Source organism: Sarcophilus harrisii, chromosome 5, assembly GCF_902635505.1.
Source record: "Sarcophilus harrisii chromosome 5, mSarHar1.11, whole genome shotgun sequence".
Lineage (NCBI taxonomy): Eukaryota > Metazoa > Chordata > Mammalia > Dasyuromorphia > Dasyuridae > Sarcophilus > Sarcophilus harrisii.
The window spans coordinates 102,084,862-102,229,040 of NC_045430.1; the positions used below are offsets into that span (position 1 = coordinate 102,084,862).

The 144,179-nt window shown below is 36.2% G+C and overlaps 3 protein-coding genes across 3 annotated transcripts; 2 read left to right on the forward strand and 1 right to left on the reverse strand.

Moving 5' to 3' along the window:
• Positions 1 to 19,008: 19,008 nt before the first annotated feature.
• LOC100932715 (C-type lectin domain family 1 member A) lies at positions 19,009 to 46,688 on the reverse strand. Its single transcript, XM_003771288.3, has 6 exons — positions 46,289 to 46,688; positions 33,128 to 33,226; positions 31,857 to 32,033; positions 29,402 to 29,553; positions 22,113 to 22,231; positions 19,009 to 20,030 (listed from the first exon to the last, which is right to left on the reverse strand). Exons 1-6 carry the CDS (start codon positions 46,401 to 46,403, stop codon positions 19,880 to 19,882), a joined length of 813 nt encoding a protein of 270 aa, XP_003771336.1. The 5' UTR covers positions 46,404 to 46,688; the 3' UTR covers positions 19,009 to 19,879.
• Positions 46,689 to 71,150: 24,462 nt separating this feature from the next.
• Positions 71,151 to 87,174, forward strand: TMEM52B (transmembrane protein 52B). Its single transcript, XM_031938189.1, has 6 exons — positions 71,151 to 71,241; positions 71,653 to 71,799; positions 74,085 to 74,128; positions 78,704 to 78,742; positions 83,988 to 84,154; positions 86,213 to 87,174. Exons 2-6 carry the CDS (start codon positions 71,746 to 71,748, stop codon positions 86,467 to 86,469), a joined length of 561 nt encoding a protein of 186 aa, XP_031794049.1. The 5' UTR covers positions 71,151 to 71,241; positions 71,653 to 71,745; the 3' UTR covers positions 86,470 to 87,174.
• Positions 87,175 to 114,373: 27,199 nt separating this feature from the next.
• GABARAPL1 (GABA type A receptor associated protein like 1) lies at positions 114,374 to 124,347 on the forward strand. The gene is made up of 5 exons (XM_003771283.4): positions 114,374 to 115,019; positions 119,441 to 119,519; positions 120,274 to 120,392; positions 122,803 to 122,864; positions 123,080 to 124,347. The coding sequence occupies exons 1-5, from the start codon at positions 114,930 to 114,932 to the stop codon at positions 123,138 to 123,140; spliced, it is 411 nt and encodes a 136-aa protein (XP_003771331.1). The 5' UTR covers positions 114,374 to 114,929; the 3' UTR covers positions 123,141 to 124,347.
• The last annotated feature ends 19,832 nt before the right edge of the window (positions 124,348 to 144,179 follow it).

Genomic DNA, 144,179 nt, shown 5'->3' on the forward strand with positions numbered 1-144,179 from the left:
TCTTTTCCAAAAATTGTTTTTTGAAATATAACTTTCAGCTTCCTAGAGCAATCTTCCTTATGAGGATCTTGTCTACAGTCTTTGCTTGGCACCCCACTTCTAATCAATATCCCAGCCTTAAATGGGTCTTTGTTCTTGAGTAGGCTTTTGCTAAAGGGACACTTAATAAAGGTCTCTGGAAATTGAAACCTCCAGAGAAGTCCACCCTCCCCCCCCCGCCCGCTCCTTTTAATTGCTATTTCTAGGTTTTCTTTATCAGCTGATTGCAGATTCTGTTGTCTGTACTAAAAGATATCATGAGCTATCCAACTCCTTATAGAGGGAATAACCTTCACATCACAAATAATCCAAACTGTGGCAAAGGAACTTAAAATGAATTATTATCTCCACTCTGTCAGACATCCTCAGTCTTCAGGAAAGGTAGAGAAAATTGATCATACTTTTTCCAGATGAATCATTTTGCCCATACTTCTTGGTATTTTTTTTTTGCTCCTTTAACTATATAAACATATAGAACAAAGCCTGATTTCAAGCACCATCCATGCCTCTAAAGTATATCCTCTCTAACCAATGCCTAAATACTTTTGAACATTCTGGCACATATAGCTTTGGCTACCCAAGCAATCTCTCTACTGTTTGCAATTATACTGTCCTTAATCTCTGTTTGTTAGATTTTTTTTCTTCTAGGCTTGGTCACCTTCAAATGACTAGCTTTAGACAGCTGTATTGACCATCTTCAAGGATCTGACTCAGAATTTACTAGATAATTCACTTCAATCACTTTCTGGCTCACCCCTCCAAATCTACATCCATTACCATTTCAAAAAATGAAATTAAAGGACTTTGGGCCCCATTTGGTTGGAAAAGAACTGATTATTGGGGTGAATGGATCCCAGCAAAATATTATTCAGTGTTTAATGGGCCCACAGTAAGATGCAAACTGACTTTGTGCCAATTTCTGCTATTGTGCCCTGGTTACCCAACTATATACCCTCGTGATATCATCAAAGTTTGGTTTCAGTTCATCTCTGTATCACTTCAGCCCCACAGACCACAAAATTTTACTCCTAGTTTCTGGACATTACTTAGCAAGTGTCCTAGAATTTAGCCTCTAAAAATTTCCAGCATCAATCTGAAAGACCCCCTTCTGTTTAGAGACCCCCCAACCCATTTTTTAAAAGATTTCTTTGAAAAATTAAAAGAGTGGGAAAAGGATGAGATCCTGAATAGTGGGTGTGTTGGGCAGAGAGAAACTTAAAAACTGATTTCCTGGAGCAGGCAGGAAGAAAGTTCTGATAATTGAGATCAGTTTAGTTCCATAGTACCACCCTCTGGAGGTAATTCAGTAAGTAATCCAAGTTATGTCAAGTCCCTGTGGCTAAGTTTTCTGTATAAAACAACTTATGGCCCACTGCCATGTTCACTACTGCTCTCCTTTGGGTCAATATATCATGGCTTGTGGTATCTTTCCTCCTTACCTACCCTTCCACCATGCCATGTAGTATCTCTTCTAATCCCAATTCTCTTCCTATAGCTCCCTAACTCTTTTGGGATGCTAAGTCCCTTTTAGGATTTAGCCTACCAGCTAAGGGCATTCCCCAACCTCATACTGTGTTTCCTTTCTCCTGGTAAATGGTAAGTTCCACTAGGGAACTTAATCTTTCCATTATTAATAATTCAAACCCCTTTCTATGTTCTCCCAACACTATTTCATATTTACCATTCCTGGTGCCTATTGTATTCCATTATTTTGCCTATAACTGCTTCCACTAAATAAATCATTTTTTCCCCACCAAAACAAACAAGAACAAAAAAACCAAACATCAGCAAAATGAAAAAAATACACAGACAAAATCAAAACAAAAAGTTCAGAAAGGGAAATATGACAATTTTGTAACTACCTGATTAAATATAATATATACATAGCTATGTATCATACATAGCTATATAATGGTAATACACATAGCTGGTGAGATGGCAGCCAAGTGATGCAGTGGACAGTGCAATGGGCCTGAAGTAAAAAAGATTCATTTTTTGTGAGTTCAAATCTGACCTCAGACACTTACTAGCTATGTGACTCTGGGCAAGTCACCTAACACTATTTGCCTCAGTTCCCCATCTATTAAAAAATGAGAAGGGCAAAATCATTTCAGTATCTTTGCCAAGAAAACCCCAAATGTAGTCACAAAGAGTGAGCTATGACTGAACAACACCATTTTTTTTTAAAAGAACAATCTATATGTAATAGAAGTTCATAAGATTCACATACGATCTTCTTTATTGTTCTTCTTGTATAATGGAATATTTCTGTTTATTGTTGATTTTTAAGTGCTTAATAAATAGATGCTGTTTCTGTGAAGTACCACCTTTTCTGGAAAAATTTTTAAAGTCTTTGACAATACCATCTAGCACTTAAATGGTTTTTAAGCCTTTGCTGAAAAACACTATCCCTGAAGATGTGAGAAGTCTGAAAGGATGATGGGAAAAACAAAAATAGAAATAAAAGCATATAGCACCACTCTGAAGGAGTGAAAAAATATGGAAGTGAATAGCTAATAGAAATCCCAGGCTTTGCCTTTTTCCTTTTAAAAAGATCAAGACTCATATCTTAACAATTTGGTCTATAGGAAGATCATGTCAAGTGTTTGTCCTTCATGTTAGCTCTCCCAATGTATAACAGTAAACATGAAAAGAAGGAGCATGAGGAAAAAAAAGTATAACCACCCTGATAATGACATTTCAGACAGAGTTACTGATCCTTACCATAGATCTGACACATAGCAAGGTAGTTGAGAGGTCACTACATTCTTGCATTCACTTTATCTTAGTGCCAAGGTCTATCAATACTGAAACTTTCCCTGTATGATGTTCTCAGTGTTCCTGAGACTGTGAGCCAACATCTTGCTTCCCCATAAGCCCATCAAACTAAATGTCAAATCTTTGCCTCCTTAGAAGCCCCTGCTGAGGAATTATTCCTTTTTTCTGAGGAGGCTAAGCAGAGAGCTTCCTTTCCACCTTTTCATTAGAAAACAGAGCACTGTAATTCAGTGCTTTTAAGCACATCTTAGTCTTTTCAGCCCTTCCTGGGAAGGAATTATCCATTGGCAACTAAGTTCTCTAGCAGTAATTATATAGAAAAGCCTTATCAATTTCAGATTATAATGAGCAAAAGGCAGTGTTGGACTTGCTTGTGTGTGTTCCCATGACAATGCCCCTGTAGACTCCATGTTGCTTCACAGTATTGAAGTTTATGCTTCTGTTCACTTTGCCAGTGACCACAGGTACTTCTTCTCTATATGGGGGTGAACACTGGTCCACTCTTCCAGGGTCTAACAATGACCCTCCTCCAGCTAAAGCCTGAGCACTCATCCTCTGTGCTAGTCCCTGGATGCTGCCAGACAACTTTCCTGCCATGCTGAGGCAAACCACAGGAATGTATGTCAGAATTGTTCTTATTCACTAGGGATCAGAAGATATACAAAACAGACTCATAGCTATCATGTACAAATAGGCACCGGAGTAGCAAAAGATCATCAAGGATCCCTACCAAGACCCATCCTATAGGAATGTCTTCTCTGGTTCTTAAGATGCCATTGAGAAAAAGAATTATTATAGTTCACTGTTCTGGAGAGAAGGTGAAAGCCGTAATTGTCTCTCTTTTCAAAATGTCCTCAGCAAATAAACTGGGAAGGCATTTGGCACATTTATCCAAGTCTTCAATTTTCAAAATATCTTTAGGGTTTGGTGTCTTTTTAAGTGTCTGTCTAGTGTCTGGAGTCAAAGAGCATTCATGATCTCCTAAACACTAAATATAGTGTCCCTAGCAATTCACTTAGACAATTCTTATATTTAAAGTCTATATCCGGACGGCACAGTGGTAGGAGTCAGGAAGATTTGAGTTCAAAATGCTTGCCTCCCATCCCCCCAAAAAAAGTCTTTAGGGAATGTCAGGCCTCCCATAGCTGGTGGGCCTGGAGGTCACTATCCCACAACAAATACAAAAATTTTGAACATTCAAAAACCAAAAGTTTACATGCATCCTTTTAGGCACAGAACTCATTCATATCTGTCTTTAGTTGTTGCGTACATGGTTTACATTTGAATCTCCCCAAATCATTGAAGACTGACTGGTTATATACAATCAAACATTATCAGGACCTTGGTGGTCAAAGGAGGCAAGATTCTCATATTATATCAGCTGATCACTTGGGGCTAGTCTTCTTCTGCATAGTCTTTCCCCTTTAATCATTCTGATCTAATTCTGGTAACTAATTTAAGCTTGTTCTGACTCAATCTACTTTAGTAATTCAGGTTTAGAATTGAAATAAAACAATCATGTCCAAACCATTTATCAGCTTATAAAAAGAGAATTACTAACCATAACATGAAAAGGATCTTCAACAAGAATACAGGTACCAAGGCAGACTTTAGTCCTTGGGGTACCAGGAAAATACATTAGCAGTATAAGCTATCGGTGTTTTTGTCTGAATGGGATAGATTAGTGCTTACAAAACACCAGTGCTTAGCACAGTGTCTGGTACATGGTAAGCAGATAATAAATGTTAGCTGATTGATTGATTTTTTACTGTAATATTTATTAGTACATGTAGTTTATAATTTTGGGGGGAAAGAAGCTAAAGTTATATTGTGAAAGACTTTAAATGATAAGTAGAAGAGATCATATAATTGATCCTAAAGACAATGAGGAAGTTTATTGAGGAGAGAAAGTACATGGTCAAATGTGTGCTTTGAAAAAATTGATAACCATGTGTATATGCAAATAGAAAACCAGAGCTAGCCTTTGACCTCAAGAAACTCAAATTCTAAAGGGCAATAGAGATAAGTTATTTCAGCTATAAATCAGGTGGAAAAATTCCATGATACTTATGAAGAGGTAAAATAGGCACCAAGTAATATAAAATAGATTAAAGAGAATGATAGATTATAAGAGGATATTATATAAAAATAACATAATGGAGACTCAGTTTATAACATAAAGAAATTATGTCATAGGCATCCATCACAAGCTACAAAGTTTTACTATTTATAATGTAAATAGCACACAGGAGTTAGCAAGGAAAGAAGTTTTTTTTTAACAATTAACAAGGAGAAAGACAAGTTCCCTAGTGGAACTCACAATTAACCAGGAGGAAAAAGCCATTTAAAGGGAAGAATACTTCCTAGCTAACTTAGTCCTGAAAAGGAATTAGCAAAGATCTTCATCATGAGCACATCTTTTATAGAAGAAACATAACCTCAAGGGTTTGACATCATAATTTGGAAAGTCTTAGGAAAGAGGAGGAAATAAAAACAGGAACAAGGATGTATATTGAGATGTTGAGGCTGCCTTAGAAAAAATAGTTTTAGGAAACTTTAATCCCCATCATGGTTATTTTAAAGATGCTAATAAGGCAGTCTGGCACATTATGGCTGCCTTAACTATGATAATAAGAGAGTCTGGAAAACTAAATTCCTTTAAGGTTATACTAACTAGACAATCCTTGTGAAACTGACCTAATCAGAGTTGACAAAGGAAAAAGATGAGGTTCACATGATATGTCCACAAAGATATCTCCAGATGATACATTACTACTTGTTTTACTGAGTCACTCAGTTGGATTTAAGACAGGACTGAACTTTGTGCTTCTGTTTCTTTACATTGAAAAAAGGAATGGTCAAAGGGACCAAAGGTGAAAAGAAAAAAGGTTCAGTTTGTTTTGCATGTTTTTACATATTTGAAATAGTTTTGTTTATCTTGCCTTCTCTATGAGTGGAGAGAGGAGAGAAAGAGAATTTAAAACAGAAGACAAGAAAATTTAATTTAGAACAGGAAAGATATGAAAAGAAAAGAAAAGTCAGGTTCCCAATATTCTTGAATATAGTCATTATCATCTTGTACTCATTATACTAGGTGATAAATATCATTAATTTTGTTTACTGTCAGTATTAGAAGTAATCTTCAGTCAGGAAGATTCATCTTTCTGGATTTAAATCCAGCCGCAGACACTTAATAACTGTATGATCCTGGGCAAAGAACTTAGCTCTGTTTGCCACAGTTCCTCTTCTACAAAATGTGCTGATATTTTTGCTAAGAAAATCCCAAATTAGGTCAGAAAAAAATCAGACATGACTGAAATGACTGAATAACAAAAGTAAGACACTCAATATACTTGATGCTGTTCCAAATACTTTATGAAATCTATTGAAGAGATAAAATTCTTATTCTCTAGAAGCTTACAATTTAAAATACACAACACTGAAATGCATCTATGACCTCATCAAACTGTCTGTACCTGTTTATTTATGGACTCTTGTCTAGTTCTTCCCATTACTGAGGATCCACCCATGTTGGAGGTCTTCCTCATTTCCTCACATTACACAAGTACCAGTGGCATAATCTGGAGATCCAACTGTCATTTTTGATTCTTACTACATGATCAACTTTTCTTCATAGCAAAAACATCTTGGTGATGCTAATTGTGGTTGACTCACAAGACTCTATCCTGGACCTTCTTCTCTTCTTCCTCTATTCTATTTCATTGGCAATCTCATCATCTCTGTTGGATTCAATTGTCAGTTCCATACAGATGATTCTCAATTCTGTTTACGTAGAATCTCTTCTCATATATCCAATCGCCTTTTTGACACTTCAAACTAAATGTCCTACAGACATCTTAAACTGCACATCTCCCAAACTGATCTCAATCAACCAACTCAATTACACTCCTTCTAAACTTCCCAATAGTCTAGGTTCCCAATTTAGGTGAAATTCTTGACTCCTTATTCTTTCCCTCTCAGCACCCCATGTCTAATGTTACTAAGTTCCATAAATTCTACTTTAGAACATCTCTGATATATACTCTTTTCTCTACTTTTTTTCTCCTGACCTTGAGTACTTTTTACCAGGTAAACTTCAACTAGACATTACAGTGACTAGTCTCCCACTTCCTTAAGACCAGCTATGATACATTTCACCCCATTCCCAGAGTTCTCTACTATTTGGGGATGGAGTTTTCTAGTTTCTCTGCCAAACCTTCATCAATTGTGTTCCCTTCCAATTTTAGCAGTCCCCTGAACTCTAGTTCCATATAACCATTAAACAATAGGATTAGTTTCTACTAAAGATAATTTACCTCAAAGATTTAGCTACAACAACTTTGCAAACACTTTCCCCAGCACATGGGGACATAATCCATACTCTCCCCATCCCACCCCAGCCTCTGAGGAGGGGAGAGGGATTAAGTTCACAGCCTGACTCTGTTCTTACAGAGATGGCTCCACCAACTCTCAAGTCCCAAATTCTCCCTGCCCTGAACTTTTGTTCTGGCCCCCAATATTGTCAGAGATTACCCAGTGGTTTAGCAGTAATATCCAGCTTGGAATCTTGTCTCCAAGGTCACCATGACTCAAGGTGTCCTGAGTCCAGGAATTCCTTCACATGCACCTGAAAAAAGCACAAATTAAACAAGAAAACCCTAAGCCTGGATGCTAAAAGCCACCTAGTCTAAAAAGGACAGGGCAATGATAGCTTTTCCCCCACATCCAGGTCAATGCATGACACTTGTATTTTCTTCCTCCACAACCCTCTGGACATCACCAAGAAGAGAATAAGGCAGTCTCAGTCCGGTAGTTTTAAAAATACAGTCTGATACAGCTATGTAGTCAATAGAAAGAGGTGTTCCCTATTCATGTGGTAGGGAAACTCAGAATATCTTCTCCCAAAAACAGATCCCAAGGAATCTTCCATGAGGGTGTCTCCATTTGGGATTATATCCATTTCTGATTATATGTTAAAATCCCATTACATAGGAACAGGAGTTTCTGCTGGTCAGTAGGGGAAAATAGATGCCACTAGAAAAGGAAGGAAAGAAGTTCATTAAAATGGATTCACATGAATTAACTAAGGCATAGTTGTGAATCCATTCTTTTTTTTACTAGATAAAATAAATCCTATTTTGTATTTAACATATTATTATTCCTAAGGGCTTTCATAGGAACTCAAAAGTTCTTTTATTCTGAGGTTCCCAGGAAAAGCCTTGGATGGGAAACAAATCAAAGAGAGTGATTTCAATGAGATCAGACTCAATTTATGTAAACCCAAAGTCCTAAAATTTAATCTTTTTTGTTCTTTGGGACATCTGACTTGTTAATGCTGTTGGGAGTTGGGAGAATCACTCCTCAAGACTATGAATTTTAAAAGCTTAAATTTTAATTTTAAAATTTTAAAAGCTTTGTAGAGTTACTAGATATCTAGGGATCAGGGTTTATATCAGATTATGCTGTCAGTATTCTCCTAAGGAGGAATAACTTATGGGACTGAGCTCAGCAGTGAACCAAAACCAGCATCTGAGATACTACTTTCTGTAATATTTTCATTGGTCATCAATGTCTTGAACTTGATGGGATGAATATTTTGTATTAAACATTTTAAATTTGAACTCACCCTCCCCAGGATTAAGCTGGCTTATTGGAGAAGGTTTGCTTGTAGTTCATTTATGTTAGAAAAAATAAAAAAAATGTCCCTTTGTGAAAGATAATTAATGTTAATTGGTTAAATGATAGTGAGTGATAATCTTTGAAGAAAGGAGCAAGATGAGATTCACGTCACTTAGGGTGACTCAATAAGACAAGTAGTAATGTATCATGTGGGGATATGCCATTGGATTTAAGACAGGACTGAACTTTGTGCTTCTGTTTCTTTACATTGAAAAAGGAGATGGTCAAAGGGACTAAAGGTGAATTTTATATTGATAATATAAAGGAGATAATAATTAATGAAGATAGTATACCAGAATGGAGACTTGAGCTAATAACATTTTTAAAAATACCTTCAATGTCTTAGGGTATCCCTAGACCCTAAAAAGGAGACTATAGTTAGACTTCTGTTGACCCATTGTGAATGAATATTTATAGTTCACCCAGAGTTTTTTTTTCAATATTTAAAATGTATTTTATTTTTAATTTATGAAATAAAACAAGCATTTCTACAACATAATAATAAAAAGATGATTGTATAGGAAACTGCAAATCTATTATGTTTAATATGTTTTGAATTCTAAATTCTCTCCTGTCCTCTTTCTCCTCTTCTCTTCCTGAGTTGGTAAGCAATTTGAGATGGTATACACGTGCAATCATGTAAAACATTTCCATATTAGTAACATTGTGAAAGAAAACAAAGACCAAAATAATAAAAAACCACACACATACACACTAAAGAAAATGAAAAATATTATGTTTCAATCTGTATTCTGACTCCATCAGTTCTTCCTCTAGGGATGGAAACCAATTTTTCATCTTGTGTCCCTTGGAATTGTCTTGCATTATTGTTTTTCTGAGAATAACTAAGTCATTCATAGTTGATCATTGTACACTATTGCTGCTACTGTGTACAGTGTTCTTCTGATGTTCTTCTGGTTCTTCTTATTTCACTTTGCATCACTTAATCTAAGTCTTTTCAGATTTTTATGAAATCATCCTTCTTTTCATTTCTTATACCACAATAGATTATAATCATATACCACAGCTTGTTTAGTCATTCCCCAGTTGAGGACATTCCCCCCAATTTCCAAATCTCTGCCATCATAAAAAGAGCTACTATAAAAAATTCTTTTGCAAATAGGTCCTTACTCCACTCCACTTTTTTAGTCTCTTTGGAATGTAGACCTAGTAACTGTATTAGTGGATCAAAGGCACATTTTTATATCCCTTTGGAAATAGTTTCAAATTTCTCTTCAAGATGAATGGATCAATTCACAACTAAATCAACAATATATTAGTGTCCCAATTTTCCCACATCCCTCTAACATTTATCAGTTTCCTTTTCTGTACACAAGTCAATCTGATAGGTATGAAATAGTTAATTCAAAGTTGTTTTAATTTGCATTTCTCTAATCAATAATGACAGAACATTTTTTCATGTAAATAGTTTTGATTTCTTTATCTGAAAAATTGTCCATTCATATTCTTTGACCATTCATCAACTGGAGAATGATTTGTATTTATGTAAATTTGACTCAGTTCTCTACATACTTGAGAAATGAGACCTTTATTGGAGACTTACAGTTAAAAAATAAAAGTTCCCTTCAACTTTCTGCTTTCTTTCTAATCTTAGTTGCATTGGCTTTATTTGTACGTCTTTTTAATTTAATACAATCAAAATTTTCTCTACGTATGAGCCTAATAATAGGTTATTTTACCACTCTGTTCCTTTCTACACATACTTTTCATATACCCCCACAAATGATTTTAGCTGTGATTTCCTGGAAGCCAAATCAGATGGCTCATCCTGTGACTACATCAAAGTAGAAGGAAGGAAAGAAAACAGAGAACAAGGGAGGGAAGGAAGGAAGGAAGGAAGGAAGGAAGGAAGGAAGGAAGGAAGGAAAGAAGGAAGGAAGGAAGGAAGGAAGGAAGGAAGGAAGGAAGGAAGGAAGAAAGGAAATAGAAATTCAATGAAATTATATGATTTCCCTACTATTTTACAACTAGCATATGTCTACCTTTAAACTTAGAGGTATAATCCATTTTTCAAATGAAACTCATAGACCAAGTTTAAACCCAAGGAATTCTTTCTAATGATAATCTGTATGGTCTAGGCTTGTTCCCATGCAGTTACATTTAGTCCCTAGGAATGTCCAATTTAACTCATTTTTAGTCCTCCCCCTTTCTTATTCTATTTCTCAGGAACTCAACAAGCCTCAGATAAGCATTTGAACAGAAAGAAACATTTTTACAAAGCGTGTAAAGAACAGAAAGAAAATTTGTCCTTGCTCCCTCCCCCAAGGGGTTGGACTCCTTACCTAGGGAAACAGCATTGTCAGTGGCATAGGAGACCTCATTTGAAGTCAATGCCCATCTTTTGATGTTCAGCTACTTCCTCTGGAGCTCACTTCTTAAATTGTGGGTTGTAACTCCATAAAGGGTCTCATCACTGAATGTGGGGGTTGTAAAATGTTTGGCTTATATATCTATTTTATATATCTATATACTTGAGATCATATAAAAATTTCTCAAGTAAAAAGGGGCCATGAGTGGAAAAAGCTTAAGAATCCTAAAGAACCATTGTTCTTTAAAAAGGGGATGTGGCCTCTTGGGAGAAACTCATGGGATAACTCCAAGTCAGTCATAGAATGATCCAAGGAATGTGGATCTTGGATAGAAAGATAGGTTCTATCCCACAAGAACAAGTGGAACATATCTCCAAGTACATCCCAATCCCTTAACATTTCCTCAACACACTCCTACTCTTCCCTCTAAGCATCCAACTTCTTCACTTTCCAGTCAAATGTTCACCCCTCATGACACTTAACTTACAGCTTAACTTCCACCAAGGCTCCCATAGCAACAACTGTGTGAATGCCTTTGAGTGAATTCTACCTGCCCAGAGAATGCTTCCTTCAACAAGCTAACTCTGTAGTACAAGGCAGTGATAGGTGAGTAAGAGCCTCACCTCCCACCTTTCTATTTTAACTTAGACTGAATGAACTACTCAGTATGAGTAAGAATGGATGGATTGGGATCTGTATTACAGACTTAATTACATTCCTTCCTCCACACCAAACCCCTTCCCCCTCCTAAACTTCCCTATTACTCTTGAGGACATCACCATTCTTATAATTACTCAGGTTCAAAATCTTGGTATTATCTCCAAATCCTCACTCACTCTAACCCCCAACATCCAATCAATTGCCAAATCTTGTCATTTCTTCTACTATATCTCTTGTATGTTTTCTCTTTTCTTCGCTTAGTCTCACCCTCATCTAGGACTGAACTATTGAAAAAACTTTTTATTTATACAGTCTTTTTACCTTCCTTTCCCATACAACTGTCAAAGTTTAGGGAAGAACTTATATCACATAAGGGGGAACAAAAATTGAAATCTATATAAATGAGGAAATATAGTTCTAATGGGAACTTCTTGAATGTCACTCTGAACTGATATAGAATACTGTTAGTGGAATCAGAATATTTTATATTATAAAGACTTTCACACTAAAGCTCTCTGCTCTTTTTCTCATATTATATGACACAGAGCATCATGAGAAGGAATCTGCCAAATTACAGAACCACAAAATTACAGAATTAATCTCATGATTAAAAAGGATTTGAGTCCTTCTAGTTCAACACTTATCTGAATAATAATTTACAATATTTTAAACAAGTGCTCATCAATCCATGGCACCCTGGAAACAGTCCATTTCATTTTCAGATATTGTTAGGAAATCTTCATTTTATGTAAGCCTAAATTTGGTTCTTTAAAATTCCCACCTATTTTTCCTAGTTCTACACTTTAAAATCAAGCAGAACAATGCAATCCCTCTTTCAATAATAATTCTTCAAAAAACTGAAAACTATCATATTCCTCTCATTCTCTTTAGAAAACTGACCCCCTTCTCTCCTCCTCAGAACTGTTTCACCTTGTCTTTTCTGAGAGCTCCCTCTCCTTCCTAACCTGACTGCCCTAGAGTACATCCATATATAGACCATGGACTATGAATGATGACTCTAATACAGGAACAATCAATTCAAGAGGTGAAAAAAGAATCAAGAAGATAGTGGTGTCATGAAAATTCAGAAAGGAGAAGATATTCCAAAGATTAAGATAGTCAACTGCATCAAATAGTGTAGAGAAGTAAACAATGACATGGATTGAAAAAAGGCCACTGAATTCAACAACCAAGATCATCAATGACTTTAAATAGTGGAATTTCAGTTACATAGTGGGATCTAAAGACAAACTGCAAAGCATTAAGAAGTGAAAAGGAGATTTTTTTTTCCCCTGCACTTTTGAAATCTGTTCTCAATTCTAGGGCACATGTCTGACTATGCTGGTTTTTTCTTTCTTCCATATCAAATTCTAAGTTGAATTAATCCCTCTTTACAAAGGTTCCTATCATTTCTGACCCAGATACCAGCTCTTTCTACCATGCTGATATGAACAAGATCTAGGAAAAAAGTTTCATTTGTTCAATTCATTTTGCATCAGCTGTTCTGCCTAGTTTCAACTCCGTGGAACAAAATGTTCCTCCCAAGATAAGCTCATCATGTCTAAAGTCAACACTATGTGACTGACTCAAACTTTGATTAATTCCACTTCCCTAAGTTTCCTCTCACCTTTGACTAAAGGGCTGGAGAGCAAAGTACCAGACTCCTCCAAATGCCTTCCTTTATAGAGATCAGAAATTGGATTCAGCTCATTCTACTTTGCATTTGCTGCCTTACCTGGATTTCACCTCCATGGAACAATATGTTCCTGTGCTGCTCATCCCTTGGTGTCCCATCTCTTCCCTTCAGTTAGCTTTTCTGAGCAGAGTACCCCAATATCTCATTTTATGTGTTCTCTCCCCTGTTTTAGGGGTTTAGCTTTTTTAGGTTAAAAGCTCTTTGAGGTCAGGACTTGTCTTTCTTTTATTACTTATATCCCCAGTGCTTAGCACAATGCCTGTCGCTTAGTAGATGCTTAATAAATGTTTATTGGAATTTGGAACTTGTTAATTCAACCACCATTTCAAGAATGAAATTACCATTAAATCAAGTCCAAAAATGATTAGCTCTGCTTGGGCCAACCTGGTGCTGCCTCTCATCACCTCAATCCTGATGATTATAATCTCCTTGTCTGCTCTATCTGCCTTAAGACTCTATCTACTTCAGTCCATCTTCTGTTCAAAAGTCAAAAGGAACTTCCTTGACTACATATCTGACCATGTCATTCCCCTTTTCAATAAACTCTTATTCTTCCTAATTATCTCTAGATTCAAATACAAAATCATTTTCTGGCTTTCAAAGTCCTCATAACCCAGGTTCTTCCTACCTTTTCAGTCTTCTTATATATTAGTCACCTCCAGGTCCTCTCCAATCCAGTAACACTGACCTTCTTACTGTTCTTCACACATGACATCCCATTTCCCAACTCTGTACCTTTTCTCCAGCTATTCCCCATGAGTGGACTGTTCTACCTTCTCATCTCTACCTCCTGGCTTGGATGACTTCGTTCAAGATTCATCTCAATCCCCCTTTTGTAAGAGATCTTTCCCATTCTCTTCTAATGCTAGTGCCTTCCCTCAGAGTTTACCCATAATTTATCTCACATAGATCTTGTAATGACATAATTGTTTGCATGTTGTCTTCCCTATTAGAATGTGAATACCTTGAGGTCAGGTGACTATTTTTGCTTTTCTTTGTCTTCACAAGTAGCTAGAGATACCTAATCAAGGCTTATTGACTAAGGAAGAGCTCTTGTAATTCAAAGGATCCCAGAAGTCCCCTATCAATAAATTATTATGCCTCTTTCCTTCCCTTGAAAAATGCTTTTGAACGTTTCATCTAGTTCCTCTTTCTGATTACATGATCTATGGTGAATTCCTGTGACAATGTCATTTCAACTTGTGCCTCTATGGAGTCTTCTCTGATACCTTTTTGTTCACTCTCTCTCCTCCTAATTACCTTATATTTACTTATCCATAGAAATGTTGCATTCTCTTATTAGAAAGTAAATCCCTTGAAGATAAGGACTGTCTTACTTTTGCCTTTTTGTCCTTAGCACCTCAAACAGTGTTTGGTGTATAAATAATAACACTGATAGTTGATAGTATAAAGCACTTAAATGAATCTACAAGTCTATTGCTGAAAAATACAGTCTGAGAGCAAGCTGTTTTTTTTTTTTTAATTTTTAAAAACAGTCTTTGATCTTGAGTGAGACGGAGAGGAGTTATTTTCAAAGGTTACCTCTTTTCTTAATGCTAGGGTGTGGGAAGGGGTAATACTGAATGTTATAAAGAAGGGGCTTTTTTGATGGTTCCCCTGAGCTCCATTGTCCTAGATAGAGTAGGGATAATAGCCACGCTTGGCAGGTAGTAATAGAAAGAAGAATCCAGAGGTCTTCAAAGGCTTTCACAAACTGAGGCTAAGTATAGTTCCAAAACAGGAAACTCTCATAACTCTTCTTAGCCACAGTACAATGAGCAAGGGATAATAATATCCTCTTGCAGATGTCTTCTTCCCTTCTGGTTGATACAGTGCTGGAAGAATGAGAAGCTTGTTTTCTGGTCCAGATGAACTTATCTCCTGGGAGTTTCATTATTATCAATTACTTACTGTGCCGGTGCACTCTTCCTTGAAGTTACATCTGGGTCAAGATTCCTGGGCCTTATGATAAGTGATTAAGAAATGAGAAAGAACTTTGGAAGTCACGTCATTCAATCCTCTTCTTTACTCCCCTTCCCCCTCCCACTTTACAAAAGAAGAAATGAATTCTCAAGAAGGAAAGGTGGTTTGCCCACAGAGGTAGTAAATGGCACAGCCAAGGTTCCAAACTAGTTGCTCTTACTTAAAATTCAGGACTCTTTCCACTACAACATGCTATCTCCTTTGTGAGGTTTTAGAAACCAAACTTTGTCATTTGCATTTGGAAAATAGTGTTCAGAAGTTCCTTCACTAACATTTAGAAAAATCTTTGGTGATTTGTTTCTTTGTTTGTTTTTGCCTCTTTACTAGCTTGATGTCCATGAAATATAAAAAATATATAACCTGGGGCAGTTAGATGGTGCATCGGATAGAGCACCAGCCCTGAAGTCAGGAGGACTTGAGTTTAAATTTGACCTCAGACACTTAACACTTCCTGGCTATGGGACTCTAAGGCAAGTCACTTAACCCTAACTGCCTCAGAGGAAAAAAATATATACATATATATCTTATTCTCTTTCAAAACTATATCTTACTCTCTTTCAAAACTATAAGAAGATCTTATTTGCTGACACAATTAAAGTATTCTCAGCTCATTTAAGATAAATGTGGAGTGTTCTTCTATGTCCTCTCTTCTAACGAGGAACTCACATTTGAAGTTTAAGATCATAGAAGAGTAGCTAGCTTTTATTTCCAAGGTTCTAGGGGTATGACTTGGTTTCTAGAAATCTTATTCAAAAATTTCCAATCCCATGTTTTTGGGGCAATATAGGACAGAATAAATAGCATAAATTCCCCCTAATCTATAAAATTAGGAAGCTGGATTTAATGGCACCTAAGGTCCCTTCCAATCCTAAATCTATATTCTTATGAACAGTCAGTTGACTCCATTAACTTTTAGAAAATAGATTCCCTTGATTTCATAGCCAGCATTCTTTTCTGATATTGGGGTCACACCTCCAAAATTACCTCTCTCTTTTAATGATTGTCTTTCCCTGGCTAGATGTCTGTTACTGGTTCTCTGATGATATGGTTAATGTTGCTGTTCAGTATTTCAATTGCATCATCCTCTTAGTGATCCCATTTGGGGTTTTCTTGACAAATATACTGGAATAGTTTGCCCATTTCCTTCTCCAGTTTATTTTACAGATGAAGAAACTGAAGCAAATAGGGTTAATGACTTGCTTAGGCTCACGTGGCTAAGTGTCTGAGGCCAGATTTAATTCAGATCTTCCTACTCCAGGCTACGTGCTCTGTCCACTGTGCTATGGTTAACATTGGGGGTGAGGTAAAGGTAGAGAGAGAGGAGAGAGAGAGAAAGGAGAGAAGAGGGGAGAGGAAGAAAAATATTCTCTTTCCTCGAAGATTGACCCCTTCCCAAGGATTCTCCTCTCCTGAACTTGGAATCTTCTGCCATTTGATTGGGGTCACCATTTCAGTGTCTCACTGCTGAAATTCCTCCAGCTACTTAAATTCCCCTAGATGCTGGTTGGCTTCTTTCCTGAGCCAACAACCCTTTCCTTTCTTAATCTAATTAAAAAGCTGACAGTTTACAGAGATCACAGGTCACTGGTCATCTTAGTTATACATTTAAAGCTTCTCACAGTTATGCTACATGTAGGTAAGAGATAGGGAACTCACTTAAAGTAATCAACATAACTGTATAAAGTTTTAAATATAAAACATGTGTCTATATATATGTATATACCCACACTCACACAGTCATGTCAGTAGTCATAATATGTGTAAAAAGTGACTCTTAGCAATTTCTCTCAATAGGTCTTTCTCTGAGGAATCACAGTATACTGAATATTGGAAATACTATTTTATTTCTATGTACATTAAACACTTGAGTGTATGAGGTTTATGGGAGGACTAGTACCTCTGGCGTAAGAGCTTGCACTACTCATCTACCTTTGGTGTCCACTTGCTACCCAACTCTCATCTTTGGCTCCAAGAAGCTGTAGCATGTGTAGGTATTATCTCAGTAGACAGTCTAAAACAGGTTGAGAGTAACTAACAGGCCTTAAACTTGTTGGTGAATTAGGAGAATGTTTATCCCAGAAATATGAAGACTTTCCCTGGGAGAAAAGGATGAGAACAATTCTTCCCAACAGCATTAAGGCAGCTGAAACAGGCATTATGGAGCATTTGGACCTATATAAGACATTGAAGACACTTCATCCCGGGTCACAGCCCATCATCTTGACATTTGTCTTGCCACTGGACTTTGATGATTCTGGAAGAAAGAATGAGACTGACAACTTTGTGCAACTCTCATTTAAATCCAATTCATGAACAATTCAAGATATCACCCTGTGATGTCATTGGTCCTCCTCAAAAACAAAGGACAAACAGCAATATGAAACACTAATGTTAAGAATATAAAAATTCTTCATGAGTGCTTTTGGCCAATCTTCTTAGATGACGCTAAAATCTCCTTGGCCAATTCCTCTTTTGGCTAGACAGCTGCCTAAATGCCCACTCATTTTTTTCTGAATTAATTTGTATCTGAGGTCAACACCCCAGAGCACATTTCCTGCTATTGCCATGTTTACCTCCTGTATCCTGCTGATAAAACCTAACTACTGGTTCTGTGTTCTGAAAAAAAAAGGGGGGGCTAATTACATCACTCGATCTATCAGAAGAAAGCCTGCTCCTGCAGTTCCTTCAGTTACTTTTTCAGATGATGACAAGAAGATCTCAGAGAGGCAGAGTTTTTAAGAGTTCTTAAAACTAATTTCAGTAAGTTGTTTCTTATTTGTTATTTCTACGGAGGATTATTCTTGCTCACCCTTTATAACCAGAGCCATCTTTCCCCTAGTCTGATCAGAATTTCTTATTTTAAAAAATTATTTGATTCTCTTCTTCCTCACCTATCCTCGGGATATAGACTAATAATATTGTGAGTTCTCTTATGAAGTATCCAAGGTCACAGAAAATGACAGGAAGAAATCTCATATCTCTGTTCTGTAATTCATTATATGAACTCTCCTGGTTTTCTTAAATTAACTCTTCATGTTTTCTTCAGGTAGGTTTAAGTTTATTTTTTTTCACAGTTACATTTCTCTTTGGATAATCACATCTAATTCACATTTGCAGAATGCTAATATTTGCATGTATCAAACCTTTCAACACATATAGTGAGAACTTTCATTGATCTTTATGTAAAAAATCTAGGTACTTCATAAATTGTCCATGCGTCTACAGATCTCTGGGGAAGGACTGTGGGGAACCACACATCCATAGTTCCCTACTTCTATTAATGTCCCAGGAGATCCTATGGGGACTAAAAGATATGTTATTACATTTCCCTTAGAATTTTAATTTGTTGCTCCAATATAGGCCTGAATATTTAGTAAAATAGTACTGACAATAGAAATTATTCTGTGTTTTTCATCCTAGATTCATTCCCCACCAATTCCATAATCAGCAATCACCAGGTCAGCTGGCAGACAACTTTTAGGAAACCTTTCAACACAAAGAAGTTGTTGATTGAGTTCTAAGTAATCTATGGAAGTTTTACCACCATCCAATATCTTCACTGAAAATTGACTTGAAATATAAATGGCTTTATTGGAACCAGGCAGAGGTTCCTTTGGCTGGATGCATGTAACTTTCTGTGCTGAATGGCAGTTTCTTCATGTAAGAGCTTGGTCTTCCATCTCAAGGGTTCTTTCCTGTTAGCTTGGCAAAAAGTTATTTACTCTCTTTAGGATTGAATTAATTCATTTATAACCTGTCCTTGATACTCTGTCTTGAGACCCCTTCCTTCACAATAGAGGTCATCACATCAAGTACTGAAAGCAACTGGGAATCCAACTCATAGTTAGTCTATACACACATATTTATTCTTGTACAAGTACCTGAAAAGACTGATGGTAATTATCTTGTGGGAAAATGAGCTTAAAAGTCACCAATCCTCTGTAAGGAGAGCCATCTGGAGTTTTACTTTTCTCTGGCCTCCCAAATTCACTAAAGGAGGAAATGAGTCTTATTCCTTCCCATAATGATCTAAAATAGATATCCTTGGTTGCTGTGGGTCTCAGATAAACTTTCTTCCCTGGAGATTGCTGGGGCGAAGGAAAAATTCTTGAAATTCATTAGGGGTTTTGAGTATTTCAGGGGTTAAATGATTCTCAAAGGAGGAAAATCATTCAAATATGATAAATTGCAGGAGGTATGCCATAACCAAAACCAAAACCAAGCAAACCAAAAAAGAATCTGGAGGGACCCAGAAGTCTTTGGGGCCCAGAGACTTCTGTTATTTGTATAACTTTTGTCCAAGAATTTCTCATTTTCCTTTCAAAAGTAGTAGGAATGGTAGTAGAGGGATATGAACAATGGGGAAAATTAGGGTTTTGAGAATAATAAACAAGTCCAAGTTATAGAGGATGTGAGTCTAGAGCAGGGTGAAGTATGAAAATTGGATTTTTCTGTGACTGAAAAGTTTGTATTTAAACCCAGGGGGTTTGGGGCTGATACTAGCCCCAGATGGGGCTGATTTTCCTTGGTAGAATCCTTGAAAAAAAACAACCCCTCCTTTTTTTTTTACTGGCCAGAGAGACCTGCTCTTCTATTCCAAATGAACCCCAGTGATTCAAAGAGCTCTTGTCACTTCTCCTGCTTGGCTTGCATCATTTCTGGTTTGCAGAAATGGTCAGGAGGTCCATTTATCTCCATCCATTCTTTCAGAAGACTATTCCAGCAATTCTGGCATCACCATTGCTGCTGTTCTCTGACATGCACAGCGCCTTAGCTCTTTACAGTCCTTTGCAAAAGCTCTTCCATTCAATATTGTCACACAGTCCCAGCTCTTTAAACTGCTGAAGTCAATGACAATATCAAACCTGAAAAAAAGAATAAATCTTGGATCACTCCCCATCATCAAAAAGTAGTTTAGATCATAAAGAAGAAACAGTCTCTGTACCAAACAATCTTACTCCCATGATGGGGTCAGTTTACTTACCCAAATCTCTCTTTACATCTTGGCAAAAGAGAATAGAATTAACTATTGTACTCAAGAGACAAAAGGTATTAGCCAACAGTCGCTTATATGTTGACCTATAATATTCAACTAATTCTCTGTGGTTCAATTTTCCCATCTATAAAATGGGAATAATTGAACTTTCACCCCTCTTACCTCCTGGAAGCATATGAATGTCATATATAACTTTCTCTGGGCTTCTTTAAAGAGAAGTATGATATCAAGATGAGACATTGCTTAAAATGGTAAGAATTTAATAGATAGAGATGACATCTGAGCATATAAAACCTCTACTCACTTGAGTTAGGTGGTTATTGATGCATGCTACAGAGGGAGTTATAACTTCTGGTTGGCTGAGAAAACGCTGAACCACAATGGGTGAATAAAAAATGGAGATTTAAAATGATTACTAGAGATGCAAACTTGGTTGTTTGAAAGACAGATAGATCCCCTGAAGCCTCAGATATGTATGAAGATAGGACCCAACATGTCCCCTGGCTTCTGACTTTTGCAGCTCTGGAGATTGCTAAGAGCAGATTCCACTTAGTTGAGATCATTTTTTCTCTTTGCTGTTATTCAGTTGTTTCAATCATATCTGACTCTTCATCATGTCATTTGGGGTTTTCTTAGTACAGTTCTGAAATGGTTTGCCATTTCTTTCTTCAACTCATTTGACAGATTTTCTCAGTCACACAGCTAGCAAGACCAGATTTGAATTCAGGTTTTCCTGATTCCAGGCCCAGTACTCTATCCCCTGAGCCACCTAGCTTCTCTTTGGCAAGTTGAGTTCTTATCTTTCTCACAGCTGCAAAAATTCCTTACTTTTATATGTTTTTAGTAAATTAACTCTCCCCAATTTCAATTTACTACTTACTGTGATAAAGAGTTTTACTAGTTATTTATGATGGTCGTTTGTGTAACTAGTCTTTGGTGGGAGGGAACTAAGTTCCACTTGAGAGCTGTCAGAGAAAGAGACATTGACCATCTCTTTAGAAGCACTAAACTTTAGAGAAGACAACCCAAACTCAGGATCATCATGAAAATAATTCCACTTTTTTCATGAAAAGGAAAAGAAAATTTCTTGTGAAAGAAATCACCAGACTCAACCATGTAGGAAATATATGATTGGCTAATAACAAAAAGATGACTAGACTTCTGGATGGCATGGATAGCTATTAGAACTGAGATCTGACCCACACATCTCTTAGGAAGATTGTCATTTCTGCTTTTGTGAAAAGCATGAGGAGTGCTGTGGCTGAGCTTTTTGTCCTTCTTTCACTTGTTTTCCAGAAAGAAATAGGGCTAGAATTATAGTTATCGTTCCTTAAATAGTGGTATTCAAAAGGTGCAATACTTTGAGTAGCCCAAGATCATTTTTCTTGATTGCACAAATGAACATTTCAAATCAATCCTACACTTTTTTATCAAAGTAAATAGAAAACAGGAAAGTTATATAGATTAGAATAGATTAAATAATACTCAAGAATATAAGAGCTCTTCAGCTGGAAGTAAGTTAAGATGTTGGCATGCAAAAGAAATAGATCATCACCAAAGACAATTTACTTTTAACAATATCTAAAATGTAAGCCCTAGAAATCAAGGGATATATTGGATCTTACTTCCCTCACTGAATTGAAGCTCCAGAGGAATCTCTTTTTGCTATTCAAAAATTTGAATTTCCCTCTTATGATCACTTCACAAAATCTTCAGATTCTCAGTCTCCAACCCATCATTACCCAACAATCTGTCAACCGACAAGGAGTTATGTCTGTCTTTATTATACTCAGGAAAAATTACCCATCCAAAGTGTGCAAAGATATTATAAAAGGATTTCAAAACTTCACCTTCTTTGTTTTATAATCATCTTCTCTAAAATGAGATTTCCATTCCATGATGAATACTCCCTTGTCCCTTCCCCTTTCCCCATGTTTCTGAGGAGTCTTACAAGTCAGAGGAATGAAGAGATCCATCCAACCACAGCCATGGATTGCCACTGCCATTGCGGGTCAGTCCTGTCCAATAGGAGTAGAAAAACTGAGAGTAGCTCTGAGGCATCACAAATTCCTAAAAGGGAGACAAAGAAAGTGTGAATTGTTTTGTTTTTGTTTTTTTTAATCTTTTCCTTCTGCTCTTAGGGCAGACCAATCAAGCAAGGAAGAGAGCATATTAATGAAAAAATTCTCTAGTAAAGTCACTTGAGCTACTGAATTGGACTAAAAGTAATCAAAAAGCACTTTTAAAGCATGTACTATATGTCAAACACTGTGCCAGGCAATTAGGACACAAGTACAAAAAATGGGGAAAAATCCCAACTTTCAAGGAGATCACATACTAATGTGAGTGGAGGAACACATGCAACATAAATATAAAGCTGATAGACACAGATATATATTAAGTGACTAAATACAAGGTAGTTTTTTTTTTGGGGGGGGGGATTACTAGTTAAGGAACCAGAGAAGACTTCATGTGGAAAATGATGCTTTAGCAGCATCTTTAAGGAAGAATATGACTATGAAAAGGAGGCAAGAAGGACATGTATTCCAGCCTAGTGGGGTGACAATGCAAAAGCAAAGAGTTGTCATAGTCCCCAATTTTCTATGTGAGAAATACTCACTGTTATGTTTTGAAATGTAGAAATGGAATGAAAGAAAGCAAAGACAGGAAGAACAACTGTATTAAATCAAGTATATGTGTGTGTATTTTTTAAATATAAATAGATAGATAGACATCTATCTATCTATCTATACCATGTTATCACCAACACTATTTTGAGACCTTTGTGAAAATTATTCTCACATTTTTCTGAGAGGATATCAACTTATTTGGAGAAGAGGGAAGCAAAATATTATTTTTAATAAACTTTTATTAATAATTCACATTTCTTAAATCACCATAATTATTTCAAATGTCCTTCCCTCTCCCCTTCCTACTTCTCATATGACAAGTGTTAATATTTAGAAAGGAAAAAAATCAGCAAAACAGATCAATACATGGGAAAAATCAAAAAATATGTACAATGTGTAATACCTGTGGGCCCTCAATTTCCTCTTTGGTATCTTCAGCAAGATAATCCCAAATGGAGTTATAAAGAGTTGAGCACAATTTTATTTTTTTAAGTTTTAAATTGATTTTTTAATTGAAGCTTTTTATTTTTAAAACATATGCATGCATAATTTTTCAACATTAACCCTTGCAAAACCTTGTGTTCCAATTTTCCCTTTCCCCCCACTCCCTCCTCTAGATGACAAGTAATCCAATATATGTTAAAAATGGTAAAAATATATATTAAATCCAATATATGCATACATATTTATACAATTATCTTGCTGCACAAGAAAAATCAAATCAAAAAGGGGGAAAATGCGAAAGAAAATAAAATGTAAGCAAACAGTAATAAAAAGAGTGAAAATGCTATGTTGTGATCCACACTCAATTCCCACAGTCCTCTCTCTGGTATAGATGGCTCTCTTCATCAGAAGATCATTTGAACTGGCCTGAATCATCTCATTGTTGAAGAGAGCCTCTTCCATCAGAATTGATCATCATATAATCTTATTGTTGCCATATATAATGAATTTCTGGTTCTGCTCATTTCACTTAGCATTAGTTGAATACAACTTTAATGACTAAACAGCAACATTTAGAAAATGATAATAGTTATTTAGTGTGAAATAAATAAACCCAAAGATAAAAGCTTTGTAGGTAAAAATTCATTGTTTGACAAAAATTGTTGGGAAAACTGGAACATCTCCTAACATGTAACAAAATCAGGTCAAAATGAGAAAGGAATGTAAACGTAAAGAGTAAAATCATGATCAAATTAAGGGAACCCAGAAAAATTTATTGGTCATAACTATAGAAGGGAAGAGTTTATGACCAAATAAAAGATATAAAGCATTATAAGATATAAAATGGCTAATTTTTATTACATGAAATTAAAAAGGCTTTTCAGAAATAATATCCATACAGCCAAAATTAGAAGGAAAATGAAAGTGGGGGAGAATTTATAAGTTTTTTCTGATAAAGACTTCATTTCTCAAATATATAAGGAACTGAGCCAGATTTATAAAAATAAAAGCCATTCCCCAGTTGATAAATAGTCAAAGGATAGGAACCAGCAGTTTTCAAAAAAAGAAATCAAAGCTATCAATAGTTACATGAAAAATAGGTACACTAATGATTAGAGAAATGAAAACTAAAGTTGGCCAACATGGCAGAAAACGAAAAAAAAAATACTGGATGGGATGTGGAAAATAAGAACATTAATGCATTAACATTAAAACAATGCTTACTGATGGATTTATGAACTGGTCCAATCATTCTGGAAAACAATTCCAAAGGGCTATAAAAATGTGCATACTCAGCAATATTACTATTAGGTCTGTGTCCTAAAAAGACCAAAGAAAAGGAAAAAGGACCTATTTCTACAAAAATACTTATAGCATTTCTTTTTATGCTGGCGAAGAATTAGAAAATGAGGGGATGTCCCATGAATAGGAGAATGATTGAACAAGTTTTATATGATTGTGATAGAATTCTATTGTGCTATAAGATATTATGAATAGAATCATTTCAGAAAAAAACTGGGAAGGCATAAAAATAAGAAAAAAGAAATAAAGGTTTTTGTTGTTGTTGTTGTTGTTGTTGTTGTTGTTGTTGTTTGCAACCAGGAAATTTATGTTTTCCACACTGGGATACTGAGTTCAACTTTTTTCTGATTCTTCTGATTCTGATTCTTGTCATGTCTAGTCTACTGATTTATCTCTCAATTCTTTAACCAATACCAGGTGATTTTCATGATTACTGCTTTATAATATGGTTTGAGATCTGCATCCTTTTTCCCAACTTCTTTCCTTTTCATCCCAACTTCTTTACATTATTTTCCTTGATATTGTAGATAGTTTGTTTTTCCAAATGAATTTTTAATTTTCTTTTTAAGTTCTATAAGATATCTTCTTGTTAATCTTATTGGTACAATATTAAAAGTGCTATTTTGGGGAGTAATATTATAATTTATTTACATTGACACAAGATTCATCATGGAGTATTTTATAATTTAATCTACATAAATCCCAGATTTTTTTATATTTTATAATTATTAGAAATGGAATATCTCTATTAGTGCTTCTTGCATTTTTATTACTATTGTATAAAAAGACAATTTTTTATGGTATATTTTGTAACTTGCAACTTTGCTGAAGCTATTAATTGTCTTTATTAGTATCTTTATTGATTCCCTATGACATTCCAAGTAAATCATCCTATTAACAGCAAATAGGGAAAATAATATTTTAATTCAATTCAACAATCATTGATTAGATGCTAAAATAGTGTGCTTGACATAAAACATAGCAAGCATCTGAAGGAAATATTCTCTGCTATCAAGAAGCTTATATGATACAAGTTGAAAAAATGTAAATATATAAATATAAAATTATGCAAAATAAACATAAAGTAATCTGAAGTGGAAACACTAACAACCAGAATCAGAAAAGCTCTTTTACCAAAGGTGACATTTGAGCTAAGACTTGGCATTCCAAGATTAGAGATGCTAATAGGTGAAAAAGGAAGAGTATATTAAACATGGGGGAATGGGAGGGAAACTGTGCAAGGGCAAAGAGATGGGGGGAGAAATGTTATGCATGTGTGATATCAAGTAAAAAAGTTTGACTGGAATTTAGAATATATGTAGGAAGATTAATAGCATGAGTCTTCAAATATGGGCTGAAGTAATACTGAGAAAGGCTTTTGTATTTTATTCTAAAAGCTATGGAGAATTAACAAAGCTTCTTGATTTTGGAAGCATTATGGTGATACCAATCTTATTAATTTAGCAGTTTCATGGAGAATGCATGGAAGAGAGAAGAGGCCAATTGTAGAGTGATGAATTAGTAGTAGAGTACTTCAATAATTCAGTTGAATGATGAGAAAGGCCTGAAGTAGGGTGATGGCTGCTTGAATAAGAGAAGAGGATGAAGATGTGGAACTAGAATGGGCAAGTCTTGCAAGTAATTACATAAGCTGTAGGAGAGTATGGAGTTGGAAATGACTCAGGCTATGAAGCTGGGTGACTAGAATAGTGGTGTTGTCCATAGGAAAAGGAAAATTATGAGGAAGGATGGATTTGGAAGGAAAGTTAAAGATATGTTGAGTTTGGGATACCTATAGGACTACAGATATAGATATCTAGCAGGCAACTAGATATATGAACCATAATATAGGAGAGATATGAAGACTTAACACATAAATATAGAAGTTGCTTTAAAAGAGATGATATTTACTTACAAATGTGAATGTTGAAGACTGTCTTTACATGTAATTGAAAAAATATATTAAGTAGGGAGAAAAGAGATGATATTTAAACTCCTGGGAGCTAATGAAATGGCCAAGAGACAGACTGTAGAGAATAAAAAGAAGGCCCAGATTAGTGCCTTTGGCACTAATATATATATATATATATATATATATATATGCACTATATATTGAACGACATATAAGATTCAAGGCATAGATAATCTTGCAAGGACACTGAGGATGGAACAAACAAGCAGGAGAATCAGGAGAGAACAATGTCACAAAAACCCAGAGCCAAAAATAGTCAAGTATAAAGAGAGAGAATGGTCAATAGTATAAGATGCTGCCCAATGTTCAGTCAAGTGGTGAGCTATAAAGCTAGGTGGTAAGGTAAGTGAATAAGAGGTATGAAACTCAAAAGTCATTAACTTTTTCTACCAAATATTTCTACTTGAAAAATGTGATTGTAAAAATAGCAATGGTTAACAATCTTTATATCTATTTTTCCCAAATCTACAAAATCTTTATGAAAATATACTGCCCAAATATCCAGAGTATCCTTAATGAGAATGAAATAGATAAATTTTCATAATGTCTTATAGAAAATGATTTTTTAAATTACACAATGACTGTAAAGTGCAGAAACTATAAAATCTCTCAGTGATGATTAAATTTTTTGTTTATAAAGCTTTTGTTTTGGCATTACAAAATGTCACTTTAGAAGCTCTCTGTTGAACACATGAATGAATGTAAAAATTATATAAGGTTCTTTGGAAAATGAAACAGTAGAGATAATTTTGCTCAATGACTTTTTGATTATTAAAATCAAATGAGACAAAAAATGTATGCTCACCAAAGGTGTTTGTCACTGTCATGTAGATAGATGAAGAGACCAAGAAGATGAGAAATTCCCTATAGATGATGGGATCCTCCAGATGATCCTTTTTTGTGGATAACATTGGGCTTGTATCAAACCTCAAAACACTGCAGAGCCTCCTAAATGAAATCCATAGTCACTCAAAAGAGTTTAACCTAACTATTCACCCAGGAAAACTTAAGTAGATGAAGAATGTCTGTAGTCCAGACTACCAATTGAATGGACAGTTCATAGATTTTAGCCAACAGTGCACATATCTTAAGGGTACAGCCTACAGATTTTATCCATAGGAGTATATATATGTATATAAGGTATACATATATGTATATAAGATATATACATATATGCCTTAAACAGATACTACAGATGGATAAATGAACTACACTGAGAATTGAACAGGAGGAAAACAAAGGATTAAATTGCATTTGGGGAACTGCATTGTTCTTTTAATGACCCCAAGTTTCTCCCTGAAACAAACAAAAAAACTTTGTAGCACCAATATTCAGCTAATATTCTGTAATCATTAGTAATTAAAAAATAGTCACCATCCCAAAAGAATCAAAATTAGAGGTACCCAAAGGCAAAGAAGAGATGAATGGTGAATGTGAATAAGTTCAAGAATTATGCACAAGAATAGGCCAAAAATATATTATCAAAGAGATTTGTGACTGGAAAAGAAGAAGAATCCATCATTTAGTAAAAGCAAGAGATTGCTACCCATGTAATAGCAAAAAGATTAAAAGAAACCATGTTGAATGGATCTCCTGTGAAGGATTTCTTTCATAGTAAGACTGTCTTAAATTCTAATATAGTAAATAACAATAGGAATAACCTACATAAATAAATAATCTTTGGGAGTCCTCAATAAATTTTTAAGAGTATAAAGAGATCCCAAAACTAAAAAGTTTGAGAACTGCTGTACTAGAGTATTCAAAAAGTAAAATCCACAAGTAGACACAAGTGGCCACAAATAGAAGCAAATGTGACAGATTTTGTTCCATTTTGACTGTCTCAACTTTAAGAAGGTAGTAGAACTTGAGTTATGACTTGAAGGGATTATAGGCCTTGAACATGGGGAGGAAGCAAGGGAAGAGGAAGAACATTATTAGCAAAAGCAACAATAGACATGTAGTATGAGACTCTAAAAAATATTTAATTTTCAGGATGCCTTTATGTCAGTGTACAAGATTGCTGTCATGTTCCTGGAGAACAAAACCATTCTTCCAGTTATTTTAGAATTATATTCCATATCTGTAAAAGGCTGAAACTCTTGAATTCATGCACCGAGATTCAGACAAGCAAGCACTTAAGGCTAATTACCAATTGGACTCTATTAGCATTTGCTTGGAAAATGACCCGCCCCACCATTCTGTGTTGGCTCGATCAATTGGTGTATAGGGAGATTGGGAGGAGGGAAAAAAAGGGTGGAGTAGGACAAGCGAGGTGAGGGCAGCAGAGAGGAGATTCCTGTTTCCAAGCTCTCTCCTCTCCCTTCAACAAAGAATAAAGATTAAGGACTTTTGCTTATCCTGAATCCGGGTGATTCTAAAGTATCCAGGGCGCTAACGTGGTCATCACACATATCATTCAAAATATTGCCCACTCTCATTGTCTATACAGTTCTTACTGTCAATAATAGCCCTTTGATGTAGGAATTTTGATGATGACATTGTTCACAGTGATGGTCTATATTTTTAAGTCAATAATTTGTATATTTGAGAGGAAGATAACTGTGGGTATTTAGAGAACAACCAACAATCCTGCTCTTAATCATTTTATTCTATACTATGATTCTCTTTCTTCATCAAAGAAACCACTAGACATTTGAAACTCAGACATTTTTCCAGTTTTCTGATCTGGGGTTGAAATAGAGATCTTACTAGGTTTCTTCAGTCCTCATGGGAACTATCTTATTTGTGCTGTGTTGAGATGCTGGGCTAGAAAATCTCCCTTTTAGAAACCCCCTCCCCCTCAATGAGAGCTATCAAAAGGAACCTGAGCCATTGCTTCTCTTCCTGTCTCAAGAATTTAGGGACAAAAAGCCCCAATTAAATATGCCTTACCAGAATATCTTGTGTCTCTATTTTCAAAAGGGTGGAATTCTCAACAGTGCAGAAATGTTCGCAGCCCTGCCAAGTATTGCTCTCCTTAGAGAAACAGAAGCAACTATCCTTGTGCCATTTCCATTTCTTTGGGCAGGGGCTACATCGGTGTTCTGGGAAAGAAACCAGACATTGGATTGATTTAATTTATTTAGCTGTACTGTTTTCCCCACTTTTTTTTTACAATGGAATTTTCTAGGGAGGAGGGAGAAGAAAGAGTGGTTAGGAAGTAATGGTGATGTAAGGGGGAAAAAAGCAATAATAAAGATTTGTTTTCTTTTTAAAGGAAAGAAATTAGAGTTAGTAAGTTCCTCCTCTATCAAGTTATTGTTAATTCCTTCTTATAGTTAAATACTATCTCAATCAGATAATCAATCTATCAATAAGCCTTTATTGAGTATTTACTATGTTAATAATCACTGAGATATAAAGCTAAAAGAGAAATAGTACCTGCCCTCAAGGAGCCTACATTTGAAGTGGTTCTATATAACACCCTCTCATTAATTCCTCACATCACTTCATATCTATTTGCTTTCCTAGACTTTCTGATATTCAAAAACTTATCATTCTGCAAACTGTAGGACTTCATCCCATCTGGAGCCAGTTAACTTTCTTCTCCCTTTCCCTAGGTTCCCTTTCTCCTTTCCCCTTTTTTAGGATTTTAAAAAAGTGCTTTGAAGGACATTTGAAAGACATGGGCTGTCATTCCTTCCCAGTACTTAGCACAGTGTCTGACACATAGTACGTATTTAATGTGTTTATAGATGCTAGTTTTTATTTTTAATTAGCTGTTTCTACTTGACAGGTATTTCTAGTGGAATGTTCCAGGAATATGTCTTTATACTACTAAACCATTTTTATCAATGGTGTAGACAAATATATGATTATAACTTTACAGCTGGAAGAAATCCAAAAGAATGTTAACATGCTGGGTTACAAAATTAGGATCCAAAACGTTTCTCATTAGATTAGAATGATGGGTTAAATCAAATCAAATTTTTGAAACCTATGAAATTTCCTGAATTCATATTAAAATGAATCAACTGTACAAGTATGAGATGGAGGAATAATTATATTATTATATAATTATAATAATGAAAAAACATCTCTGGATTTTAATGAACTGCAAGTAGACTGTGTTAACAATTGAACAGTCTACAAAACAAAGATACTCTTAGGTTTCATTAAGAAAAAGACTCCATTGTATTCTTCCTTCTGACTAGAAGACTTCAAGAGAAAGTGGGATAACCAGTCAAATGAAAAGCATTTATTAAGTGCCTTTTATTTGCCAGGCATTGCACTAAGCATTGAGACACTGTGATAAGAACAGTAGGGACAGCTAGGTGACCTAGTAAATACAGTGCTGAGATTTGGAAGTTAGGAAGATCTGAGTTCAAATTTTATCTTGTACTTAGCACAGTATCTGGAATACTATAAAGGCTATATAAATATTAACTATTATTATTATAACTATTATTAGTTTGGATTTATATTGATACAATTAGATTGGAAGGTCTTTTCAGCTTTAAGATTCAGGGAATTTAACATAGAAAAAAAAATTTCCGAACAAAAAATTTATCAAAGAAATAAATTCTGAATGCTGAAACCCCAGTCCCAAAGCTCATTGGTATGGGATTCTTTCCATATCGGGGAAATGAAGGCCCTGAACTATTTCAGGGGCAAGGAGGAGCCTTCATTTTGTATTGTCTGGTATACTCCTATATATACCTCCTCTGGTTTCTGTTTTTCATATGAAATGGATAAATGCAATTTTCCCCCTACTTTCATTCATTGTTTGTTCACTGTGGAACTCTTATTAGATAGGAGAGGGGTAAACTTTGGATACATGTTACCTTGTCCCCCAAAATGCTGAAGCAATCTAGAAGTTAGATGAAGCCCAATCATATCCCCTAAACGAACAATATTTAAGGGAGCAGATAGATATAATTCTAGCTCACAGCCCCCTCTCTCTGAGAAGTCTCTCTGGCCCCAAATTCCTGCTTCCTCTTTAGGTAGGAACAAAAGTATCCCTTGGAGAATGGTGAGAGGAAAAAGTTGCAAGATGTCTATTCTTCATCTCAAGGCAAAGCCTTTACAACATGTGGATCTCTCTACACATGTGGGGCTCACCACTTTCTTTTACCATAGTGCTAACCTTACAATCAAATGCAGTAAGGCAGAAATAGTAAATGTTTCCTTTTCAGACCACGATGCAATAAAAATTACATTCAATAAAAGCCAGCGAAAATAGACTAAAAATCATTTGGAAATTAAATTAATCTAATTCTAAAGAACGAGTGGGTCAAATAACAAATTGTAGAGCAATCAATAATTTTGTCTAAGAGAATAACAATAATGGAACAACATCACAGTGCTAACAAAAGCCGTATCAGACAAACAAACACAGGGAACTTACCTCCTGTTTTGTTATAGAGCTCCCGACAGAGCTTTTTAGCCAGGTGCTGCAGAGTATCTGTGAGCTTCCTGTTCTGGGCTTGTAAAGAATGTAACTGTCTAGAAAAGTTTCCCAGCTTTTCTTCCTTTTGATTGAGAATATGGCTCTGGGTGATTGAGAGTTGATTGAGCTGAAAAACTGATTCACTGACATGGTCAGAATGTATAGTGAAAATGTCCTTATCATTTTATATCACTATATATAGGCTTCTTTGCTCCACTTTCTATATGCAGTATCTACCCCAGCATAACTTAGGCTCTCACTAAATGTTTATATGATGTAGATTGCTCCCCTCCCCCATGTTCTAGAATGGATTAGGGCCTGGGACAGGGATATATTGATAAATATTTAATATCAGGATTTCTGTAATAGTCCAGTTTCTGAGTGATGAAGACCAGCAATAGAGTGCTTGTGGTATCAGGAAAAAAAGAAGAAGAAGAAAGAAAAGAAAGAGAAAAGAAAAAAAAAGCAGGGAGTGCACCACATTTGAGCAATTGTGCGAAGGAGAAATCGACAGGCCTCCTCAACAAATGATTGGATATTGGAGGTAAGAGATAGTGAGGAATCCAGGATGATTCTTAGGTCTTGAGCCTGAGGGACTAGGACGATGGCTCTGCAGCAAACTTTCTTAAACTGTGGGTCATGACTGTAATTGAATGTGGGGATCATGAAAAATTTTGCAACAGTAAAAGGTTTCTGAAAGCTCTATCAAATATTCTGTTGAGATTTAATTCTTTATGTAAAAATAAACAAGCACATCCATCTCATCAGTATGCAAATCTGCTTTTGTCTTTAATAAATGGTAAAAAAAATTATATGTATAATAAAGAATTGTTTTAAAATAAATGTCTTTATAATTTATTATCAGTAAATGTTTTATTTGTCTATTTTATATATAAATATACCTGGGATCCCATAAAAGTTTCTCAGGCAAAATGGTTGAGAGTAAAAAAAGTTTAACAAGCCTTGTTCTGTAGTAATAGAGAAAGTAGGAGGAAGATTTAAGGGGAAAGAATGAGTTTGGGGTATATTATTTTAAGATGATTACTGGAAATCCCATTTGAGATAGTCTATACAATTAATAAAGCAATGAAATTTGCTGATTTCTCAGGTATAAATGTTTACATTAAAAATTCAACAGCTGGCTGTTTTGAACCCAAAACTTTTTGTCATTCCCATCAGAAGCAAATCCTTGAATTCCAGTAAAATTCTGAGTTTGAATATATACTTACATTCAAGCCCTAAGACTCCCAGTCCAATCAGCAACAACAGACACAAAGTCAATAGAGTTAGAGCAACTGGACGCCAATGTGGAGAAATAGCTAAGTATCCTAGGAAAACAAGAAGAATCAATGATCTAGAGAGCTGGTCTTTCTTTTTCCCTTGGAACTAATTCAGTAATAATCAAATTCAATTAAACAACAAACATTTATTAAGTGCCTTTTATGTGCCAGGCACTGGTAAAGTTTGAGAACATAAAAGCACCAATGGAAATAGTCTTGGTGCTCAAGGACAGTCAGTGATACTGATATATCCTGGTCACTGGATTGTTTAGCTTCAATAGTTGGTGAAGCTAAAAGACATGAATTTCATTCCTGCCTAAAGCAAAACCCTCTCCTAAATCTTTCTCTTTTTTTTAATGTTTTCTTTATTTTTCTAGTTATACATGTACATTATTTTTTTAATATACATTTCTTTATGAATCTTATTGGGTACTAAATCTTTCAATATCACTAATTAATCTGACATTATATACTTAATCACAGCTCTGTGATCATAGGCTCAAGAACAAGAGCTATATTTTTAGAGATTATCTAGTTAATCAGTCAATAAGCCTTTATTAAGTACCTACTACATTCCAAACACTAAACCAGACACCAGAAATACAAATAAAAAATGAGCTAGTTCCTAACTTCGAGGAGTTTATATTCTACTTGAAGGATATTATAGAGTCACAGATAAGTTAATATAGGCTGTGGAAAAGTACAATGGTGCAAGAGAACTGGAAAAGAGAACTGGAAATTTACAAGTGGTAGGAATAAGATAAAATATCTTGAAAGAGAAAAAAACTTGAGCAGAAACTTTACAAGGGAGTTTTGGAGTCAGGAGAGAATATTTCAAGTCTGCTGGACTTCTTGTGGAAAAAAATAGAAGAAATAGAATATCATGTACAAGGAATAGCAAATGGGGTGATTTTATTGAGGGGGAATAGAGTATATAAAATATAGTAATGTGAATTCAGCCTGGAAAAATAAGCCATGATCAAATTGTAAATAACAAAAAAGTTTTTATTTCAGTGCAAAGGCAATTGGGAACCATTAAAGCTTTCTGTGCAGAGAAGTGAAAAGATCAAACCTGCACTTTTGAAATATAAATTTGTCAGGTTGCTATAGGGCAAACAGGTTGTAGAGAAAAGGGAGATTATATATTTCCAGACGAATTCTGAGATCATTATGGTAGTCCAGAGAAGAGGTAATGAGGGCTTAGGCTAGGATAGTTCTAAGTGTGAGATGTTCTTGTTAGTCTTCCTTTCTTTTTTTTTTTTTCTTTTTCAGATTTTTTTTTAATTATAGCTTTTTATTTACAAGTTATATGCATGGGTAATTTTACAGCATTGACAATTGCCAAACCTTTTGTTCCAATTTTTCCCCTCCTTCCCCAGATGGCAGGTTGACCAATACATGTTAAATATGTTAAAGTATAAATTAAATACAATATAAGTATACATGTCCAAACAGTTATTTTGCTATACAAAAAGAATCGTTATTCTCCTTTCTTGAAGAGGACCATGACATCAGGGAGATGATGCCATGAGATGCAAGTGAGTTGGATTTAAGTGAGGGAGGGCTGGGCAAAGTCACTTGCTCACTTTCCCCTCCAGAGCCCTCTGGGTCCAGTGGCCAGAGATGGATCAGGTGGACTGGAGATGGCCCTGGAGTGAGACAAAGGGATGCATGTGTAGTGAAACTGACAAGAGTTGGGGGTGAGTATGAACCTTACTATTAAGATGAAGGAATAAAATCCTAAAGAAGTAATTTGTTCAAAGATACCACCAAGAAAATAGGAGCACTGATGCCAAATTCTCCATCTCCAAGTCCATTTGTTCCATTGTGCTGGTGTGATTTTCCTGGGATGGAGATAGTGAAGGACAAAATAAATGGAAGTCATTATCCCTGGTCTTTGAGAATTTGGAATGTAACTGGCCAAAGACAACATAAATTAACTGCATTAACTGGGAAGTGGGGAATCTCTAGTTTTTCAGGTATAACCTTTCTCATGTGTCTTAATCATACTTTCTCCTTCTCCCTACTGTCTCCTTCCTCCTGCCATCTTTTCTGGAATTTTCCACATCTGGAGCCTTCGATACTCTTAACTTCCAAATTAGAAAAGTCTGCCTTTCTAGTTAAATAGATGTGACAACAGAGGCAAAGGAAACAATGAAGAACACCATTCTTCCCCTGTCCAAACACTTATGTTATCTGGATTCCTGAAATGGTCTCATGAATATGATTGTGGTCTCAGAAGCTTAGAAAGATCCTAGGGTGACAATGGGAAAAGTCTCTCGAAAGAAAACTGTGCTTATTAAGGTACCTGTCACATAGTAGGCACTTATAAATGCTAACTCATCAACCAGTTGAACTTCTTCCTCATGTCATGACCTGAGGGCCATTCTGCCTAGAGCTCCCTATGAAAATCCCTGGGTGAATACTGATCTTTTTTCCCCCTCCCACTTAGGAGATATCATTCTTAGGCCCAGTGGGAAAAAATTTGTTTAGCTGTCATAGTTTTAGATGTGCCAGCCGCTGCCCTCAGGGGATGATCCCTGAGTTACCTTTCTTGTTGCCCCCACTTCCTGTACCATGTTCCCTTGTACATCTGCACTTAAAGCACATAGTATTCCCCCTAACAACTAGAAGAGGAAGTTAATAAAACATTTTTTAAAATGTAAATGAAATTAAAGGTCTATTACTTTTAATTGAATAGCCCAGTTATTATGTCAAGCTCCTTGAGTTCTAATCATGAAATTTTTATAGTACTATCTTTGCAAATGATAAGGGACACAACAATATTGGAATTATTTAAATACAAGGGGAAGCATCCTTACACAAGTTTTTTAGGGAGTGTCAGTGGAGGAGCATTTCTTATGGGCTGCACAGCACTCATGTTAAGGTCTAGGAATTCAAAGAAAAGCTGAAATAGAAACAGAATTTTGTCTCCAGGGAGTTCACCTCCTCATGGGAGAGATAACATGGTATATATCTCATGTACCTATGTCATAGGCACATGGAGATATCTAGATAACTGAATTTAAACTATAACGTACATGGGAGGTAATCTTGGAGAGAAGAATGGGGATAAGAGGAGGAAGAAAAGCAGGGACTGGAAAATGCCCTTTGCATAAATGGTAGGTTTTGACCTAATGTTACAGGAGCCATCTGCTAATGGCTGCTGGGATCTAATTCTGACCAGCAAAATAGATCCCTTCATGTGAGAGGATGAAAATAATACAAGGAGACTGAGAGGCAGTTGCGTTCTCTGACCTCTTTCCTCCAATTTATTTCATTCCCAAATCACAAGCAATATCTATGTCAGTAAGGGCTGATTTTTCGATTCCTTCAAATGTGTTAATGTTCACAGCCATGGAGGAACCCACTGCCCCTTAATAGTGCAGTCCCCCTTTAACCCTTTAAAGGCTTCCTGGGTTTCACACTTAGGGATAGTCCTTAACAACCTAAGTCTTGAAGGAAACCAGGGAATTCATGAAACCAGAGGTGAAGAAGAGAGCATTCCATCCAAGGAGAATAAATAATGCAAATGCATAAACAGGAGATGGAGTTTAGTGTATGAGGAATAACACTTAGCTTAGTGTAACTGAATTGTAGCACATTGAGAGGAGAGTAAAAGGTGAGAAGACTGGAAAGGTAGAATTCTTCCAGGTTGTGAAGGGTTTTACAAATGGAAAATCTGTAAGAAAAAAAAATTGATCTTGGAAGAAATGGTAAGTCAGTGGTAGTATATTGAGTTGATGGGGAGATTCACATTGTAATAGTTGGATTTGAAGAAATATCAGCTTGGCAACAAAGTAAAGAATAATTTAGAGCTCGCAGGGAGACTAATGTTTTGAAGACTAATCCAGCCAGACATGTATCTCATTTTAAGAACCAGGCAAAATGATTTGTATAATTCAGTTGTGATCAATATTGTGGAATTTTGCCCTAATTTACCCATAGAATTATATTAACTTTCTACTTTGTAATGGAGCCCTAATTCTTGGGATCTTTCATTTATGTCCCATGATAATAATAATGATTCCCTTTTCTAGGATTCCCTGTGGGATAGTAAAAAGAAATTCATCATGTCCCATAGTTATAGTCATACAAAGTTTTCTAGGATCCTTGGAGAGAACCATCTTTCCCTGATTTGGGATCCATTCTACTCTAATATTTTTCTCCCCTCTTTATCCAGAACTTACTCCTTTTTGTAGTTGAAATTTTTCACCAGTAAGTACCCTTTGAAGCTTTCCAAAGTAGGCTTAATTCCTGGTTCAACTTGAGCTTTTTGTCTTTGGAAAGGGTCAGAATTTCTAACTTTCCCCCATTCTAATGCTTTTGCTCTCTCTGTGTTTTCTCTTTAGGCTGAGCTCAGTGTTCTTCAGGATTGTTTCAAATGCTCTACACTTTAATGAGGTTTCTCTCAAGGGGTTCCATCCCAGAACAAAGCTGCTTTTCATGTGCTCAAACTGCCTGGGAGGTGCCTCTGTTTGGCTTGGTTTTAACTGGATTTTATTTTTCAGAAGGAAACTCCCATATTGCTTACTGAAGTATGTTTGGCAAAGAGGTATGGACAAGTTGAAGAATGATATAAACATCCTGAAGAATAATAATATATGTATATAAATAGTCCTTTCCTGTATCTCATTACTTAAAAAAAAAAAAAGAAAGAAAAAGAAGAAGTCTATCATCTATCTGAAACTAGAAATATTTCCACTTTGTATAGGACTTGCCAAATATTGTGCTCTTCTGGCATAGGATTTTCAAGGTCACTTCCACTGAGCAATGAGAATCAAAGTTAGTAGGACATTAGTGAAAGACCATGAGGAAATCATCCCTATCTGTCTACATAGTGTAAGTTAATTTCCTCAAACTTTAAATAATGAATAGTACTTGAATTCTAGAATTGTGCTTATTTTGTATTTATTATAAGAACATGCTAGGTTGCCCCACTTCAGGCCAGCTTCACATGCCCATAATAGAAAATCTAAGAGGTTCTTTCATCAGAAGATCCAGAATGCTAGAATCCTATGCAGACAGATGTTTGTATGCAAAGATTCCATCAGGAATTGAAAACTTGAATAAGATGATAGAAGAAAATAAGGAGCCATATGGAAAGGGGAATTTATGGTGCTCTTGAACCGTTGAAAGAAAACTACAATAATAGAGTGTTCTGATGTTAAAGGACAGGGTCCATTGTACATAAGATATTGTCATCACAATTGCACTTGGTCATCCAAGTTCCAAAGACTTCAGACCACAAGGATCCATGAGTTCCACTATGCATGAAAAAAGCTGGCAGTCCAAAATTGAATTCAAAGTTAGTTAGCTTGCAATAAACATCAAAGACCATCACTAAGAGGAAACTGGGAAATGATAAATAGTTCTCTCATCCCATTTACTTATACATTTGAGAGCTAGTTTCTTTATCCCTTATACATTTTCCCCAGAAAGATTTTTCCTCTTCTATCCACTACCTCAGGAAATGCAAAAAGTTTAACTTATTTGCATATGGAAAGTACAGGAGAGGGAGTTGATAGAATATGTGAATCTCCCTCTCTATTTATAAATCTATTAAATGTTTTGCAATTTGCAATTGCAATTTTGCAATTAAATGTTTTGCAATTGCAAAAAAATAAATCATTTTGCAATGATTGCAAGATTTATGATTCTTACAAGGTTTGCAAATAAAGAATATTGCACAGGTAGAGGCCTGAATCTTAATTTACATAAATTTACACCCTCCAAAAATAAACTAGAAAAATAAAGGGATCCAGAGTTAGAATTCTCTAAACTTTCAAGGGTCCTACTGTTAGATATGGAAGATATGTTATCAATAGATTTCTAATAAATGAGTAGTTAATCCTTATTAGACTTCATTAATCAGCACCTGCAAGGCAGCTGGCAGACATGCTCATGATCTCCCTCACAGTTCTCCATCAAAGTCCCATTCAGTCTTAAATTCACCATAATGTAGAGGAGATCTTGAGAAGACCATTCAAGTAAAACACAATTTCCTACAGATTTTATACTAATTGGAAATGCTTCTGTTACAGACCTGAAAACAGATCATATGTCTAGAATCCAAATACTAGCTTAACTAAGATGATAAGAGAAATTTTATACTAGGTTGCCACAAATGATTTTTTCCATCTCACATCATCTCATGATCTGGTTTTTAAGGCACAGTAGGATTGTGATGTGCATCTGTGGGACACGCACAATGACAATGAAATCAAAACTCTTTTGAATTTTTTAAGTATCTTCATTGCCTCTTTATAATGCAAGAGGGATGTCTGACACATTAGAAATAGAGAAAATACAGAGATACCTTACTCCAAATCAACAGCGGATTGGTGGCAAAGCTAATTTTTCAAGCATCCTGTCTTGTGTTGTTTCTGCAATAGAGTGAATACTTATCTTTTAAGGGAAGTAAAGATTGCACTCTCTATACTGCCAATAATTTCAGAAAGGTAGAATGTTGAAGGGATATGGGGATATGGCCATTAGTTTTCTCCGTGTGTGTGTGTGTGTGTGTGTGTGTGTATGTGTGTGTGTGTGTGTGTGTGTGTGTGTGTGTTGGCTCTCATTTATGTATTCTTTCTGACCCCTATTCTGCCTATTGAATGTAGTTTTGTTTTTCTTCCAAAATAAATGTTTTTCTTTTGGGGAACTTCTCAGATTATATTTATTTTTTCTTTAAACTGCATGTGAAATATAGTGAACACACCCTATGCCTCACTGAGCTGTTCACAACAGACTGATCAAAGTTTGGGTCCGAATCATTATTCCTCCCATCTGCTTTCAAATAAAGGATAAACTTCTATCTAAAATGTTTGTATTACTCACAGAAGAATTCCTACATGACTTATGAGATAAGAAAAAGGAAAAAGTCAAAAACTGGGATTATTGTATAATTATTATATAAGAGGTTATATTATTCTTGTTGGCTCAAGAGGGCAGAAATAGGAAAAATGAGAGTTCCAGAGGAGTAGTTTTAGAACTGTTTTTTAAAAAATGGAATGGACTGATTTAGGCAGTAATGGGCTCTCTTTTCTAGAAGTCTTCAACAGAAGGTTAGATGCCCTCTCCTTAACTAGGCTTAATCAATGATGGGGCATTGTCAGTCAAATTGAGACCTAATAAAGACCTTAACTTAAAAAGCCCAAGATTGGGGCAACTAGATGGCCTCTACAGTGGATAGAGCACCTACCCTGGAGGCAGGAGGGCTCTGAGTTCAAATGTGACTTCAGACATTTAACACATATTAGCCATGTGATTCTGGGTAAGTCACTTAACTTCCCTCCCCCCCAAAAAAAAATTAAAAATAAAAAGGCAAAAATCTCCTACTGCATCCAGGGCCATCTCCAGTTTTCCTGATTTATATCTGGCCACTGGACCCAGATGGTTCCAAAGGAGAAAATGAGGTAGGTGACCTTGCACCATTCTCCCTCACTGAAATCCGATTCACTTTCATGTCATAGCATCATTTCCCAGAGGTTATGATTCTCTTTGAGAACTAAGAACGAATTGAGATGACCATTTATTTGAGATGTTGTAAACAAAATTCCTGTCCAGGCAAGAAGTGGACTAGAGAACCTCTGATCTCATCCCCAGCTCAGCTTCTGTGATCGTAACTTTTTCATGCCATGTTTCATCTCAGAATCAACTTTACATTTCATTCATTCAAAAAACACTTTGTAAGATATGCCATTTTGGGGTTCTATTCAAGGTGTTTTAGTTACTGAAATATAATAACAAAATTACTTTCAAAAGTATCAAAGCTATCTCTCATTGAAGTGATTTTATCCAATGGCATGCTGGAACCAGCTCACAGCATTTATACCTTGAGTTTAAAAAAATGCTAATAAAGCAGAGTTTGGTTTATTACTTTGTTAATTATCTAAAAAATGATAAGAGAAAATATTAATAATGTGGATTAAACTCTTAAGTGTGTCATGTGTACACTTTTTCCTGGAGATAAGCAGATAAGAAAATTGAGATATCTTCTATTAAGCCAGATATTAAAAAATTTTGTGAAAGTGTTTGAAACAATGCAACCTTTCTTTTAAGTAAGGGGTATCTAAGGCTGGATTTGAACTCAGTTCCTTCTAACTCCAGGGCTAGTGCTCTATCTACTGCACCATCTAGTTGTCCCACCTCCTTATTGCTATTTTTAATGAATTAATAAATATTTTAAAACTTAATTTTAATGTTTAATGTAATAAATATCAATCGGCATGACCCACATAAGCAAAAAAATCTTTGGAGTCCTCAGTAATTTTAAGCATATAATGGTATCCTGAACAAAGAGTTGAGAATTACTGCTTTAACTAAACTCATGTATTTTAGATAAAGGAATGGAATACTCTGTCCCTGCCTCCTTCATATGGAATAAAAGTGCATTGATTAAGAGATTTCTCATCTGTATAACAAATAAGAGAGGGGGAAGAAGCAACAGAATTAGCAAGTGTGTTTCTTTTTTACATTTATGCTCATTTTATCGAAACCTGTGTTGTGACTACAACCTTTAAATAATTTTATTGAGAAGCCACTTTGGAAAGTAACATATTTAACTGAGTAGGAACTCAGAGTTAAATATAGACAGAAGATTTCATATTTTAATATTTTGAGCAATATTTCATTTTGCCTCCTAGATCAAATTGAGTCCCAGCTAATGAGAAGTTAATAAAAATTGGAAAGGTCATATGGATTTGGTGGTGGTAGTGAATATCTGCCTAAATGTTTATAGGTCAAGAACTTTTGTGGCCAATGGAAATGCTGCAAACTCTTAGGAAATGGTTATTTTTCAAGCTAACTAATAAGGCCAGAAATGGTACTTCAAGTAGATCATCACCACATAGGCAACATAAACATTTAAATTAGCTGCCTGAATTCCATTGATGTATATAGCATCTCATAGGTTTAAGAAAGGCCATGCTCCAATCATATAAATAAAAGTTATTGACATATCATACAGGCAAAAAGAGAAAGAGAGACAGACAGACAGACAGAGACAGACAGACAGAGAGAAAGGAAAGAGAGAGAGAAAGAGAGAGAGAGAGAGAGAGAGAGAGAGAGAGAGAGAGAGAGAGAGAGAGAGAGAAAGGAAGGAAGGAAGAAGGAGGGAAGAAGGGAAGGAAGAAGAGAAAAATAGAGAGAGAGATATTCAAATCCAGATTTTGTAGAAGTAGTTATTTCTTACTAATCTATAGGTTGAGGAGTATGAACTTTGTATAGTAGAAATCATTGTAAATTCCTGAAAGTGGTTTTAAGAAAATTCAGCTGGCAGAAGTATAAAGGATATATTAGAATAAGGAAAGACTACAATTAGGAAGACTTTAGCTAAGAAGCTATAGTCATGTTTGAAATATGAGGTCATGAGTGCCTGAACTTGGGTAAAGACAGTGAAAATGGAGAAGAACAAATAGATAAAAGGGTTATTTTGAGAAAAGAACAATATGATTTGGCAGCATGTAAGAAGTAAAGAAAGAATGAAGAAGGAGTAATCAAAAGTAACAGAAGGGAATCTAGCCTGGAAAATAAGAAAAAAAAATTATCACTGATAGAAAAAGGAATTTGGGTTGAAAGCTGATTTGGAGCAAAAGTTGAGAAATTTAATTTTGGAAAAGTTAGTTGAATTTGAGGTAATGGGGGAAACATCAAATTTTCACACAAATTCATACAACATACATACATATGTATAACCCTGCATTTTGATGAAGATGCTACAAATGTTTTAGAACTGAGATTTCTGGGAAGGCCTATGTTTCTAGGGTATTTTATTTTTCACAACACTATATAGGGCTATAGAGGACATCAGGTTAGAACTATATGTGAAAATACATGGCTTTGGGAGTTTTCAGCGCTAGGAATGAATATAAAGCAAGAAGAGGCAGCTCAGTGGTTAGAATGATGGATTTGGAAACAAGAAGACTAGAATTCAGGTCTTGTTTTATATATACTTACTGGGCTATATAACCCTTTAAAAGAATGCAAATAGTTAATTTAAATGTCTAAGTTGCCCATATGGTATTGGTCTACTTAACTACCATTCCTGGCTTTATCTCAGTCTGCCTGTTTCCTCATTTGTAAAATGGGGATAATTATAACAATTCCTTCACAGGAATGTTTCAAAGACTAAATAAAATAAAACATGTAAAGTATTTTGCAAGGCTTGAAGTGCTAATTATTATTATTAAATGGGGAAAAGAAAAAGGTACCTTCTTCCTATTACTATTGTATTTTTTAAAAAGATAATCTACAGGGCAGCTAGGTGGTACAGTAGGTAGAGCACCAGCCCTGAAGTTAGGAGGACCTAAGTTCAAATCTAACCTCAGACACTCAACACTTCCTAGCTGTATGACTTTGCGCAGGTCATTTAACCCCAATTGACTCAGGGATAACCTACAATAATATACCCAGGGATGTGCAGGGACACTTCTATTATAAATTCTATTACATATATGCACACATGTATCTGTACATATGTGTAATAAATTATATTATAAATGAATTACTAAGTTACCCAGAGACATCCCCGAAATTTACTTTTGTATTGATTTTTTAAATTATTTATTTACTTATTTTAAAATTATTAAAAATTCTTTCTAGATTCTTTTTAGATATTTTCTTTTTTAAAATTAAAAAAAATTCATACCCTCTCAATAGTACTAATATTGTCTGAGCTTAGAAATATAATTATTAGTTATAGGCAAAGAGGGTGAGATTTTTAATGTCCAGATGTTTGTCTTCAAGATATGTTCTCTAGCCTCCACTCCCTGAATCATTAACCTTTCCCTTCAAATGGGAAGGAAAGCTGGGCCTGGTTTCCTACACTGCTCCTCCTACCTCTCTGCTCCTGCCATCCCAGCCACAGAAATTTGAACACTGTGTTCCCTGATAATGTTAATGTCTCCTTTGAATAACAGAAGATTCCAAATCTTTTCAGTGCTACATTTGAAAGCAGGAAAACCTGAGTTTATATTACTCTGACACTATACAACTATAAACAAGTTGCTTAACTTTTGGGCCTCAGTTTTCTCAGGTATAAAATGGGATAGTTATAATTCCTTTCTTTCAGGGTCATTGAAGGCTAAAATAGATAACCTTATTTGCTTTTTAACATGCTTTTAAAAGCATTTTAAAATGTTTTTTAAGCATTAAAGTATGCTATAAATGTCATTTATTGTTCTTAAGAAGGACTAGACTTGTGATTTTATCAGCATAGAAAACAAACTTTTTGATTTTGATTGGTAGTAGAGATGAAATAGACTGCATTCAAAAGGCATTAACTGGCCAAAAAGAATTCTTTTCTTCTTTCTTATCTGACTATTATTAGAATAAGTAGGTGGGCCTTCAAGACACAAGTAAAGAAGGAAGAGAAGTCCCTGTGACTAGGGAATACACCCTAGTTCTGGCTTCACAAGCTAATTTAGAAAGCTCCTTTTCATCATAGAGCTAGGAGACAAATACCAGTTAACAAGCTATGCATTTTCCAAAATCCACATGAATATTGCATCAGTTTATCTTGCTGCACGTGCTCATAAGAATTGCACTAACTGGCCACTCTTACTTTCCTATTTTAGTAGCAGTAGTAGTGACTGTAGTAATTGTAGTAGTAGTAGTAGTGGTAGTAGTAGTAGTAGTAACAGCAGCAGCAGCAGCTGTCAAACAGATCTAAAGGAAAAAAAGAATTCCACTCTACTGCTCACATCCTATGGCTGCAGAAACTGTCACTATCCAAGTCCCCACCTAGTCCGGAATCTGGAAGGACTGGAAATCCCCAGGAATCATTTCCAAAAAAATGATTCTATTTGGGAAGGAAATTGTAATTAAGATTGAAGTAGAGCTTGTATAGGGGTTTTGTACAAATATGACACCAGTAATAATATTAAAGCATATTAAAATGTGAATAATTCAGTAGAGGGAGAGAAACAAGAATTTTCAACTAGATCCTGAAAAGGGCTAATGTCCCTAAAGTACCATTATGATTAAAGGACAAAGATGGATATTTCAAGGCTAGAAAGAGAATGAAAAGAACACTTAAAATGAAAAGAGATGAGGCTGGAAGTTGTGTGAAATTTGGGAGAGAAAGAAAAGTGGGAGTTTTGGCAAACTGTAGTGTAATGGATACAATATGAAATTACAAGTTTTATCTCTAGGCACAGAAATATTTGAAATGAACTAAAAATTAGAGAAAGATAATTTCATGTCACAGGCCAGCCCATAAATTGGTAGAGAATAAAATTTCCCTGCCTCTATTTTTCCTTTATAAAATAAAATATTTCCTTTATAAGGAAAGGAAATTTCCTTTTAAAGGAAAAAAAATTTCCTTTATAAAATAAAAAAAAATAAAATGAAAATAAAATAAAAATCTTTGATTTCAGAAAAATAAAAAAGGACAGTGACAAGATGAAAAGGATTAATCCAACACGTTAAAGGAAAGATAGTCATGAATAAATGTTCCTATACTGATAGCATTAACGGGTTTAGTAAATCTGGTATGTTTATATATTGGTTGGACAGAAACAGATTTAGAATACACTACTTTTATCTTCAAAACCAAAGATAGTTTTGAATCAGTAAGTCAAATGAATTAAAAATCAAGCAGAAGGTAGCTTTCATAATTTTACAATTTGCAAGTTATTCACATCCAAGGCATCAGATGTTTGTTTTTCATGTTAGATAAAAAGTGTTTCTACCAATTCAGACCATTGGGGTATATGAACATCCTCCATCCTCGTCTCTCTCAGACACACCCATACATACATATACATATATGCAAATATACATAAATCATGGTATTGCATAACAGAAAAAATATTCAGTGAAACACATAAATGACTCAATAAGGCTTTCCAGCTCTATATATTTGATTATACAATCCTTTGACAACACATGTACATGAATACAGGTACATCAAAATGCCACTGGTTTGCATGTGATACATATGTAGCAATAAACATGTAACAAGTATACTCAAAGGAATTCATAGCAACATGATGGCTCACAAAAGCTTTGTTGTTTCTTGTCCCCAATTCCTATTTTGCATTGACCAATTGTTACATTGTATAGGTCTCTTCAGCCAAGGAACACCTCGACTACAAGGGCTGACAATACCTGTATTCTTGCTCTCTGGTCTTGGAGTTATGGTTAGGGCTTGGGAACGCAGGCTTAGGGTGGTCTCCCCATCATCATCCAGCATATCCAATGTACTGTTGTACTTTGCCTGCATCTGAATCCTTAGAGATGAGAAACAGCTACGGTGTTTATTCTCCAGCTGCCCAGGGTGTTATAAGGCAGATCAATGCTGCACGAGAAGGGAAAAACATTCCTAATCCTCTGTGCTGCTGGCTTTAGTTTCTGAGGAAGTCACCGACCCCTGTTCCTGAATGGAGGGACCCAGCCCTTCTCTTGTGTACTTGGAGCAATCAGAGGGAATGCCAAAGAGTCAAGCTGAGAGGAAATATTTTTTTTTTCTGTTTGGTCCATCCCTTACCAAGCACTCAGTGAGGGGGTTGACCATCTTGGATTGTTTTTATTTTTCAGTCTTTCCCCTTGCTAGTAAAAGCATTGTGAAATCTAATTCTTTTGCCATAATAGATTGGCCACAGCACAGCTGTGGGGTGGAGAGGAAGGACCTATATTGTTGATATTCACGGGAAGCCTTTGAAGCAAAAAGCAAAATAAGTCTCAAGAGACCTTGATAGTAAGTCAGTCATTATGCATTTATTAGGGTCTTCTTTTTTGCCAGGTGCCAGGGACACAGGGTAAAGGCAAAAACAGTATCATTGCCCTCAAGGAGCTCACATTACATTGGGGAAGAAAACATGCAAAAAATTATGCATACAAGATATATAATCTCTGGAGAAAAGCAAAGTCAGTCAATAAACATTTATTAAGTACTTATTATGTGCCAGGAACTATAAGTGCTAGAGATACCAAAAAAAAAAAAAAAAAGACAAATCTCAAAGATTTCAGTCTAATGGAATAAACAACATGAAAACAACAATGTACAAAGTATATCCAGGATGAATTGGAGATGATCAAATAGAATGAATCTGAAGGGGAAGAGGAAAGAACTACCAGGAAAGTGCCAGGAGGTAAAGATAAGAAGAGTATTCTCCAATTAGAGAAATCAGTGGAAACACATGAAATCAAGAAATGAAGTTTTGTTTGTGGGAGGAATAGCCAGCAAGACCAGACAAACAGTTCATGGAAGGGATTGAAGCATAAGAAAATCAGAGAGACTAGAAGCTTCAGGTGCCGAGGACTATCTATTTGATCCTGAGGCAACGAGGAGCCATTGGAATTCATATTGGCAAAGAATGCACTGGAGCAGGAAGAAACTTCATTTCAGAGACTTCCCAGGGAGTCTCATCTCCCTTAAGACCCAAGGTCTCTCCAGTAAGCCAGATGTTTTTCTCAAGTTCCACCCAAGCAGTTCTTAGGCATTCCCTCAGACCCTGCTTTGATCTGCTCTGGCTTTCTGTGAGTTCACTGTCCTGTACTGCAAAAGATTCTATAACCCCACAGCCAAAAGGTTGGACTTTGAGGAAGGACCTCAAAAAGTTTAATTCCACACTTCCCACAGCAAATCATTTGAAACCTCTTCTACTCTCCTCAAAAGTTCACATATTCTTGCCTTGTTATGCTGTTCCCACCACATCAAATCAAAGTTCCAGGCTATAAAAAACAAAAAACAAAAATTCTATTCCACATTCCCCTTGGCCTATTCCATTACTCTCATCTCCCTTAACTACAGGTCTCAAATCGCTCTACTCCAGAACTACCCACCCCTTCCACTGTGGCTTCTGGAATACCTGCTTTAACATTGTACTTTTACACTGGAATCCCTTTGCCCTCTTACCATATCCTGCTTTTGCCAAGCCCCAAGCATGTATCATCTTCATTTCTATTCACATGCTGCTGAATAGAGCTGGAAAAAATTTTAAAACTGCTAATTGGGTCCACTAAGGTTTTATGTTATTTATTCTCAACTGGGTTCTCATTACAGCAAGGTAATCCTTTATAACTAGATTCATTATCCCACTCAAAAAAGTGACTCCAAACCTTCTCCTCTCTCCACAATCTTCCCATATGCTTCCTCTGAAGATCTTGTTTTATGCTTCACTGAAAGAAATTGAAACCATTTGTCAAGAACTCTTTCTCTACTCTTCCACATCTAATACAATTAAAACATTTATTTTGTCTTGTGATGACCACATTAGCACCCTGGATATTTTAGAATCAGCCAGAGTCAGGATCAGCAAAAGTCCTTGATCTTTAGTCTTTATGGACGTGAACCGAATGCCCACATGAAGTGAGAGAGATGGTGACAAGAATCTGGCCAGGAATGACTCTGACTTTCTCACTCCACCCTCTTTTTCCTTCCCCAAATCTCTCTATAGGCCAACAGATTGAGTCAGCACTTAATGGTGGGGTGGGCCATTTTCCAAGCCAATGTTAATAGTTTTGTCCAATTGGTAATTAGCCTTAAGTGCTTGGACCTCAGTGCATCTGCTCAGTTTCAGCCCATTACATCTCCTGCTTTCTTTTGTTTTAGAATACAGGTGGTCACACCATCCCTGACCTCTCAGGGACGTGAGAGCCCCCAAGGGGAGGTGATCATGCCCTAAACTGACTTCTCAGGAAGGGAGGTAAAAGCACTAAAAAGGAGATGATCACAACCTCCCTGACATCTCAGGAAGAGAAATTAAAAGAACCAAAGGGAAGTGGGGATTGCTAGCAGGTATCTGGGCTGAAGGGTCTTATTAGAAACAGGTATGCACAAACCCATTAGCATGAGAAGTATTACACAAGCACATAGCAATAATGCACAGGCTATTAGTGATGACTCTCCCCACAGTCAGTACAGGCTTGATGTGGTATAACAAACATGAATTGTACATGCAAGTAGTGATATAACAAATAATATAAATCAACATGGTGTTGTGAAAGATTTCCAGAAGTCCTAGAGGGAGGGTATGTAAACAACAGTCACACATACGCCTTCTGCAGCAGCCAAGAAATAGTCCAAAGCTAATCTATTGTCCATTGCTTCACGCATCAGGGAATCCAATGATCCTCACAAGTATTTGAATTCCTGCAACAGTCTTATCATTTCTCAGAAAATCCAATAATTCCTGAGGGCTTTCAAATCCTACAACAGTCTTATCATGTCTCAGAGAATCCAATAATTCCTGAGGGTTTTCAAGTCCTATAACAGTCTTATGTCTCAAAGAATCCAATGATTCCTGAGGGTTTTGAAGTCCAACCATTGTTGCTGTCCATGATTCAAATGCTATAACTGTCACAGTGGTGGACACAGTCAGCAACGGAACTACCTGATGTTTCTTGGGTCTTCTCATTCGTTTCAAGGGTCTGCTCCATCTCTCTCTGATGGACAAGATGAATACAGCTCATTGGCACCCATCTGATTCCTTCTCTATCTGTAGAGATACAAGCAAACCCTCTCCCCCAAGCAGTTAACTTATCTGGTCCCTTCCATTCACCACTTTCTGGGTCTCTCCACATCATCCAAAATGAAGCTGCTCACACTGGACACTGCCCTTCTGGTGGGTTATAAAACCTGTCTGCTGGAGCCAGTGCATTTTTGTCAAAAATCAAGAAGTTAATAGTAGTATAAAGGGCTACATTTAGAAGTTCTCTAGGGTTACCTGTGGCTCCCCCTTTCTTTTATTTTTGGAGGAGCATCTTAATGTCTCTGTTTCTCCTCTCTACTATTGCCTGATCTTGAGGATTAAAGGATATGCCAGTGGTGTGTAAAATCTGATACTGTGCACAAAAGTGTGCAAAATGTTTAGAAGTATAAGCAGGACCATTGTCTGTTTTTATTGCTTGTGGCACACCCATAATTGCAAATGCTTGGATAAGGAATTCAGTGACCACTCAGGCTGTCTCTTTTGCTGCTGGTATTGCAAAAGTGTATCCTGAAAAAGTGTCTACTACAACATGGATAGAAGACAGGTGACCAAAAGATTTAAAATGGGTCACATCCATTTGCCAGATTTCATTGGGTCTCAAACCACGAGGGTTCTTCCCTGGAGGCAGTGTAGGAGCATGGAAAGGAAGGCAAGCCATACAGGCTTTTACTATGCTCCTAGCTTCCTCTCTTGTTATTCCAAATTGTAAACGTAAAGCTCAAGCAGCAACTTCTCTCAAAGCCTCTTGAGCTTCTTTTGTAAGCTGATGTAAGTTTAAAGCACTGTCTCCCCTTAAAATGTCATATAATGTTTGCAATTGATAAGCAGTCAAGCATAACTTTGGATGCATCCATTGGATATCTCCTAGCAATCTGAAAGTCATTTTAGGTGTTTAGCTTCTCTGTTCTTAAGGAAAGTTTTTGAACTGTAAGCACCTGAGGGTATACTTCATATCCTAAATATTGAAAAGGAGCATGTCTTTGAATTTTTTCTGGAGCTATGTACAATTTGTAGTTCCTTAGTGTTTCTATGGTCTTTTGTAGACATGCTTCTAGCATTTATTCCTCAGGTGCACATCCCAATATATCATCCATGTAATGTAATAACATTACTTTTGGAAATGCTTTTCTTACTGAAGTAAAAGCAGCAGCAACATACATTTGACACATAGTAGGGCTGTTTTTCATTCCCTGTGGCAAAACTGTCCATTTATATCTTTTATAAGGCTCAGCTAAGTTAACACTGGGCACTGAAAAGGCAAATCTTTTCATATCCTCCTTATTTAGAGGGATAGAATAGAAACAATCCTTAATGTCTATAACCCAAAGAGGCCATTCTCTAGGCAATTGAGTAGGAGATGGAAGTCCAGGCTGAAGAGTTCCCATGGTTTCCATTTGTTCATTTGCCTTTCTTAAATCAGTCAACATCCTCCATTTTCCAGATTTCTTTCTTACAACAAACACTGGGGAATTCCAAGGACTTAGAGAAGGTTATAAGTGTCCTTGGTCAAGTTGCTCCTGTACTATATCTAATAAGGCATGAATTTTATTGCTATCTAAGGGCCAGTGTCCTATCCACACTGGTGTATCAGTTTTCCATTGGATAGGAAGAGGAGAAAGTGTTGGCAGGCCTTCAACAGCATCCCTGCCTAAAAAACCAAAGTACTCATTTTAACCCTAATTGCTGTAAAACATCTCTTCGCCACAGGTTGATGGGGATTTTTTCAACTATAAAAGGAGTAAAACTCCTGTTTCACCTTCAAAAGTCCATCTCAAAGGGGTAGCACTAACTTCAGCTGCTATTGATCCTCCTACGCCAGACATGTAGGTGTCTGCTTTAATCTTTGGCCAGTGACTGGGCCAGTTGGCACCTCTAATGACTGTACGATCTGCACCAGTGTCTACCAATCCTTCTAATGGTATGCCATTTATATAGATCGTGAGCAGAGGTCAGTCAGCTGTCACAGCTGCTTTCCAGTATATACCTGGATTTTGTTGCTTGGAGTCAGAATCTGGGCAACTATCACCAGGTTGCTTATTAGGAGTCTGTATCAGTAAATCTGATATTACTACTTCTCCCAGGTGATAAGTCACACATTGTCTACCTGTATTAGTGATTGGGATATTATCTATCTACACAATCCCCAGTTTCCCACCTCATTGTGTGGATGGATACTCTTAGGAGGTGAAATGGTCAAGCCTACTGTGCCTGGAGGCAAGGGATCCATAGGCTGGAAAGGAACAGATTTCACCTCTACAGGGAGTATTTCAGTTGTCCCAGCTGCACACAGCTCTATTCTCCCCAATTGTAATCCCTTTCTCTCATCATATGGCTTCCTGGCTGATTGGTCATGTCTGAGTACGGGATTTCTAGGCACTGTCTGGATGTAGCATCGGCTGTCATCATGCCCCAAGTATTTTTTACCTTGGGCCCCAAATCCCGTTTCCCTGAATCAGCCTACATTCTGAGGTCCAATGGAAGCCTCTGTTGCATTTTGGACATGGGATTTTGGGTCTTGTTGTCTTACCCTGCTTTCTCGTTCTGTCTCTATGCCAACACTGAGCTTTCAGATGCCCTATTTCACCACATTGAAAGCATTGACGAGTATCCCTGGAAGTCCCGTCCCTTTTGGGAAGGGACCCCCCCCAAAAGGGACCCTGTCTTCCCATGTTGGGATCTTGAGAAGTCTGCATCATAGCCTAGCTATAAAAGGCATTTGTGCCCATTGTGGCACAGCGTCTTATGATCTCCTGTAAAGGAGCATCCTTGCACAGTCCTAGTATAATTCTTCTACAAACCTCATTAGCATTTTCTTTAGCAAATTTCCTTATCAAAATGTCTGTTATTGCATTTTCACCATTAGTTCGTACAACAGCAGTCTGCAAATGTCTCACAAAATCAGCAAAGGGTTCATTTGGCCCTTGTGTTATTTTTGTTAAGGCTTCACCCTTGTCGTTTTTATTGTGGAGGGAAGCCCAGGCTTTGATAACAGCAGCAGCAATTTGCCCATATGCTGCTAAGGGGTAATTAATCTGTACTGAAATTTCTACATAAGAAGCTACATCTGTTAGTTGGTCACAGGTGATTGGAGGATTAAGTCCACTATGACTATTTTGTTGGGCTTGTATCCTACAGAACTCACTATATTCAGAAAGCCACAACAAGTTTTGTCCAGGTTCTAAGCATACCCTTGCTATAGATTTCCAGTCATTAGGGGTCAAGATTTCACAAGCCAAATTCTGTAATAACATCTTAACATAAGTTGATGTAGCCTCATAAAGAGTGCAAGCCTTTTTCAGGTCTTTGAGGATTTCTATATCAAGGAGCACATCTTCTACTTTCTTGACCTGAAGAGTTAAACTGTTGAATTACCAGATACATACCCAATTTCTGATCACCTATATCCCTCCCTTCCTCAGTGGCTTTAAGTACTGCCTTTTGCAATCTATACATGGGAGGGGGTGATTGTGGGGGGGAGGTGTTGGTGGCCTCACTGCCCCTCCCACTACACCCCCTCCCTCCATCCTGGAAGTGAAATTGATGGAGGAGAGTCAATTATCTGCTCCTTAGGCTGCGTTGAAACTTCCTGGTAGGATGGAAAGTCACCACATCCTTGAACTTCACTTAAATCTCCATGTCCTGTGGGGATATGGTCATTAAACTGTTCTTTGTCTTTGTTCTCTTTCTCCTCATCTGGCTGTTCTGAAAACTTCTTTTGTCTATAACTTGCAGGATTCTTTAAGGCCAATTGTATTATGTTGTGTATATATATATGTAGTGTTTCTTTGGAAATTGACTCTGAACCACTATCATTATAATATTCACATATTTGATCTACAAGTTTCCAGTTGTCTAAACCTATCTCTTTTTCATTGAAGAACCAAGGGACCTACGTTCAAATGTATCCAGGAATCCATCAATCTGCTCCCAAGTCATAAATAAGCCCTGTCTCTTTATCAGTCTGAGTATGCTTCCTGCAGATTTCCTTTGGGGTGGGGTTGGGGATGGGGGTGGGGCTATGGTTGGGGGAGAATCTTTTCCCAATATCTGCCCCATTTCAGCTAGAAAAGGTTACTAGCCTTTAGCCCTTAACAAAGTAAGTTCTCTGTTTGTCTATTAAAATACTCACCTATTCCTGGTCACCAGGGACTTCTTCAATGAAAGCAGGGTCCTTGGTCCCATGTTCCAGCGCCAAATGTGATGATCGTGTTAGCACCCTGGATACTTTAGAATCAGCTGGAGTCAGGATCAGCAAAAGTCTTTGATCTTTATTCTTTGTGGACGTGAACCAAATGCCCACATGAAGTAAGAAAGATGGCAACACGAATCTGGCCAGAAATGACTCTGGCTTTCTCCCTCCACCCACTTTTTCCTTCCCCAGATCTCTCTATAGGCCAATAGATCGAGCCAGCACCAAATGGTGAGGCAGGCCAATTTCCAAGCAAATGCTAATAAGAGTATTGCCCAATTGGTAATTAGCCTTAAGTGCTTGGACCTCAGTGCATCTGCTCAGTTTCCCCCATTACATTGTCTACCCTTACCCTTAATTCGTATGAAAAGGTGACCTTTATTATCAAAGTAAATATTCACTCTTGATATCATTCCATTCCTTGTGCCCCAGTATACTACCTTCTCTATCATTATCCTTTCTCATTAATTTTTAATGTCTTTATCTCTCTTTATCTACTAGCTCCTTGCCTTCTGCCTACAAGACATGGCCATGTATATTCTATCTCTAAAAAACCCTCACTTGATTTAAACATTCTCATTAATTATTTTCCTATGTCTCTCTTCTCTTTCAGGCTTAATTCCTTGAGCAAGGCATACTGGTAGTACTTTTACTGCCCCTCCTTTCTCTTCTAAACTTAATGCAATCTGGCTTCTGCAATTATCATTCCAGTAAAACAGCTCTCCAAAGTTAAACCAAGGAACTCTTTAACTGCCAGATCTAATTTTCTTAATTCTCATCATTTTAGTGTACACTGCAGCCTTAAACCTATCAGACACTCCCTTTCATATAATCTCTCCTTTTTAGATTTTCTTGGACCTATTCCTTTCTGGCTCTCCTCTAGTCTGGTTGCTTCTTCATTTTCATTTATTGGATTTTGCTCCAGGTCAAGACTACCATCTATAAATGTTCTCCAAGGCTCTATTCTTGGCTCTCTTATCTTCTCTTTCAAGACTCTTTTTTTGGTAAATTCATCAATTACTATGGGTTTAATTATCATCTCTATTCAGATGATACTAAAATTTATTTATCTAGCCTTAATCTCTCCTGATTTCCAATCTTTTATCTTGAAGTGAGTGCCCAGTACACATCTCAAACCTAAACTGTCCAAAATATAATTCATTCTTTTCCCCAAAACCTCCCCCTCTTCCCACCTTCCTTATTACTTTCAGAAATACCAGCCTCCCAGTCACCCAGTGTCATTCGTAATATCCTAATAGAATTCCCTCTCTTCATCTAATACGTTGAATTCTAAATGTTTCTACCTTTACATCTCTCCTATATGTCTCCATGTTTCCACTAAGACAGCCATATCCTGAAGGCTCTTATTACATCATACCTGGTCTCTTGTAATAACTTTCTGTCTGAGCTTTCTGCCTTAAATCTTTTTCTACTCCAATCCATCTCCCACTCAGGTGCCAAAGTAACTTTTGTAACGGGTCACTTCTCTACTCAGTGAATTCCAATGACAATTACTGGATTTATTACTTCCAATATTAAATATGTAATTCTCTGAGATATGTGATGGCACAATGGACAAAGCATTGAACCTAGAGTCAGGAAAATCTGAATTCAAATCCAGCCTCAGAAATTTATTATTTATGGATCCTGAGTAAGTCATGTAACTTCTGTTTTTCTCAAATGTAATACGGATAATAATGGCACCTATCTCCCAGGGTAATGTGAGGATCAAATGAGATGTTTGTAAAAAAAAACTCTTAGTACATTGCCTAGTGCATAACAGGAGCTATATAAATGCTTATTCCTATTCCCTTCTGTTTAGCTCTTAAATCTATTCACAATCTGTCCTCTATCTACTTTTCCATACTTCTTACCACTTACTAACTGTGACATACTCTACAGTCAGTGACACAGATATTCTTGTTGTTCCTTGCACAAAATGCTCTACTTCTGACATTTCTACTTCTGACAGCTTTTTCACTGAATGGAATGTTTTCACTTCTCACACTGGAAGTGAAGAATTTAAATCATTTCTACTTAAGAATGCTGCATATGACATGCATGCTCCTAAACAAAATAAAGTTAATAAAAGTACCTAAATTGATATAACATGAAAAAATCTAGCAAGTGAAATTATGTTTACATGCTTCAAGAAAAGGATAAAATTGTGTTTTACAATATATGAATGGTTACATGAGTTGTAAAATAAACAAACAAAAGATAATGCTCAATGTCCAAGAAAAGCACAATTTCATTCTTACGATAAGGACAAATTCCAATGGAATGAGAAGAATTTAAAGGTAGAAGAGAAGAGGAATAGGAAGACATTTTTAACAGATTCAGTATCAGATATAGAAGATGTAATATTTGATTAATTATGGGTGGGTTCTAAAAACTTTCTTTTTGATTCATTTAGTCGAGTTAGTTTTGCCTGAAGTTTTATTTAATAAAGATGCAACTAAGTGGCACGGTGGATAAAATGTAAAGCCTGGAGTCAGAACAACTAAACTGACTATGTTCAAATCTGATGTCAGACATTTACTAGCTCTTTGACCCAGAGCAGATCTTTAACCCTATTTGCCTCCTTCAACTGTCAAACCAGCTGGAGAAGTATTGCTGCTAATAAAATCCTAAATGGAGTCATGAAGAATCAGATATGATTGAACAACAACAAAATTTTTTAGTAGAAAAGCAAAGATAACACCTCTGATCCCAAGGGGATTTCAAAGTTCTGGGGATTTTAGTGAACTGCAAGTTAAATATGAGTCACTTTCTCAATATCGGATCCCCAGGTGATACAATAGATAGACTTCTGAACTTAGAAACAGGATGTTTTGAGTTTAATCCTGTCTCAGGAACTTATTAGCTGTGTGACTCAGACATAACATTTCTCCACTTTAGTTTCCTCATCTGTTAACTGGATATCATAATATCATGGACCTCTCAGAGGTGTAATGAAGTTCAAATGAAATAACACATATAAAGTGCTTTGCAAAGTTCAAAAATACTATCTATACAGAGAGGTATGTATAAACGTATATATGTTTAATACAGTATACTCTATTTGGGGGAGATGAGAGAATGAAAGGAGAAAAAAATAAAGTAGAAAGCACACAACAGAGAACAAAAAAATAACCTACAAAGTAAAGGAAAGATGGATATTCATGAATATAATCTCTTTCATTATTATATATGCTTTCTAGAAATGGAAATTTGTTGTTATATATTTTGAATTCTCCCTGATGTTCTGCTGGGCATATGACAATGTTTTGTTTTGTTTTGTTTTTGTTTTCCTTTTCTGTCTTTCTTTTTCTATTCATTTTTCTTATTTTGTATTTAGTTCAATTAAAAAAAAAAAAAAAGGTTGCAGGGTAAAAACCCTACTATATAAAGGCTAGCTATTGTTAATATTAAGTGGCAAATTAACAACTGAATATAATCTTGGGTTGTATTAACAGAGATATAGCATCAAGGAGAGTTTCATTAGGTTTTTCCTTCTCAGACACTATCTGGAACACTGTGTTTGGTTTGGGGCAACAGATTTTAGAAAGGGCATTGGCAATTAAGAACACTAAGGTGAAAAAAGTCCAGTTAGACAAGGAAGAAGGATCCATTGAAGGACCTGGAGTATTTTTTCCAAAGAAGACATTAACTGTCATTAAACTTATTAAGAGCTATCATATGGAAGAATTAGATTTATTCTGTTTAATCTGAAAAGGAAAAATTTAGAACCAATGAATAAAAGTTATAAATGGACAAACTTCAGCTTCATATAGAGAAAACCACATAAATGGAGCCGTCCAAAAATGAGATGAGCTTTCTCAGGAAAGAGTGGGGTTGATTTCACCTCACTAGATATTCCTTGAGCAAAGGATCTCTGGCCACAGTCAGGTTATGTTACAAAGAACTACCTTGTTCAAATACGAGATGACTAGATGGCCTCTGAAATACCTTTCTTCTTCTGCAGCCATGATTGATCATAGGTTTACCTAATGGTAAGTACATCTTCCAGTCAGTGAAAAAGCCAGAGAGAATTTAGTGGGTTAGTGGTATCTTTTTTTTTTTTAGTTATTTTGCTACCAAAGCAAGATGGTATACTGGAACTCAAAATTAAAGACTTATTTTTCTGACCTTTGAATGGAAAATTTGATATTTCTTCAAAAGGAAAACTATAAATTAACCAAGCTATGGGATCAGATTCCTATTTTCCCCTACCTTTCCTCATTGGCAAATAATTCTCAGGATATGGGTGGTTGGAGCAATTTTGGGAAGGTGTAAAATAGGAAAAGACTAGCATCCAGAAGGAGGGAAATGAACTCTAGTTTTTTGTTTTAACCATATTAGATTGAATCTAGAATTTTGGTGTTCAGTTCTGTGCCATACTTTAGGAAGGACATTAACAAACTGGATTGTCCAAAGGAAGGAAAATCAGACTGATCAAGGATCTCACCACCAGAATATAAATAGAAAAAACTGGCATTAATTAGACTACAGAAGAGATAAATTAATGGGGATATTATAGCTTCTTGAAATATTTGAAAATTAGATCCATTGAAATTAGATATATGTTGTTTGGTTCTAAGGGCAGAAATTTGGTGCAATGAGTGTTTGTTACAGATATAAACAAAACATATTATATATTTGCTCCATGTAAAGAAAAATTTCCTAGTAATCAGAGCTATAACATATTATATATTAGCTCCATATAAAAAAAAATTCCTTAGTAAGCAGAACTATCCAGATGTGGAATGGGCTCTCCTCGGAGACTGCCCCTTAGAAAAGGTTTTCTGATAAAGACTGGATGCCTATTTCTTATTGTAAAATTTTGTGGATGGGATTTTTGCCCAGATATAGGTTGGGCTAGATGATCTCTATGATCCCTTCAGTTTTGAAAGGACTTACTCACTGAAGAGACACTGTCTGATTTGGAGTCAATGTAATCTTGGTTTTACTACTTGCTATGCATTTGACCTCAGAGGTTCCACTTAACTCCATTGGGCCCCAGTTTCTTCATCTATAAAACAGAGATAGTAATACTTGAATTCAGGCATTATTATCTTTAAAATGGAGAAGATATTAATTTGCAAGGTTGTTGTGTGTGTGGGGAAAAAAAATTTGACTAACCATAAAATTAAATATAACTGGGAACTTTTATTAAATACTGTTATTATTATTTTGTTTTCTCATCTGCAAAATAGGAATAATATTGCTTCTACCTCAAAGGGATATGGCAAAGATAAAATGACATCACTGACATTGAGACACTTTGAGATTAAAATTGTCATATATCCATGAGGTGTCCTGGTTTCTAACATTTATACAATATTTTTCAAATATTTTTACCAATAATTCTCCAACCCACTTCACCAAACTCTAACCCTACCCTCCATACAAAGATTTAAACAATTCTCTATATCCAACCTCTACATAATTTCTGTTGATAGATATTCTCTCCCATTCTTCATTCTCCTTGTCCCATTCTTCCTCCTCCCATTCTTCATTCTTCCCCATCCCTTCAAGCCCCCAATCAGTGGATTTACTAATTTGCTTACTTTCTTCCACTTCTGTTTCATTCCCCTTTGCCATTTGATTACCATCACCTCTCTGCCCTTTGGCTCACTAACAGAGCAGAACAGAATAGGTCCCTTTAATGGCTTGTTTGCCATTTTCCCTTGTAAAACCACTGCTGCTCTTAATACTTTCCTCTCCCCTTTCTCCATTCCTGGAATGTTGTAAATCAATGACTCCAGATTTCCAAAGCTGTTTAAAAGTAAGTGATTGAGCTTTGAAACAATTTTGACCCCAGAACTCTGGTTCTCTCATACCTTTACTGCTTGGTGAGTCAGAGTAGGCAAGATTAGACAAGGTGGAGACATAATCAGGGAATGGTAAGGAAAGGCAAAAAGTAACTCAGGGGGTCTCATTATAGACCTTCATAATCTTGTTGCAACACTATTAGTCTGGTGAATCATTAACCTCCACACCAGACATTAAGGAGACAGAGTGGAACCAATGGAGTGATCATGCAAAAAGACACACGTGGGTACACACACATACACACATACAGGGTCACTGAATTGCTGTCCAGTAGTTATAATGGGTGGAGTTTAAAGTGAGTATTTATTTTGGAATACTTTGATAATTCTTCCAATAGCTTAGGTCATGTGAATCACCACTGACCCTCCCCTACACCTGATCTCCTCCCAGGCCTTGGTAAAATAGGGACCATGACCTTGGTCTGGTGAAACAGTTCAGTACATCTGCAGAAAGATGAACTAACTAGATGTAATTCATGGGAAAAAAAACGTTTTAGAGCAATAATCAAAGCCTTGCTTCAGCAATTGGCATGATCTTACTCTAGCTATTACAGCTTCTTTTGTTTTGTTTTGTTTTTTGGCTAGGAGTCAAAAGAAGAACTCATTGAGAGTATATAAGCTTACAAAATAAGAGGAGGTATTTGAATTATATCGAAAAAAAACTTTCCTGGGTAAAGGGATTAAATTATCCACTTGAATAGGTGTCTTAAGTGATCACAGAAACGACTTTCTTTACAATTCTTTAAAAATAGGAAAGGGGCCCATTGACCTACTATTGGCTTCTGTCAAGGGACATTGATAAGAAAATTTGTAGCCAGACTGGTCACAATGAAGACTTTGTTTTTCTATGTGAATTCACTTGTCACATGGAACATGGAACTTGTCCCAGTTCCAAAATGCTGCTGTTTAATAGAGGTTTATAAGCAAGCAGAGGCAGTTGGTGGTGCAGTGAATAGAGTGATTTTTCTGAGTCAGGAAGTCCTGACTTCAAATCCAACCTCACCTATTAATTGTGTGACCCTGGTAAGTTACTTAAGCTCCTTTTCCCCCAGTTTCATCACTTGCAAAAAGGGAGTAAAAACAGCACCTGCTTTCCAGCATTGTTAACATAATGCCTAATACATAATAGGAGCTATATAAATGTTAATAAAAGATTACTAGGTGATGCAGTGGATAGAATACTGGTCCTTGAGTCAGGAGAACTTGAAGGCAAATTTGCCCTCAGTTATTTTCTAGCCATGTGATTCTAGGCAGATCACTTAATTCAAACTGCCTCCTTCCCCTCTATTCCCCCCCACCCCACCAAAAAAAAATGAAAGATGAGAAGGATTTAAGCAAATATAAGTGTCAAAGGAGAGACAGCATAGCATAGATGATACACCTTGGAGTCAAGAACTTCTGAGTGGAAGCCCTACCGCTAACATATACATGCTCTGTGTTTCTGGGCAAGTCATTTAATGTCTGTGTCCCAGGCAATTCTTTTTAAGATTCTAAATTATGGAGAAGTTAAGAATTTATATGGAAGAGAAAGTTCTTTATTAATAGCTCCTCAATCCTTCCTCCTACCTCTAAATAATAAGTCTGATTTGATTTCCCCCAAAAAAATTAATGGAAGGTTCAGAGATCATGCTACATTCCCTTACTTTATTCATAGAGTTGGAATTTCCCATGAAAAAAATGTATCTCAAGAACATTTTGAAATTGCTATTATCAGTTCTCTTTTCTTCTCTCTCTACATTTTCTCTTTGGGTATTCTCATCTACTTCCATATTTTTAACACTCACTTCTATGCAAGTGACTCCCAAATTGATATTTTCAACCACTCATCTTTTTGTTGTAGTTGTTATTGATTTCCATTCCCCCATCGCCAGTTATTTTATGGATGGGGGGATTTTCATTCCCCCATCGCCAGTATGAAAACAAGCTGCTTTTCAGTAGGACTCATATCTCTCTCTGGGCACAAAGCCAAAATAAAGCAAAGACTAAATTGTCTCCAATTTCAACTCAGAAAAAGTTTTCAATTAAAATCCATTCCTCTCTCCTTCTCTCCCTCTCTCCCTCTTTTAAGAAACAGTGAATTGCCTCAGGATACACATTTAATAAGTGTCAAATGTCTGAGGTTGGATTTTGAACTCAGGTCCTCCTGACTCCAAGGTCTACTGCACTACCTAGCCATCCCCATTCCTTTTGATGGTGATTCGTTCATTTTTTAAATTATGTCCAACACTTAGTGACCTCATCTGGAATTTTCTTGGCAGAAATACTGGAGTTGTCCACTATTTCCTTCTCCAGCTCATTTGACAGATGAGGAAACTGAGGTAATGAGGGTAAAGTGACTTGCCAGGATCACACAACTAATAAGTGTTTCAGGCCAGATTTGAACTCAGGAAGAAGAGTCTTCATGGCTCCAGGTCAATAATTTATCCACTGAATCACCTAGCTGCCTTATCTTTTTTGTAGTTCTGCTTAATTTCCTATTCACATTTGGTTTGTTTCACTGTATTTTGGTATGAGTTGAACAATGAAAGGTCTAGTTTGAAACATATGTAGCAAAAACGGAAGTAATACTATATAAGAAGGATGGAAAGGTAGATTGTATTTAGGTTATAAAGGACTTTAAGTAACCAATCAAGTTTATTTTTTGTTCTAGAGTCAATTGCGAACTATTAGAGTTTACAGAGTAGGAAAGTGATATATTCAGGCCTGAGTTTTAGGACAATCACTTTGGTATTTGTGTGAAGGATGGATGGGAGATGGAAGAGAATTGAGGCAAGGGAGCCAATTATTTCAATAACCCAGATGAGAAATGATAAGAAATTGAGACATAGTTATGGACGTTTGAATAAAGAAGACAGATGTGAGAGAGGTCATGGAGACAGAAATGAAAAAAAAAATTGTCAACTTTTTAGAAATGTAACGTGAATTATAAGAAGACAGAGTTTGTGTACCTGAGTGACTAGAAGGATAATGGTCTCTTCCAAAGAAATGGAGAAGTTTGGAAGAGAACTTGGTAGGGGAGAAAAAATAATGTAAAATCTATGATATTACTCTGAGATACCATTACACACCTGTCAGACTGGCTAGAATGACAGGGAAAGATAATGTGGAATGTTGGAGGGATGTGGAAAAAGGGACACTATACATTGTTGGTGGAATTGTGAATACATCCAGCCATTCTGGAAGAGCAATTTGGAACTATGTCAAAAAGTTGCAAACTCATACCTTTTGATCAGCATTGTTTCTACTGGGCTTATATCCAAAGAGATACTAAAGAAGGAAAGGGACCTGTATGTGCACAAATGTTTGTGGTCCTCTTTGTAGGCAGAAACTGGAAACTGAGTGGATGCCATCAGTTGGAGAATGGCTGAATAAATTGTGGTATATGAATATTATGGAATATTATTGTTCTGTAAGAAATGACCAAAGGATGATTTCAGAAAGGCCTGGAGAGACTTATATGAACTGATGCTGGTGAAAAAGTGGCCAAGAGATCATTATATACTTCAACAACAATATATATGATGACCAGTTCTGATGGTCTGGCCATCCTCGGCAACGAGATCAACCAAATCATTTCAATGGAGCAGTAATGAACTGAACTAGCTAACACAGTGAAAGAACTTGGGAGATGACTAAAACCATTACATTGAATTCTAATCCCTATATTTTTGCCTACTGCATTTTTGATTTCCTTCAAGGCTAATTGTAAAATTTCAGAGTCTGATTCTTTTGTACAGCAAAATAACGTTTGTCATGTATAACTTATTGTGATCTAATTTATATTTTAATGTATTAACATCTACTGGTCATCCTGCCATCTAGGGAGGGGGGGGGGTAGGGAGAAAAATTAGAAACAAGAGGTTTGGCAATTGTCAATGCTGTAAAGTTACCCATACATATAACCTGTAAATAAAAGGCTATGAAAGAAAGAAAAAAGAAAGAAAGAAAGAAAGAAAGAAAGAAAGAAAGAAAGAAAGAAAGAAAGAAAGAAAGAAAGAAAGAAAGAAAGAAAGAAAAATCTATGATGTTGTTTATAAGCTCTCCATATCTACTCATCCTCTCCTACTCTAAATGAAAAATGGAGAGAGTATCTTTTACTCAGGTTTACTGAACTGGAACATGGAATTTGCCCTTTAGGAAATACATGTTGTATCTACAAATCTGGGGGAAGGGGCTTTTCTCAACAACACCTTTATTGCTGTGAATGCCTGGGTCATGGCTAGGTTATATAACTGCCCTTAGGGGCAAATATCCAGAACAGAAAAGGGGAGGCTCAGAAAATAGGGGGTGAGGAATAATGGGTGGATGATTGTATTGGAGATAGTCCCCCCAGATTTGCTATTCCAATGATCAAACATAACTTGTAATTATGGATCTCTATCTTGGAGGCCATTGCTTCAAGCAACCCTATTTATATACAGGATGTCAGATTTAAAACTCTGATAATACCCAAATCTAATCAGTCATTTTATGCTTAGAAATCATGATTCATCATTCCCTAGTGACTAAAATCCTAAATCCTCAGCCTAACACACTCAAATCTTTTCTCAGTTTTTCTTTTTTTTTTTTTTTTTTTTTCTGAGGCAGTTAGCGTTAAGTGACTTGCCCAAGGTCACACAGCTAGGAAGTGTTAAGTGTCTGAGGTCATATTTGAACTCAGGTCCTCTTGACTTCCACTGCTGCCCCTCTCAGACCACATTCTTTTTTTAATGGCCTTTTATTACAGGTTATATGCATGGGTAACTTTACACATTAAAATTGCCAATTTTCACCTCTTCCACCCCTCCCCAGATCAGGATGCCATAGATGTAAATATATTAAATATAATTAGATACAATAAAAATACATGACAAACCTATTTGCTGACAAAAAATCAGACTCTGAAATATTGTATAATTAACTTGTGAAGGAAATAAAAATCGGGTGGCTGAAATATTGGGGAATTCAATGTAATGGAGCAATCACCCAGAGTTCTTCTCTGGCATGAGCTGGTTCAGTTCATACGCTCATTGAACATTTTGATCTCATTGCTGAGGTGCAGGGTCCATCAGAATTGGTCATCATATGTTGTTGTTGGAAGTATATAATGATCTCCCTGGTCCTGCCTATTCACTCAGCATCCAGTTCGTGTAAGTCTCTCCGGCCTCTAATCATCCTGTGTATTTCTTAAAGCAATAATATTCCATATATCATATACCACAATTTATTCAGCCATTCTCCAACTGATCATCCATTCAGTTCCAGTTCTGGCCCACAAAGAAGGGCTTAAACATTCATGCATACAGGTCCTTCCTTCTTTAATCTCTTTGGGATATAAGCCAGATAACACTGCTGGATCAAGGTAGCACAGTTTGTACTTTGAGCATAATTCAAACTACTTCTCCAAAATGGTTGGTTCGTTACCCACCCAAGCAATCAATGTCCTTGTTCCCATCCTCCAACAATCTCTTATTTTTTCCCTGCATCTTAGCCAATCTGATAGGTGTGTAGTGGTATCTTAGAGTTGTCTTAATTTGCATTTCTGATTAATAATGGACTTGGAGCATCTTTTCATATGACTAGAAATGTTTCCAATTTCTTCATCTGAGAATTGTCTGTTCATATCCTTTGACCATTTTTCAATTGGAGAATGGCTTGATATTTTATAAATTAGAGTTAATTCTCTATATATTTTGGAAATGAGGCCTTTATCAGAACCTTTGACTGTAAAAATATTTTCCCAGTTTATTGTCAGACCACATTCTTACTAATTTTTCTACAGTGTTTGACACTGTTCATCATTTTCCTTTCCTTGATATTCTCTCTCTTCTATGGGTTTTTGCGATACTAGTAGTCTGGTTCTGCTCCTACTTGCTGGGCTTTTCAATCTATTTTGTTGGTTTATCATTCCTTATCCATCCTTTATCTACGTGTATGCCATAAGGTGTCATCATTGGCATTCCTCTCTCTTTATAGTTTGTTCTTTGATGATCTTATCAACATATCTGAGTTTAATTGTACTTCTATGCAGTTGACTCCCAAATCCACATCTCCAGACTGTTAGGAGTAGACTGTACTCTTTTAATTTAGTTTCTAAATTTTGACAAAATAAGGCAATTGTAGATCATTCAACAGTTAACCAAATGCTTAGCCCTAACATAGAAAGGATACTCAACAAAAATATGAGAGTACTTAGCTCTGGGAGATTGGGATGTGGGGTGAATAAATTAGTCTATCAATCAATACAAATTTATTAAATGTCAGATACTGATATTAATTGAAGCGGGGGAGCTTACAATCTAGGATCTGGTGACAGCTCTTTAACACAGGGAAAACAATGTTAGAACAAGCTATAAGCAAAATTATTGTCATCTATCTTAACTCTAACATAGGGAAAACAATATTAGAACAAGCTATAAAGAAAATTATTGTCATCTATCTTAACTCTGATGCTCACTTTTCTCATGAATCCAATTTTTGTTTTAAAAAAATACATGAAAACAAATCTAGCTTATCTACTAGCTTCTGTTATAGAAGATTAGAAACTCTATGAAAAGATAGATAAAAACTTAGAAAATAAATAAACTCTATTACCTAGAGACTTCAGTGTAAAAGTGGACTAGGGAAATGGTGAAAACAAATTGAAAAATAATGCTCAAATATCAGAAGAGACCAAAGGTCTGTATCTATGCTGTATATCTACACATACCTATACATATACATATTTTTCTCATTTTTGTCTATCTCATCTTTGATTATCTGAATCTGTATTTTTGAATTTAATTAGCTAAATGTCCCAGTGGCTAGAGCACCAAACTTGAAGTCAAACTCATCTTCTTAAGTTCAAATCTGATCTGATACTTGCTAGCAGTGTGACACTAAATACTTAATCCCTTTTGCTGCTATCTGTATCCAGAGAAAGAATTAATAAATAGAAGTATGTATAGAATTATTTAATATATATATGTGTGTGTATACACACATACACACATATTTGTGTCTAATGGTATCCATTTGGGGGAGGGGGAAGAAAAAAGGAATTTATAAAACAATTTTATTGTATATTTAAAAGGAATAAAAAGTGCATAATAGATTTGCAGTTTCATGTGCAATCATCTTTTTTTTCTATTGTACTATGTAATGGGAAAAAATGAATTTGACTCTTCTGAAAAAGAAGAAGGAAGAAGAGAAAGAGAAAGATGAGAAGGAGGAAGAGGAGGAGGAGAAGCAATAGGAGGTGGAAGAGTAAGAGAAGGAGGAGGAAGGGGAGGGGTAGCAGAAGGAGGAAGGGGAAGAGAAGAAGAGGGGGAGGAGGAGAAGGAAAAGGAAAAGGTGTGTGTGTGTGTGTGTGTGTGTGTGTGTGTGTAAAATTATTGTATACATATTTTATTTATCAGTGTTTTTTCCTCTGGATATAGATAGCATTTTTCTTCATTTGTCCTTTACAGTTAATTTGGATAATTATAATATTCAAAATAATTTATTCATTCAAAGTTGTTCTTAAAATAATATTGCTGTTACCATAAAAATGTTCTCTTGGTTCTGTTCATTTCACTCTTTATTATTTTATGTAAGTCTATACTGAAAGGAAACAGGCAATTTTCTGATGAAGAAATCAAAACAATTTATACTCATATGAAAAAATGTTCTAAATCATTATTGATTAAAGAAATGAAACTTAAAACAATCTTGAGATATTTTATGTCTTCCATTTAAAGTAACTACTGATTGTATAAAATATTTAGGAATCTATCTGCCAAGGGAAAATCAGAAACTTTATGAGCAAAGCTACAAAACACTTTCCACACAAATTAAGTCTGATCTAACCAACTGGAAAAATATTAAATGTTCTTCGATTGGGCGAGCAAATATAATAAAGATGATAATACTACCTAAACTAATCTATTTATTTAGCGCTATACCAATCAGACTCCCCAAAAACTATTTTGATGACCTAGAAAAAATAACAACAAAGAGATATTTTATGTTTACCAGATTGGCTAAAATGATAGAAGGAGAAAGTGACAAATATTGAGGGGGAAGGATGTGGAAAAATTGGGACACTAATTCATCATTGGGGGAATTATGAATTGATTTTGGAGAGTAATTTGGAATTATGCCCCAAAGTCATTGAATTATCTATATACTTTAACCCAAGTGATAGCATCATTTGGTCTGTTTCCAAAGATAATTAGGGGCAAAGGAAAAGAATCCACATGTTTTTAAATGTTTATAGCACCTCTTTTTGTGTGTCAAAGAATTGGAAATTTGGGGAAAGGCTGAATAACTTGTGGTATATGATTGTGATGGAATACTACTGTATTATCAGAAAGTATTTAGAAATTGATTATCAAGCCTCTCAAGGATGATGACAAAATATTGAATAGGGTTAAAATTCTGTTAATAAATGAGGAATTCTATGGAGGCAAATTATCTAAGCAATGACCTAGAACATAAAGCTATCTGGAGTAGCTGCAGATGTTGCTAGACCTCCATACTTTCCCTTGGTTCTATCACAGTGGAACCAAAGGCTTAAGTAAGGATTTTTCTCAGAGAAAGGATCCATTTTTCCTCCTGGGCAAATAACATGGGATATCAGTATCAGAAACCTGATCACAGTACTACCACCCTGGCAGACATCTAGATGTAGATTTCTAGAAAGCACAGCTTTTAAAATTGTATGAATTCCAAACACATAAGGGGGGAAATGCTCTTGTTTTCACTCAGCTCCATCTACTCATCTCATCTTCCAATGAATAAGCCATAGAAACCAAACATGAGGCCATCTCCTAGCTTCTCAGATTCAAAAATTTACAGAGAAAGAAAATAACAGACAGAATAATTTCATTGGGTCATTTGTTTGGCTCCCCAAAGGACACAGACACAGCTGGGCTTGGTGAAGAAACTCTTAGCATTTGGGCTGACTCTTCACAAGGTATATAGTATCTCTGCTAAATGAATTAAGCTCCTAGAAGCCCTGAGATCATTCTTTGCTGGGAAGCACCAGTCTCCACCATCTCTAACCTTTGCTTTGCTGATTTCCTAGTTGTTTCCTCTACCATCAAAGGAATGAAATTATCTTTTAAGGAAGGCAAGAATTTATGAACTGTTCTAAGTGTAGCAGATTTCCAGATAATCAAGCCTCCTGACTTTATTAAAAATCATTCTCATGTTAAAAGGAGACTAATCTCTTATATCCAATGGAGTATCTACAGTAAATGTTTGGTCACCAAATGAACAGAATAGGACTGAATATACCACTCCTAAGTCAAGTTCCTCAGGTCTCAATTTCATCAGTTATAAAATATGGTATAAGGGGAAAGATTTAAGGGAAAAGAGGTGGATAGGAAAGAAAGAGAGGGAGAGAGAGAGAGAGAGGAAAAGGAGGGAAAGGGAAGAAGGGGTGAGGAGGAGAGAAGGAAAAGGGAAGAGATGGATAGGGAAAGGGAAAAAAGAAGAGGAGAGAGAGAGAGAGAAAGAGGGTAAGAAAGCAGAAGAGAAAGAATAATATGAGAGTCAAACTCATAATGTTTCTTGATCTCAAGGGCTTGCAAATCTAGTCAGTCAAGAAAACCTTCCCTGGATAAATTCATTCTCTCTCTCCTGGTTTGAACTTGGATCTTATTTCACCCTCAGTTGAAAAGCTTATTCACTTTTATGTACTCCTTGGTATATTCTACTCTGTAGAACTTCAATTTCTGTTTCCTCTTTTCTTCATATAAAGGTCCATTTGTTATTACTATTTGTTTCTTTTGGGTCATTAGCATTTGGAAATGATAAGCTAAACTAGAAAATTTAAGCTAAGGAATGCCTTCTTTTATCAGAGAAGTGACTTTTGTTCTGAATCTATCAGAACTTTAGATTACCAAAAAATAGAGGACTAGTAGATACAATTCTAGCCTTATGCCGTTCTTTGAGACTGACAGAAATTAACTAGCCTCAGTGGTCCCAGACCTTTTATGTATCTATACCTATGATATAGATATAGTCCTCCTCCTGTTTTCCCCATAAGTGAGCCAAATTTCAGATCATATCTATCCATTGCAATCCATGAGCTACATCTATATATTTAGACAATTTATATAGTATATGTATATATATATATATATATATATATATATATATATATGTGTGTGTGCGTGTGTCTATATATATATATGTATGTATATTGTATTTGTACACAGATATACACACATATACATACATATGTCAGTATGTGGGTGGGTGGGTGTATACAACAGAACTAGGTAGTGCAGTGAATAAGTGCCAGCTCTACAATCCAGAAGACTCACTTCTGAAGTTTAAATCTAACCTCATTTGCTTATTAGCTACATAACCCTGGGAAAGTCACTTAACCCTGTTTACCTCAGTTTCCTCATCTATAAAATGAACTTGAGAAGAAAATAGTAAACCCCTCCAATATCTTTGCCAAGAAAACCCCAAATGAGATCATAAAAAATCAGACATGACTGAAAATGACTGAACAACAACAAAATATTTAATAATCTACAACATACATAAGATAGGTATCACTCTAAAAATAAATAATTGTTAATGTTGCTTAATTAGGCATTTCTTTTCATATTTCTTTCCACATTCTGTTTCTTTTCCACATATCTTCTCTCTCATTTGTGTATATTTTCTTAGAGGGCAAAAACCATATATCCATTTATTTTGTATCTATGAATCAGCAGATATCTCGCTTACTTTATTTTTTTGTTTGTTTGTTTTCCTTATCACCAAGTACATGACTCTTGAGTGTAAAAGTTCTAATAGTCTTCTGATAAAGAAAGCCATCTGTACCCAGAGAGAAGATAGTGGGAACTAAATGTGGACCATAAAACATATTTTCAGTTTTTGTTGTTGTTTGCTTGCATTTTGTTTTCTTTTTCATTTTATTTTCCTTTTTGATCTGATTTTTCTGGAACAGCATGATAGTTGTGGAAATATATATAGAGGAATTGCACATGTTCAACATATATTGGATCACTTGCTGGGGGAAGGGATAGGGAAGAGAGGGAAAAATTAGAACACAAGGTTTTGTAGGATTGAATGTCGAAAATTATCCATGTACATTTTTCAAAAATAAAAAACTTTAATTAAAAAAAGAATGGGAAAAGATCATTGATTATTTCCTTTATGCCAGTCATTGAGTGTTAGTGCTAGGGATTCATGTATAAAAAAACAATGTGCCTACAAGGAGAGAGGAAGATTCAGTGAGATATACAATATGGAGACATCGGGGAGTAAACTGATAAAAACTTAATAGAAATAAATGTTTAATAGGTATTTGTTGAGTGAATGAGTCCCTCATAAAGGATCTAATATAGGGCTCAGTCCTAGCAGTAGAATCTCAAACACTAATTCATAGACCAATTGATTAGCTGTTCTAAATGGGGCTGGAAATTCTCAGTGAAGTGTACAGAGTGCTACAGCAGGGATTCCTGATTTTAATCTTCACCTGGTCTGCCCCAGCTTGAGATGGTTTTCCAGACCATTTGACAATCTCTTCAGATATTCTTGAAGTTGAGGGTAAATGGTCCATAACCATACAAGTTTCTGACTTCAGCTGCAGCAAGGGGAAACAATGCCATTAAAGAGGGAAATGGGAGGAGAGTGGTCACATGGGGGAGTAAGGTAAAGGTCAGTTCTGTCACTCTAATTTTCAGCAGTCTCTTTGGAAGGTTATGGGGAAAGAGAAGGAACATTACTGTTTTCTTAGGAAAAGAAAGGCTAGAATTGAGATTTTATAGTTTATTGGCAATCTATCTTTTGTATTCCCTGCTTCCCCAGCCAAGAAAACCAATATCTAGCAAAGGTAACTGGTACAGAGGATAGATGGGTCCAACCTGAATCTTTCCTCTTAGAAGGAAGGTGGGAAGAAAACAAAACTAGACAGAAAGGGGACAAGAAGCAGATGTGAGCAATAAAGGAGTAATAACCAAAGAAAGGGGAGAGAAGATATGAGACTAAAAATAAGCTTAAAAAATAAACTTTGAAAGAGGAAACTGAAGCAATTTAGTTCATTTAAGTAGAGTGTCTCTTTCCTCATAGTCCTTAGGTCAAGGACTATGAGATGGCCCAGGATTTTGAAAGAAGTCAGAAAGTAGATACTACATGAATCGGAAGAAATAGAAGCTCAGCACCATGGGCAATCATCTCCCATTTACGACTTTCTCCATTCTGGTGTATCTCTCCCAGGTGAGTCAAAGTGTGAGGAGGAAGGTCCTCCGCTTTCACACACATACACATGGTTCTGTTGGGGAAAGAGGTTCAATGTGGGAAAGAAGGTGCATGGAGACAGGATCTGTTAACAGTAGGACCATGGTGGTTTTATAAAGGAGTATTATACATGTATGTCTGAACATAATGAAAAATAAAGTAAGAAATAGAAGTTACAATTATCTTGGGTTCTGGCAGGACACAGGAAGGCTTTATAATAGCTACAGGAATGTCCAAATTTTTCTTTTCCCTGGGATACATTAAGGATATAGTTGTCAGTCTTTTCTTACCGCATAGACACATATATACTATGTGATATATCAAGATCAGGTATACAGGGAAATTGCCCCTCTCTTAAACCCCTAATATGGCTCTGATTCATATATTAGACAATCCAAGATTCAGAAGATAAAAAACTAGAGAATAGATTTGATCAATTGTTTATCTTCTCAATGAAGGGAAAGGTGAAGAAAAATAGTAGATAATTTGGAACTCAAATTTTTTTTAATGAAATGTAAAAAAATATTTTAACATATAATTGGAGAAATTATAAAATATTTTTAAAAAATTTTAAGTATAGATTTGATCCCTTACAGATTCTTTGGACTACTCAAATGCCTTCCACCTGATTATATGTTGCAGGTTAGCCTAGAATTAAACTAGCTTATTCGATGTGAGAGAAGAAGAAAAATTCACTAGGTCATTTCTCCCCAAGGTTTCAGTTTAATATATAAGGAAAAAAATTGAGTTGTAACAAGGGTCATTGAGAGAAAGATGGAGAATAAAACTGAGAATACTAATTCATAGCTGAATTTGTAGAGGGTTGGGTGCTAGCCTTTTTGTTTGCTATTTATGAAATGGCATTAGTGTTCTACTTGGTTTTTTCACTTAGTCACTAATGTGTTTTTGTGCCTATTAAGCACAATTGACTTTTATTGAGCCTATAAAAGAATTCAATTTAATAAACATTGGGAAGTCCTAGTAATGAGAGTTGTGAGTAGGTACTCTTGGCTGAAAGATATATGTACAGGGTGATGTGACAACTGGGTGGAGGAAACCATTCAAGAGTAAAAATAAATTTGAAGATAGAAGAATGTGGTCCAGGAAGAATTATTTGTTACTGATATAGTCATATGAATAACAAAGATAGATAGATAGATAGATAGATAGACAGACAGACAGATAGACTGAAAAAGCTTTTAATGTGTTCACTTTACTCAGGGCATTGTACTAAGTACCAAAGATATATAGTTATGTAAGTAAGACAGTCCTACCCTCAAGGACTGTCAAATTCTAATAGGAGAAATATAACACTTTAAGTTTTGGAAAGGGGGAAAAAGGTTTGGAGAGGAGATGATCAAGAAGTGATGGGGCAAGTTAAAGGTTTACCTAATGAAGACAGAAGATTGAAGTAAGAAGTGCTAGAAAGATAGTAAAAGCTATATAACCTTAAGGAAGCAGATGAAGAAAAGAATGTTCAAGAGTAATTTGGAGCCATAGGCAGAGAGCAACTCTGAGCCATGGCAGAAGGAAGTGGAAGCCCTAATGGTGGAGTTGAAAAAGTGTTTTTGCAGGCCCCAGGAGAAGCTGAACCAGCAGAGAAGCAAGTCCATATTTCCCCTTTACTGTGTTATAATTCCAAACAATATTGTCATATGGGACTATTCTGGACCTTGAGAGAAAGATGCTTGCTGAAATAGGTTCTTGGAATTTTCTATTGCCTTGTGACCTTTATTGCTCTAGCCTGTGCCCTTGTTAGTCTGAATGCTGAGTGCCTGCAGGTGATCAGAGAGTTCTTTAAAAGATGGTTAAGGAGCAGAAGGACTGAGGTTTCCTAGAGATTCTCTTGAAGTAGAGGTACACTTCAGCCTGAGAGATTTTTTGAGACTCACTAAAACACACCTGGGTCATGTCAGATCCTCAGACATCAGTGTTACAATCTACAAAAAAGAATATCACTCAGTCACCAGGCTTTGATATACCTTTCCTTAACCATCACTACTATCATGACCAAAATAGAAGAAGTTTTCTAACAGTTCATTCACACTCCTTTGCCTGGTCCTCGTATTTTTGAAAAGGGAATGAACAAATTTGATTTAAACTTCTGACCTTAGAACACAGTGAAGCTGATTGACCCATAAATGGATTGAACTGTTCTCTTATCAGTGGAAGAAATAGGTCCCAGCAGAAGGGGAAGGAAACAACAGGTATAAGCAGACTATATAACAGAGCAGGCTCAATCGTGTTACTTTCACTTTTTATAGCTTCCTTGGATGACATGTGAAGAGAACTGTGTGAATTCTGAGCAGTGAGTATCTGAATCTCCAAACCCATTTCCCAAAGAAGGAGGGAGAAAGGTTGAGCCAGGAGCAGAGGACAAGAAGTTGGTAGATGTAGGGGGATTTCCCTATCTCTGTTATTACTAGGATAGGTACTAACTGAGGAAGGTGGATGGTACAGTGGATAGAGTTTTCCTGACTCTGCTTCAAATATAGCCTCAGACCCTTGTTATATGACCTTGCTTGCCTCAGTTTCCTCATCTATAAAATGAGCTGGAGAAGGAAAGACAAACCACTCCATTATCTTTACCAAGAAAACCCCAAATGGAGTCGCAAAATCTCAGACACTACTAAAAGAATTTAACAAGAATGAAGCATTAACCTTCAGAGATAAGAGATAACTGTCAGAAGCAAAGTTGTATCACTATCCTAAAGATTCCAAACCAGCATTGCTCACAATGTTATTCTCAAAACAAGACTCCCCATCCATAAAAGTAGAATTAATCTTAATTAATGTAGAATGCAATCACAGTAGCTTGTTATACACTCCTTTTATATGCTTTTGTGAATTATCCAACATCCACATTAGACTTAATTTAGATATAGTCCTTGGCTACAAACATTTATCTCTAGAATTTCCTAAGTACTACCACCACTTCATATTATGTTTTCCAATATATCCATTCATTTCTCAAACATTTAGCAAATACTTAGTGTGAAAGTGTTAGACTTGAAGTTGGAGGTCTGAATGCAAATTCTATCTCTGATACTGTAGGTTCCCGAGTAGTTTACTACTTTATAGGCTTCAAGCAGCTCTCTAAGACCTGTATAATAATGGTTCAAGGAAATCATAAAACAGCATGCTAGATGCTTGAGGAGATATATAAATACAATATTAGGTCCTTCATCTCATAAGCTTTAAGTATATTCACACTGTGATCTATTTAATATATTTGTTCTCTTATCTTCCTTGATGTAGTAATTCTGTAAGTTTTCTGACTTCTCCATAGACACTGATATTTTCTTTCTATGAACTCCTCTAACATTTTAGCTAATACTCCACAGCTTAGCATTTAATTGTTTTTCTAAATGAAAATATAGTTAGTTCTATTTTCCCAGCTACATCATAAATGCCTTGAAGACAAGAATTATGTCTTTTTTGATGCTTATTTTCTCTTAAATTAATAATTAAAGATGATATTTAAGCCATGCAACAACCTTGTGAGTTAATCTTACTTCACAGATGAAGGAATCAAGGTACAGTGAGGTTAAATAAAGAAAGTCAGAGCAGTACAGTCAGAAAAAGTGTTGTTCCTGGAGTCACAGGAAGCTGCTGCTGCTTGTTCTCTGGGTGACCTTGAGAACCTCTTTGTGCCCAATTTCTTCTCTAAAATGAGGGATTTGAACTAGATGAGGTCTAAGCTTCCTTCCATCCTCAGATCTTAGAGTCCTTTTGGTCCAAGTCAATAAAATGTCTGAATTGGGATTTTAATCCAACTCTTTCTTTATCTAGATATCTTTGATACTCAATCCCATTCCATCTTTACACCAATATCCCCCCATTCTATCTTTAACTTAGCACAATTTCTATTCTATGAATATTTAATAAGCTGCCATATCTATAGAACAAGATGCTATGCTTTGGTGAGAATAAACCAAAAAATTTAGATGAAGCATTATGTCTCTGTCTTCACAAAGCTTACAATTGAGGAAAACATAAAGTGCTATACATAATATTAACATAAGACCACTTTAGTGGTACAAAATATAATGGGGAGGAAATGGGAAGTGATATTTGAGTTGGACTTTAATGGATAAAGCAAAAAAATGAAAGAGAGAGAAATGAGATTGAAAAAAGGGACAGAAAGGGATGAGGAGGGGAAAAGAGTGAGACAGAGGGAAGGCAGGGAAGGAGGGAGAAGAAAGGAGAAAAAAGAAGAGAGTAAGAGAGATGGAGATGGAGGAAGGGGAGACAGAGACAGGTGAGTGTGAGAGAAAGAGATATAAGAGAAGAGATGGAAGGAAGGGGCAGAGAGAGACAAAGTCATGTGTAATTCTGTGTGATTCCATTTGGGATTTTTTTTTTTAGTAAAGATACTGGAGTGCTTTGCCTCTTCTTTCTCTAGATCATTTTACCGATGAGGAAACTGAAGCAAAGAAGTTAAGTGATTTGCTCAGTTGGAGAAGACTGGGAAGCTAGTGGGAACAAGAAGTTAGCAAGCATTTATAAATATTTATTATGTATCAAGTACAATGCTGAGGATTGAAGATACAAAAGAAAAAAGGGGCACAAGTCCCTATCTCAAAGTGTTCAGAGTCTAATGGAGGAAGAAAAGAAAATATGTAAACAGCTATGTGCAAACTAGAAATACACAGGATAAACTGGAGATCACTTCAGGGTGAAATCACTAAGATAAAGAAAAGAGGGATTGAGAAAGGCTTCTTGTAGAAGGTTGGTTGTTAATTGAGACTTGAAAGAAGTCAAGAGATGCAGGAAATGAAAAGAGAAAGAATTCCAGACATGGAACATTAGCTCAGTGCATGAAAATTCATGAAGTTGGAGGATAGAGTGTCATGAGTGGAGAACAGCAAAGGAGTCAGTTTCACTAGATCATGGACAATGTGGAAAGAAGTGAAGTATAAGAAGGTGGGAAGGGGGGATTGTAAAGTTCTTTAAAAGTCAAATAAAGGATTCTGTGCTTGAACTTAGATAATATGGTTTATTGAATGGAGGGACTGACATAGTCAGATCTATGCTTTAGGGAGATCACTTTGATAGCTGAGTAGACAGATCATAGAAGATGAACTGGAATGGGAAGAGCCTTAAGATAGGGAGAACAGCCAGCAGAGCATTAGGATAATCCACTGCGGAAGAGTGGTGGTTTGGAACTGGAGTGAGAGAATACTCATACATAATTCTTTTTAAGTCAAAGCTTTATTTCACCAAAGCAGGCAGGCCAAGTAGCATGGGTAACTGATTGGCAATTAGGGTCAGGGGCAAGAAAGCTTATATACCATAATTCTAGCTCTAAGAAATATAGAAGTTGTTAGAAACAGTATCTTTTTAGAGTAGCATAGCCACAGGTCCTACTGAAAACAGAAATAGTCAAAACATCAATCTGATTGCCTGGATTCCAGAAACAATTATTTGGGAAGTATTCTTAGCTTTAGCAAGTCTAAATATGTCTCCTACTTTTCCCTTCTTCTTTAATGGAGTGCAACATGTCACCTACATAAGCACAAAGTGATAAAGACCTTCACTGGGCCAGTGTCAGAGGATAAGAGGGGACCATAGAGAGGATATTATTGGCTTAGACTCAACAGACATTGGCAACAGATGAGAGATGACAAGAAAGAGGAACAAATTTAGGATGACACCTAGGACACTGGGGTGACTAGGGAAATGATGGTACCCTCAACAATAATGAGAAAATTAGGAAGAAAAGAAGCTTTGATGAAAAGGTAGAAAAGATAATGAGTATAATTTTGGATTTATTGAGTTTAATTTATCTATGGGCTATCTAGTTCAAGATGTGACAATCATTTGCAGAGAGAGATAATTGAATCTATGGGTGCTGATGAGATTAAGTGAAGTAGTATAGAAGGAAAAGACAAGGTTCAGTATAGCGCCTCAAGGAAAATCCAAGGATAGGTCACATGACCTGGCTAAAAATCTAGCAAAAAAAAGACTAAGAAAAAGGGATCAGACGCCTCTGAGAGGAGAACATGGAGGGAGCAGTATCACAAAGATATAAAGAGAAGAAACAGGGAGAAGAGGGTAATTGAGAATTTTCAATGGCTTCAGAGAGGCCAAGAAGGATAAGGACTGAGAAAAATTAGATTTGATAATTGAGATCACTAGTACCCTTGAAGAAAGTAGTTTCAATTGAATGAGATCAGATGCCAAACTACAAAATCAAGGGAATTAGAGAAAACAAAATAGAAACATTGAGTATAGAAGACTTTCTCAAGTTTAGCCACAAAATGGAAGAAATATATGAGGAAAGATAGAAGTTAGATTTAGTGAGGGATTTTTTTAAGGCTAGAAGAGAGATGAACATGTTTGTAAGCAATAAGAAAGCAACCAACTAACAGATTTAAGATTAAGAAAATAGTGGGAATGATAGAGGGAGAAAAAAATCTGGGGGAAAAAAAGAGTAAATGGGCTCAAGAGTACATCTAGAAGGGCAGCTAGGTGGAGCAGTGGATAGAGCAGCCTTGGAGTCAGGAGGACCTGAGTTCAAATCCAGCCTCAGATACTTAGTAGATGTCATCTTGGGCATGTCATTTAATCTTGACCGCCTTGCCTCTCCTACCCCAAAATTATATGTAGAGGAGTTAGCCTTAGCATGGAGGAGGACTATCTGGTCATGTAAATCAAGAATGAAGAAGGAAATGGTGGGAGAACCACATTATAAAGTATGGGTGCAGATTAAATCAAATTACAAGCTTTCTTTAATAGAGAACATTCATTACATGAATTATATCATTTCCCCTTGATACCAACCTTATAACAAGCTTTCCCTATATAACAACTACATAACTATATAATAATTTTTTCACTGTTTTCACTATGTGACCTGATCTTTCTGTTTCATCACCAGCTGTCTGACCACTGACTGGGTCCATCTCTGGTACATCTGGTAAGTTGCCAAAGAAAATTCTCCATCAAGCTATCCATTATCAACATTTATTGGTCTTAAGGATATTTTATAAGTTTCTAATGCCATTATAAGTTTCTAATGGAAATAATGCATTTTTATTGGGCACATTATAAAGCTTGTTTCTCATATTATACTGGTGAGGAAGGTAAGTTAAATCCTCATTTTATAGGTAAGATAAATGAAACTCAAAGAGTTAAGTATATATTCAGACCCACATCAATAAGAGCTACAGCTAGGATTTGAATTAGGTCTTCTAACTTCAAATCCTATGTCAATAATATTTGAAATATTATTTCTACTATACCATGTAGATCTAAAGGCAGAGGCCTCACAGGATGACATTAAATAGATTCTTTAGACTACCATTGTGACTTCTCATTTAAATAAAATTTCCTTTCCTGAATGCAACTTATGTAACTATATATGACAAAGCCTCTGGTGTCAGCAAACTGTGGTCTGAGGACCAAATCCAACTTGCCACCTGTTTTTGTAAAGCCTGTGAACTAAGAATAGGTTTTCTATTTTTATGCAATAAAACTATTTTGAAATATAAAAAAACATTCTTGGTGTGCTTGTACAAAAACAGGCAATGATAGACTATAATACTTTTAGTAGATTAGGAATTAATAGAATGATCTAACCCCTAAAGTAGTCATTAATGATTTGATATAGACTTGGAAGGATAATGTTAGGTGCAGGTCTCAGATCTGTCCTGCATCTTGTGCTATTAAAAGTTTTTAATCAATGACCTGGATAAAGATATATGTAGCATGCTTATAAAATTCATAAAATACCACAAAATTAGGAGGGAAAGTTAATCTACCTCACATGTAAAATTAAGTTTCTGAACCCAACTTTATAAATTTTATTTTAAAACTTTCTATTTAGTCTTATTAAATTTAATTTTATTGGATTTGGTTCAATGTTGTATCCTATCGAGATGTTTTTTTAAATTTTGACTTTGTAATCTAAACTCTGTTTTCTCCCTAAACTTTGTGCCATCTGCAGTTTTGATAAGGATGTCTATCAAAATCATTGATAAAAATGGCCCACAGCCCAAGACTAAGTTTGTGAAATACCAGCCACTAAGCTATACTACCACTCTTTCTTTTAATTTTAATAGACAGGAGATTAATAGAAATAACTGTAAATATCTTGGCACTTGATTTCAGAAATCGATTTTAATAAGTATAAAATGAGCAGGACAGTAGGACTAGATAGAGTTATCTGCAGAAAAGCTGGGTAGTTGCAAGTTCATTATGAGACAATAATGAGATATATGATGCTTAAAAAAGCTAAGACATCTTGGGTTTCATTACTGTGTCTAGGAATGAGAAAGCAGTAGTTTTGGTGTGTTTTACTCTGAATGGATCAAATATGGAATGTTATAAACCTAATTTATGAAGGACATTAATTGGAAAATATCCAGAAGAGAGCTACTAGCCATTATTAATTATTCACTTTGTGCCAAGAACTGAACTAAGCATCAGGAATAAAAAAGAAGGCAAAAAACATGGTAGAGAGATAGGTGATACAATGTAGAAAGTGCTAGGCTTAGAGTCAGCAAGATTTGCATTCAAATTCAGTCTCAGACACTAACTGTGTGATCCTGAGCAAATCATCTTACCTCACTTTGCCTCAGTTTCCTCATCTGTAAAAAGAGAAAAATAATAGCACTTAGCTTACAGGATAATTATGAAATTAAGATGAGATAATATTTGGCAAAGTACTTTGTAAACCTTAAATAGTGCTATTATTTTTTAAACTATCATCCCTGCCCTAAAGGAACAAAAATGCTAATAGGAAAAAAATACACAAAAAACTACAAATGTAAGCTATATACAGTGTAAATTGGTAGAAATTTCAAAAGGAAGGGATAGAATAGGAAAGAGTTTCAGCAAAAGGTGGGGTTCATGATGAGTTCTGAAGGAAACCAGGGAAATTGGGAATCAGAGGTGATAGAGTGAGCATTCCCAGCACAGATGATATACAGTGAAAAGGCATGAAATTTGGAGATAGCGTAACATATTCAAGGAATAGTAAAAAAGTCAGTATCACTAGATCACAACTGAAAACCCCACAAACTCTCTGAAGGGCAGTAAGATATAAGAAAACTAGAAAAGTGTGAAGGGGCTAGGTTTTGAAGGGCTTTAAAAGCCAAACTGATACTTTTATATTTTGTCCTGGAGATAATAGGAAGCCACTTTAACTCTTGACTGAAATAGTAACATTTGTTGTTGAAGAAGTAACATATATTTAAACTTTAGTAAAATCACTCTAGCCATTGAGTAAAGGGATGGATTGGAATGGGGAGAGACGAGGCAAGATCAAACAGAAGGTTATTGAATATTCAAGGCATAAGGAGAAGATGGCCTGAACCAAGGTCACAGTGTGTGAGAAGAGAAAAGGGAATGCAGGGACAGCTAGAGGGCACAGTGGATAGAGCACTGACCCTGGAATCAGGAGAACCAGAGTTCAAATCCAGCCTCAGACACTTAACTCTTATTGGCTGTGTGACCCTGGACGAGTCACTTAACCCCAATTGCCTTAAAAAAAAAAGACAATTCAAAAAAAGAAAGAGAAAAGGGATGCATATAAGAGATGTTGTGAAGGTAGAAAATTCAGCAATATGATAAAGAGATAAGCTCAAAAAAAAAAAGGCCTTTTCTTGTGGCAGACATCAAAGTTCTCACAAGATCAACCAGAACTAAGAATGGTAACTGATCATACTCCATAGGCTGACTCCTATAGCCAATTAGTCCTCAGTATACTTATAATAAACATTATGACATTTTTATTTTATTAATATTTCATGTTATATATAGATATTCTATGATATATTCTATATAATATTTTAGAGAAAAAATTCACTAACATTAACATTTTTCTCATGGAATCCCAAATGGTCCCCTGGGAAATGTTCCTTTGCTGCCTTCTTTTTCCAATACCCATTATCCCAAATGGGAAGCTGGTGACCCAGTTTTGATAAGAGTGCTAGGCCAGGGATAAGGAAAGAAAATCTTACTTTGAAGATAAAACAATAACAAAATTGTGTTAAGTCATTTTGATCCAACACCTCAGAGACACACTTTCCCTTATACTACCTCAATCTTCTGCAGAGAATAGGCTCACTCAACACAAATCCCACATAACATTGGGCCTCTTTGGTTCATGTTTAGCTGTGTCGTGACTCCTGGATGAATCCTTACTGCAGCTACCCTAAGTGGGGTCATGAAAGTCACTTCTAAAGACACTCCTTGCTTCTCCAGGACATCATTGCTTTAGTTGGCTGAAAAACTCTGACAATAAGACACCAGGATGCCCCTTTCCCCTCTTCTGTGTCTCCCAACACAGACAAAAAATCCAAAAATTTCATAGACTCACAGGATGGCTTCAATAGGGAAGGCCTAAGGTCTCTTTCCTCCCAGCATTTCTTTCAGTGGAAGCCATCAGCAGAAGATTTGCAAAAGAATCACAGAGAATGTAGCTTAGGAGAAAATGGCCCAAGAAAGTAGGTAGAGATTGCTTCAGTCCCTTTTGAAGATACATATCAGCTCTAGAAACTCAGCCAATCAAAACAGACTACAGGGTTCATTGAATAATGTCTATATATGCTCCCCAGGCACCAAATTTCATGTCATAACAATTCTTCTGGAAAGTTTCCTCAATCATTTCAATCTAGCTCCTAAGAAATTAGTGGTCAAATCTATAGTTATATTAACACAAGTTATTGGAATTATAGATCCATAATTCTACCTAAGCAGTACTATGCCAGGTACTTTGTGTATACACCACATGCCCAGTTCATGAAATCTATAATAAATTCTACATATTCCTTTCAAAATGGTTCTGCTTTCTTTACTACATTCTGAACCTCTTTCTGTTCTCTTTAAAGTTTTTTTTAAAAAAAGTTTCACATATCTTCTTTCAATGGCACCACTATTGCTTATCATCCCCCCAACCCCTCACATTAAAAAACAGAGGGGAAATAAGAGAACCTTTTAGCAACAACAAAAAAATATGTATGACAAATTTACACAGAGGCCATGTCCAAAAATGAAGACCTCTTTTCACATCCTGAGTCCATAAATTCTCTGAAAGAGAAGTGATACCATGTTTCACCAAAGATGGAAATGTAGTTGGTCATTGCTTTGATTAGAATATTTAAGGCTTTCAAAGTTGTTTTAATTTTCAATATTGGCCTCATTGTATAAACTGTTCTTTTTGTGCTTACTTCACTCTGCATCTATTCCTACTTCCCAAAATTCTTTGCAAATATCTTTCATCATTTTTATACCACAATAATATTCCATTACATTCATATGCCATAATTTTTTCTCATATTTTTTTCCTTCTTGTCAAGTGCAAACCCATCATTGCCTCCTGCTCCCTATTTTTCCCAAGCAAAGGATTTATTTGTTTACTATGACCTGCTACAACAAATTTCATGCTCAATATGTTGGAGACTTAATGGACCTTTTTCTAAATGCTATTCTTTTTCTGTGCACAGAAATGATTGTGGAACTAGTCATTTTAATCCAGCTCCTAAGAAATAGTGGCCACATCTATAGTCATATTAATTAAGTTATTGGAATTGTAGATCGGTAACCGATCCATTCTCAATTAACAAAAGAGCAGGTCAGAAATCCTTACTATTTCAGACAGCTGAACCAGGTAACTATGTATTGGAGAGACATGAAAAGAAGTACCCAGATCACCGTTTCCAGGGAAGAGAAAGGTTTTATTTTAGTGTGGTACAACATTGTCCCAGGGTGCTAGGTGGTATAGTGGATTGTGTTCCAGGCCTGGAGCCAGGAAGACTTATTTTCTTGAGTTCAAATCTAACCAGTTTGCCTTAGTTTCCTTATTTGTAAAATAAGCTGGAGAAGGAAATGTCACACCACTCCAGGATCTTAGTCAAGAAACTCACTAAGAGTCAGACATGATTAAATGGACTGAATAACAACAAACATAGCCCTCTATAAACCACTCTGTTATTTTAACAATTCTAACATCAGTATGGTGATGTGATTTTGCTCTCTGTCTCATAAAAAATGAAGGTCATTAAGAAGCTGAAATCAAAGCAATTTGGGGTAATATATATTTTGTAAGTCCTTCTGAAAAACACAGAAACAAGGAACAAATGTACACATATTGATGTATAAATTTGGATTTAGAGGTATGACCACTCACATAGCTTTCCCTTGTACCCTGCCCTTTATAGGCTCCTGGTGGTGATTGGTGGGCTATTCCTTTTGTGTGGACTGACCTCAGTCTGTCTCCGCTGTTGCCTCAGTCGACAGCAGACAGGAGAAGAGGTGGGCCCCCCACCATATGAAGTGACGGTCATTGCTTTTGACCATGACAGCACCCTTCAAAGCACCATTACTTGTGAGTACATTCACAGAGTCATACAGGGGGAACCAAGGAAGAAAAATACTTGAAAGAAGTGTAGACCTTTTACAGGGGTCCTCAAACTTTTTAAATAGGGGGCCAGTTCACTGTCCCTCAGACAGAGGGCTGGACTATAGTAAAAACAAAAACTTTGTTTTGTGGGCCTTTAAATAAAAAAACTTTATAGCCCTGGGTGAGGGGGATAAACGTCCTCAGCTGCTGCATCTGGCCGCGGGCCGTAGTTTGAGGACCCCTGTAAGAGTAGATCTGCATTCTCAGGAATTCAGAATTCTTTAATTCTGATTGATTTGTAGATATTCCAAGTGCTAAAAAGGATAAGAAGCAGACATCCAAAAGAGAGGATTTTGTTCCCATACTAAGAAATCTAAAGAATCTAACATTGCGGGCAGAGAGATAAGGGGAGAATCAGGATTTTTTTTTTTTTTTGGTATGGTAATGATAATCTATGAAGAAAAATCCCTTGATATGATAAAGGGATCACAGAGTTTTCTTAAAAGGATCTATCTTTTAAAATATATTCCTCAATTACATCTGTTCATCCTGACATTCTATTATTATCTATTGCTACCACCAAAAGATATTTTGTGGAAACAAATGGTTCCTTCATAAAAATTTCAAAATGTTAATGATGACCCTACTTAAAAATGTTCCTAACTTCTACTGAAGATACAATTAGAGATCTATCATGCATGCATTCTTTTGTCTTCATGAAATTTACATGTGTTTTCAATCTGTACCACCTCTAAGGAGTGCAACATTTTAAAATTTTACTATAGCTAGTGGATTATTATGCTGGACCTGAAATCAGTAAAATCTGAGTTCAAATTCTGCCTCAGAAACTTAGTAAGTATGACCCTTGGCAAATCATTTAATTTCAATTTGTCTTAGTTGCCTTCTCAGCAAAATGGGGATAATAACAGTATCTACCTCCTAAGGCTGTTGAGGAGATAAAATCATGTAATATTTTTAAAGTGCTTTACAAAACCTGAAAGTGATATAGAAATGCCAGCTAACATCATCATCATTATTACTATCCATTGTATAAAATACACTTCTTTTTTCCAAAAATCTATAAGTCCATATTTCTATAACCCAAACCTCTTCACAGTTTTATAGATTTTAATGATATCCCTTTTTAATAAAAGTTGGAAAAGTTTGTTTCTCTTTACTGAAGAATTCTGTATTTTAGTTTATTCTTTCTAAAACACTTTTATCCCTATAGTGACTTTTTTGCTAGGTCAAAGTTCTCACCACGAAAGTTCTGTTAAAAGCTTCAGCAACCGAAACAAATATAGTTCTACCAATAAAAATAATTTCCATCTCCTCTGTTCCTGCATCCTGAGGACCACCAGGCTTCTCCATATTATTTGCAATTGAAATCTCCTGTATACATCTCACCCATGAGAATGTTAACTCCTTGAAAGCAGGAGCTGTCTTATTTTTCTTGTGACTCCTATGCTTATCACAGTGCTTTATATATAATAAATACTTAATAACAACTTTTTCATTCATTCACTCATTCCTTCTTCAATTCTATGACTATCTTTCCCAAAATTCAGTGATCAGCACTGGAATCTATTACAGGACTGAAAGTTTTTTTATAGTTTTTTTTTTTTTTTACCCCTAGTGAAAGCTGTAGAAACTAAGTTTTTATACTAACGCAGAACAGTATAAAAAGCATAAAAAGATGTCAGGTAGAAAAAAAAAGGATAGGCAAAGAACTGTGTAAATGAGTTCATCGAAAGATTTCTAAGTATATCAGGAAGGGGGAGTTAGTTGGTCAAAGGGCAGTGGGACCAGAAAAGCAGAGAAGGATAAATCCAGGGTATCAGAATAAATGGGTTTTCAAAGAGGGAAAGAAGATGCTTCTTGATCTAGGGATTATGGAAATAGGTATGAGGGCAGGAGTGTTGGTGGTCATAGTTTGCATATTTGCAGAAAAAAAGATAACCTAATACACTGAGGTCAAGATCTGTTTTTCAAGCATGGTTCCCATGCTCTAGCTCCTGACACCTCTTTCTTTCTCTCTGACAGCTCTTCAATCAGTCTTTGGACCAGCAGCCCGCAGGATTTTTGCAGTAGCTCACTCTCACAACCCTGTGCAGATACCTTCTTTGTCCTCAACCCTGGAGACGCCCCCAGGCTATGAGGAAGCTCTGCACATGAGCCGCTTCACAGTGTCCAGATGTGGGCAGAAAGCTCCTGATCTGGCTCCAGTACCTGAAGAGAAGCAACTGCCGCATGGGGAGAAGGACGTTCCCCAACAACATGTGGAGGACACCTCCAATTAACAGTCTTACTTGGAGTCCCTAAGATAGCTATTCTGGGTTCAAGGTAGTCTGTGAGTCTGTAGCCACTCAAAACTCTAACTTTTGAGCCTCTTTCAATATGTTTACTTCTTTCTCTAGTCAGCCAGAGGACACAATTTGTTCAAAACAAAGGCATTTAATGAAATAATGTAGTCATAAAAATCAAAATAGAACATTCCTTCCCATAAATCTGGAGAATATTCTCCCACAAAGATACACATTGGTGTGGTGGTGGGAAATGGGCATAAGAGGGGCACGCACTTAGAGAATGTGTTTCTAAGAACCACATGTGAACGACCAAATCACCTTCAGAGCTTCAGGATCACAAGTGTCTTCTGATGAAGTCATCCTGTTTTTCTCATTGCTCTTGTTCCTTGATTGCTCCTCCCTGTATTGAATCTCCACTGGGCGTATTTTTCTGCTAGTTCCTGATAGTTTTGCAAAGACCTATGCACATGTAGTCCCATATGGGGACTGCTTTTCTGCTATCCATTGATCTAATGTTAACTTCTGGGTATAATAATCTCTGCAGGACATTCTCCCTGCTCCCAGTTTCTAGATTTCTTTTCTTTTAAGTTACTTGATGTCCATCTCTACTCTTACTCATGATATAGTGGCTTGAATCTCCCCCTACTAAGAGCATAGCGAATGAGCTTTAGTCAAAGCCATCACATTCTACTAGCAAAAGGCAAAGAGAGGGCCTCTAGACTGATTAAGTCTTTTTCTTTTTTAAAAATTTATTTTATTTTAATTTATGGAATAAAACAAGCATTTCCATAACAAAATATAATAAAGCTGATTGCACATGAAACTGCAATTTTTTTATGTACAACTTGCTATTCCCTTTAAAGATATAATAAAGTTATCATGTAAATTTCTTTTTTTCCCTTTTGTCTTTCCCTCCCTTTCTTCACCCTAGAAATGGCTACCATTAAACACAGATATACACATAGATGGGTGTGTGTGTGTGTGTGTGTGTGTGTAAAATTATACATACTTCTGTTTCTCAAATTTTTCTCTGGATGCAGATAGCATCTTTCTTCTTATTTGCAATGAGATTGCTAGCCTCTATTCCAGACAACCATACCATTTAGAATTAGATACTCCTTATATCCTATCTGTTTTGGTATATAAATGAATTTGAGACTAAAAGGCAAGCTAAGGGAAAGAGCAGTATTGTTCATTCCCCTAGCCTTTATTACACACAACTATTAGCAATAAAAATCCAGTTCCTTGGGCATTATATTTTGGCCACTGAAAAATTTAATCTCCACGAATCTTCCTCCCAGTAAAGAATGTGAAAATTTTAGTAAATTCCTTGCAGGATACATGGAAACATGTGTGAACATATATCACAAATAATATAAACTGTTAATATCCAACTTCATACAACATGCATTTGTCCTAGCACAACATGCATTAGAGCATAATGTGAACATAATAATAAACCATATTACCAACATAACTTAACCCATAACATAACATAAAACCAATAGTGAACTTAATAGGATAGTGTGATACTTTGTAAAGAACACTGGCTTGGAAGTCAGTGGGTCTTAGGTCTCAGGAGATCCTTGGAACAAACTCTATGTTTCAGGTTCCTCAATGACAAAATGAGGGGTTTGGATTCAAGGACCTCTGAGGTCCTTTCTTATTTTAATTAAGGAGTTTATAGATTAAACTAAGATCACACATGTCAATGTAATATAAAATACATAACATCACAGTTACAGTTAGTGACCAAGTACATTGATTTCATGCAAAAATATATAGTAAACATCCATAGCAATAGTATATGTGTAACATTGCACAGCAACATATGTGGAACTGATAGAAGTATAGTAAACAATAAGCATGCAAGGAATTTACAGCATAGGTTTCAACATTACACAAAATGTTCTGCTAATGCACTGAGACAGTGAGCATCATTTGAAGCACTAAAGTAGTATTCATTTCAGTCAAGTTCGACTCTTAATGACCCCATTTGTGGCATTTTCTTGGTAGAGAAACTAAACTGATTTGCCTTCCCCAGTTCATTTTACAGATAAAGAACTGAGGCAAACAGGGTAAAGTGACTTGCCCAGGATCATACCACTAATAAATACAGAAGCTTAATTTGAACTCAGAAAGTTGAATCTTGCTGACTTGAGGCTCTGTATTCTATATACAGAGCTACCTAATTGTTTCTAAAGCAGTATAGGAAAGCCTTTTCATTTTTCTAATAGATTTAACATTTCTACCATGAATCCTCTGAGCTTATAAAGAGACCAGATTATCAGCATACTCAGATTTTCTGGTCAGCATTCCTAATGCTGAGTTTATACATAATTAGGCTTTGTAGGACAGTGTCCTTATTTTCCTGGATATCTCAATAACTTCAGTGCTAAACAGTAAAGGTATGTCCAACTCTTTTGCTTTATCTGGTCAGAGGTTTGCCCTTGATTTGGGACAGATTTGCCTGATTTCTCCAATCTATCAGGAGATACCATGACCCAGTTTTTTCTTTGAGTCAGTTTCCAAACACTGTTCTAGTTGTGACAGTCGTATGCAATCAATGAGAAGTACTCTAAGACTATAGTTGACTGATTCTTCCTTTTTCCAATCCATTGTTAAATCTTGTTTCTACCTTCAGAACAACTCATATAGATTCTCTGCTCTCCATTCACAACCAAAATCACTATAATAAGAACATGATTATTTTCACCTGGATTATTGCAATGGGGAAGAGAAATCACACTTAAAGGGCTTATCGGAAAGAAGAGGTGGAAAGGAAGGAACCCAGACATGGTAAAGAAAATCCAGAGAGTCAGGATTGGAATCTGGAGAAGAATGAAGATATGTTTGTCTTGGGCATTTTCCTTAAAATGAAGATTCTGGGAAGAACCAGACTATCAGAGGAAGGGACTGAAGAATTGGAGAGTCCTTCCAGTGTGGGAAATCAATCAATGGACAGAACTGATCTCTAACTATGAAGGTGCTATTGACAAACTTTTTTGTGTGGGGGGTTGGTGGGGTAGGATTGTGTAGTTCTTAAGGTTATCTTTTGAAATTACTTTTTAGATAAAGATAAAAAAAATGACTACTTTAAAAGATAAGTAGTCATTAAATTCAATTCTATACATTTTTCTTTAGGCAGATTCTTCATTACATTCACACAGTGAGAATGCAATTGGTCTTTGTGCTGAATTTTCCCCCCCAAATGACCTTTTCATTCCTTAGGTTCTAGGAAGTTTTCAAAGTCAATTTTTTCTGAAGCCACTATTGAGGTAGAATCAGTGCTACTATGATGATCTTTCTCCTCATATACATCCATATTCCTGCAGACTTCTGCCCAAGGTACACAGATTGTCAAAATGTTTAAAAATTGAGATTCAGTTTGCTTTCCACAAGACTCTGCTAATACTGAGTATTCCAAAAATCTTCATGTAGTTTTAAGGTTGAATAGCTTAGTGAGTTATTTACTCTCTTTTTTTTTTTCTTTTCCTCAGTTACATGTAAAACAATTTTTTTTTACATTTGTTTTTAAAATTTGGAGTTCCAGATTCTCCTTTCCTCCTCTCCCTGCCATTGAGAAGGCCCATATGAAGTTGTTCAAAACACTTCCATAAAAGTCATGCTGCAAAAGAAAATATAGATCTCCCCTGCAAATAGCAGTCATTCACAACTAATCATTCCACAACTTTGCTATTACTTTAATCACAGTACATTTCACTTTGCTTGAGCTCATGGGAGGATTTTCCAGATTTTTGTGACAGCATTCTGCTCATTATTTCTTATAGAACAATAATATCCCTTCATAATCACATACTACAATTTATTCACCCATTCCCCAATTAGTAAGCATTCCCTCAGTTTCTAATTCTTTTCCTGAGAAAAGGATTGCTATAAAGTGAACTATTTGAATATTAAGCTATTAATGATATATTAACAAGCTATTTGAATAGCTTAAAATTGAACAAAGATTTCTGAGAGAGCTTGTATTTTGAAGAGGCAAGGGTTGGTCTCAGTCAATGCTGGCACAACAGATATATTCACTTGTTTTAGACACAGCCTGACTCAAAATAGGTACTTAATATAAACTTGCTGATTAGTTGCTTAGTTATGGAGTTTAAAACTCATGATTGTTGTTGTTCAGTTGTTTTCAGTCTCATCCTTCTTTTCATGACCCCATTTGGGATTTTCTTGGCAAAAGATTACTGCAGTAATTTTCATTTCCTTCCTCAGATTTTTTACAGATGAGGAAACTGAGGCAAATAGGGCTAAGTGACTTGTCAAGTAGGACAGTATATCATCCATTGTCACAGTCACTGTCATATGAGGGCATACAAGTACAAGTAGCAAGAACCCAGGAACAGTGTCCCATTAGCCCTTATTATGATCTAGTGGCATCCAGTTTCTGACATAGTAGTGCCTTGTTTGCCCCCTCAAGTATACAGCACATTCATGACTATCTATTCCATATTTGTAACAAAATATAGCTTGAGTTCTTTGGCTGCACTGAGCTGGTATTGTTTTTACATAAGGCTCCCATGACCTTTGCTCTTAAGTTTCTTTTTCTTCCCAGCAGGTGTGACTCTAGTCAAGTCAACAATCATTTATTAAGTACCTAATATGTTCTAGGCACTATATTAAGTGATGGCTCTCCCCACTGAACCATTTCTCTCCTGCAGTGGAATAGTGGAATTTGATTGAATCAGGGTACCTCCCTTTTTAATTTCAATGATCTATACATGAGAAAGAGTTTTAGAATCCTGAGAAGCTGTTTTCTGTTGTATGCAATCTTTATTTATCCACTCATCTTCAAATTGATTATAATTTCTGAGTACCTGGGGGACTATTCTTTCTTTCTGCTTATTCAGCTGTATCTGGGTCAATAGCAAAATTTTATAAATGATCAATCCTCGCAAGAAATTAAATCACCCAGGTACAATCTGGACAATCCAGAAGCACTGTGTTCCTTACCATGGATCTCTGTGGCAGCTTCTCTGTTGCAAAATGTCAGAAATTTGCTCTCTTTCTGAGAGGCATTACTACATTGGCTTTCCAGTGCTTGCAGTTATTCAAATATCTTAGCGTTAGAACATTGTATTTTGAAGGCACATACAACATAATGGGCAAGTCCCCTAAAACTCTACAATAATCATGCATGTTTCTTTTTTCAAATTCAGTACCATGTGATGCAGTTCATCAATCAATAAACTTTTATTAAGCTTCTATTATGTGCCAGACACTGCTAAGCACTAGAGATAGAAAAGCAAAAAATAGTCTCTACTCTCAAGGAAGTCACAGTCCAGCTAATTAATATATACAAACAAGCTATATGTAGGGTAAATTGAAAATAATCAACAAAGAAAATTAAGTTAGAATTATGGAGGATCAAGAAAAGTTTCCTGTAGATAGTGGGATTTGAGCTGGAAATTTAGGGAAATTTGTTAAACCCAGGAGACATGCTGAACATTCCAGGCATAAGAGATAGCTAGTAAAAATGTCCTGATTCAGAAAGTGGATTATTTTGTTATAGAAAAAGCAAGGATCCCACAGTATGTTGGGGAGAGAATTGACATAAGGAATAAGAAGACTGGAAAGATGAGAGGAGACCAGGTAATGACAGGTTTTGAATACCAAGAAGAAGATTTTATACACAAATAAGATTTTTGGTTTTGAAATAGGTTGATACTGAAAAGTTCTAAGAGTATATAGAATGTAAGAATTGAAAGACTATAGTTTATTGATCTATATTTTGGTTATTGTCAATCTGCATATCACCTGCCAGAAAAGTGTAACTATACAATCCACCTATGAATTCCACAGATAGAATATATTAAAGTGGATGTCTCCTATAGGCCATGTGGGTCTGTTGCTTTGGTAATATCCTTAGAAGACATGAAGGGTATATTTAATATCAATAGTATTTTTTTTTCAAATATAAACAAAATTAGTTTTGACTTTGGGTTCTAGATTTTTATATGGGTTAAATATGTGCAATCTTTTTAATCATATTTCCATATTTGTCAAGTTGTGCAAGAAAAATCAGACCAAAAAACAAATGAACAATTAAAAAAAAGAGGGGTAAGGGAAGAATACTATGCTTCTATCCATATTCAGCCTCCATAGTTATCTTTCTGGTTGTAGATAGCATCAAGGAAGTTGGGTCAGGATGTTCTCATGATTTTTTTGTTTGTCATCATACTTTGTCATACATAATATCTCTTCATTTTTCAGTCATTTCCCTAGAAAAAGTTTCTTGTTTTTATTTTACATGAAACCATAAGTTTTTACTATATATAATTTGTTTTTTTTAAATATTTGTTAAAAATAGCATAATAGTAATATGCTTTTCTATGTCTATTTACACATTTTCTTTATTCATATGTTTAATTTTTTTAGTTTTCAATCTACTTTTATAAGATTTTGATTTCCAATTTTTTTTCTCCTACTCTCCCTTTCCTCTAATTTCCCTAAGACAACAAGCAATTTGATATATATCATATATGTACAATCATAGTAAACGTAATTTCCATATTAGTCATGTTGTAAAAGAAAAATCAGAACTAAATCAAAGAATATGCACAGTTTTATAGCCTTTTGGGCATAGTTCCAAATTGCTCTCCAGAATGATTGATCAGTTCACAACTTTACCAATAATGTATTAATGTTCCAATTTTTTCACATCCTCTCCAACTCTTATCATTTTTCTTTTCTGTAATATTAGCCAATCTGATGGATACCTTGGAGTTGTTTTAGTTTTGCATTTCTCTAATCAATAATTAGAGCATTTTTTCATAAGACTTTATAGCTTTAATTTTTTTATCTGAAAATTGTTTTTTCATATTCTTTATCCATTTATCAATTATGGAATGGCTTGCATTTTTATAAATTTGACTCTGTCCTCTATATATTTTAGAAATGAGACCTTTATCAGAAAAATTGGCTGTAAATTTTTTTTCTAAGCTTTCTATTTCCTGCCTAATCTTGTTTGCATTGGCCTTATTTGCACAAATTTTTTTTTAAGTTTAATGTAATCAAAATTATCCATTTTGTTATCCATAATATTCTCTATCTCCTACTTAGTCATAAATTCTTTCTCCATAAATCTGACAGGGAAGTTGTTCTTTACTCTCCTAATTTGGTTATGGTGTCAGCCTATATGTCTAAATCACTTCCCCATTTTGACTTTATCTTACTTTAGTTGATTCTCTAGGATTCTAATACCCATTATCTAATCTACAATGATAGCTCTATTTCCTCATTGCCTATTCTAATTCTTTTGATTTCTTTTTCTTCTCTTATTGCTAAAGTTAACATTATATTTTAAATAAGAATGGGTACTGTAATTTGCCAAAAACTTTTTTCTGCATCTGTTGAGATAATCATGTAATTTCTGTTAGTTTCTGATAGTTTTGCAACAAATGATAGGGTTAGGGTGGCAATTGATAGTTCAAAATATGAGGCACAAAGCATACATGTGAAGAATTCACAATGGCATTCTCTTTGCCAAAAGGTACCTTTGTTTACTAAAAGAGATTATGGACAAAATGACAAAGTAAAATAGACACCAGGAGTGTAAATATAAAATAGATTGGGGAGAGCAATAAAAAGATTATTATAATTAGCAAGGAAAAAAGGGTTTTAACAATTAACAATAGAAAAGTTCTCTAGTGGAACTCATAATCAACAAAGAGAAAGGGAATACACCATTGGACCGAAAGGTTAAATCCACCCAAAAGGTGTTAGCAAGGAAAAGGGATTACACAATTGATTGGTGAGCTAACTCTAAAAGGGATTTAGTAGTCTAAAAGAGTAACAAGGAGAAAGACACCATGAGGCAAATGGAGAGGAGAAATAATCAAGAGGTAGCATTTAAATCCAAATCTCTCCTACATTGTCCAACAATAGATCCCATCCCAAATCCACTGAGTCATCACTTGGCCTCAGGTTACTCAGAGTAAATGTAAACAGCAATTGTTTCTGGTTTGGTCAGAAACCCTGAGCATCTTCCCCTTTCAGATTAATTTTTTTGACTAGGTAAAAGAGACCATTCTCTGCCTCATTTTTTCATGTAGCCTTAATCACTGAAGGGATATATTACCTCAGTCAAAGGCCATCTCCAGTGATTCTGATCTATACCTTGCCACAGTACTTAGACGGTTCTGGAGGAGAAAATGAGGCTGTGACTTTGCACAGCCTTCCCTCACTTAAAAACAATTCATTTGCAAGTCATAGCATTACCTTCCTGATGTTCTGGTCATCTTCAAGCCCTGAAGTCAGTACAATCTGAGTTCAAATACAGCCTCAAACACTTAACACTCCCTAGCAGTGTGACCCAGGGCAAGTCACTCAGCCCCAACTGCCTCAGGGGGAAAAAAAGGGGAATGAAAAACAAAACAATAGTATTCCTGTGGTTCTGCGTTTAGCCTCCTAATCCTAATCCTAATCCTAGTCTGGATTAGCCTCCAATTTGGAGGTTGAGCTTCCTCAATCTGCAAAGTCATTTTTCTGTATTCAAATATAACCTCACAGAACTATTTTTTAGAGAACTGCAGCTGGGTTGGGATGGGGCTACAATAGTTTTAGAGTGCCTTATTCCAAAAGCATGTATCCTAAATAAATATCACATTTCAGTTCGTCACCTCCTTTTTCTCCACATTGTAACTGATTTTGTAACTGATCATTTTAATTGGCCACTATTATAAAATTATTTGTTCCATGGTAAAGAATTCATTTTACATTAATTGTGATATTAATACTAAACATTTGGTTTGAATTTGAATACTGAGTTCAAGTCCTATCTCTGTCATTTACTTGTTGGATGACCTTGGATCTATGATTAAACCCTTATTTACTTTCTGAAATTGTTATGAAATCACACAAGGTAATAGAGATAAGCATGCTTTGTATACTGAAAAATATTATATAATTGCAAGCTATTTATATTAGCGTCTCAGGTGCCTCTTGTTATAGAAAAGGCAATAAATCATCTCTATCAGCTATGATAGGGTTCTCTACCCAAAAAAGGCAGACGAGGCATCTTTTGGTATTGTGAGATGGGGAAAAAGATGGAAGATAATGCTATAGTATTTATCATCACCAGATTTAAGTCAGACTTTAGTACTCATGTTACCAAAATGTTCATCCAGAAGAAAGAGATCAGTGATGGTGAAATACCTCAGGTTAGGGAAAGAGGTGATAAGAACTGGACGTCAGATGATTGAAGCACACCCAATGGACTGGAAAGAATAGAAAGATATCACCATAAAAGAGCATTAGGGTCCCAAGTCACAGTATTTCATTCTCTAACCAAAAACAACACCATCTAAATCTAAGGAATTAGAGTTCAGATGGATGGCACTAAAGCTGCAAATTTCTAAATCATTTTAAAAACTGAATCTCTGAATTCTCATAGAATACTCCCCAAATGGTTTTCATTTCATGTTCCTTATTTATTTTTTTTGCTTTGACTCATGCTGCCACTAGATGTCAGTGGTCTCATGCCCTGATGTACAGAATCGGCTTGGATAAACCTCCCTTGAATTCATAAAACCAAATTAGGCCACTCAATGTTTTAGGATATGTCAACTGTAAAACCCAGTTCTTTTTTTTTGGCCTGTGTCCTCAAGTGCAGGTAGAAAGAATTGTTTCAGAGAATACACATATTTCAATCACTTCCAAATTGACTTCCAAATTGAAGGTCTGCAAAACTGTTGTGCTGACCTCATTGCTGTATCCCTGTGAAACTTGGGCAGCGTCACACCAGGAAACTAAATCATATCCATTTGAATGTCTTAGGAAGATTCTGGAGATCATCTGGCAGGATAAAATACCAGACACCGAGGTCCTTTCTCGAACTAAACTGCCAAGCATTCCAACTCTATAGCAGAGAGTGCAACTCCATTGGGCCAGCCACATTCTTCGGATGTCAAATGTAAATTTGCCAAAAAGACTATTTTGTGGAGAACTTACACCGGGTAAATGATTACATGGTGGTCAGAAAAAGCAACATGGGGACTTTTTAAAGAACTTTAGAATTGATCATATAACGTGGGAGACACTGGCACAGGATTGCCCAGCATAGAGTACTCTCATCATAGAAGAATTAGCTCAGAAGAAATACAACATGTACAAAGTTAGAGAATCTACCACAAATGTTCTTAGGGACTATTTGTGTCCCACCTGTGGCAGAATATTCTGAGCTCATATTGGTCTGATCAATCACAACCAGACACATTAACTTGACTCTAACATAGTGAAGTCATTTTGGTCCTCTTTGAGAACTCCAAGGACAAAACAGAAGCTTCTTCTCATGCTTTGCTTACATTGAACCCTTTAACCACAATCAAAGGGCCTGCATTTAATAAATAAATACATGTTGATTCATTCCAGCAACATATTATAGATATATATGATACATATTTGCATTTTAAAGGTATAGAATGTTAGCAAAATGTCCTGTGAAGCTTAACTAAGCAAATCAGTAATTGTTTACTCCAGTGATCCCCAAATCTTTTTTATTTCTGTAATATTAGCAATAAAAAATGAACCCCCCCCAATATATGTATCTTTTCTCATTTATAAATTCTAAGTGGCATACTGAAGAGAACATTGGGCTCAAAATCTAGAAGACTCATCTTCATGAGTTCAAATCTAGCTTCAGATACTTCCTAGCTATGCAGTCCTGGACAAGTCCATTAACTCCATTTGCCTCAGTTCTTCATCTGTAAAATGAGCTGGAGAAGCAAATGGAAAAGAAGAAAATCCCAAATGAGATCAGAAGAGTGAGACAACTCAAGAGAAATATCTCAACAAGTATTAATAATTATGCATACTATAGTTATAAAAAATTGAAATTTAAAATGAATGAAATAAAGATGAAATAATATTTGACCCTAAAGTCAATAGGAACAAGTATTAATAATTATGTATACTATAAAGTTATACAAAGATAGAAATTTTAAATAGATGAGATAAAGATAGAATAATATTTGACCCTAAAGTCAATAGGAAGCTCCTAGAGTTTATTGAATAAGGAAGTGACATACTTCCCATACTTCAAGAAAATCACTTTACCAGCTGTGTGAAAGATGGATTGGAGGGAAAAGAGTCTCAAGTAAGTAGATCAACTAAGAAGTCATTACAATAGACCAGGAAAGCAGTGAGTAGGATTTGAATTTGAAGGTTGGCTATGTAAGTAGAGTGAAGGAGACAGATGCTACAGATGTTGAGGCACAAACAACTGGAAAAAATCATGAAACTGTGTTGATGGCCTTCTTCAAATTAATGTTACACAATCACAACTGGGCTCTCACCTAAATAAGGCAATCCTTTCACACTTCCCTCATCTACTAATTATCTTTTCATTGGTCCACTTGCCAATGTGCCAAATCTTTCCATTGTACTTCAAGTCTTCTATGCATGTCCTCCTTATCTTTTCAGTTGAGGACTCTGTCTCATACTTCACCAAAAAGAAAAAAAAAAAGACCATCCACTGAGAGCTGTCTCTTCTTCCCTTATCTTGTTTCATATTATTCAGATGTTCTTCCTTATTTCTTTGCCAGTATAAATCCCTCTCTACATATATCCTGATCCATTGCCTTTCATCTTCTCTAGCAGACTGTTCCCTCCAGGTTTCCCTCATTAATCTCTAAACTTTCCTTGCCTACTGGTTGATTTCTTAATGCCCATTTTTCCCCAGTTGTTTCTGCCTCAATATCTGTAGCATCTGTCTTCTCTCTACTTACAAAGTCATCATCAAATGCATTTTTTTTCTCATTAAAAAAAAACAACTCTTCACTTGATCACAAGATCATCCCTATTAGCTACATTCTTATATCTCTCCTCCCTTTCATGAATAAACTCCTTGAAAAAAACTATACTTGCTAACTCCACTTCTCTTTTTACTCTCTTCTCAACTCTTTCTAAATCTTGGTTTCCAATCACCATTCTGCTGAAATAGTTCTCTAAAGTTTCCAATGATCTCTTAATCATCAAATGCAAAAGTTTTTTTTTTCCTTAATCCTCATTCTTTAAAAAAAAAAAAAACCCTCTTCTCTTCAGTTTTTACATTACCAATCATCTTTTTCTCCTGAATGCTGTCTCCTCTCTAGGAAAGAGTTTTCATGATTCTGTTCTCTCATTATTTTCCTCCTACTTGTCCAAATATTGTTCAGTTTGCTTTGCCAGATCATTCTCTAAATAATGCCCACTAACTGTGAGTGTTCCCTCAGAGCCTGTCCTAGACTCTCTTTTCTTCTTTCTCTTTAATATTTTACTTTGTAATCTTATCTGCTCTCGTGGGCTCAATTATTCTCTCTCTTAGAAGTCTTAAATCTATTTATCCAACACTAATTTCCCTCATGGGAAGCTAGGTAGCACAGTGGATAAAATACTGGACTTGGAATTAGAAAAACATCTTCCTGAGTTCAAATCTGGCCTCAGATACTTACTAGCTGGGTGACCCTGGACAAGTCACTTAATATCTTATTAACTTCATTTTCTCATCTGTAAAATGAGTTGTAAAAGGAAATGGCAAACCATTCCAGTATGTTTGCCAAGAAAACCACAAAATGGCTCACAAAGAGTTGGAACAATAGCAAACTCTCTCATTACCTCTAATTTCAAAGTACCAATTACTTACTTTCTGGATAACTCACATTCAACATATCCAAAATGAAACCTATTATCTTCCCCACCTTTCTTATTAATGTCATGGGTACCTGATATTCTCAAATCATCCAGGTTCACAATCTGTATGATATCCTTAAAATATTACTTTATTTACATTCATCCTACATACCCAATCTTTTGATAAGCCTTATTTTTCTACCATCATAATATCTCTCATATCTATCTTCATCTAGAACAACAGTTGCAACCTTGATGTAAACTTTCATCATTCAAAACCTGGTTATTGCAATATCCTTTTGGTTAGTCCCTCTGCTTCACCTCTCTCTTTATTCCAATCCATGTTCCATTGAGCTAGCTATAAGTACCACTTCTCTACTCAATAAACACTAGCAGTTACCTCCAAAATGAAACTCACTTCTACTTCATGGTTTTTCTGACTTCCTTCAAAACTCAATTCAAATCCACTTTCCGCAAGGAGCCTTTTGTGATTCCCCCTTCCCCATCCATTAAAACTATCACTAGGAGATTATTTCTTTTCATAATATATGCATTTTGTTTTCATATATCAGCCCCTGGCATGATTTTGAATGGTTACATTCTCGTAGTTGTAGTTGTAGTTCTTCCTATTTGTACATAGTTGTATATTGTCTCTCTTTTTAGAAGCTGAGTTCTTTAAGAACTTTATAAAGTTCTATTATTATTATATTATATATCAATATTATTGAAATAAATTTTGCATGGCTTCACTTGTATTATCAATATCAAATTGTTTGCCTTCTCAAGAAGGAGGAAGATGCAAGAGGAAAGTTCGGAATTCAAAACTTAAAAAAAATCCTTGTTTTTAAAAATACATGTAATTGGGAAATATTTAATGGAATTAATAAAAATATTTTTTAAAAATATATTTTTGTTTAATGACAAGATTTGGTAAGTGACTGAATATGGGGAATGATCCAGTCAGTCAGTAAACATTAATCAAGCATTTACTATGTGCCAGACACTATGTTAAGTGTTGGGGATACAAGAAAGGCAAAAGTCAGTCTGCTCTTGAGGAGAGAACATTCAAATGAGGTAAACAACATACAAATAACAAGGTACAAAAAAGGCTTTATACAAGATAATGAAAATAATCAACAAAAAGAAGGCACTACAATCAGAGGACATGAAGAAAGGCTTCTTGTAGGAGGTGGTGATTTTAGATGAGATTTGAAAGAAACCAGTGGGGGAAAAAAGCAGAGATGAGGAAAGAGAAGATTCTATAAATAAGAGGACAACTAGTGAAAATGTTAGTCAGGAGATGGAATACTAAAGGGATAGTGTCACTGCATTGAAGAGTATATAAAGGAGGGAATATTTAAAGTGTAAAAAGATTGGAAAGATAGTGGAGCAGGTTATAAGGGGCTTTGAATGTTTTATATTTGATCTTGGAGGTGATAGGGAGCTACTAGAGTTTATTGGGTATGGGATAGTGACATGATCAAATCTGAACTTTAAGAAGATCATTTTGGCAGCTGAGTGGAGGATGCACTGAGTAAGGGGGACTAATCAGTAGGCTATTGCAATAGTCCAGGCATAAGGTAATGAGGATCCCTAACAGATGTGACAGTGTTAGAGAAGAGTTATATTTGAAAGATATGATGAAGGTAAAATTGACAGGAGTTGTCAACAGATGGATGGGAAGAGATCATAAGAAAGAACAAAGAGTCAAAGAATGACATCAAAAGTTTGAACTTAGATGGCTGAGAGAATGATGATTCCACCCAACAACTGTAGGGAAATCAAGAAGAAAGAGGGATTTGGGTGGGAAAGATAATTACTTCAGTTTTGAGTATGTTGAGTTTAAAATGTCTATAGGATATCTATAAGGACAACTGGATGGTGTATTAGCTAAGTACAGGGCTTGGAGTGAGGAAGATCTGAGTTTAAATCCTGCTTCAGACACTTACTATCTGTGTGACCCTGACTTGATCCCTATTTACTTCAATTCCTCATCTGTAAAATGGGAACACACTAAAGAAAGAAATAGCACGCCACTCCAATATTTTTGCCAATAAAAACCCATGTCATGTAGAAGAGGACACAACTAAATGATTCAACAACACAATAACAACGAAGATTTCTCATTCAAGATGTCTGGTAGGTAGCAGTAAGTAGATATATCTTGAGGTCAGCTGAGAAGTTAGGACAGATAAGAATCAGCAGCACAGAGATTAAATTACAATCTTGAGCATTGATGAGCTCTTCAAGAAAAATCATATAGAATGAAAACAAAGTTCAGGAAAGAGTCCTGTCCTATGCCCACCTTCAGTGGGCACCATATAATAAAGTAGACCAAGAAGGAACAATGCTGCAGGAATCAGGAGAATCATGTGAGAAAATCATCACAAAAAAATCTAGAGAAAAGAGAATATCAATGAGAAAAGGGTGAGTAATCATATCAAAGGCTGAAGAGAAGTAATGAAGGAGAAGGAGTGTTGTGCCACAGTTCCTTTTTAATGACCTGACCCAGTTTCTCTAATTTAGTTACTCTGCTTCAGGTTATAACTTTTCCCTCTTAATGTTTGATGAGATAAAGGTTTTATATCTTTAGGCTATAATCATTCCAACTTAATGTTTGCCAGGTCTATCCATTTTAGACATCATAGTCTAGATATCAGTAGAATATCAGTAACCTCTCCAGTACCTCCCTCAATTATGTCATCCTAGGTGCCCCCCCATTAGGTCATCCCCATCCAAGTATCCCCCATTATATCATTGTTCTTGTTATATTCTATAAAAGAGTCTTGCTGTCCAACATTCAGGGATGGATTCTTTAAGACCATAGCCCTGGGGCTTGACCATAGCCCTGGGGCTTGACCATAGCCCTGGTTTAGCCCTGGGACCAATCATGGATCATTTGGTCCCAGTAAATCTCTCCATTTAATAAACTATTAAATTGTTCTCTAATCTCTGTCTTGCTCGGTTTCTCCAGCATTACAGGAGAAAGAAAACACTATTGGATATGACAATTAAGATGTTATTAGCAACGTTGAAGATAGGTGTTTTGTTTCAATTATAAGATTATAATCAAGATTGTAAAGTTAGAAAGAGTTAAGAGGAAAGGAAATGGAGGTACCTGTTATAGTCTTCTAAAAGAACTTAGCTTCAAAAGGGAGGAAATATAGCTACAGCAATGGGGAAATGGAGTGAAGGTTTTTTGAGGATAAGAAAGACATGAACTTGTTTCTAGATTAATGGGAAGCAGCCAGTAGACAAGAAGGCATTGAAGATAAATGAAGATACCCTTTGATCCAGCAGTATTACTACTGGGCTTATATCCCAAAGAGATTATAAAGAATGGAAAGGGACCTGTATGTGCACGAATGTTTGTGGCAGCTCTCTTTGTAGTGGCTAGAAACTGGAAACTGAATGGATGCCCATCAGTTGGAGAATGGATGAATAAATTGTGGTATATGAATATTATGGAATATTATTGTTCTGTAAGAAATGACCAACAGGATGATTTCAGAAAGGCCTGGAGAAACTTACATGAACTGATGCTGAGTGAAATGAGCAGGACCAGGAGATCATTATATACTTCAACAACAATACTATATGATGACCAGTTCTGATGGACCTGACCATCCTCAGCAATGAGATCAACTAAATCATTTCCAATGGAGCAGTAATGAACTGAACCAGCTACGCCCAGAGAAAGAACTCTGGGTGATGACTAAAAACAATTATATTGAATTCCCAATCCCTATATTTATGCCCACCTGCATTTTTGATTTCCTTCACAAGCTAATTGTACAATATTTCAGAGTCTGATTCTTTTTGTACAGCAAAATAATGGTTTGGTCATGTATACTTATTGTGCATCTAATTTATATTTTAATATATTTAACATCTACTGGTTATCCTGCCATCTTGGGAAGGGGGTGGGGGGGGAAGAGGTGAAAAATTGGAACAAGAGGTTTGGCAATTGTTAATGCTGTAAAGTTACCCATGCATATAACCTGTAAATAAAAATTAAATTTAAAAAAAAAAGAAGATAAATGAAGAAATGAGGGTGATAGAGGTGATTGTCTGCTGGAGAAGACAGGATGGGATAGGATCCCTTATACATATAGAATGGTTAGCCTTGAGGGCAGCTAGGTGGTGCAGTAGATAGAGCACTGGCCCTGGAGTCCAGCCTCAGAAACTTGAGGGACACTAATTATGTGATCCTGAGCAAGTCACTTAATTCCAATTGTCACACACACACACACACACACACACACACACACACACTAGTTTTAGTAAGGCTGTTTATTATGTGAGACAACAATGGAGGAGAGTGCAACAGAAGGCACATAGGCAATATTAGATGAGGAGGATGGGACAAAAGGGTACTCTCAGAGCAGAAAATAGCTTCAATTTTTTTTCAGTAAAATATGAATCAAAGATGAATGAGAATGAGGAATCAAAAAATGACACCAGACCATAAACATGGGTGAGTGAGCAGGCAGTGGTATTCTCAATAGTATTTAAGGAAATTTGGAAGGAGGTTATTTTGGGGCTAAGATAATGTAATATGAAGGACAGTTAGGTGACATGGTAGAGGACCAGATTCGTAATCAGGAAGACTCACCTTCTTGAGTTCAAATCTGGTTCTGGATATTTACTATCTTGCTATCCTTGGGCAAGTCACTTAAATTTGTTCGTCTCAGTTTTTTCATATGTAAAAATGGACTGGAGAAGGGACTGGTAAAACACTCCAATCTCTTTTAAAAAAACTTTAGAATCAATTTTGTGACATAGGAGAAGCAAAGGACTACCCAGAATGAATCGCCCATATTAAAGAAGGCACTATACTCTATGAGCAAAACAGAATTGCATATATGGAGAACTGAGTCATATTTATAAGAATACAAGTCATTCTCCAATTTAAAAATGGCCAAAAGATATGAAGAGAATTTGCAAATGAAGAAATTAAAGTCATCTATTTATATGAAAAAATGTTCCAAATCACTATTTTTTAGAAAAATGAAAATTAAAACAATTCTGAGATACCACCTCATACCTATCAGATTGACTAAGATGACAGGTAAAGATAATAAGTGTCAGAGGGGATGTGGGAAAACTTGCACATTAATGCATTGTTAGTGGAGTTGCAAAGTGATCCAGCCATTCTTGAGAGCAATTTAGCACTATGCCCAAAAACCATACCCTTTGATCCAGTAGTACTGGGTCTGTATCCCAAAGATATCATAAAAAATGGGAAAGACTCTACATGTGCACAAATGTTTATAGTAGTTCTTTTTGTAGTAGCAAGGAAACTGGAAATTGGGTGGATTGCCCATCAATTGGAGAATGGCTGAATAAGTTATGGTATATAAATGTAATGGAATACTATTGTTCTGTAAGAAATTATAAACAGGCTGATTTCATAAAAACCTTGAAAATCTTACCTGAACTAATGCTGAGTGAATCAAGCAGGACCAGGAAAATATTATACATGGCAACAGAAGATTGTGTGATGATCAACTATGATAAATGTAGCTCTTCTCAGCAATTCATTAAACTCTGGATGGAAAATGCCATCTGCACCCAGAGAAAGAACTATGGAAACTGAATGCAGATTGAAGCATACTATTTTTATCTTTTTTTTCTTTTGTTTTTTCTTTCTTGTGTTTTTTTTTCCTTTTTTTCTGATTTTTCTTTCCCAGAATGATTCATATGGAAATGTTAAAAATGAATGTATATGTATAATCTATTTCAGATTACTTGATAGATTTGGGGAGAGGAAAGTAATAAAGGAAGAAAGGGAAAAAATGGAACTCAAAATCTTACAAAAATAAATTATAAAAACTTCTTTATATGTAATTGGAAAATAATATACTATTAAAGAAGATTTTTTTAAAAGGGAGAAAAAACAATTGCAATAATTCAAAAGAAATGTGAAATGTGCAAATTTAAATATCTCCATTCCAAATGTTTACATGGACTATTTGTGCCTAAATGTGCCTTCTAAATTCCTATTGGTCTGATCAGCCACAGTTGCTTGACGCCCATATGATATTCCTCCTGGAAAAAAGAAGGACAACAACCAACCAATGTAGGGCAAGAAAACCCCAATAGGGATAAGAAGAGTTAGACAGGAAAGAGAGGGTGACAGCCCACTGAGGGTTCCCGGCCACAATGGCCTGATCCCTCACACCCTTGTCCCCCTTTCTTCTTTCCCCTCCCCCACATGAGGGCACTCTGCTTCCACAGCTGGAGGTGGGGGTGAGGGAGAGTGGGAGTGGAGGTGGGTTTTGGGGGTGGGGCAGTATCTTTGGTCTCAGTTAAGCTCCAGCTGGGGAGTCACACTTACCCCAAATAAGGGTGGGTTTGGAGCTTGCTCAACAGAGAAAAACCTGAGGAATAAGGTAGCCATAACTGAATTTGAGTCAAACCTCACTATTAGCTATTGTGGGGAGGAAAGAGAATGCAACTTTTCATTCTATCCTCAGATGGATTAATCACATATTACCTGAGGTCAGGCTGCCACGCTTTTGGACCATGGCATCCCAGACCTCCACTTTGGAGAATACTGGTTTAGAAAATTTTGACTGCAGCCATATTTAACTATTTAAAAATAAATACTTCAGCAAGTCCTTTTCTTAGGCATTAAAATAAAAGAATTGTTTTCCCATGACTAAATGCTGCAAGAGACCTGAAATTATTACTGAGTCATTCATCAAAATGTTACTGAGAGTTGTTAAATCATACCACCTACATAGGTTCCATCTTTAAGGCAATAGAGTCTCACTATTATGAGCCTTCTTTGAATATATCCATTCTAAATAGTACTTTTGGCTCTCGGGCCATAAGAGACACCTAATTTCTGATAATTGGATGAGAGAAATGATTATTAAATAACTATTTAGTGAGGGGACCCAAGGTTATTTCCTTTTCAAGAAAATCTCTCTTCTTGCCCCAAAATTTATCTCACCTAGACCATTTTAACTATATGGAGTTGTTGCCCTATGAACTACAAAATCTGACAAAGAATCATTAAGTTGATTCTATGAGCGGTCTTTTGGCATTCTGGATTAATGATTAATAAAATGATTAATTACCTAGAAACTATATCTCTCTGAACTTTTTACATCTCATAATGAGGATAGGTTAAGAAAAAGAATACTCTATTGAAAAGGAATCTCTCCATTCCTTTCTTTCACCATGGGTCTTCTGGCTTTTCTGCCAGATACTAAAAGAAAATTGGTCTTCACAAAGCATCCAGAAAAAAATAAATAAATAAATACTGAGGAGCAACAGTCAGGAGGATACAAAATTTATTGCCATCAAAAGGAATGAGTAAATAGAAAACCAAAAATAATAACTAACAAAATTGAGTATGTACAGTCCTACAGGGGGAAATGGATGTTTAATGAAATAAAGAACTATCAAACATTCATTATGAAAAAACCAGAGCTGAGTAGAAATGTTGAAATACAAGTCTAGGAATCAAGAGAAATATAGAAATAATATTAGCAAGCATGCAGAAAAGACTAAACAATGATAGATTTGTAATAATGTCTCCTCTGAGCCCTAATATCATCAGAGGCCATAGAGGCTATCAATTAAAACAGCCCAATGTGTGTTACCTTTGTATGATCTTAAAAACAAAAGAAGAGAAGGGAAAAGAGAAGGAATAACTGGTGAGTAGAGGGAGGAGAGCATATAGATAGAGTAAACTTTACTTTCACCTGAATTTGTCAAAGGAGAGAAGAATGCATAAAACCATCACAGGGCACAAAAATACCTCATTTAACAGAGAAATAAGAGAGAAAGTTGTGGTGGGGATGGAATAAGAGGGAAGAGAGATTGAGAGATTCTGGGAAGATATAGTCATAAGTGCTATGGGAAAATGGTTTAGAGGTGGAGTAAAGACATATACAGGATTTTTATTTCGTTAAAGGAGGGTCAAATACCATGAGTAACTGATTGGCTGTCAGGGTTAAAGGCAAGGATATTAATATACCATAAATCTGGCTCTAAATCATAGTTAGCAATGCAAAAATTGCTATAGGAATGCAGAAGTTGTTAGAAATAGCATCTTTTTAGATAATAGCCCAGCCATCCTATCTATTGAAAACAAAAGTAGTCAAAACATCAATCTGGTTTCCTGGGTTCAAGGAACAGTAACTCAGGAAGCATTCCTCCTGTGGCCTTAGCACATCTAAACACATTTATATAGATCATTTTATAAAATGTTTATGTTAATAATTTTCATAGGCTAGCCTAGGGTATAGAGTCATGGTCCAACATGTTCCCGACAATATGCATAAACAAATAAACTCAAACTAGGAGGATAGATCACAAAGAATATTTTAAAGGAAAAAAAAAAACAGCAAAAACATATTATTAGAAGAGAAAAAAAGAGGACCAGAGGAACAGAAGCAAATTGCATCAACTCTAAACTACTGGTCCTCAAAACTTATTCTCTCTGTGTATAAAGAGAGTAGGAAACAGAGAAAATTTCATAATTGAGTTCATTATCTCTCTCAAACATTCTCCCTGAGAGAAATTATTATTTTTATTAGAAATTACTATTACATTAAATTACTATTTTATTAATTAAATTGTTATATTAAATTTAGGGTTTTTCTTTCCTTTCTATTGCCTCATTACCAATCCCTCTCACTGCTGTTACAGAGTAACAGTAAAAGTATGTGATGACCAACTATAATAGACTTAGCTCTTTTCAATAATTGATTTGGGTTAAAAAATGGAGTGCACATCCATCAGTTTCTGAAAGATAGAGTTGAGGATGAAATTGATTTAATCCTTGAATATTCACCTCAATCTTGGGCAGGACTCAATCCAACAAAGAGAGTAAATTAATTAATTGATTCAATTAGTCAAATTAAATCTGATTAAGATGAAAATAGAATGTAATCTAGTTAAATTCTAGCCCTGAAACATCAGGTAACACGTTCCTGAAACCCCCCCCCCCCACATTGTTCAATGGGAATGATCTGGAAGTGGAGATAAATTCTTTTGTACAGATTATAGGAGGCTTGAGTGTCAAAATGAGTTAAGTTCTTAGCAGGAGTAGCTTAACTCCACATTAAATGTCCACCTCTTCATTGTTCATCAATCCGAGTTGATCATCTCCTATCTGAGGCACCTACTTTATCAAAGGTATTTAAGCATTATACAATCTCTCCGATCTTTATTTTGGATTACTGACATAAATCACTTGACTATCAATTTATTACTTGCTTATCTGATTAATAAATTAACTATAAATTACCTAGAAACTCCATCTTTGACTCTATATCCATTTCAAGAGAAATATAGAAATAATATTAGCACCCTTAACTAAATTCATTATCTTTCTCCCCGAACTCCGCAATTCTTTTCTCTTACTATCAAGGGTACCATCATACCACCCAGGCTCAAAATTTGTGTCATTCTCAACTCTTCAATTTCTCTTACCCCACCACATCCACTCTGTTGCCAAGGCCTATCTATTATCCATTCAACATCTCTCTCCTCTGACACCTCTGGCCTGAGGAAGGCCCTGGATCTCTCTATCACTTCCAGAATCAAATATAAACCCCTCTGGTTTTCAACTCTCATAACCTGCTCCCTCACCACACTCCCTATACTTTCTAGTATTCTTGTATATAATACCATTCTTCTCTGGCACATAGTCTGCAATTCAGTTGAGAAGGCCTCCTTGCTCCACCATTGACTTTGGGCATTTTCACCAAATATCTTTGAATACTCCCACTCAGTTTTTCTTCCTCACATCTCTGGCTTTCTTTAGACTCCAGATAAAATCTCACTTTCTACAAGAAGCCTTTCCTGGTCTGTCTTCATTCTGTATTTTTCCCTCTGTCAATTATTTCCAGTTTATCCTATATATAGCTTTCTTATACATAGCTATTTTCATGTCACTTCCCCCACTAAAATTGTGAGCTCCTAGAGAAAAGGGATTTTTTGTTTCTGGTTATATTGGTTTTTTGTTTTGGGGTTTTTGTTTTGTTTTGGTTTTTTGGTCTTTGTGGACATAGCACAGTACCTGAGTCAATGTAGACACAATACATTTTTCCAAATTATACATAAACTATTTTGGGGATTTGATTGTTTTAGAAAACTAAAGCTTAGGTCATTGATATATCTTCCTGTCACTTGGGTACAAAACGGCCAGGATTCAAGAGTCTAAAGTTTCTTTGCCTGAGGCTTAGTGCAATAGATCAGAATGAGGAAAAGTACTGGAAAAATTTGTTCAGTTGACTCATTCCCTTCTTCCCCACAAGGCTGAGTAAACATTTTGTAAACACGGATTGTATCTAATTTCATTCCAACTTCAGATATAAAGCAGGGTCCTTTGGGATATATAGACTAGTACCCCTGGTATGGTGACTTTCATAGCCCTTTTTAGGGCTGTACATCCACTTTTGGTGTCCATCTTCACTGAACTTTTATCTGTGGCTTCAAGAAGCTATAGCATGGGCAGCATCCACATTCTGGTAAACCTATTTGGATACGGGATAAAGCCAGTTGAGGGTAACAAATAGATCTCTGACTTGTTAATGTATTAGAAGGATGTCTATCCCAAGCATGTGGAGACTTTTCTCCACATAGATGAGATAGATGAGAACAACGTATTTTAATGGCCAAAAAGATGGCTAAAGAAGAATTGTGGTCTTTTTAGAGTTTGCTCAGACATCAAAGACATAAAGGTCTTTCAGTGCATCCCAAATCATTGCCAGTTTTTTTAGCTCTTTTATGTGAGGTAATTCTATCTCTCCTTTTTTCCTTCTCCAATGCATTTTTTTCTCATCTTTAATTGTATTTTTTATATATCATCCCATGATATTTTTATTTTTTTCTAAATGAAAAAAATTTTTTTTATATTTCTATGTATACTACTTCTAACCGCTCTTATAATGATAAAGTTTTTTAGGAGTTACAAGTATCATCTTTCCCTGTAGAAATATAAACAGTTAACCTTATTGAAGCCCTTTGAGTTCTCTTTTCTATTTACCTTTTTATGTTTCTCTTGAGTCATGTATTTAAAAGTGAAACTTTCTATCCAACTCTGATTGAATAGTTCTGGTCTTTTCATCAGGAATGTTTGAAAGTCTTCTGTTTCACTAAATTTTTATGAATTTAAATTTTTTAAATTAAAATTTAACGAATTAATTTTTTCCTCTGAAGAATTATTTTCAGTTTTGTTGGTTGGTTGCCTTTGATTACAATTGTAGTTCCTTAGCCTTTCGGAATATCCCATTCCAAACTCTCTAATTCTTTAATGTAGAAGCTGCTAAATCTTTTCTTATCCTGACTGTGGCTCCATATTATTTAAATAATTTCTTCCAGGGGGCTTACAATATTTTCTCCTTGACCTGAGAGTTCTAGAATTTAGCTATAACATTTCTGGGAGTTTTCCTTTTGAGATCTCTTTCAGGAGGCAATTGGTGAAATCTTTCTATTTCTATTTTGCCCTTTGGTTTCAGGATAGCAGTTTCTTGAAAGATGATATTTAGCCTTTTTTTTGATCATCGCTTTCAGGTAGTCTACCTTTGGGCAATGCAACAGAGTCATGGATGCAGTGCTAGCAATGGGATTCCTGTAATCTCTGTCTGACCAATTGTCAGATCAGTAGGCCGAAAGTTCCAGAAGCTAAATCAGTAACTCCCAAGGCCCTTTACTTCTTGTTAGGGATCTCTCTCTCTGTCTCTCTCTCTCTGTCTCTCTGTCTCTCTGTCTCTGTCTCTCTGTCTCTGTCTCTCTTTCTTCCTCCCCCCCTCTTTTGTTTGAGGACTGCTCTCTACTCTCATCTTTCCTGCCAATCTTCTAAATTGTCTTGGACTGAAAAATTGTTTCACTGTCCTATTGTGGGACTGTTGTGGGTTGTGGCACTCCAGATTCATTTTGAGGCCTAGATTTAAATTCGTTTGGATGGAAATTTGGGAGAGGTCAGGAAAACCCCCATCTTTCTGCCACCATCTTAGCTCTGCCCTCTATTTACTATATCTTTTTAGGCTGACAGAGTGACAGAAAAAAAATTTATTTGACATTACTTTTAAATTTAAGTTATTTCTAAGTTGAAGAGAGAAATATTCAAATTGGTATAGTTCTCCTATACCTTGAACATAACTCATTTCCCAAGAGAATTTGAGGGAACATTTATAGGAACCTAGAACAAGGAAAATAAGCTTTGGATTAGCATTCTCTTTCAATAAATGGAATATAGTCATTTGATAACCACTCAATTCTTTCTTCAGCCATTCCCCTCAACTGTTGTCTTATTCTAGGATCTCCTCTTCAGATTCATACCTTAATTCTTTTAAATGGACAGGAGGGGGCCCTAGGTGAATTACAACCCAATTGCTTCTGAGGAGGGGGAAGGTCATAAACTATTCAAGGTTTGGTTTTCACTGTTAATTCCTTTTTAATTGGATGAAGTTTGGAAAGAATTTTTAAGACTAGAGAAATATTCTTTCTCAATATAATTAGCAAAACTGACAATGAGGTTTTTAATAAGCTTCTACAAATGCTAATGTATTTCAGACTGTATTTAGAAATACTTAGTATCTAGAGATTAAGTGATAAGAATGTTCTATTTTGCCATAGTCAGATCAAAAATGGATTACTGTGTTCATTTCAGGATGCCATACTTGAGGAAGGATGATTAAAAGCTTCAGAGCTTCAGATAATGATGACCAGAATTGTAAAAAGCTTCAAGTTCATACAATGAATTAAATGCATTAAAAAAGCATTTAACAAACTTTTGACTTGTTAAATACTGTTCTAAATACTTAAGAATATACATTCGAGGGCAGCTAGGTGGTAACTAAATGGTAGCTAGATGGTGCAGCAGATAGAGCACCAGCCCAGAAGTCAGGAGGACCTGAGTTCAAATGTGATCTCAGACACTTACCACTTCCTAGTTGTGTGGACCCTAGGCAAGTCATTTAACCTCAATTGCCTCAGAAAAAAAAAAAAAGAATAAATTCAAGGAAACAACTTAATTCTCTGCTCTCAAACTGCTTAGGTTTGAGGAGGATTTCAGGATGGAAGAATATTATTCTTATTTTTTAGTTAAAAAAAATATTAAGGGAAGGTAGAAAGAGGAAAGAAAGTAGATGTGGAGACATAGTTTGGGAATGAACAGGAATTGGCCTGGTGGCCTGGTTTCTGCCAAAATAAGGCAAAAGCTCACTAGATGTAAATTTGTTGAGTAAATCTGTGATGGTTAATAATAATAATAATATCCTAGAGAAATGGAGGCATGTATCAGCTAGGTGGCACAGTGGATAGAGCATTGGTCCTGGAGTCAGGAGGATCTCAGTTCAAATATGGCTTCAGATACCTGATACTTACTAGCCCTGTGATCTTGGACAAATCACTTAACCCTAACTGCCTTGCAACATAAATAACAAATGTTCCAACGCCCGACTCTACATTTTATCTAAAGGAAAAAGAGGCTTAGGAAATATCATCACTGTCTCCCAGAATCTGAAGAGCTGTCACATGGTAAATGATTTGATTTGCCATTTGGGGCAAAACTACAGAGAATGGGTAGGAGTCACAATGAGGCAAATTTAGCATGAATGTACAGAGAGACTTTCTAATAGTGGAAGGAATTGTCTTGCAAAGGGTTGAAAAAAATATTAATGACTGTAATTTTGTGTTTTGGGCTCAAGTCTTCTAGAAAACTTATTTTAATATATTATTTTAAGTCCAGTATCTGGGGTTAGAGAGGAAATGACCAAATATGTCAGCTCTCCAAATTCATTCATTTGGACACCTTTCATCAGATAATAACGAGATAACAGGAAATTTAAATAAGGAAAAAGTCACAAAAATATTAAAATAGAATTTTAGTTTAGCACCCTACTATATCAAATATAACTATTGCGAGTTAATAACAACCTACTTACTTCCTTGACTTCTCAAGTGTTCTCCAGGAGTAAATAAAAGGAAACAGCTTATGATCAATATCCTAATTCTTTCAAAATTGGAGCAACACTGATTTTAAAAAACAGGCCAGATTCAATTTTTGTTGTTCTAAATTTGATGACCACACCTAATCCAATTTCCTAAAGTCCTAATTTTTTTTTAGATTTCCCCTAAAAGGAAAAGTTTGGGAAAGGTTTTTGACTGGAGAAACATTATTTCTTAATATTTTCAGCTGAAGTAAAAAAAAAAAAAAAAAAAAAAAAAAGGAAAGAAAAAAAAAGGTCTTTAATGTGCTTCCACAAATGCAATCAGTTCCCTATCACTGGAGGCAGAGACGCTGGATGACCACTTAATTGCATTTGTGGGAGAAATTTTTGCGGAGATACATGATGAACTACATCAAAGGTACATTTTAACTCAGTTTCTAGGATTCACAATTCTAGGTAGGACTGATTGACTGGCTCTTAAAGACGTCTCTTTATATGTCAGCTAAGGCTGCTCAATCCCGAGCTCCACCGGATTGAAAGCAGAAGACCCAAATTTGAATTCAAACCCTTTTAGTTGCCATTCGACCTTAGCCAGACAAATTAATTCCTCTTGGTCTCAGTTTCCTTATCTGTACCATAAAGATAATAAATTACACCATCTGCCTCCTGGATTGTTGTCAAGGTAACGGTGCAAAAGTATATTGTAACCTAGAGCTATTTAAATCATATCTATTATTATTATTCTATTACTATTGATATTTTGGAGTGTTGGATATACCTCCTGGTTACCTCCTTTCCCCAATTCAGCCCCAGTGTCTGGTAACAGCTCTCTTTACAGACAGTAATGGGTAAGGCCCAGCTCATCCACATCACATGATTTCTGTTTTTCTTTTCTTTCAGGACGCCTTGCAGAACTAGTGATTCTAGGAGGAGGGTGGGGAAAGGGCTGCAATCGAGGTTTGGACGAATCCACTTAAAGGGAAATTCTACTCCAGCACCATTGCCTCTCTTGGCCAGGATGACATTTTCCCTCATTCTCCATCCTTCTAAACCCCTTAGTCATCTTGTTTATGTTGTTAATCAGCCCAGCAATTTGCAGCTCTGACAGAAACAAAAACAATTCAGGCCAAGGAGGTGCGGAGGGCACGGATCCCTGGGTAATCTGAGAGCACCTTTAGAGGAAAGGCTGCCCACAGTCGGAATATTACCGTATCTGCCCCAAACATTGCAGGTCTTCCTCCCCCACTTCCCCACCCCTCCCTGCATAGCCCTCTCCACAGCCAACAACCTCAACGTGCTTAGAAGGGGTGGACTTTAATCTTTGGTAATTGCTCTCGGATTCAACCAAAAAACCCCACAACGAAGTGGAGGGGGAGAAGTAGACATATTTTGTACCTTGCCTTAAGAAATTCAATAGCAAAATAAACGAGAGGTATGTAAGACCCTATAGCGTTTTCTTTAAAGAGATCTGGTGAAGGATTGTTTAAAACAGGAAAGTGAACAACAGGGCTGGTTTAAACAATATTTTCTGCGGCCCCTGGTTCGGAGACAGGAGGGGGACGGTCTGGAACATTGTGGGGGAGGGAAAGGCGGAGCTTCGTGACGTCACAATACCAGGCTTGCTCCTGTGTTGCTTATGTGTTCCCGGCTCTTCCAAGAACCCTGCAGGATTTCTCCACCCCCACTCCGGCGCGCTCTCCACCTCCCATCCTGGGCCACCCGGGGCCTCAGTTCTGAGCTTTCCCAGCTGGCCGAGGAGCAGAGCGAGCAGCAACCGTGATTCGCAACGCCAAGATCCGTCGCATCTCTTCACTGGACTCCCACCGGGGGAACCCAGCGTCGAGAAATCGATCCGCTCGGTTTAAGCCAGGCCCCCCAGGGAGATCGGAGACGCTGCGGAGCATCATGAAATTCCAGTACAAAGAAGATCATCCTTTCGAGTACCGGAAAAAAGAAGGGGAGAAGATTCGGAAGAAATACCCTGACCGAGTCCCTGTGAGTAGCGTGGGGGCCTGGAAAAGGGTGGGAGAAAGAAAGGAGGAAGGGGGAGGGGAGGGAGCCAGGAAGGGTCCTTGGAAGACATTTAGCCCCCAGTTCCTTTTCACTGGAAATCCATACTGCGGACGCTTCTCGCCCTACCTAAACTAAGCATCCGCCGGGGAGAGCTGCGTGTGTCTGAGGAATGGGGGCAATGCAGCATCACTGTCATGGTGCGTGTGCTCGGAGATGAAGCCCCGTGACTCAGGAGTGCGCCAGGTGCGTTTGTGTAGGTGTTGCTTGTGTTCACGATGCGGCGCGGTTGTAGGAGAATGGGGAGGATGAGGGTCTTTTCTTGCCGCTGTGTCAGCAGGCCGAGAGAAAGCTGTTCATCAGGGTGGCCACCATGGCGATGGCTCTGCGGGTTCGCCCTGTTTGTTTATGTCCTTTTAGGTCTGATCTGTTCACAGGCTTCCAGACCTTTTGTCCTTGGAATTAATTGGGTGGGGGAAGACAGACACTGGTTCCTTCCTCTATTATTCCTCGGATAAAGAAACGGGTTAAAAAAGAGAACCACAAGACCGAATTGCCTTTCCAACCAGGGTATTTTATCTGCGCAGCAACCAGTTTGCTTCAAAATTCATGCATGTGACCGAGAGAACAGGCTTTTCCTGGTTATGGCTTCTGATCTGACAGTGGCTTGTCACAAAAAAAAGCAGGATTGCTTTTGGGGGGAGGGGGTGGAGGGTGGTTCTTTCAGCTCTGTCTTATGTTTTCTGTCCCTGCCTCCTTGATGCGCCCCACCCCCATCACCCCTTTTTTTTTCTGTTTAGCTACGTGCTGGGTTTCAGTGAAAGTGAGGCTGTTTGAATTTGGTAAAAATAAAAACAAAAACAACAACAACAACAACAAAACCCAAAACACGTTCGTGTGGAGGTGGGGTGGGTTAGAGGGAGCATAGACCTTAGTGCAAGGGCTTAAGGGTATGAAGAGGGAACAAAAAAGATCAATGACAAATGCTTTAGTGCTTTACCCCTGGCCCTGCTCCCTGCAGAATAGAGGAGCCTATTGATTGACATTACTGCTGGAAAATTTAGAAGTCAGCCCAGGATGGACATCTGGAACTAAAGATAATGGGGATATGAGGCAGCATTTATTTTTATAGCCTTTATGTCCCCAGTCTCCAGCTGAGACCTTATTAAGACTGACATTTCCCCAAGCAGTGTAGTTGAGGCTTGGAAACAAGGTAGGCCATCTCCCCACATCTAAATCCAATTAGAGATTACCAAAGAAGGGAGGTCCTTTTCCATTCACCTCCCATGTCCCTCAGTGGATACACTGGTTAGTATTTAGTTAGAGGGAAAAAATTACTGAGTAAACAAGCTCTCTTCTTGATCTCTTTGAAGCATGTGACATTGTTGATTATTCTACCCTTTCTGATTATTTCTGACATTGTTTTTGGCTTTTGCTTTTTGTTTTGGTTCTCCTACCTTGTCCAATTTCGGGATCTTAGCACACTTCTTTACTTCTATGGCACACCCTTTAATTTATGTCTGTACATATATTCTTTCACTTAAGCTACTGAAGATACAAAGGGAAGTGATATAACCTCTCCCTCAGAGATTCTATGTAAGAGGAGACAACATAAAATATACAAAACTAATAGAGTATAATTAGTGGAGGGAGTGGTACTACCAGTTGTGGAGATCAGGAAATGCTTCCTATAAAGGTGAACATTCTACAAGACAGAAGTGAGATGGGAGATCATTTATAAGGCAGAATCTACTAAGCCATGACTTTAGGAGATATAATTTCATGGAGGAGGGAATAAGAAGGCCAGTTTGGTTTCAAGGGGAGTCTTGACTTAATTGGTGGTTTATCACTCCCAGGGATTATGTTATCACCTCTGAATGTGACCAGGGGCATCTACATGGCACAGTAGCTAAAATGCCAGTCCTGGAGTCAGGAAGACTCGTCTTAATTTCAAATCCAGCTTCAGATACTAGCTATGTGACTGAGCAAATCATTTAACAGTTTGCCTCAATTTCCTCATCTGCAAAATGAGCTGGCAAAGGAAATGGCAAACCACTTCAGTGTCTTTGCCACAAAAACTCCAAATGGAGTCGCTAAGAGTTGAGACAAATGAAAAAAATAAACATGAAGGTGAACTCCCAGATCTTATAACCAGCATTTGTTTCTCTCCTGACCTCTCTGGTTCTTTATCATAAACTTATTTGATAAACTTAATGCTTATTTGATATTTCACTTTTTCGTAAACATCCCAAAGTAAACATGTTCAAAATGTCTTCCAAATACATCTCCGTTTCCTCCCTAATTTTCCCATTTCTGTCAAGGACACCATCAACTCGGTTACTTTGTTAAGGTACTGATATGGTTTCCATTTCCTCCTCCAAGTTATTGTACCTGGGGGAAACTGAGGCAAACAGGGTCAAGTGACTTGTTTGAGACTCATATAGCTAGTAAGTGTTTGAGGGCCCATTCATTCAGGTTAGTTTGACTTCAGACCACCATTCCTGTCAAGGAAACTATGGTGGTATCAGCACTTGCCAGTCCTGGGACCTAAATATTAACATTCACATTTATATAGCATTTTAAGTTTATAAAGCACTCTTCCTACAAAGAGCAGCTAGGTGATTTAATGGATAATGGATAATTTAATGGATTTAATGGAGTCTGCAGTCAGGAAGACTAATCTTCCTTAGTTCAAATCTGTTCTCAGATACTGAGACAACTGTGTGAACCTGGGTGAGTCACTTTTTGCCCAAGTTCCTCAACTATAAAATTACCTTAGAGAAGGAAATGGCAAAGCATCCTGGTAGCCTTGCTAAGAACACCCCAAATGGGGTCATGAATGAAGAGTCTGAAATAACAGAACAAGAATAAAAATTATCACTTAGCTACTTCCCAGGACTTATGTTATCTATTTATCCACCTGCCCTCCCCAGTAGAATTCTTGACATCTTTGTTCATCCTGGAACAGCGACCAAAAAGCTTAAATTCCCTTGCCTCAAAACCATCCATGTATTATAAGAATATGGGAAAGAAAGAAGGAAAGCATATGCCATTCTCCAACCTATTCCTTTCCTCCAGCCATTTTTATGATCTTTAGCCTCCCTCCTTGCCTTCTGTTAACTCCTGTATTTGTCCAGCCCTTTTCATCCATCAATCAAAGCTGCTCTTGAGAATCACAATGAACAATGTCTTTTTGATTGGATTGTGCTCATTGTCATTCTTTGCAACCATTGAATAATTAAATTTATTTCAATCCTCCTTTGGAGTGGTTTTGAAGGCGTTATTTCCATAAATTGGGCCACCTCTTCATCCTCTTTCTTAGCTCTAATATGCCATCACGTGGTCATCATTCCATTTTTGTTCACTCATTTTAAGCAACTGACTCTCTTAGAGGCTTTCAGTGTATTCCCTCTCCCCTAGTCATCGCTTATTTATTTCATATGCTCCCTAGTCCTAAGTAACAAGACAGATTCCTCCAATTGTATTCCTCTCATCTACCATATTGTAGGTACATAGTAGGTCTTTAATAAAAGCTTGTTGATTAATTAACAATATAGCTATACCCCTCCCCCACTTTTTGCAGCTTTTAAATTTGTTTCCCTTTTCCTTTTGAAACTTAAATGACTTTACCCATATGAATCTGAGGTTGGATTTGAACTTGTCTTCCTGATTCCAGGATCAGTGTTCTATCCACTATGTCACCTAGCAGCACACACACTCCCTCTTTCCTTTTCTAAAGTCACAAAATCTAAGGCTCCCAGGCTTTTCTTTCGGTTCCTTTGTCTTTGCTTTCATGTTCTAATCCTTATAACTGGACTACTGCCCCTTAAGTGTGCTTATCTTCATAACATTTCAGTACAGGGTGAAGACATTTGGGGAAAGGGAAAAATGAAAATATAAATGAAATGCAGCTTATTGTCCATTCAGTTTGCCTTGCTACAGAAACTTTGATTTGAGATTTCTTCATTATGCCATTTGTTACTAGAGGTTTTGTTTTTTTTTTTTTTTTCAATGTGGGAAGATAAGTGAGGGGATTGGGAGGAGGAGGCAGGGATTAAGGAAAACCAAAGGAAGACTAGGAGGAATCTTTAAATAAGCAGGATACCACAATGTTACATGTTGAATAATGGAGAATCACCATTTCATATATAATTCTTTACTATTCCACAACACATACAGAAATACTCATTTTTATTTGATAAATTCTGAATTAAAATGAAATAAATACTGGCTGAATTGTTAGGCTTGGCTGATAGGGATCAATTTTGAACTACTTTTTTTTTTTTCTTTTTGAAAATTTTTAAAATGGGTAGATGTAAAGGGAAGGAAGGAAGGCATATATTCAGAAATAAAAGTGATATAAGGAGAAATTTAAATAACTTAAAATTTTTATATCTAAATGACAGGTGATTGTGGAGAAGGCACCTAAAGCCAGAGTCCCTGACCTGGACAAAAGGAAGTACCTGGTACCCTCTGACCTAACAGGTAACAAGACAGTCCATATCCCTCACTTTCTTGTAGAAAGATGATCTGTTCTTTTCCTGATAAAGAGATTTATGTGGGAATGGAAAACTAGAGGAAATATCTTGTAGATAAATTACTCAGCTTAAAACAGAAGACCATGAAACATTTTTCCCTAAATTCATCTTCAAATCTATTTTGGTGTTGAGAGACTATCACATAATTTCATTTCTCAGATTCCTCTCCATCTGAGTAGAAGCACTTAGTAAAGAATTAACCTAAAGGTTTTGTCTCTGGGCTTAAGTATCCCACACCAGCCAGTAGTATTACTGTCTTAAAGATTAAGATTTTGACTTAGATAAATTATTGGAAATCTTCATCTAGATTAAGTTAAAGCAGGTTCTGCGATCTGAATAACATCCTCCAAGCAAGTCAGTTTCAAGACCTTTGGGGACTTAAAAATTTTTTTTTTTCTCTGAAGCTTAAGAATTGTTACTGGTAATGAAAATGGCAACTGATCAAGTTTAGCAATATGCTTTGGGTTGGACATTGTAGGAAATAAATTCAAATTATAGGAGGACATGAAACCAGGCTTGGAGTCTTTGGTGAGACCTGGGGCATCTGGGAATCTTTTTTTTTTTTTTTTAAAGAGGGCAAGTGCTCTGATAATACCTCAGAGGTTTTGTCTATAGATGCTGCTCTTGGGCTTCTTATATCTTTCTGTCAATACATTGCTCTTTCTGTCTTCATCTGAAACTTCTTCATTATCTCAATCCAGTTGGTCAGTTCTACTTCTTAATTCGGAAAAGGATCCATCTTCGGCCAGAAGATGCCCTATTCTTCTTCGTCAACAACACTATCCCTCCTACTAGTGCTACCATGGGCCAACTTTATGAGGTAATGATGCTGATCCAAAGAATTCTGTTTTCAAGGGAACTCCACATTTGTTATCTCCTAGAAAGTATATAGAAGATAGGTGAGGTGTGGGGATAGATAGTTCTTCCACTTGAGATGGAAAGACTGAGAGGCCTTAATTTAGGAAGCACTAGGCTTTCTGCAGGGACTTGGAGTAAAAAGGCATTGATGATTAAAGCATGGCTTTTAGTCATTAAAAGATCTTAACAGTTGTCCCATTTTAAAAAAAAATCATTTCTTATTTAAAAATCCATCAAGTCTTGTATTTAAATGTAGGCTATAATTTAGTAGGGAGCCTTCAGCTAAGAATGATCAGATTCAAATAGTCTTAGCTATGCCCTCATTCTATTTGTGACTTTTGAATCTGAATCTTGGATTCCCTGTTTGCAAAACGAGAGAAAAGATTATGTTCTCTTCCCCTCTGTCATAGGGAGACGTTTAAGAAATAGACAACCCAGAAAAGTAATTCATTATTTCTGGGGAATTGCTCTTCCCCTGTTATTACTTTGTGATAATTTGTGCTCGAATCTATTGTTCATCAAGGAAAGAGTTGTTAGATTCAGACAGATTTGTAGTTCTGGCTTTTCAATGTACTAGATGGGATTGATGGTTAGCATCTGTATAGTGATTAAAGATTAGCAAACCACCTTTATCTCATTTGATATGTGACCTTAGGTAATTAACTTTACCCCTCTGAGCCCCAGGTTCTTCAGCTATAAAATGAAAGCTTTAGATGATGCATGACTTTTTCAGCTCCAAAATTGCATGTTTCTGTGTACTAAGGAAAGAAAATGAAACTTGTCCTCCAGAAACCTAGTCCCTGCTCTAATCTTTTCTGGAATTGCTACTAAGTCATAATTAGAAAGTTATGAAACATGTATTTTGCATCTGTTTCAAACACGTATTTGAACTGGATGATAGCAAATAAAAATTGAACTTATAGCCTCATCAATAAAATCTTTGAATTTTATAGATGTAATTTTAATTTAAATTGTTTTTGATTTTTTTTGTTTCATATCCATGAGAATAGCCCTTTCCTGTTTCCTAACCAGAAAAACATCCCTTCTAACCAAAATATAAGAAGAAAAAAAGCAGATCAAACTAATCAATATCACAACCAAGATGCCTAGTATGTGAAAGTTTTCTTAACTATACCCCTTTACTTGTACAAGAGGGAAGAAGGTGCATTTTGTTATTTTGACATAGTTTTATTGATTTATGCTGCTGTAGACTTTAGAGATAAGAATCATTGGCTCTTCAAAAACCAACTCGCCCCTCAAGAGAATATAATTCTTTTATGCTGACAAAATTAGTAAAGGCAGTTCTAAGGGAAATTTCCCTGTCCAACTAATGGGGAGGTAATATAATCACTCACAATCCAATAATTGAATTATCACAGAGGGAAAAAATTTGAATATTGTAGGTTTTTTTGGGAGAAATCTGCTAAGAGTAATTTTCTTTAAATTTTTAAACTCCATTATTCATAACTTAGAAAGCTGTGAGTCAACATTATTTCTCTTCCCACTGTTTTTGGACTTCTCAAATTTTGATTAATATTTGTAAGAATCATGAACCAGGAAAAGGTTATAATACATTTTAAGTGTAGTTTTGGATGAATATTCCCAAATAATAGTCACCTAATCTTCAGCTGAATAATATTCAGTTCTTAATTTAAAACTATCAATACCATGCCCTTTTTTTTTAAGTGGATCCCAAACCAGACTCTTGAAAATGTGGAAGACAATGTTCTGAACTTGATCAGGCACTTATGTGCTAAATATTGATTCTTATCCTTAATGCATTTTCCCCAATGAAAAGGTCTTTTATTCTTGACTTACTAACTACTTTCCAAAGAAGAGAAATCTAGAAAGTAGTTTTTGATTAGAGAAATTTATACCTTAATATTTCTAGTAAAAAGGTGGTTTTTTAATATGCTTCTACAAGACATGAAACAAAATGGTTAAATGAGGTTATTCAGTCTTTGTTAATATGCCTGATTTGTGATTGAGAAAAAGATAAAATCACTTGATTTGGTCAATTGGTACTATTTTGGTTATGTTCAATTCTTAAACATTAAAATAATTTGAGAATATGGTATCCCATAGGCATCATCTATGGGATGATACCTATAGCTTTGATAGTTTCTTAAGAGTTGTAACTTCATTAATCTCTCTGGTTCTCTTGGAAGCCTAGGACACAATTTTGACTATAGGATTATAAAGCTGGAAGGGGGCTGAGATCATCTAGTATAATTCCCTCATTTTATAGATGAGTTAACTGAGGCATGGAAAAGTGAGTTGGCCAGATCAGATCAGAGGGAAATTTGAGTCCAGGTCCTTTCACACCAGACTCTAGTACACTATATCATTTTTCCTCTGCTCTTTTTCCCTAGGACAACCATGAGGAAGACTATTTTCTCTATGTTGCCTACAGTGATGAAAGCGTCTATGGGAAGTGAGTGGCCGGGGCCAGATGGATGGGAGCAACTGGACTTGGGGGGGTGGGGGAAAGGGTGTGTGTGGGGATTTGGGTTGGGCAGGGTGGGCTCCCACCAGAGAGGAGACTGAAGCCTAAGAAACTGGAAACGCTATACCACACATCATACACACACAAACACCATCATTTGTTTACCTTCTCACTTGATATCTTTTGCTACTTTCCTGGCCCAGGAAGAAGGCATTGCAGGACAGAGCTGCTGGATTGGATGGGGGAAGTTTTCGACATGTATGATTGGGAAATGGGGATGTCACCCCTCCTTCCTGCCCTCTTCCCACCCTGCGAAATTAGCCTTTGTTGTGCTGGATAGAAGGGTCAGTTGTGGGGGGTGGAGTGATAGGTTGTTTTTGGATAGTTTGTCTAGGGAGGACTTCCCAGTTTTCTTACCCTGGGGGGTAGGAAACCCAGTTTGATACATTGGTAGGAGGGGTGTGGGTGGGAGAGACAGAAGAAGATGCTCTATAACTACCCCAGTATTTGACCAAATTTGTTTTTATCATCTCTCCTTGGCAACATCTCTTCCATAGTCCTACTGCGGGCTTTATCTTCCCCCAATATCCTTAAGTATCATTCTCGGGGGTGATTATGACCCTAGAGCTCTAACCACTATTGCCTGGCTTATTGGGCTTATATCTCCAGACTTTACTTAAAAGTACAGAAAGACATGGAGTTTGGAGATAAGAGGAGAATGTTTGTTCCTCTTGTCTTTTATGGAGATGTTGGGCTAGGAGCTTGCATCTCTGTCCCACTTGATGTTTCCTTCTTGTCCTAAATGGAAGGCAAGGCCTGGGGACCAAAGAGAAAGCTTGTTTGGCATTAGGACCTTAAAATAAAAAAACTTCCATTCTACTGTCTAATGAAATTTCCCAGTGGTAGTGAAATCACTAAGAGAATGTGACTTCTGTTGACTTCGGAAAGGAAGGTAGGCAGGATATATCACTAAGCTGAATTTATGGAGAATATCCCAGCTTCTTTCGGGGTATCTTTTACTACAGAACAAGAAGCCCTATCTACCCTGAACTTAACCTGCAAACATTCCCAACTATAGGTGGGAACCTTCCCTATCATTCCTAAATTCCACCATTCTGGGTACAGGGGAAAGTGGGGAGGGAGATTAGCATTCTTGCTCTTGTGCACACATAAATGGTTGATGAATTCCACTCCCTTGTTCTGTATTCATTCATCAAAGCTGCTGGTTAGAAAGTTCTGGGTCCTGATTTATTTTGTCAGTTTTGATTATTGTTTTCTCTTCTGGGGAAGGTGGGGGGGGGGAGGGAGGGAGGGAAGAGCCATTTAGTTCCATCTTTGCTTTGTTGGAAACCTGGTCCCCTGTGATGGGGAGACACCTCTTTGTCAGTTGTTGTACTAGCTGCAGGTTCCTGTGTAAATGAAGTTCTTGCTGTCAAGCAAGGAAATAAAATAATTGCACACTTTAAGATCATCCATGGACTCACAAATGGTCTTTTCTTTAGTATGGTTGTGTGTGATGATTGTCAAGGAATAGATTCTTAATGCCTTTGAGCATGAATGCTTGTTTGCTTGTGTGTATGTTAAAAGTGCATATTCATATTCACAAATACTGTTCCAGGCAGGAAAGGCTGTCTAGAGAGGTACACTGAGGCTAAAGTGGATGAGATGTTCTGAATGATAACTCCTACATTCCCAACTGAGCCTAGCATTTGATCACTTAATAGCCTAAAAAGGGCTCTCGCTTTTTCTGCCTCTACTGTTTACACAGCAACTTGTACAACCTAAGAAACCCCAATGAAGAGAGGGAGGGAGGGAAAGAATGAATGAATGAATGTGTGAGCTACTTTGGATATTTGAGGGTGGGGAGGGACATTGTTCTTTCCTTGTTGAACCTTAGAACTCAACTCCAATTTACTCACCATAGGGTTATCCTTCCTATGAGTGAAGTAAGTTTCAGTTTTAAACCCTTTATAGAATGCTTTCACCAAGTCCCATATTGATGCTATAATATACCATGGAACTTGAGACTTCAAGTGTGGGCTGGTCATGGACTATCAGCCAAAACTCAACCTAAATACAGTAGGAGATGCTACCAACAGATATACCAGTTGTGTGGGTGTGAGAAGGGGAGGGCAGGAGAGAAAGATGGAGTGAAGAGAAAAAGGCTTCACAACCCAAGTTTTGGAGGAAATAGAAATGGTCACACTAAATGAGTTAATGGATATGTGAAATGTTGAAAATATAGAATGAACTGCCCTTGGGGCTGGGAAGATAGTGACACAAGTCTTTTATCAGATTTTTGCTTTGTGACCCTGGGAAAAATCACTGAAATTTGTAGTTTTCAGAGAAAGTTAAGGCGCAAATTGCATCAGTTGATAGAGCAAATGTAATCATCTGGAGTTTCTTATTCCAATAAAATTACAAATCTGTCAACTCTTTCCTCCTATTCCTTTAGAACATTGTTGTGTGTTAGATACCAAGATATCTTCCCTGAAAAGAGCTAATAAAGTAATGGGAAATGAGACCATATACTTTTAGTGTAGCTTCATTTTCATTATCTTCTCTCCCAACATTCTCAGCAACTCATCTGTGAGGAGAAACTAAGGAATTATCCTAATCATGCTAAGAGATTCAGTTATTTTTCAATTAATTCTTCAACACCCCATTTAAGGTTTTCTTGGAAAGGAGGTATTTCCTCCTTCTCCATTTTGTTAACCCAATCTTTTACCATTTCCTTCTCCAGCTCATTTTGCAGAAGAGGAAACTAAGACAGGATTAAATGAAATGCTCAGAATCACACAGCTAATAAGTTTGAGACCAGATTTTCCGAACTCCAGAAAAGATAACTCCTAGAAAAGATGAGTGAATTGTGTGGGTATGTTTTTTTTAAAGGAATATTTAATTGTCAACCTAACCTAAAGTGTCAACCTGCACTCTGAAACTGGTTAGCTGTAATCTTTCTCCCACTTGATATATTGTAAATAGCGATCTTTTGTTACACTGTTAAATTCTATAGCCAGTAACCTTGATTGCTTACGTCTGAGATTAGGTTTAAGTAAAATGTTTCCATGGCTTATTTCATAAATGGTATTTAACAAACTATGGATAGGGCTCAGAACTATTTGACTAGTATGTTGCAATTTTAGTAATTTATAAAGGAATGTCACAACCTACCTCTTGATTGCCTTTAAGACCTTGGATCAGAATAAAAAGTCATGAGTCAACTAGCAATCGTGAAGGTGGTATTTGTAAGACACCACCCAGTCCTCCCAATCATGTCTGTTGATACTAAAAAACGGAAATTAAACCCTATTACATTTATAAAGAGGTAGAGAACTAGGAGCTAAACAAGCTAAAACAAGGAGAGTTTAGGAGTTAAACAAATCTCAAGCCTCTGTTATGTGTAAGACATGGCCTTCCTTAAGGAGCTTGGCTTCTGCTGAGGTACATGTGTAGGAAGATACATGAATATAAGATAATTTAAAGGATGGAGTGCTGAAGAAATGAAAGGATAAGGGAAGACTTCAAGAGGAAAGACGGGTCCTACCTGGAGGTAGGAGATGAGGAATCTTGGAAACTGGAGATAAGGATTCTGAGGATGGAGAGGAGGAAATGTATTCCAGGCATGGGCTTTAGCTTACAAACACATCATAAATGAGATGGCTTTTTGCTTTTGGTACTAGGGCTAGTAATTATTTGTTAGTCAATCATGTCTCATTTTTCATGACCACATGGATCAGAATATGGCTATTCTGTCCACGGGGTTTTCTTGGCAAAGTATTGGAGTGGTTTGCAGTTTCCCTTTCCCAGTGGACTTAAACAGATAAACAGATTAAGCGACTTGCTCAGGATCACATAGTTAGTGTCTAAAGACCAGATTTGAACTGTAGTCTTCCTGACTCCAGACTTAGTACTCTTTCCACTGAGCTACCTAGCTACCTAGGAGTCATACCTTCTGGGACTCACTATAAAACAAATAATCAAGCAGTAATTTATCATAACTCATTGTGGTTCCATTTCCCTGTGCAATTAACTTCTGACTGTCGCTGTATACTCAGAAAAGACTAAAATCAAAAAAGTTTCATAGAATTTTATGTTAATGTTTTTTTGGAGGGTTTCATTTCCCCATTTCTCTTCAAAAGGCTATCTCTTCCAAGATAGTCTCTGCTTTTTTTGTGACTTAACTAGGGTTTTATTCATACTTCTCTGCAACAGTGTTGAAATAACACTCAACCCCATGACTACACAGGGAGTAGGTATTCTTAAAATGAATGTGACATTCCAAACCTATACACAGATCAAGCAATATGTAAGGACCAAAACAGTAACAGGAAACACCACAGCATTTGGAGAGGTGTCAGACTGCATTAACGGTATCCAGCACATTTAAAAAAAAAGTCTTATTTCCCTTGCCTCCTTTCAACCAATTGATAGGATTGGAATAGCAATTCCTAGTTCAGAAAAGAGGTACAAGATACATGAAGAATTGATGATGGCATTCTCTGACAAGTTAACTTACAAGAAAATATTACAGACAAAATGAAAAGGTAAAATAAACACCAGGAGCAGTAAATATAAAAGATTGGAGAGAGCAATGGAATATTATAGTTAGATAGAAAAAGGGTTAACAATTAGCAATTGCTTTCAATTAAATAAGTTCCCTTAGTGGAACTCAAAATTAATCAGGAGAAATGGAGTACACCATGAGGTAAGAATATGCCATTGACTGGCCTGCTAAGACTAAGACCAAAAGGCGTTAGCAAGAGGAAGGGATTACACTATTGACTGGCAGGCTAACCCTAGAAGAGATTCAACAACCTAAAAAATTTAGGACAAAGATATTATGAGGCAACGGGGAGGGAATTGAGAAGACACCATGAGGCACTGTATGGCAGGCTAAAATGGGCAGATTTATACAGGTAATGTAACTTGGGGGTCTGACATTACTTTCTGACTGGATTTGGTAAAGTGGATTTCCTAAGACCTCCAGTGAGGTGGGACTGTAATAAAACTCCACTTGAACAAAAGGCTTAAGAGTGACACAACCTATCCAGGGCCCTTACTTTACTTGCTTGCCTTAGTATTATAATCTTAACAGTGCTTCTGTTTTCTCTGCTAAGGTCCAGTAGCTATCCTGGATCTCATCACAATCTAGTAAAAATATGATGTAAAGTTGGGAGAGAAGTGTTTCCTTATAATCAGGGAAACTATTTAAACCATAAAGTTGTAAGTCACAAACCTAACATTAGTCTACTGCCACCAGTTACCTGATCTATACCTGAAAAAGATGAGATCCTAAAATGCATGATGGATTTGGACTCACAGAACTTTGATTTAAACCTCAGTCTTTGTACTTATTACCTATGTGAAATCAGTTGATATCTTGTATTATTTAACTTTTCTGGGTTCCAGTTTGCTCATCTGTAAAAAGAGGGAGGTGATTGAGGGACCTCTAAAGGCCTTCCAGTTCATTTAGCTTGTGCTTCTTAAATAGGAGAGACACAGATCATAGATTATGAAGCCCCTCTTTTGCAAAGAGCTTCAAGCATTTTTTTTCCCTCTCATGTATTTTTTTTCTATTTAATAATCTGATAACTCCTTTGCGCTTTCTGTTCGTATCCAGGAATCAAGTCCTTGCACAATTCTTACTGAGAGTCACTCCTCCCCCATAAAGGCCTTAGTGTGAGGATGATTTGGAATGAAATTTTAGAGAGCATTATGTGCCCTGGGCCTCACTCTAAAACAAGTAATCAAAATCTTTTTTTAAGTGATAACAAGAACTACTTTTTATTTTTTTGGTAGAAAACTATAAGATTGGGGAATGGTTGAACATAACCATTATTTGAGCATAATACAGTGTTATATATAATAGGTAATGATAAGGAATCCAGAGAAAAATAGAAAGATGTGAATGGACTGATAAAATATGTGAGAGTTTGAAAGAATTCAAAAAGATTTCTCCTAAAGTCACAAAAGAGTTAATTTTTGTCAGTTGAACTAGGCTTTAAAAGAAGTCTAGCAATTTAGAAATAGTTCAAGGCTTTATATACAATTTGAGGGTTACCTAGCAGACTAATGGTCTATAAAGCTGTAAAGTTTAAAAGATAAGGAGGAGCCAGAATGTCTTTTCATTCCAGTAAGAAGACAGGATATCTTTTAGCAAGGCACTGTCAATCAGATTGGATGGGATTTTGCTGATGTCAAATAAGGAGCAACAGATAAGAGGTTTTATCGATTCACATTTCTTAGCTAAGTATGCAGTTTTGAATAGATCCTGGACTCTGACTCATCACTATTTCAGAGCAAAATGAGGAATGGGCGTGCCTCAGGAGGTGATGGTACAAGTTAGTTGAGGTTCCTTCCAAGTATGAAATTCTGTAATTCTTACACTGAAGAAAAAACAAGATTTTTCCCCTTAAAGGTTTTCCTACTTCTAAGAGGAAGAGGAGAAAATGATCAATGTTATTTGGAGAGGGCTATATATGTTATAGGTCAAAATAAAGAATGTGTATACCACTATTTTGCTTTGCTTGTCAGATGTCTAATACTGTTTCCTGTATCTGAAGTGACAGAAGAAGAAGCAACATTTCTCCTGGCTAGAATTCCTTCTTTTTTCTTTTGAAATGAAGTGAAGCATAGGCTGTGGCTAAAGGCCCTCAGCCAGCTAATGTCCTCTGAAATTAGCAAATTAGTACAGTGTGTTCATCATAATATTTTTGTTTTTCATACTAATGATCTGTTTAAGAGATGTCTACTCCACTCAATGGGAACAATTAGTCCATAAAATTAGTTTTCACTGAGCTTGGGAAAATGGTAGCTTGTGCTTGTATTTATTCTTTCAATTTCAAAGCTAATCTTGTTTTAATTAGGTAATCATGAAATCATTATTGAGATCTTTATGCAAGCCACTATGCTAGTGCTACAGGGTATACATAATAAAACCCCACAAATTTCCTGTCCTATAATGAGGCTAATAATATAATTCAACACCATTTCTTTTTAATGTTTGAAAGAAGCAACCATACTTAGTTGAAAATATTCATGTAATCTACAGTAGTTATCTAGTCTTAACCCAGTCAATGTGAAAATATATACCACAATATTCCAAATTTATGATCTTTGAAAAACCATATGCTTAATAATTCTAGATTAGTAACTCAATACTTCACAGTCTTTTCCATTTTTAGATAACTAATTGTTTGGGAGTACTTCCTTACATTAAGACAAAATGTTTTTCCCTTAATTACTTCAATGATTATGCTGGTTACTCATAAATATCAACTAGTTGATGAACTTTTTAAGTCCTGGCTATTTTGTTTGTTCTTAGGTGTCAACATACTAGCGGTATAAATGGCAGACTAAGTAGATTGATTAAATACTGATATGGACTTTGAAATGAGCTTCCCTTATCTGGAAGACACCTACCCAGCTATTATCAACCACAACCAAGTCCCAAACTAAACCTTTCCTATTGAGTGATGAGTGCTCTGCCTAGGAAGAGAAAGGAAAGCCCTTTCCCCCTCTGGGATCCTCCTCCCTTCCCAGTCCATTCTGGATAGGTCCAAGGCCCAGCCCAGGCTGGGAACCTATCCTGGAGCCAAAGGGAATTTCTGGCCTCTGGGAACTTCAGACTCCCACCCCAAGAGTTGGTGACATTCAAAGATGTGGCTGTGGACTTCAGCCTGGAGGAATGGGGTCTGTTGGACCCTTATCAGAAAGAGCTGTACACAGCAAAATAACGTTTTGGTCATGTATACTTATTGTGTATCTAAGTTACATTTTAATATATTTAACATCTACTGGTCATCCTGCCATCTAGGGGAGGGGGTGGGGGGATAAGAGGTGAAAAATTGGAACAAGAGGTTTGGCAATTGTTAATGCTGTAAAGTTACCCATGTATATATCCTGTAAATAAAAGGCTATTAAATAAAAAAAAAAAAAATTTAAAAAAAAAAGACCTGTATAAGATCTTACTTTCCTTTTTTTTTTTTTTTTTTTTTTTGCCTGAAGTTAAGTGACTTGCTAAGGTCACACAACCAGGAAGTGTTAAGTGTCTGAGGCCAAATTTGAACTCGGGTCCTCCTGACTTCAGGGCTGGTGCTCTATTTATCCACTGTACTACCTAGTTTCCCCCCCCCCTTTTTTTTTTGACTTCCAGCTTCCAGAGAAGTTTTCATCTCCCATTGGGAGCGGGGAGACCTGAGGAACTCCTGTTCAGATTGAGACGGGGCAAAACAGATGAAAAGGAGATCTGATGGAGAAAAGATGACTTATTTATTTATATATTTATATTTATTTATTTAGTGAGGTACTCAGAGTCACATCTAGGGAGCCTCCACTGCACTACCTAATTTCCCCAAAAGAGAGCTTATCATCATAAATCAGTTAAAATGGAATAGATTACTTCATAAAAACTCTGCATACTTTTTGCCCAACAGTGTTTCTACTGGGCTTAAATCCCAAAGAGATCTTAAAGGAGGGAAAGGGACTCACATGTGTAAAATTACGTTTGTGGCAGCCCTTTTTGTAGTGGCCAGAAACTGGAAACTGAACGGAATAGAAGGCTTTGCAAGGGTCAATGTTGAAAAATTACCCATGTGTATGTTTTGTAAATAAAAAGCTTTAATAAAATAAATAAAAATATATATAACACTGAGGCTAATAGAACGCATTAGAAAGGAGAACTGAAGGCCATATTGGGCATTCAACACACCCTCAATATAAAGATTCACAGAAGCACTGAAAATAGAGGGATGTCATTCTCTATTGCAGTTTGGAATTCTGCCCCAAAGTCATTCAGCTATATGTCCTTAATTAATGGGAATATGAACTGGTGCTAAGGGAAGTGAGCAGAACCAGTTGTCCACAGCAATGGGATTGATTATGTGATGATCAAGGCTAAAAGTCCCAAGAAGATAATGGAAACTTTTTGTTTCAGAAGAAATGATGAAAGGCTTGAAGGAGGTTTGAGAAGAGTTCCTATATGATTTAGGGAGCGATGAGCAGAACCAGGAAAATACATAGCGCAACACTGTTCAGTGCAATGAACAACCAGGACCCCAAAGCAGAGCAGGGTCTTCCAAAACGTTTTGTTCCTAGAATCCCCTTCAATAACCACTACAAAAATTGTTGTGATCCCCACTGGTTGTTTAATCTGATATTTGGAAAATTCTTTTAAGTGTATTAAGTGCTTATATTAGTGAAACCAATAATGTTGTAAACCCAAAATGCATACCTAAAACTATTACAAAATATATTTTATTATACTTGTAATTTTGCAAACTAAATAAAACATAAATCTACAACTATAAAATAATTGAGAGAAAAAGTCTTATCAGCTTCCATTATCTATCTCCCCAATCTCTGAGCATCTTTAAACAACTTAGAGGTCTTGATTAGTATATCTTTAGATAGGTCTGGGACCTGGTGCACCAGATAGATTCTACCTTGATTTCTCCCTTGAGTTACCAAATTCCTTCCTGGTTCCTCACTGCATAGATTTTGCTTCTGCTTCCCTAAGACTTTAAAAGCTGTGTATCCTAAATGTAAACTTCTCATTTATGACTCTGCATTGTAATTACTTAAGCCTGTGAAGCTATTTTCAGGTAAATAAAATGGCACCTCTGTAATCTGTGATAGATGCCCGACTTGATTTCTTTGGGTTGATGCTGTCTAAATCTCTAGGCTGCTATTATAATATTCTTTATAATTATGCTCTCCCAAATCTATTACTTTCCTGAATCTATTACATATCACCACTCCAAGTGTTTATTTTACATTTTTGTTTGTAACCTCTTTAAAAAAGTAGTTTTTGGCCAAGGTCTGTCCATTGAACTCCTGAAACAATCTCCAATAGGTACTTCCTTTTCTGACATCACTCTGGGGCAGCTCTCATTACCTCATACCCAAACTAGTGTAATTTTACACTAATGTAACTAGTGTAAATAGCTAAATTTAGCTATTTACCAATAGTTAAAAACATACTCTGGAATACTTAGATTTTGGTCAATCATTGAAAATCTGCATCTGCATCCCAGGCCATTCATTGCTAGTCATCTTGATTTCTATTTTTCCACTGGATAATACCGATGATTCTAGAAGAGACAATGAGGCTGGTGACTTTGGGCAGTCCTACACTGGTCTTTTTTCCAAAGAAAGGATAAACATTTAGATTTGGATAAACATTTAGGTTCTATAGGGGAAAATTAAAGATTTGTTGATATAGCCCAACTGAACACAAATGTGTAATATTTCAAAGGCTTTTCACTGATTCTGTATGACTTTTTTTTCTTCAAATTCATTCTTAAAAGTAAAAAATGGCAAAAATAGTAATAGGAGATCTTGGTGCCAACCCCTATATGTAAAAGGTAGGGCTGAAGGCACCTTCTGTCTGAGACTACAGCAGATCTCTTTCATTGAGTTTGTGAGAAAAGGAAAAAACTTAGTTTACATTTAATTCAAATTAAAACTACAATTTATTAGTTATCTCCTAATGAGGAACCAAAATCAGTCTGTGCAACTTAAACCTTCTTGTTCCAAGTTCTACCCTCTGAGGTCAAGCAAAACAAGTCAGATATAATTCTTTAAGGTTTATCAACTGCTTTACAAATATCTCATTTGATCCTCAAAACTACCCTGGGAAGTCATTGTTATCATTATTATTCCCATTTTACAGTTAAATAAATCCAAAATAAAAAACCACTTGGAGAATCATGAAATGACAGTGTTAGGCCTGATACAATTAGGAAAATAAATTTGACACCTAAGCATAGATTAGAATAGAAAGAGATGAGTCAGAGAGAGCAACCAGCAGACTATTAAATAATCCAAGTTCAAGGTAATGAAGACTTGAAACAGAGTGATTATAGTATCAGGGAAGAGAAAGGAAATCAAAAGAAATATGAAAAGTTAAATACAAGTGAGTAATTAAAAGTGACTAATTATGGATGAAGAGAATGACATTCTAATAGGGATAAATGTTATGTATCTTCCAAGAACCCTTATTCACCAAGATACATAGAGGCAAATAAGAGAGAGCTTGAGAGTAGTTTAATTATTTTGATGATATTAAAAGAAGAAAATGGAGGAGAAAGGAGAAAAAGAATATTTTAATGACAAAAGGGGAAGAAAGGATAGAGCTTGTTTTACATAATGTGCACAAGACTACCAGTAAAGAAGGGCTGAAGTGAACATGCAACAGGCAACACTGAAACTTCGTTTTCATTTTATCTGTCAAAATAAGGATACACAGATTAATGTACATACAATTCAGTAAGAAAATAGATGGGACTGGATAAAGGGGAAGGGGTGGAGAGTGAGGGTAAATTTAGCGATCGATTATAAGCAAAACATACTAAACTTGGAAAATAAATTGTAAAAAGGGATTGAAAAAAGTTAAGGAGTGAGGACCCATTACTGGAATTTGGGTGAGGCAAAGAGAAGGGGGACTAGGAAGCAGAAATAAGATCAAATCAATTATAGAGCACAAGTACTCAGCATATTCTTCTTACCTTCCTTTGTAAAGAGAGGAAAAGGAGAAAACAATAGAAAAAATAATAAGATGAAGGGGAAAATAAATACACAATTTTTTTTAATATGAATGGGATAAACTCACCCATAAAGTAGAAGACTGATTGATGACAGGTTTTTTTTTTTTTATAATGACAGGTGGAAATTAAGTTCCAGCAATTAGAGAACAGTTGAATAAATTATGGCTTATGAATAGAAAAGATACTATTATAACAAAAAAAATGATGAAAGAGATGATTTCGGAGCAATCTATAAACATGAGTATAAATTGATACAGAATAAAAAGAGACAGGAGTGCAATTTATATGCATCAAGAAAAACATTCTAAAGACAAAAGAACTTTGTAACAGTTAAGCTCTCTAACAATACAATTGACTAACCATGATTCCATAGAACCTTACTTCCATGATTAAGCATTCTGCCTACTTCCTGGCAGAGAAATAGACTCAGTACAAAATTATATGAATTTTTTTGGATGTGGTTAAGAAAAAATATTGCTTTACTTAATTATGCATATTTATTATAAGAGTTGTTTTTTTTCCCCTAATGACAGAAGGTGGGGAGAGACAATACATTTTGTTGATTTAAAAAATAAAATGCATTAGTGGAAGGAAAATAGAAATGATCTCACAGTAAATATAGTTGAAATGGGGAAAAGGTAATGCGCATATATATGCTTTCAACAAGTAGATGTAGAGAAATTAGTTTTTAAAGAGTCTACATAAAAACAGGATTATTAATCAGGTAGTCATAGTACAAGTGAACTGACAGGTGAGAAGTAGGAATCAACAGATTGTGAAAGGGAAGTATGGAATTCAATCCTGAGTTTTATGTGGGAAATATATTAAGTAGTGCTGGAATCAGGGCTATATGAGAAAATAATAGCAAAAGTGAAGGTGAGAACTGGGACTCTGCCCTAGCAATAGAAGAACTTCAGGCTTCTGTATTGCTACATCCATAGGTATGTTGTAAGGTGGGCAGACTTTTTACTACCAAGTAACTGTGAAAGTTGTAGGAAAAGTCTAAACATTGAGTCATCAGAACAATGGTTAGTAAGGGTGTGATATAATGGAGCCAATTTTAAGATCCAACAGAATTCCATCATCTTGGGGGCGGGGGGAAGGGATTAACAAAAGATTTTCTTTTCTAAAGCCAATTAAATATATGAATGAGTTTCTAAGTGGCTAATAAGATGGAGAGTTATACATAAGCAGACCCATAAAAATGAATTCCTATTACAGTTATTGCTTCTTGGTGGTGGGAAAAGTCATCAAGAGAAGTGGTGAATTTTTTAGAAGAGATGATTCAATAGACTATAGATAGAATCAATACTGCCACACCATAGCCTGCCATGCCCAAAGATCACTTTGCATTAAAGGCAGTTATATCCAGTCTTTTGGGTGATCTCTACCCTTAATGGCATAGGATTTTAGTTACGGATATTCTCTAGCTCATTACCATCTAACTTGGGATAAGTCTGCTAGTGAAATTTGAGTAGTGGATTGGGACAGACACTGAATATTTTAAAAAATATGCCTGTATATGGAAAAAAGAACTATAGGAATGGCAAGAGGACAGAGCAGGCATTGTATAAGAGAAGTTCTTAAAAGCCAAGCAGTCACAGATGCCATCTAGTTTAGTTAACTAAAAAGGCTTCCTTCTTCTTCCTCCTCCAACAATTATTGCTTTTGCCTTCAGTGGTGGTGCATAATGAACATGATAAAGTTTTAGATTAGGTTGCACAGGTTATGCCATTTTCTTGTAGTCTGCTTTGATTGTAAAAAAAAAAAATCATCATTTTTTTTTCCTTCTGGTATTATACAGAATCAAAAAGAAAAGACCAAGGTGATCAAAATTACATGATGCCACTGTCATAGTTAAAAGTTTTCATGAAAAAACTTTGTCATTTTTCCCATTTTTACTAAATGTTTCTTCAGAGTTGGAATAACTATATCTTAAAGTTATAACTGCTCTACTGACCAAGCAAAACTAGTTACTAGTAGTTTAACAATGTATATAACCAATAAATACCTACCATATGTTCAGAATATAAATATAAAAGTAAAATAGTTCTGTCTTCAAGCAGATCATATTCTTCTTGGGAAATATAACTTGGTATTTATGAGCTAAGCCAAACTGCTGTTATTGTTGTTATATTGAATTAAAATTTTAAGCAAAATTAAAATTCAGTGTAACACTGGTTGCCATTTGAATTGGACATATTAACCTGCTTTTAGGTACCAAATACTGGGGAAGAATACCTCAGAAATTGAGAGTTTAAATATTTATTGGATTATTTTGAATTAAAAGATTCTTTTAAAGTTAATTTCAAATCAAGATGACAATTTAAATAGCACTATTTTAAAACCAACATTGTGTGCCTTTCCCCCTTTAAATATTAACTAATTTTGGTAAAGAAGTGCATAGCTTGCCTATGCACTAATGATATGAATATTGATCCTTACATGTTTTACCTGCCCAGTATAATATAGTTAAGATGGATTCCTTTCCTCCCTCATTTTGGAAAAATAAAAACCAGAAGCAACAGCAACTCTATCACCAACATATTGATAGCAAAAGCCCAAGATTAAAGCATTACCTAAAATATCTGACCCATTTGGACACATTAGGGATGTTGAACATGAGCAAGAAGGAAACTGTCATTCTAGATCCCAGATTTTTTAAATTTAAATAATAGCTTTTTATTTTGAAAATATATGCAAAGATAGTTTTCAGCATTCACCCTTGTAAAACCTTGTATTCTAATTATTTTCTCCCTCCTCTTCCCCACCTCCTTCCCTAGATGGCAAGTAATCCAATATATGTTAAACATGTGCAATTCTTCTATACATATTTCCACATTTATCATACTGCAGAATAAAATTAGATCAAAAATGGAAAAAAAGAGAACAAAAAGCAAACTACAACAACAAAAATGGCAAAAATACTTTGTTGTGATCCACATTCAGTCCCCATAGTCCTCTCTGGATGTAGGTGACTCTCTTTTATTACAACTCTATTGGACTTAGCCTGAATCACGCCATTGTTGAAAAGAGCCAAATCAACCACAGTTAATCATCACGTAATCTTTTGGTTGCTGTGGACAATGTTCTCACTTCATTCAGCATCAGTTCATGTAAGTCTCTTCAGGCCTTTCTGAAATCATCTTGCTGATCATTTCTTATAGAACAATAATATTCCATAACATTCATATACCATAACTTATTTAGCCATTCCCCTACTGATGGGCATCCATTCAATTTCCAGTTATTTGTATGACAAAAGGGGCTACAACAAACATTTTTGCAAATGTGAGTCATTTTCCCTTTTTTTAATGTAGATCCCAGCTTCTTAAATTGTGGGTCATGACTCCATATGGGGTCTCCTAACTGAATGTGAGTGTTGCAAAATTATGATTTATTATCAGTAAATGTTTGATATCTATATTTTATTTATGTATATACCTGGGGTCATATAAAAATTTCTTGAGCAAAAGGGGTTGCTACTCAAAAAAGTTTAAGAAGCCCTGTTCTGGATGACCCCAAAGGGGAATGATGTGTTCTTTTACGATCTTCCTGCCATCAGTCAAATAAGACAGAGAGTCCTTTGGTGTGTTCTGATGACTTTAAAAGAAGAAAGGGTGGGAGGTAAGGACATACTAGGGAAAGGGGACGAAAGGTGGAGAAACATATTTTTTTCACTAAGATACTTCCAACAGAGGTATCAAGGCACCTCAGTTTCTATAGGAGTAAGAGAAAAGTTTAGAGGGCTGACCCCCAAGGCAAAATATCTCCAAAATTTGGAAATCATTACCTACATAGACCCTTTAAGAAATTTCCCTGCAGATTATTTTGGGTAGGACCAAATGGAAAGCCATGGAGTTGCCCAAACTATCCATTGTAGTTATATTAACAAAATCAGATTACAGGAGAAGTGAAAAACATTTCTTTCCTAGTCATGGAAATGCAATAAGTCTGAATACTCCTATGTGCCACTTCCCCTTACAACAATTGTGTATGGCACATAAAGGTTAGGCTGTGACTACCTTTCTGACTTTATCAGCCATTCTGACTTTATCAATATGGTGGATCAGATAACCCGGACCCCTTGTGAGTGAAATAGCATTGTTAACTTTGCTAATGCTTTTTCTCTATCCCTGTGGCCGACACTAGTCAGGTGGAGTTTGCTTTCACTTTGGAAATAGTTCAATGTACCTTCATTGTCCTTCCCGATCACTTCCTGAATTCTGCTACAAAGTAGTGGACAGAAATTTGAAAAAGACCTTACTTCCTAGTGGCATTGATGCTCATAGTTTATAATGGAATAGCCAGAGGTTTATTAGATTCTTTGGGGTGTTGGAGAACTAACATTTCCCACCTTGGTATTTTTCATAGTCCATCTGTCTTTTTTGAATGGTCCTAGAATAGGCTACATCCTTGTTAAAGTAGTCTATCCCATCCAGCTCTCTCATCTCTTGAGTTCTTATGAACTTATGGGGTTTGGGGAGATCTCTGCTAACAATGACCAGATTAAATGGAGTCCTTAATAGGCATTTAGGAATGATCAGAACAAATGAATTAGGTTTCTGGAGGTACCTGTTTCATGAAATGTTCACCTGCTATTATACTTTTTAGGTGCCTGCTGTCAGTGAATATGTGATATGGGATCATACAGTCATCCTTCAGAGTTCATCCATGAGTTGGGTGATACAAAATGGTCCCTCTAATAAAATGGGTAAGACAAAATGAAAATGGTACATTCGTACTCAAATTTTCCCAAGTCCTTCAGATGTTAGTGTCCTTACTGAATAGGTTATGACTCTCCCAGTGGCTAGATGAAGTCTTTGGTCCTAACCAGATACCTTACCTCTTCTGATAGGACAATAACTCCCTGTCAATAACGACTTGGATCCTGAGGAGGAACTCCATTTTTACCATTTACCAATAACTTTACCAAACAAGGTGTGTGTCATTGGATTTCATTGGGTATTAATACCAAATATTAATACCAAAACCAGAGGTACCTGAGGAATCCTTACAAGTTATTCCATTGTGCTAATCTATGGGCCACATGGCTAGTATATGAAGGAGCCTTGAGAGATGTGTAGGGTAAGATCTATTGACATTGGGTGGTGTCCATAGGTTGGTTGAAAGGTCTAGAGCAGAGGATGGGAAACCTTTTTTTCTGCACAGGGCCATGGGATATTTGGATATAATATCATTTCAGATCATACAAAATTTTCAACTTAAAAATTCAAGCACTGGGAGGTTGCTATATCTAGTCTTCAGCTCATCATTGCTTGCAATTGGCAGGGTCAGATCAAATGATTTCATAGACCTAATACATCCTGAGGGCTGGATGTTGCCTACTCCTGGTCTAGATCTTAGAGAGAATAGTACTAGATATGATTAGTCCTTTCCTTTGAAAGTAAAGACTAATGGAAGAATTTTGTTGATGTCAGCAATTATGAAAGTCATTGTATGCCCTCTGTTGAACTAAATAACTAAATTAAACAATTATGAAAACAAAAGAGTTGGGGGAGTGGCTCCATTGACAATCTGGACATGAAACTTGTTATACTATATTGTGTTGAGACAATCAGATGATCCTTATAGGTTAAAATACCCCCAAAGGTAACTCATACTAAGGGAATAGTCTCCTATTTCATGTTTTCCTTGATCTGCTTCAAGTTGACAAACTAGCCTTTCCCCCCTATCTCAGGAAAATAGGTAATAAAATAAAATAGGTAATCTCTAGTAATCAATTATCATCATGACCTGACTCTAAGAAGCATGTCTATGATGAAGCAAACCTTGGGAAGGGGAAGGGTATTCTATTCTATTTATTTTTTGGATCCAGTTTCTGGAAAATTTTACCCTATAAGGATGGAATGCTTTTGGACAGAGTACTGATTGAACTCTGGTCCATTATTATTCTATCTTTGGTACAAAGTCATATAGACCTTGAAATTCTTACCCTTTAATAGAGCATTGTACATACTGCAGAAACTGAAGAATGCTGAAGAAAATATCACCTTAAAAAACAGAATTGACCTAGTAGAATAAGAGGTAAATCCCAGTGAAGAAAAAACTTCCTTAAAAAGAAGCATTGGTCAAAAGGAAAAAGAAGTAGAAAGCTTCTCTAAAGAAATTTTTTTTTAATTTAGAATTGGGCAAATGTAAGAATGCAGCCATCAAGAGACAATAAAACAAAGTCAAAAGAATGAAAAAATAGAAGAAAATATGAATTATCTCATCAAAAAAGCCACTGACTTAGAAAGTAGATCAAGGAGAAAAGAATTATCAGACTCCTTAAAAGCCATGATCAAAGAAAGAGTCTAGAAAATCACATCTTTTTATTTATTTATTTATTTAATAGCCTTTTATTTACAGGTTATATGTATGGGTAACTTTACAGCATTAACAATTGCCAAACCTCTTGTTCCAATTTTTCACCTCTTACCCTCCACCTCCTCCCCAGATGGCAGGATGACCAGTAGATTTTTTTTAAATAGCCTTTTATTTACAGGTTATATGTATGGGTAACTTTACACCATTAACAATTGCCAAACCTCTTGTTCCAATTTTTCACCTCTCAACCCCACCCCCCCCAGATGGCAGGATAACCAGTAGATGTTAAATATATTAAAATATAAATTAGATACACAATAAGTATACATGACGAAACCATTATTTTGCTGTACAAAAAGAATCAGACTCTGAAATATTGTACAATTAGCTTGTGAATGAAATAAAAAATTCATGTGGGCATAAATATAGGGATTGGGAATTCAACGTAATGGTTTTTAGTCACCTCCCAGAGTTCTTTCTCTGAGCGTAGCTGGTTCAATTCATTACTGCTCCATTGGAAATGATTTGGTTGATCTCCTTGCTGAGGATGGCCAGGTCCATCAGAACTGGTCATCATATAGTATTGTTGTTGAAGTATATAATAATCTCCTGGTCCTGCTCATTTCACTCAGCATCAGTTCGTGTAAGTCTCTTCAGGCCTTTCTGAAATCATCCTGCTGGTCATTTCTTAAAGAACAATAATATTCCATAATATTCATATACCACAATTTATTCATCCATTATCCAACTGATGGGCATCCACTCAGTTTCCAGTTTCTGGCCACTACAAAGAGGGCTGCCACAAACATTCATGCACATACAGGTCCCTTTCCCTTCTTTATAATCTCTTTGGGATATAAGCCCAGTAGTAACACTGCTGGATCAAAGGTATGCACAGTTTGATAACTTTTGAGCATAGTTCCAAACTACTCTCCAGAATGGTTGGATTGTTCACAACTCCACCAACAATGCATCAATGTCCCAGTTTTCCGCATCCCTCCAACAATCATCATTATTTTTCCTGTCATCTTAGCCAATCTGACAGGTGTGTAGTGTATCTTAGAGTTGTCTTAATTTGCATTTCTCTGATTAATAATGACTTGGAGCATCTTTTCATATGACTAGAAATAGTTTCAATTTCTTCATCTGAGAGTTGTCTGTTCATATCCTTTGACCATTTTTCAATTGGAGAATGGCTTGATTTTTTATAAATTAGAGTCAATTCTCTATATATTTTGGAAATGAGGCCTTTATCAGAACCTTTGACTGTAAAAATATTTTCCCAGTTTATTGCTTCCCTTCTAATCTTGTCTGCATTAGTTTTGTTTATACAAAAACTTTTCAGTTTGGTATAATCGAAATTTTCTATTTTGTGATCAGTAATGATCTCTAGTTCTTCTTTGGTCATAAAGTCCTTCCCCTTCCACAGGTCTGAGAGGTAAACTATCCTGTGTTCTTCTAATTTATTAATAATTTCATTCTTTATGCCTAGGTCATGAACCCATTTTGACCTTATCTTGGTGTACGGTGTTAAGTGTGGATCAATGCCTAGTTTCTGCCATATTAGTTTCCAATTTTCCCAGCAATTTTTATCAAACAGTAAGTTCTTATCCCAAAAGCTGGGGTGTTTGGGTTTGTCAAAGACTAGGTTGCTATAGTTGTTGACTGTTTTGTCCCTTGAACCTAACCTATTCCACTGATCAACTAATCTATTCCTTAGCCAATACCAAATGGTTTTGGTAACTGCTGCTCTATAATATAATTTTAGATCTGGTACAGCTAAGCCACCTTCATTTGATTTTTTTTCATTAATTCCCTTGAAATAGAAAATCACATCTCAAGATGTTAAGGAAAATTTCCCCAATATCTTAGATCCAGAGGGTAAAATAGAAATTGAAAGAATGCATGCTTCAGTTCTGAAAGAGATCCTCAAATAAGAACTCCCAGGAACGTTTTAGTCAAATTCCAGAGCTCGCTGGTCAAAAAGAAAATAATTCAAACAAACAAATCAACAAACCACACACATTCATATACAATGATTCAAGACAATTCCAAAGGATTCGTAGTGAAAAAATGCTATTCACCTCCAGAGAGAGAACTCTTGAATGCAAATTCAAATATCATTTTCTCACTTTGTTGTGGTTGGGGTTTGTGAATTTTTTGTTTATTTGTTTGGTTGGTTGGTTGGGTTTTTTTGCTTTTAAAAAATGTGGCTAATATGTTTTAGGGTTAATGTGAAATATGTCGCAGCTTGGTGGAGACATGGCCGTAACAGTAGTCAGCAGGAGGCTTCATCTGCAGGATTTTTAATTCGTTGGAAGAAAGTTCCATCTCATTGGATAAGAGCTTCAGCTGCAGTAGTTGCCTTTCAGTGTTGTCTAGATTTTGAGAGAAGTGAAGTCTTCCAGGGATGCTCATTATTCTGAATTGCTTGTTCTTTTTGCTACAAGTTAATCGATCATTTCAATATCCTGGTGAGTAGAGCTAGTTATAGTTGGGTTTATCTGGTTTGTAAGAGTCAACCGAGTTCCTTTTCTGCAGCCTCTTGGTAAGTAAAAAGTGGGTCTGCTCATTTGCTTTATCTGACAAGACAGCCTGATGATGAGCTTTGCAGTTTTCTTGTTTAAAGCTAACTAAATTAATAGTGTAAAATTTCCTAAGCACCCTTTGTGTGAGCTGAAGGGCTTAGAAATGCTTTGTTGTTTTGATAGAATAGAAAATTTTTTCAAGCAGGAAAGTAGTGGGGATAAGAAAGGGCAGTAGATAACAGGTAAGAGACTTTATGTGGTACAGCTATTCTTAAATTGGTCCATGACATCAAAGCCTATGGTAAAAAATTGTGAATTACCCTGTAGGTTTTCCTCTTGAACATCTTTACCTACCAGATTTCTATGTGCCCACTGTCCCCTAGAGATACTGAGTGCATTTGTGGAAGGATATAACCCAGGTTTATGTGGGGATTATTTTGTATTTGTTATTCCTGCATTTTATCTTAACATATGAATATCTAGGGATGTTAATGGTATTTCTTTTGCCTTATAATTAAGTAAATGATTAAATTTAAAATCTTAAAACATCATCATTGTGAGAGGATAGATTTATGTAAGAGAGCAGCTAGGAGGCTTAGTAGAAAGAATTCTGGTCATAAAGTCAGGAAGACTCATTTTATGAGATTAAATCTAGTTTTAGACATTTACTAGCTGTGTGACCTTGTTCAAATCACTTAACTCTGTTTGCCTCAGTTTCCTCATCTATAAAATGAGTTGGAGAAGGAAATGACAAACCATTCCAGTTTCTTTGTTAAGCAAATCCCAAATGAGGTCCTGAAAAGTTCAATGCAATTGAAAACAATTGAATAACATCAAAAAGTTTCTGTAAATGAAGAGATTGATTCTGTAAATGAAAGAAGAGAGATGCTTCTCTG

Coding starts and splice junctions, on each gene's coding strand:
- TMEM52B (XM_031938189.1), top strand. CDS start 71,746: ATGGGCAATCATCTCCCATTTACGACTTTCTCCATTCTGGTGTATCTC. Junction 74,129..78,703: donor AACTGTGTGAATTCTGAGCA/GTGAGTATCTGA, acceptor TTTCATCACCAG/CTGTCTGACCACTGACTGGG. Junction 78,743..83,987: donor GTCCATCTCTGGTACATCTG/GTAAGTTGCCAA, acceptor TGCCCTTTATAG/GCTCCTGGTGGTGATTGGTG.
- GABARAPL1 (XM_003771283.4), top strand. CDS start 114,930: ATGAAATTCCAGTACAAAGAAGATCATCCTTTCGAGTACCGGAAAAAA. Junction 115,020..119,440: donor AATACCCTGACCGAGTCCCT/GTGAGTAGCGTG, acceptor TCTAAATGACAG/GTGATTGTGGAGAAGGCACC. Junction 119,520..120,273: donor GGTACCCTCTGACCTAACAG/GTAACAAGACAG, acceptor ATCTCAATCCAG/TTGGTCAGTTCTACTTCTTA.
- LOC100932715 (XM_003771288.3), bottom strand. CDS start 46,403: ATGCAGGCAAAGTACAACAGTACATTGGATATGCTGGATGATGATGGG. Junction 33,227..46,288: donor ACCAGAGAGCAAGAATACAG/GTATTGTCAGCC, acceptor TTGTTTTCCTAG/GATACTTAGCTATTTCTCCA. Junction 20,031..22,112: donor TCTCTTCATTCCTCTGACTT/GTAAGACTCCTC, acceptor TCTTTTTTTCAG/GTTTGATATTGTCATTGACT.